Source organism: Pholcus phalangioides, unplaced genomic scaffold, assembly GCF_987345545.1.
Source record: "Pholcus phalangioides strain wild (caught in Gottingen) unplaced genomic scaffold, Ppha-v1.0 ptg000017l_1, whole genome shotgun sequence".
NCBI lineage: Eukaryota > Metazoa > Arthropoda > Arachnida > Araneae > Pholcidae > Pholcus > Pholcus phalangioides.
This window is the reverse complement of record NW_028301610.1, coordinates 47,341,854-47,458,452: the sequence shown is the minus strand read 5'-3', so window position 1 is coordinate 47,458,452 and position 116,599 is coordinate 47,341,854. Positions and strand designations below refer to the sequence as shown.

At 36.8% G+C, this 116,599-nt stretch overlaps 1 protein-coding gene and 1 pseudogene across 2 annotated transcripts; both read right to left on the bottom strand.

The window, feature by feature from the left end:
• Nucleotides 1-23,060: 23,060 nt before the first annotated feature.
• LOC149073985 (PRELI domain containing protein 3B-like) lies at nt 23,061-101,281 on the bottom strand. Of its 2 annotated transcripts, XM_089247177.1 has the most exons (6): nt 101,157-101,281; nt 96,514-96,679; nt 88,875-88,961; nt 69,008-69,078; nt 45,491-45,593; nt 23,061-24,984 (listed from the first exon to the last, which is right to left on the bottom strand). In XM_089247177.1, exons 1-6 carry the CDS (start codon nt 101,186-101,188, stop codon nt 24,775-24,777), a joined length of 669 nt encoding a protein of 222 aa, XP_089103303.1. In that variant the 5' UTR covers nt 101,189-101,281; the 3' UTR covers nt 23,061-24,774. The 2 variants fall into 2 exon arrangements, with proteins under 2 accessions (XP_089103303.1, XP_089103304.1); XM_089247178.1 differs by lacking the exon at nt 88,875-88,961 and having other exon boundaries at nt 101,157-101,275.
• A 13,714-nt stretch (nt 101,282-114,995) lies between these two features.
• Nucleotides 114,996-115,706, bottom strand: LOC149073984 (uncharacterized; annotated as a pseudogene).
• Between the last annotated feature and the right edge of the window lie 893 nt (nt 115,707-116,599).

Genomic DNA, 116,599 nt, shown 5'->3' with positions numbered 1-116,599 from the left:
TAGAATAAGACAACCATAAATGTTTTTTATGGGCATTAGTATATTTTTATCATGTATATATAGTTTTTATAATTGCATTTTTAATTGGGCTCCTGTATTTTAGAAACATATGGCATCCATATTTATTATGAGTATCTTTTTCTTAGCCATCTCATTGGGCATTTTGCCTGTTGTGGCCTTGTATTTGTATATCATAGTTACTGGGAGTCCTGATTTACTTATTTATGACCTAACTGTAATATAATAGGACATATAAAAGTGGATTTTCTTTGTTCAGTAAAATAACAGGAAATATGATGGTGCCAGTGATATGTATGTGTGTGTGATTCCACATTATACGAGGGTCGTCCAGAAGGTAAAGAACAATTGCACACCAAGCTCAGCGCCAATCCCCGAAGTGCATGCTCGCCAGTTAGCTCCTTCCCTCGCTTCAGTGTGAGCCGAGTTTTGTTGCTGAAGGGTCATGGGTCTTTGTTCTGTAACCTTTCAAAATGGCTGCACCCATCGAAAATCCCGCCAAATGTGAAGTGAGTAGTCATTCATTTTCTGAATACACAAAATGTTCTGCTTATCGAAATTCATAGGCAAATAAAGAATGTTTATGGTGATAGTGCAATGAACGAGGCTTCGGTGAGGAAATGGTGCATAATATTTAATCAAGGAAGAATCAGTGTGCACGATGACGATCAGAGTGGGAGGCCATCACTCATTACGGATGAGTTGAAGACAAAATTCAGGAGAACCAGCGTTTCACTTTAAGCACATTACATGAATCTTACCCACAAATTTCACGATCGCTCCTACATGAAATATTGGCTACAAAAAAAATGTGTGCTCTGTGGGTACCTAAGAATTTGATGTTCATAAGACGAAACGGGTGTCATGAAATCAGGAAAAAAATTGTCATTCAACTTGAATTTATCAATCATATACAGAAAATTTTAGGCGTCAATACCGATTTTCTAGTTACCGTGGCAATCTAGCACCAGGGATTCATTTGTCAAGCCTTGCAATTGACAAATTTTCAACTTATTTCGATTTTAAAGTTCTTATTTGTCATTTTAAATTAAAATTGAGGAAAAAGCAATGCGGAAAAGTCTTATCTTTTAGATTGCACATGTCAGATTCAATAGAGTTACACCGCATATATATATATATATATTCGTCTCGAAATCTTATAATATGTAACACAATCTCTTATGGCAAATTATATAAACACACACACAAATCACCATACAATTATTTTCATTAAACTAATAAGATTATCTGAGACTTGCGCTCAAGTACTAAATTTCATCTTTAACTACTCAAATTTTTATAGTAGGCACTGAAATATCCTGCCAACCAATCGCAGGTCCAAATTAATAATTTTTACTTCTTTGAATTGTATTATGGCCCTGTCTTAACCCTTTGAAGGGCAGTGGGAACCCCTTTACCCCACCTTTTTCAAAAATTCATAACTTCACAAAAAATAGGAATTTTTTGCTGCAAATCACGAATTAAAATATAGTTTATAATTCCAAAAGTTATCAGAAGATGGCTCTAGTTGTCCACAATCCTTTTTTCATATTACTAATGGTAATTTTTTTCGTCAAATATTTTTGCTGACACTAAAAAAAAAGTGATTGCAGATTTTTACCAAATTTTGCATCACCAAGTGGGTGAAATGATACAAATTCAATGTATAGTATTATGAATTTTGTCTGCAAGTAATTTTTGAATCCACAAGATTTTTTTCAGAACGTATTTGCTGAAGAAAAAGGGTGGGGTACATGTAGTTCCACTGTGCGTCTACAGCATCCCCCCTACAGAGGGCAGCACCAATTTCCTCACCCTTGGGAAATTTCTTTGGAATGTATGTTTTGTAACATGATACTGTTGCGTCTGGCAATTTTTTTTTATTTGTGTCTCTTCTTCAGTTCAGAGAATGGTCCCTCTATAAAATAGAAGAAAATTCAAAATGCCTCGAAAAGGACTAACAGCTGCTGAAGCTCTTGCTTTGATTGAAGAAATACCATCGGATCCAGAATCCTCAATTAAACTTGATGATGACGAAGTGGAAGAACGGGAAGAATTTTGCGTATCGGGGGATGAAGACTATCAGAAGACTATTGCGATTATTGGATGAAGACTATTGCGTATCGGATTGACTATCGTCGAAGAATCTATTGTTGATGAAACATAGACTCCAGGACCATCAACAATAGATATAACTTGGAGTAAACCCTCATGACACAACTGTTCCAGAATTCGGAGAAAGGACTGGGCCAAGTGATGAGATTTTGGACCTGGAAGAACAATATCCTATTGCGATTTTTTTGTGTTTGTTTTCATCAGCCCTGATTAAGCATATCGTTTTCCAAACAAATCTTTATGCAACCCAGGAAGGAAAGAGGTTTGATCCAGTTTCTATGCTTTTTAGCCATAAATTTAGCTATGGGCATAAAAAAACTCCCTAGCTACAGACCACTGGTCAACAAATCCAATTCTAGCCGATAGTTTCATAAGCAAATTAATACCAGTGAAAAGATTCACCTGAATGTTGGCCCACCTACACCTGAACTATAATTCGGTTCAGCCAAAGAAAGGTGACCCCAACTTTGACAATCTGTATAAAGTGGGACCCTTATTGAGTCATTTGTCAGAGATTTCTTTCCGTTCTTTATCCAAATGAAGGAAAGTGTTGATGAATTTATGATAAAATTTAAAGGAACAAGCTCTCTGAAGCAGTACATGCCTAAGAAGCCCATAAAAAGAGGCTATAAAGTATGGATGCGGTGTGATGAATATGGATTCGCTTGCTAATTCAAAATTTATTTGGGTAAAGTCGGTGATGCAGCTGAAAAGAACTTGGGCGAACATGTCGTCAAGTCCCTTTGCGCACCTATATATGGGAGAAATCACAAGTTATTTATGGACAACTATTTCCCATCATATAATCTGTTTTGTTTTCTGAAAACCCAGAAAACTTTTTCCTGTGGCACTGTTAACTTGACTCGGAAGAATCTTCCAAAGAACTTATAGGAGGACAAACATTTGTGTCGCGGTAACTATAATTGGGCAGTAAGCAGGGATGGAATATTCTGCAGGAAGTGGAAAGACAAAAGAATTGTGTCTGTTATTTTGTGTACCGAAGACCCTATTGCTGTGCAATCAGTGGATAGAAAAGGATGGACAGACATCAAAGATTTCTTGCCCAAAAGCTATTGTTAATTATAACAAGAACATGGGATTCATTGATCATTTCGATCATCTGAAGTGCCCGTATTAAATCGATCGGAAAAGTGTGAAGTGGCACCAGATTTTTTTTTTCATTTTCTTGATGTGTCATAAATGCATTTATTTTGTACCAAATGTTACCAGACTGATGAAGCAATCAGAAGTGTCAAAGAATTCCGGCTCTCTCTGATAAACGGTCTGGTAATGCAGCCAACATCATTGAAACAAAAAAAAAGTTAGTGTTCAAATAAAAAAATTCAAGCCATATGTTCCAATCGAAAAAAGACTGAAAAATACAGATCATATTCCAATCTCTTCAACGAAGAGCAGGTGTGCTTTTTGTAGCACTAAAAAGGAGGAAAAAAGAACGTGGATTTGTGGGACATGCGAAGTTCCACTGTCTCTTCAAAAAGAAGAGGAGCTACCTGTTTCCACAGATTTCATCAGGAGTGAATTCAAACAGTATTTTTTCATGTTGATTATTTATCATAACATACTTATATACTATAGCATCACAATTCTTTGTTCTTATAATTTTCTGCATAACCTTTTTCATATAGCTTTTTGCAGGACTTTTTCATATATATATATATATGAGTATGTGTATATAAAATTTGCATAATCTTTTTTTTTTAATATAATTATTTGCATTTTATATACATTGTTTGCATATATATATCATACATATGAATGTTTTTTTTCTTCGCACTCAAATCGCAGTGCTATAGAATATTTTCACATTTTTTTCAATTTTGCACTTAACACTTGTCATTATTTGAGACTATGTCTTCCATCAACATTTAAAATACAATATAGAAGTATTTCTCCATATTATGTGACATCCTTTAACTCTATAATGCCCAGATCGGCCGAAGTCTGCCGAGTAGGTTAATGCCCGTAACCGCCTCAAGTCGGCCCAGCTAGGGGGTATAGGTATGTTTAGGTGGGCTTTTGTCACCAACGGGGAAGAAGATGAAAGCTCTTGTCAGAGGCGGGAACGAAAAAGACAACTGCAACGCCCTATCAATGGGATTTTAAAAGCTGATGTACTAGAATGCTCCTTGAGAATGGACTGATTATATCCAAGTAAAGTTACTGTCTTCCTTACTGACACCGTAGACCCTCTCACACAATAGACCTGGATGGATCACACCTCCTTGCATTCACACTCATGTATACCAGTCTTTTTATTCATAGAAAGATAAGGGTACTCAATGCATTTTACAAAGACATAATACTGTGAGGAAAGGGGTGTATTTTCAGTATATATATATTGACAAATTATCTCCCGAAAATCCATTGAAATGAAAGGGTGAACGTCGATGCAAAGGGTAGCATGAATAGAAACTCATGGAAAAAGAGTGGGGAGAGAAGTGGCCGAAATTTGGTATCGAACACAAAAAACTTGGTATTTTCACGAACCTCCCAGGTTTTCTATCTGAGTTAACCATGGCCCCCACATGGGTGGGGGGCTGACAGGGCTCCAGTCCTGGGGCCCGTGGAAAGATCTTTTTGATTTTTTTCTTCTTTCAGATATGTCCCATAGGAAAATAGACAGGACTCTTTAATATCAATCATATCAATTTGTACTCGTATGGACCGATATCTTGAACTACGTACCTTAGATCTCATTGAAATTTTTTTTAACTATACACATGTACAAGTAAACGAAAAAAACCGAAAAAAAACCCCGGAAACGAAGAAAAGAACATTGTACAAGGCCCCCCCCCCCCCTGGCTCTCATGGCAGCCGTTCTCCTAGGAAGGAAGAAAAGACATTGTGATGGTCATGGCTACTGAGACGTCAAGGACACCAGCATTTTGTGTGTCCTCAGGGCTATAGCCACTAGAATAATCCTTATCTAGTCGTCGAGCGTGTGTAGGGACCTACAGAGCTACCTCGCGACCCCTGCTGTTTCAGTTCGTAGAAGGCCATAATGTCTCGATAGAATGAAAATTGGAGTAAACAAACGTCGTATTCCACAGTGAAATTGCCTCTGGGTGCCGATAAAGCACATGAACCCCTCCGCCCCAACAACCTGGAACAGGGGCCCGTAGGCTGCGCTCTTCAGCGGACCCCCCTCTATAGTGAACTAATAGTGTGGAAAAAAGACAAAAAATGACAAGAATGGTTCAGGCCTGAAGCTCCGCGAGCCCCACTCTCGTGGGCGGGTTACGATACTGAGACAGCTTTGCTGCAAGCTTTTGTATACAGTGGATCCCGCTTACTTTTTCCTCCTTGAGTCCTGCGACTCTCTGGTGCCAACTCTTATTACTCATACTCATCGAGATTTCTTGTTTAAAGCGTTTTCCCGCAAAAAGTATTGTACGAAATGGCTGTAATGACGTGTGTACTGAATCACGTGATTTCGCTCACGGCCCCTCTAGTAACACCCTCCCTCTCCCAGTCCGAACAAATCAAGGGGTTTTTTCTTGCTCCTGAAAAAAAAGGCTACATTCCGCATCGGCCTTTTTTATTCGCTGTACTTTCTTGAGTGAGGACACATCTCCCCTCAAAACTTCTATTCACAGACGATATTGTTGAACAGAAAAATATTTACGGTTCGCGTCTGCAAAAATACAGTTGTTCGAAATCTTTTAGTAAAATAGTTGAACGAGTTTGCGTACATAAAGGATTGCTTTTTGTCTCACGTGGATAAATCCTACGCTTCTAGTCCAAAAGCACGGTAAGCAAAACTAAAAATTTGAATTTTTGTTAAATTTTTAATTCGAGCATTAAGAGCATGGCCCCCACATGCTAGTGCCGGGCCCCCAGGCCACGATTTTTCGCCCCCCCCCCTGAAAACTTTTGTGCACTTCCCTTGAGAGAAGATTATGATGTATTTTTTCAGTAAAAAAAAAGAAACTCCTTTCGGGAAGAAAAAAAATGTATAATGCCCTCCCCCCCCCCATGAGAAAATCCTGCATACGATACGGCATTTGTATATGCAGCAAAACATCGCTACAACGATAATCGATAATGCATACATCTACAATGATATTTTTTTCAAATCTTGTTTGGAATTGCCTGGCTTAATGTTAAACTCTCATCATCTACTATGATAAACGCCTCTATAACCATATATTTTTAAGAGATTTTTATATTTTGTTCAAAATCGTTTTGAATTTAATTTCAACTTCGCCACTTGTTCTCGTTCTTTTGAAGACGTCTGATGACATCAATATTTTGCACCAAATGATCACCGAAAGCTAACGTTATTTGTATTGCTGCACTATGTGTACGACACACAAAAGCACTATGCGGTAAGCTTTTGTACAGGGACAATACACATATAAGTGAATTTTATAAATAAACTAATGAATTACAATTTTTTGTAACGAATAAATACATAAAAGCGTATTTTCCGATAATATTAACAATGCCGATATAGAAAAAATGACAATAGCATAAATTTGATCACACGTGAGAATAATGTTACCTCTTTAATCCCTCTTCGTCAGGGCAATCCCTTAAGTCGTCAAAATGAAACGCAATTTTACACATGTAAGTATTACGTTGATATAAGTAAGTGATTAGAAATCCAAGAAAAAGGATCATTTATTGCAGAAAAAAGTACAGATGAACAGAAGTTTTAGTACTCTGTTGGACCCCCTCTAGCGCGAATGCACGATGCGATACGAGCGGGCATTGAGGCATACAAGTTCCGTATGATGTCCTGAGACATCTCGTTCCACAGTTGCTGTAAGTGCGCCTCTAGTTCGACCAACCTCGTAGGGTGTCCAACTTGCCGTCCTAAATATGCTCGATTGGTGACAAATCTGGGGATAGAGCAGGCCAGGGAAGGGTGGTAATGTGGCGGAGGCAGTCTTGTGACATCCTTGCTGTGTGTGGCCTAGCATTATCTGGTTGAAAAATGGCTCCTGGGAGCCCTGCCATGAGTGGCAACACATGTGGCTGAAGGATGTTATGGACGTACCGCTGGGCTGTCATTGTGTCATGGATCAATATTAGGGGTGACCGTGTATCGTAAGCAATAGCACCCCATACCATGACACCAGCTGTGGGAGCGGTGTGTCGCTGTAAAGCGAAGGCAGGATTGAAGCGTTCACCACGGGGCCTCCACACACGAACACGATTGTCATCACTGCTCAAGTTGAATCTCGATTCGTCGCTGAAGACGACCTGGTTCCATTCCGTTGCAGTCCAATCCCGTCGTGCTCGACATACGGAGGCGTTGGTGGGTGGGTGTCATTGGCAGCACACGTAATGGGCGCCGCGATACCAGATGTCCTTCAGCCAGGCGCCTTGCGATGGTTCGGGAAGTTCGGGGTTTGGATGGACGGGAAGACACACGGCCAATGAGGCAGTTGGCTCTACGCGTGCGTTTCGGATGATGTGACGGTCTTCTCGACGACTGGTCTGTCGAGGGCGTCCTGAACCTGGTGGCCATGTAAATGACGTCTCTTCTGTCCACTGGTCCCAACACCTCCTCACAGTAAAATCAGAACGGCCTAGTTGACGAGCTATTCGTCGAGCTGATTACCCAGCTTCCATCATCCCGATGATTCTTCCCCTATCGAACTCTGACAACTGCTCATATGGTCTTCGACGGCGGCGTAACGGCATGTCTACCTCAGCATTTCCTTTGCAAACGATTAAATACACTCCAGCAAGCTCTGCTTACCTGTTTTATACTCCAAGGAGAACGAAGTTCAACGCCCTCTAGTGGCATTACGCAATGCGCAATCACGCTGCATTTCTAATCATTTGCATATCTGCCCGACATGTACCTTCAGGCCAACTTTCGTTTCGATCCCACAATTATTTCTTGGTGCGCAAATTTTTATGGCAATGAGTGTATAATTGTGTGTGTGTGATAAATATTATCACATTTCGAGATATGATTATGTGATTTGTATATAATTTTACGCAATACAATAGAGCTCCTCTATGGGCCAGTTAAAAGAACGAATTGGTTAGGCTATATGGTTTTCCCATAGAAACTTGTGATTGCCATAGGCGTATTGCCATTTTCACGAGGGTGGGGGGTTACGTTCTTTTTTCCTGCAATAATTTTATAATAATTTTTCCTATAATCTCGGGGCGGGGGGTTAGAACCCTAAACCCCCTTCGCATACGCCAATGGTGATCGTGATCAATGGTCGGCAGGGCCGCAACTGGGGGGGGGGGACAAGCAGGTATCTTGCCCAGGACCAGAACAGTGCGCAAAATTCACCTTTTATAGCCTCTTCTTCAAAATTACAGGGGGGGGGGAATGTCAAAATATGTACTTACCTCAGCTGATCAAGCATTTAGTTGCGGCCCTGATGTCTAGTGTTCAATGTCAAAGTCTCTCGATTAACGATAATACCTCTATTATGGTATTTTTCTTCGTCCGCAGAATATCGTTATATCGAGATTTCACTGCAGTTTTATCATGCATAATACTAGCTACAATACCCGGCGCTGCCCGTGTTTTCTTCATTTATTGGGAGGATTGGAAAAGTGACAAACCATTGCAAAGGAATAAATATATAATACTGGAAGGATCAAAGAAGTGACAAGCCATTTTAAAGGCACGTGTAAAACGCATTACTAGCATCGAGCTTATATTACTAGAACTCCTTAATATTACTGGAGGGAGCATGACGTCAGCGGTCTCCGCCTTGGCAGTGCTGAGAAAGGTGTCCCCCAACATCTTTCGTCGGAAGACCACGTGATCCGGTGAAAACAAACACGATCTCCTATAGAGATCAATGTTGAAATTGCCGATTTTAACATAGAATTGCGGAAATTTAGTAAGGTTTTCCGCCGCATCAATAATTTTAAAAATTGAATTGAATTCTCGATTTTCGAAATATTGAGTTCGCTTAGAGATACGAAGCCCAGAAAATTAAATATAAATTAATTAGCCAGACCCACTTTTGAGGTTGATATCCATGCAATGACATTAATTTCAGCTTTTTATTTATATCTCAATCACGAAAATGAAAATTAATGTCTCCGTATTGTCTTATATTATCCAATTGCATCAATCCATATCGTTTAGGATGTTTTGAAATTAATTATGGAATTATTTCTTTATTAATTATTATTTCTTTCATTACTTCTGGAGTAATTGCTTTAATCTATTCTGGATTTGTTTCTTTCATTATTTCTGAAATTATATTTCATTAACGCTGATATTATGTCTTTTACTAATGCTGGAATTATTTCTTTCATTAATTTTGGAATTATATCTCATTAATTTTGGAAGTATCACTTTTTCATTAATGCTGGAATTATTTCTTTCATTAATTCTAGAATTTTTCTTTCATTAATTTTGGAACTATCTTTTACTTTAATTTTGGAATTATTTCTTTCATTAATGCTGGAATTATTTCTTTCATTAATGAAAGAATGCTGGAATTATTTCTTTCATTAATGAAAGAATGCTGGAATTATTTCTTTCATTAATGAAAGAAATAATTCCAGCATTAATGAAAGAAATAATTCCAAAATTAAAGTAAAAGATAGTTCCAAAATTAATGAAAGAAAAATTCTAGAATTAATGAAAGAAATAATTCCAGCATTAATGAAAAAGTGATACTTCCAAAATTAATGAGATATAATTCCAAAATTAATGAAAGAAATAATTCCAGCATTAGTAAAAGACATAATATCAGCGTTAATGAAATATAATTTCAGAAATAATGAAAGAAACAAATCCAGAATAGATTAAAGCAATTACTCCAGAAGTAATGAAAGAAATAATAATTAATAAAGAAATAATTCCATAATTAATTTCAAAACATCCTAAACGATATGGATTGATGCAATTGGATAATATAAGACAATACGGAGACATTAATTTTCATTTTCGTGATTGAGATATAAATAAAAAGCTGAAATTAATGTCATTGCATGGATATCAACCTCAAAAGTGGGTCTGGCTAATTAATTTATATTTAATTTTCTGGGCTTCGTATCTCTAAGCGAACTCAATATTTCGAAAATCGAGAATTCAATTCAATTTTTAAAATTATTGATGCGGCGGAAAACCTTACTAAATTTCCGCAATTCTATGTTAAAATCGGCAATTTCAACATTGATCTCTATAGGAGATCGTGTTTGTTTTCACCGGATCACGTGGTCTTCCGACGAAAGATGTTGGGGGACACCTTTCTCAGCACTGCCAAGGCGGAGACCGCTGACGTCATGCTCCCTCCAGTAATATTAAGGAGTTCTAGTAATATAAGCTCGATGCTAGTAATGCGTTTTACACGTGCCTTTAAAATGGCTTGTCACTTCTTTGATCCTTCCAGTATTATATATTTATTCCTTTGCAATGGTTTGTCACTTTTCCAATCCTCCCAATAAATGAAGAAAACACGGGCAGCGCCGGGTATTGTAGCTAGTATTATGCATGATAAAACTGCAGTGAAATCTCGATATAACGATATTCTGCGGACGAAGAAAAATACCATAATAGAGGTATTATCGTTAATCGAGAGACTTTGACATTGAACACTAGACATCAGGGCCGCAACTAAATGCTTGATCAGCTGAGGTAAGTACATATTTTGACATTCCCCCCCCCCTGTAATTTTGAAGAAGAGGCTATAAAAGGTGAATTTTGCGCACTGTTCTGGTCCTGGGCAAGATACCTGCTTGTCCCCCCCCCCCCAGTTGCGGCCCTGCCGACCATTGATCACGATCACCATTGGCGTATGCGAAGGGGGTTTAGGGTTCTAACCCCCCGCCCCGAGATTATAGGAAAAATTATTATAAAATTATTGCAGGAAAAAAGAACGTAACCCCCCACCCTCGTGAAAATGGCAATACGCCTATGGCAATCACAAGTTTCTATGGGAAAACCATATAGCCTAACCAATTCGTTCTTTTAACTGGCCCATAGAGGAGCTCTATTGTATTGCGTAAAATTATATACAAATCACATAATCATATCTCGAAATGTGATAATATTTATCACACACACACAATTATACACTCATTGCCATAAAAATTTGCGCACCAAGAAATAATTGTGGGATCGAAACGAAAGTTGGCCTGAAGGTACATGTCGGGCAGATATGCAAATGATTAGAAATGCAGCGTGATTGCGCATTGCGTAATGCCACTAGAGGGCGTTGAACTTCGTTCTCCTTGGAGTATAAAACAGGTAAGCAGAGCTTGCTGGAGTGTATTTAATCGTTTGCAAAGGAAATGCTGAGGTAGACATGCCGTTACGCCGCCGTCGAAGACCATATGAGCAGTTGTCAGAGTTCGATAGGGGAAGAATCATCGGGATGATGGAAGCTGGGTAATCAGCTCGACGAATAGCTCGTCAACTAGGCCGTTCTGATTTTACTGTGAGGAGGTGTTGGGACCAGTGGACAGAAGAGACGTCATTTACATGGCCACCAGGTTCAGGACGCCCTCGACAGACCAGTCGTCGAGAAGACCGTCACATCATCCGAAACGCACGCGTAGAGCCAACTGCCTCATTGGCCGTGTGTCTTCCCGTCCATCCAAACCCCGAACTTCCCGAACCATCGCAAGGCGCCTGGCTGAAGGACATCTGGTATCGCGGCGCCCATTACGTGTGCTGCCAATGACACCCACCCACCAACGCCTCCGTATGTCGAGCACGACGGGATTGGACTGCAACGGAATGGAACCAGGTCGTCTTCAGCGACGAATCGAGATTCAACTTGAGCAGTGATGACAATCGTGTTCGTGTGTGGAGGCCCCGTGGTGAACGCTTCAATCCTGCCTTCGCTTTACAGCGACACACCGCTCCCACAGCTGGTGTCATGGTATGGGGTGCTATTGCTTACGATACACGGTCACCCCTAATATTGATCCATGACACAATGACAGCCCAGCGGTACGTCCATAACATCCTTCAGCCACATGTGTTGCCACTCATGGCAGGGCTCCCAGGAGCCATTTTTCAACCAGATAATGCTAGGCCACACACAGCAAGGATGTCACAAGACTGCCTCCGCCACATTACCACCCTTCCCTGGCCTGCTCTATCCCCAGATTTGTCACCAATCGAGCATATTTAGGACGGCAAGTTGGACACCCTACGAGGTTGGTCGAACTAGAGGCGCACTTACAGCAACTGTGGAACGAGATGTCTCAGGACATCATACGGAACTTGTATGCCTCAATGCCCGCTCGTATCGCATCGTGCATTCGCGCTAGAGGGGGTCCAACAGAGTACTAAAACTTCTGTTCATCTGTACTTTTTTCTGCAATAAATGATCCTTTTTCTTGGATTTTCTAATCACTTACTTATATCAACGTAGTACTTACATGTGTAAAATTTCGTTTCTTTTTGACGACTTCTTTTGGGTGCGCAAATTTTTATGGCAATGAGTGTATTTTATTATTTAGTTTAAATATACAGTGAAACCACGATATAACAATATTCTACGGACAAAAAAAAATATTGTGGTAGAGGGATTAAAGAGGTAACATTATTCTCACGTGTGATCAAATTTATGCTATTGTCATTTTTTCTATATCGGCATTGTTAATATTATCGGAAAATACGCTTTTATGTATTTATTCGTTACAAAAAATTGTAATTCGTTAGTTTATTTATAAAATTCACTTATATGTGTATTGTCCCTGTACAAAAGCTTACCGCATAGTGCTTTTGTGTGTCGTACACATAGTGCAGCAATACAAATAACGTTAGCTTTCGGTGATCATTTGGTGCAAAATATTGATGTCATCAGACGTCTTCAAAAGAACGAGAACAAGTGGCGAAGTTGAAATTAAATTCAAAACGATTTTGAACAAAATATAAAAATCTCTTAAAAATATATGGTTATAGAGGCGTTTATCATAGTAGATGATGAGAGTTTAACATTAAGCCAGGCAATTCCAAACAAGATTTGAAAAAAATATCATTGTAGATGTATGCATTATCGATTATCGTTGTAGCGATGTTTTGCTGCATATACAAATGCCGTATCGTATGCAGGATTTTCTCATGGGGGGGGGGAGGGCATTATACATTTTTTTTCTTCCCGAAAGGAGTTTCTTTTTTTTTACTGAAAAAATACATCATAATCTTCTCTCAAGGGAAGTGCACAAAAGTTTTCAGGGGGGGGGCGAAAAATCGTGGCCTGGGGGCCCGGCACTAGCATGTGGGGGCCATGCTCTTAATGCTCGAATTAAAAATTTAACAAAAATTCAAATTTTTAGTTTTGCTTACCGTGCTTTTGGGCTAGAAGCGTAGGATTTATCCACGTGAGAAAAAAAGCAATCCTTTATGTACGCAAACTCGTTCAACTATTTTACTAAAAGATTTCGAACAACTGTATTTTTGCAGACGCGAACCGTAAATATTTTTCTGTTCAACAATATCGTCTGTGAATAGAAGTTTTGAGGGGAGATGTGTCCTCACTCAAGAAAGTACAGCGAATAAAAAAGGCCGATGCGGAATGTAGCCTTTTTTTTCAGGAGCAAGAAAAAACCCCTTGATTTGTTCGGACTGGGAGAGGGAGGGTGTTACTAGAGGGGCCGTGAGCGAAATCACGTGATTCAGTACACACGTCATTACAGCCATTTCGTACAATACTTTTTGCGGGAAAACGCTTTAAACAAGAAATCTCGATGAGTATGAGTAATAAGAGTTGGCACCAGAGAGTCGCAGGACTCAAGGAGGAAAAAGTAATGCGGGATCCACTGTATACAAAAGCTTGCAGCAAAGCTGTCTCAGTATCGTAACCCGCCCACGAGAGTGGGGCTCGCGGAGCTTCAGGCCTGAACCATTCTTGTCATTTTTTGTCTTTTTTCCACACTATTAGTTCACTATAGAGGGGGGTCCGCTGAAGAGCGCAGCCTACGGGCCCCTGTTCCAGGTTGTTGGGGCGGGGGGGTTCATGTGCTTTATCGGCACCCAGAGGCAATTTCACTGTGGAATACGACGTTTGTTTACTCCAATTTTCATTCTATCGAGACATTATGGCCTTCTACGAACTGAAACAGCAGGGGTCGCGAGGTAGCTCTGTAGGTCCCTACACACGCTCGACGACTAGATAAGGATTATTCTAGTGGCTATAGCCCTGAGGACACACAAAATGCTGGTGTCCTTGACGTCTCAGTAGCCATGACCATCACAATGTCTTTTCTTCCTTCCTAGGAGAACGGCTGCCATGAGAGCCAGGGGGGGGGGGGCCTTGTACAATGTTCTTTTCTTCGTTTCCGGGGTTTTTTTCGTTTACTTGTACATGTGTATAGTTAAAAGAAATTTCAATGAGATCTAAGGTTCGTAGTTCAAGATATCCGTCCATACGAGTACAAATTGATATGATTGATATTAAAGAGTTCTGTCCATTTTCCTATGGGACATATCTGAAAGAAAAAAAATCAAAAAGATCTTTCCACGGGCCCCCCTGATTCCCGGGCCCCAGGGCTGGAGCCCTGTCAGCCCCCCCCCCATATGGGGGCCATGATTAAGAGTTAACTATAATAAATCTATGTCAGAGGAGTTTGTGTCCTGCATCGAGGCCAGTTGCGATGTTTGTTGAATTGTGTTTCATAAAGTTTAAAAACGATTATTTTTAATAGGGCATATCTACAACTTACAGAGTAATCTCGTTCATACGTCACGCAGTTATACAACTTTCATGTTTATACGACGTTTAACTTGGGTAGCAATTGGTAACAATTCAACAAATACATTTTAATGTTAAAATATTTCATTCATTTATTTAACGTAAAACCTCAATTATTCGACGTTTTCACTTCGACTAAAACTCGGAAACTTTTGAAAAAAGAAAAACGTAATTTATATCCATCAAATGCGCAAAAAATTTTTGTATGCAGTGAAAAAGCGTTGCTGCAACTGTTCTAGCATATTGTCACCGCAAAAGAATAGGCATAAATTTTAGGGTGATTGCTGACGTATACGAAAATTGCCAGTGAGATGGCTGATGACCACTTAGAGTGGACTTAGGTGATTTGTTTATTGCCTCTTTCTGAGAATACGCAGATGTGGAGAGTCCCGAAGAAATGGGTTTCAATTGTTTTGACGGCCATATGACTTTTCAGAATTTTTTCTCTCCCTATGTTTTCAACGTTATCCCGAGAGGGTGAGAAAGTCTACTGTAAGCATTTGGGGGGTACATGTCTGCCGAAAATAGGTACACATGCACAGTAAGTTCTTTCGATCATTTCCTGTAGAACTTTCTTTCGATGTGGTGCTTTGCTTGCTGCCAGGGCCGTCTTAAGAGCATCATGGGCCTCCAGACCAATTGATTTTTCTGAGGCCCAACCTAGAGAATTCTCGAAAATTTCCATTACTTCCCATTTTTGTGAGCCCCCCCCCCCCTCTTCTCTTGAGGCCCCCGGGCCGTGCTCGGGTGGGTCCATGCGTTCAGACAGCACTGCTTGCTGACTGTGCAAATTCGTCATTCGTAATGTCGGAAAAACAAAAAACGCTCTCTCTAAAAAACTGGAAATTTTGGAAGAATTCAACAAGAATTTTAAATTGATAACGAAAGTTCATCTTGCAAACAGGCCCGTCATTTAATACCCCTATAAAAGGTGAATTTTGCGCACTCTTCTGGTCCTGGGCAAGATACCTGCTTTTCCCAGCTCCACCAGTTGCGGTCCTGCCGACCATGGATCACGATCACCATTGGCGTATGCAAAGGGGGTTTAGGGTTCTAGCCCCCCGCCCCAGAGCCGAGATTATAGGGAAAATTATTATAAAATTATTGCAGGAAAAAAGAACGTAGCCCCCCACCCTCGTGAAAATGGCAATACGCCTATGGCAATCACAAGTTTCTATGGGAAAACCATATCGCCTAACCAATTCGTTCTTGTAACTGACCCATAGGGGAGCTCTATTGTATTGCGTAATATTCTATACAAATCACATAATCATATCTCGAAATGTGACACACACAATTATATTTATTATTTAGTTTAAATAGACAGTGAAACCTCGATATAACAATATTCTACGGACCAAAAAAAAAATATATTGTGGTAGAGGGATTAAAGAGGTAACACATTATCCTCACGTGTGATCAAATTTATGCTATTGTCATTTTTCCTATATCGGCATTGTTAATATTATCGGAAAATACGTTTTTATGTATTTATTCGTTACAAAAAATTGTAATTGATTAGTTTATTTATAAAATTCACTTAGATGTGTATTGTCCCTGTACAGAAGCTTACCTAGATGTATTTATTATTGATTATCGTGTTGTAGCGATGTTTTGCTGCATATACAAATGCCGTATCGTATGCGGGATTTTCTCATGGGGGGGGGGGGGGGGGGAAGGTCATTCAACATTTTTTTTTTCCGAAAGGGGGGTTTTTTTTTTTCTTAAACTGAAAAAATACACCATAATCTTTTCTCAAGGGAGGTGCACAAAATGTTTTTTTTTGGGGGGGGGGCGCTAAAAATCCTGGCCTGGGGGCCATGCTTTTAACTAGTCTAATCTTTTCCTGGCTAATAAAATGAAATAAGCACTATTGTAAATGCCTTAGTAATGCTTTCCCTGCCAAGCATTTTCAACCGCGCTGATAAGCACTAAGTGCGCGGTGGGGCAAACGGTATCCCACCTCATATATAAATAAAACTACAATTTTTTTTCAATTTTTTGAAAACGTAATATGTACACCCATATGCATCAGTACATCAAGTTAGTTTTTATATTTTTCATATTTCGATGTCACGCCCTTCAAAGGGTTAAACCATATTGGCCGGCCTGGGGTTTGAACAAATATCCCTTAAAGACAGGCAGCGCCATTCCCCCTTTTATTTTTCTTCAATTCAATTTCTCTGGCTTTCATAGTATACTACTATTTCTTTTCGGCAGTTGCAATGGATTGGCACCAGGGGCGGTCTTAGGGCAGTGCGACCGGTGCAATTGCACCGGGCGAAAAATAATGGAGGGCGCCGAAACGAGGTAGAAAAATTAGATTCACGTAAATGGAAAATAATCTTTAAGGTATTTAAAAAAGAAAAATTATTGTATAAAATATACATGGAAACCAACAGCGAGGAAAAAAGTTCAAGGTTTTGAGTATATGCTGTATAAAGACGATTTTTTTAAAAGAAAGAAGAATCTGTGAGCAGTGCACATGGGGGGGGGGGGCGGCGTTCAACTATTCCCGCGTCTACTGTATACCAATTTCGGTGAAGATAAGTATACACAAAACTCGTTTTTTCTTCAAGGCCCTCCCGGAGATACTGGACAGTTTGCTTCCAGTACTCATGGAAAAAATAAAAGAGAATTGTAGTCGTATCCCTCCATCATCCCATTTTTTTGCTAACAAGAAAGAGTTTCCCCCTCCTCAATGATTTCCTGTGTTGCAAGGAGCCCACAAAGTTGTGGGTTTTTTTTCCCTCTTGAGAGAGACTTTTTTTTTTTTTGAGGTAATGGTCCAGCCTGGAAAAAAGTTCCCCCAATTACGCAATCCAATTGTGAATACAGTATCTTTTTTAAATATTGACTTGAGAAATATTTTTTAAAAATGAATGAGAATAAAAACAATTATTTGTAGGCCCTGTTTGAATAGAGGGATTTTGCGCTGGGCGCCGTTTTTCTGCCCGTCTCACAAGAACATATTAGAAAAAAAAAGTCTCACGTTGGGAAATCATGCATTTTTGCATCGCAAATTACTTAGGACTCCTGGTATATCTCCTACCAGACTTTCTTAGTGGATCAGGGCATGTACGTGGACAGAAAAAATATAACATACCACACATTCACAACTGAACACCCTTTGGAGTTTCATAGACCGAAGTTCCAGGTACCCAGGCCCAGAATTAATCTGAAGCGTAAGCAGGGCCGCAACTAGGAAGGAAAGTTAACTCTGTCGCCCGGGGTCAGGTTTCATTTTAGCGCCCCACTCAATATAATTTTTAACAGGAAAAAGTGTGGCTCAGGGCCCTTAGTTGTCCATCGCCCAGGGTGCCAAACGCCCCTGCTTGATTGCGGCCCTGTGCGTAAGTTGTGGTCATACCGGGCTTCAAAAATTAAATTCCTCTCTTTTCTTTCAAGAAACTGGTGAGGTATTTTTGTTAAAAATCCAATTTGATCTTTTTTAACAGCTGTGTTTGGAAACCAGATTCCAAATTAATAACCCCTTCCCAATTCCGTTTATAAACAAAGGAAGAAGTTTGAAGTGAAGAACAGCGCTTTATAGGATATTTGTTCCAAAACTATGCTCCGCGGCATTATTCTGCGCTGGGAGGGGTGTATACGACACGTCTCACCAAATAGATTTATTAATTTAATTGTGTGACGATTTATTAAAACGTGTATTCCCCCCCCCTCATGTAATGCATATTGTCTTGAAATTAATCAAGCTGCACTGTAGTTGTTTGGTAGGCGTATGTTGTGAATTGAGGCACCATGGTAAACTTTTTCATAATTTTCACAAAGGGCACCGCGGACCAAAAAAAATTGGGGACTGGGGCGATTTTTATGGCCGTGTTTTAGGAAAACCAAACACGTAATAGATAAACGATAAAGATAATATTTGAAAGAAATGCAGGATTGTCAGGAGAAGATCGGGTGGTCTTTTATTGCCATTAGAAGGAGATGTAAAACAGTTGAAAGTTACAATCAGCCCAGCTTTGTATAAAAGGGCCATAGATTGAACTCCCTTTTCAATACCCATCATGTTGAGGGCTGTGCAAAAGTCAGTAATAAAAGTTATTTTCCCTTCAAACGTGAGGGGGAGGTTGATAACCATAGGTTTAGAACAAATACTATAGGGAGCTAGATACAGCTATGTTGGAAGGCAGGAATCGAAAACGATTGCAGTGTCCCATTTTTTATGACTTTCAAGTGGGGTTGGGCTATTGTTCGCTGTTCAAATGCTAAAAAAAGTGTTAAACATCATAAGAGACTAATTTCTCTACTATAGGCACTTTAAAGTCGTAAAAGGGGGAATACACTTTCGAGGGGATGTTTTGCGACAGCCCTGTTGGAGTGGTCAGCCAATAATTTTTTAAGCGTCGTGGTAAACACAAATCACGCAGTTCAAATTCTTGACCAAGACTTGGGATTGCTTGAAAAAAAATACGTCAACCGCCTTTTTTCAGCAGGGACCTAATTTTTCAATATGAATTCGATGGATTTGAAAATCTGGTGCTCAATGATCGTAGTGAAATTTTCAATTTTATCATTGTTATATCAGTTTTCTATGAGTTATAAGCTTTTTTTAGCATCTTTTGAAAAAAAATTATTGGAATTTTACAATTAGACCAGAGACAATGGTCCAATGCAATTGACCAAACTAAAGAGTTCCACGGTTAAGTTAACGTGGAACCTTTCATGTCTACAAGACTTTTCTTCGGAATCCAAAAATCGCCTGATATCACTCTAATATACATAGATGGTTTTTGTATCAACATCAATGAAACATTTTACAGCTTATGACATTCTGGAACTTCAGAGCAGCTCTCACGGAGACCTTATTGGAAACTAACAGACGTCTGAAAAAAGGTAAGTCCATTTTTTTATGTTTTTTATCTTCCCTGATGTGAGTCTTGAATAAGAATTAAACTAAACTACCGCATTTTCTTGCGTATAATCCGCAGATGCGAATTTCGCTAGTTTGAGGATAGAAAAAAGTACCGTGAAGTTCGTATAAGGGCGTATATCCCCGAGGAAAAAAAATTCTATTCACCAATTTAATCTTGAGGTATAGAAGGGGGTTGTTTGTATCGTTTTTGCAAAAAACAAAAATGTCGATTTTTCTATTTATACGCCATAGATAAATCTTTAAATTAATTTAAAAAATATTTACTTCAATTCAAACTTCTAAGAAAAATATTCGGCAGATACAAACGTAGTGGTATATAGTGTCCTCAATAAGAAATGAATTTTTAAACGTATATAAAAAATAAATCCGTATATAATATACGCAGAAAAATACGGTAAGTTTATATTGTGATTTCCATGGAAAACAGAAAATAAAGTAGTACCTCACATATTTGAAACAAAAGAATGAGAGTGGCAAATCGTTTCGAACAAGATAAATTTCAGATATAAGTATCTTTGTAAAGGTGAAATGGGGTATTTTAAAGCTGATAAAATTCATAATAAGATAGTGTGGTAAAATAATTTTATTTGGAGTCCTCCAGATAGTATATACAGTTTTTTCAGCTTCTGTGCATCAGTGGAGTGTTCTTCAGAAACATGTAAAAACACTCACTGTTAAACCTCTGAATGAAACACGATGGGAGAGTCGCATTGACAGCGTCAAAGCTGTCAGATTTCAGACGAAAGAGGTATATCAGGTGCTGATGGAGATATCGGAAATATCTGATCCAGGTATGCGGCACGAAGCCTGCTGTCTAGCCGAACAACTTTCGGATTTCCAATTTTTAGTTTCGCTTTGCATATGGTATGATATACTGTTTAAAATACACGGCATAAGCAAAACTTTGCAATCAAAAAACATCAACTTAGCTGTAGTCAATACCTTGATTGAAGGAACATTAACTAGCATTTCGTCTTACAGAGAAGACGGATATGCTGAAGCAAGAAAAAAGACTGACGAGATAGCAGAATCTTTAGAAACAGAAGCAAAATTCTTTGAAGACGTACGAGTTAGGAAGAAAAAGTTGTTCAATTATGAATCACCAGACCAGGGAGCAGTGAAAACTCCAGAAGATAAATTTAAGCATGAATTCTTTTACAACACATTAGATAAAACTTTTGTATCCTTATAAGAGCGCTTCATGCTATTGAAAGAACATTATGCCTTGTGGGGATTCCTTTATGACATAGAGTCTCTGACAAATGAAAATTTAACTTCCCGCTGTAGAGCCCTATATTTAGTTTTGCAAGGGGACAATGATGACATTTGTGGAACAGAAGTGGAGCACGAACTCAAAGAATTGAAACATTTTATTCGTCCGGGTCAGGGTTCGCCTATCCAAGTTCTCCACTTCATCAAGGAATCCAATCTTCAGGATTGCTTTCCCAATGTGTGGGTGGCATTGTGGATTTTATTGACCATTCCGGTGACCGTGGCAAGTGCCGAAAGGAGTTTTTCTAAACTGAAACTCATAAGACCTATCTGTGTTCGACGATGACAGATGATAGACTGTCTTCTTTAGCAATTCTGTCCATTGAGAATTCTATTGCACATAGCTTGAACTTTTCAGTGTTGCTAAAAAAATTCGCCGAAGCAAAAGCTCGTAAAGTAGCTTTTCTTTGAGTTCGTATTATATAATTATTTTTTTACTTTGTATTATATATAATTTTTTACTTTGTATTATATATAATTTTTTACTTTGTATTATATATAATTTTTTACTTTGTATTATATATAATTTTTTACTTTGTATTATATATAATTTTTTACTTTGTATTATATATAATTTTTTACTTTGTATTATATATAATTTTTTACTTTGTATTATATATAATTTTTTACTTTGTATTATATATAATTTTTTACTTTGTATTATATATAATTTTTTACTTTGTATTATATATAATTTTTTACTTTGTATTATATATAATTTTTTACTTTGTATTATATATAATTTTTTACTTTGTATTATATATAATTTTTTACTTTGTATTATATATAATTTTTTACTTTGTATTATATATTTTTTACAATAATTTAATTGCATATTTCATCATGTATTTTAGTTTTTTATTTTATTGAGTACCTTAATTTTATATTTATTATGCAGTTATATTTTTGTACTCCATTTATGTAGTTGTTTAGTAGGTTTATCGAGTTTTAACTTTTCCTAAACTAAGCACAATCTATTTTCGGGAATCAGAATTAAAAAAAGTAATTACAGCCTTTGTGATTAATTATTGTGTATATTTTGCATGAATGCGTCATTTTTTTAAATATTTATATATATTTGTTAATACTAGATTAGTACATTTTCAATGTTACTAAATCTCCTGTAACTGGGAGGGGGGCGCCACTTGGTTAAAGACTGGCCCTGATTGGCACCCCCACTGGAGAGTTTGTCCTATGATAGATGGCTATCTGTCTTTAATTACTTGAAAATGATGTTCCATATCCCCTCATTGACAAACTTTTATTTTTCACCCCTCTACTTCCAGGATTACTTTTAGTACACAATCGCCATGACCTGTACCCAAAAGAATGTGAATGTCAACAAATCTTTGTCTGCCTTTTAAATGGCAGCCTCTTTGTATAAGTCTCCAGACAATTTCCGGTCTTTACAGTTATTCAAGAGAGGTTCAGTACTCTCATTTTATCAACTCATGAGGCCTGCAAAGGAAGGCCTCACAAAAAAGGAAGACAAAACTTTTTGCCCCAAGCTACTTCTATAGTTTGTGTCATGGCAGACTGTGTGTCAGTCTCCCCCCCCCCCCCAACATGTAAAACCACCCAGATACATGTAAAACTTTGAAATTTCCCCCCCCCCACCTCATGTTAATGTTACTTTAACAGGGAAACAATGTAAAAAAATATTCGATGTATTTTGTTTGAAATGAAACATTTTTAGACATGCACTTTCCACATTTCTTTGTGCCCCCCCCCCTCCTTTACTGTAAGCAGTTATCTCTCCTCTTTTGCAAGATTTTCATTAGTGGCCGGAGGTTGATAACCACTGTTATAGAGGGTATCGCAATAGAGTTTCACTGTATATAATATCTCTTCTCTTTCAACTAAAACAGTTCTTGCGTAATGTACACAATCTGTTCTCTTTGGATAGAACATTTTTGAACATCTGAAAAACTTAGCTTTTCTCTCAATCCTGTGAGTGTTTCACACCATCATTTTGAAGAAAATTCTTAAAACATAGGAAGCTTTTAAATACAAAAATATAATTAATTAAAGGTTTCAGATATTAAACAACAGATAGTGAAAATCAATAAAGCAATAAAATACACCCCAAGTGTAAAAAATGTATATATTTCTCAAATTTTCATGAAAAACAAGTTCTCTGAAATTTCTTTAGATGAACTAATTGACAAAAGCACAACAGTTTCTTTGAATTTATATGTAACAAAAATGAAATACATTGTGTTTTTGAAAACTGGATTCTAGAAACGAACTGCAACAGCACATTTATAAAAATAGCATGCGAAAAATTTTGTATGATAGAGAAAATCCTATAAAAGATTTAAGACATAAGCAGAATTTTTTTACAGTAAGAGAAAAATTATAAAAATACAAAGCTTTATACAAAAATTTCTAAAAAAATAAGTGAATAATAGGAATGTGTTTTGATTTATTTTAAAGTTATATGTTGAGTCATATTTTTTATACAAGTTTCACTTTTATGTATAGTTTGGTCAATTATAATTAGCATGCTTTTCCCTGAGGTGAAAGAACATTTTTATATATAAAAGATCTTGTCTAAAATCTTCACTCAAATAATGTAGAAATCTACTAATAAATAATTTTCTTTAGGCTGGTATTACACTATAAAAGTTTGATAAAATCCCTTTTATAAAACTTGAAAAATCTAACCAATAAAGTTATTGGTTACGTTCTAGAAAATGCAACTGTTGACCTTATTGGCTGCATTTTTCAAGTTTTATAAACAGACTTTTATCAAACTTTTATAGTGTAATACCGGCCTTAGAAATATTTTGCTATGTATAAACCTTGAATCTTACATTTGAGTAATATTCAGTTTAGTGCAACCAACAATAATTCATTGAAGAGAATAATCTAGCAGGACACACTAAAGACAGTTATAGAGATAAATATTATAACGCTATAAGTGGTGTATGAATTTGCTATGACATGTCTAAAAAACATCATTGTATTTAATATTTTCTGTTTGCAAGAAAATAAGTCATGCAAGAATTGAGCATTCAAGTTTTCCCAGGTTATAACACCATTTTAATATCTACACTGAAATGAAGTTTTACCATGATGTGTAGATTTAAAATTGTAATGACTAAGATGAAAATTAAACACTAATAATGTGGGAGTTTTCAAAATAGATTTATCTTTAAACTGCTTATCGATCTCAATTTGAATTGAATTGCAAAAACAGTAGACATTAGTAAAACATAAGCCATACTGGTTTTCTGTGAAAGCTGATTTTATCATTCTTTTAGAACTTATTTGCTCAATAGTTCAATAAGTTAGATCAATTATTTCGTATTATATTTTACGTTTTTCCAAGAAAGCAGTGATTTATTTGTTCAGAGCATTTTTTAGAGTTAAGTAACAAACACACATCCATATGCTCAAACTACCATTTAAATCCAAACATGGCCTGCACAATGGAAGAATGGCATGCTAACCACTTAACTGCCAGGTGACATTTGTAACTAATATATCTATAATAGTTATATCTTTTAAAAAAGGCTAAAAATTATAAGTATCAATTAAAAATGACATCTAGTCCTAGACTTTCAGCAGCCAAAGAGTTACAGATCACAGAAAAGCTTTGAATATATATTTTTATAAAAAATAACTGAAAGTTTGCATTTTACTTTTGTTCCATAAAAATGTCATAATAAGCACATAATGCATGGCTTTGAAGCTGAATAAAAATACATAGAATAAGGTATCAGAAATAAATAACTGGTGGTTTAAAAAATGTTTTGATTGTCTATAAAAATTAGTATTGTGCAGCAGTTTCTAAATGTTTCATTTTTCAAAATGAAATTTTGGTAAAGTATCTTCAGCTAAATGGTTCAAGTTAATTCCTTTTTTGGCAACAGAAGTCAGATCATCCATTACTGCTATACTTTTTTTGGCAGTGTTTGTGATTTCATCCATACTTTTAACAGTTCTATTAGTAAGTTGGTATACTTCATCATTAATTTTACTGATAACCCATTCCATGGCTTGCCTCCCCTGAAATGAAATACAAAAGTAAATTTAGAATGTTTCAATAAAATAGTTAAAATCCACGAAACTTAATACATTCATAAAATTAATTATAAAACATAAAAGGATGACTCATGTCCAAAATTAGCACAATAAACAAGGTTATTAAATTCTGTTTTATGTTCTAATATATTTAATGCAATCCATTCCTGTATAGGGCATTGCGGGTGGTATATACAGACGTTTGGCAACCCTGGATTCCACATCAATGTTTTTGTCGTATCTGAGTTCCTTTGTCACCTATGACGAAACTTTCCAAAACAAGCTCTACGAGCGCACCCGCACACGTTGAAAACACGTCCCGCAAATGCAAAACTATTGAACACACTATTGATTGATATCAAGTTGTGTGCACAACAGCCACGGTGCGCTGCAAGGCATACTAATAATGTTCTCAAAACAGAGCAAAGGAGCCGAACAACGTTGAACAGAGCGAGATGATTGAGCAGTTTGTTCCATAGCTTCAATTTTTTACCACTGCCTTTTTTTACTGATATAATTACGGCGAGCAGACAAAACATGTCAGCACAAATAAAATGAAAAAAAATTAGAAGTGTTTCTCTCATACATGAGAGCCGAAACCACAGTGTAAGGGTACAAACAGTCAGGCCGATTTTCCAATTCGCAGGGAAGCATAGTAGGGGGCTGACAGAGCTCAAGCCCGGGGACCCGAGATAATTCTCAACTTTTTTTTTGCACTATAAATTCACTATATGGGAACCCGTGAAAAATCAGACCTGAGCCTGCTGAAGATCTCAGCTTTTAGGGGCCCTACTGCAGGATGTGAAACCACTAGACCAGTGGTTCTCAACCTTTGGAATCCCACAGCATGGTTTATTTCTTTTTCTTGATTGGGAGGCCTGGCCATGCTATACATAAGATCAATGGGAAATAAATGGGTAAAAATGAAGCAATAAACCACTCACGACCCGATTGGCCGCACTAGACCAAGGGCCCTTACAAAGGATGGATTTCACATTTCCAATTCACATCTTTTGAAGCCCGATATTAGATGCTTGTTATTTGCTTCACCATCATGCTTTAGAGTCAGTCTAAATCGCAAGCTTGTCACTGTTTTCCAATGGTTCTTTTTTGTCACTCCCTTGCGTAATTCATGGTTCATCGGCAGCTGCCCAAAAAGTTTGGGGACTTTCGTATTTTCCCATATAAAAGAACCAATTCAAAGCACAAATAGGAGCACAAATCAATATTTTCAGCTCGCCAGGATGCTCCCAGGAGCCGCAACACACACTTTGAGAAACACTGGTATTCCTTTACATTCGGCCGCAATGTTGCTTTGCAACACAACTAATGGCAAATGAGTCCTATGTTTGTCTTCTCTTGAATTCTCTCATTCTGCCGCATGCGTATACTGTACGATTTCGTCGTTTACTATAGCTAGTCGGTAAAGATTGACGCGACTAAAAAAATTATAATTAAAAAAACTTTCTTCCTCGCGGGGGAAAATTTTTTTACCCTTTTGCCTGGCCCCCACAAAGATGGGGCTGACAGAGCTGCAGACCTAAGGCCCGGACAATCAAAATCAGTTTGTTTTTTCCTGCTATAAATTCACTACAGAGCCGCCCTGATGTAAAGGGGGGGTCATGTCTTTTCTACGGAAAACCAATATTGTTCCCAAGAGGACTCCCTATCGCCGTGATCTATTTTACAGTCAACCCCACACCCTCCTCTAGGAATTATCACGTAATCTTGAGAACACTGCTTTAAGGGAATATTACAGATGTTGAAAGGTCCAGACAAGCAAAGAAAGAAAAGTTCTGATGGCTACAAATTGACATAATTCTTTTCTATTGCTACTCACCCAACCATCCCTCCAGGGCCAAAAAAAGAGAAAAGAAAAAATATTGAATGCCACAGCTCCTCTAAAGCCTATATTTTAGGGAAAAAAATCTCTGGAGAATCAACAAAAATCTGTGACCTTTTTCTCATTCCATGACTTCGGGTGTCATAGTAGACACCCTATTCTATTAATAAAACCTAAAATTGAGATTACAAAATTTGAAAAGATAGCACACAATTCTTCTATATAATTTTTAATATACAAATATTTTTTTAATTCCATTAAAGTATAAAAGTTTCCAAACAATCTTCATGAATTAGTAACAAATTGTTAACATCTGGCATCATAGCAAGACGACCTTGACCATTGATTCACCTAATTTTGTAAAAATGAACTAAGCGGCACATTTACAAATCACTTAAATGACCTGTGGCACAATTCCAGAGCATTTAAGTAGCCCATGGCACATTTCCAGATCACTGAAGTAGGCCTCAAAGATCACTTTCACATTCAAAGATCACCTAAGTAACCCGTGACACAGTCACAGAACACTTAAACGATACGTGGCACCTTTAGAGATCTCTTGAGTGACACGTGGCACAGTTTTGGGCACTTAAGCGGCCTCCAGTGCGGTTCTACATCACTCAAATTACCCGCAGAACATTCCCAGATTACTTAAGTGATCTGTGGCATAATTACAGATCACTTGAGTGATGCGTGGCACAGTTCCAGAGCACTTAAGTGGCCCGGAAACATTTCCAGAGCACTTGAAGGATCCGTGAAACATTTAGAGATCATTAAAGTGGCTCTGCAGGGGACTTATCAATAGGTAGAATGTTAGTTCAGGTGCCCCCAATAACTATCAAAAGGTTTTTCCGTTTTTCGCGCACCGAATAAGATGCCATTAAGAATATTTCATATCTTCATAAAGGGTGGTTGATGATGTAAGCATCATCTAACCCCCCCCCCGTCATCAAAAGTCAGCAAATCAGAAACCACCCCCCCCCCCATCAATGCTGACATAATACTTGAATGACCCCTAAAATATAATAATTCACAGGACAACATACATCCCACTTTCAAGTAGAATGTCTCGTAATGCTTCAGGCGGATGTGCTGGATCGGTCGGAATCTGAATTCACTCTTTGGCCACTGCATCAACATTGTAAGAGTCTGACAGAATATAATATACTCTGGGCAACAAGTTGACCAGGTATCTAATTGTGGATCCTGCATATATTTATTTATTTTAAGCATGTCTTGTGGGTTCAGATTGGATTTCTGTGTATGTAATGTTTGGTGGAGATGATTGTATTTTTATTGGTGACATGTGCACACATATGGTGGACTTGAGAAGAGGTCCCAACCAAGGGAGTCTGGTGCTCTGGGCATTGGTCCAGAAAGGGTGCTGAATTTACTCTTTTTCGTTAAAAATTATGGGGACTGGGACACCAAAATGACTGTCCCCCTAGCAACAGAGTAAATTCTCTTTTTTAGTTGTGATTCACAAGTTGCTCAGGTCAGGGTAGCAGTCACACTCGACTTGTAAAACAGGATTAAAGTTTATGATAATTTTCATTTAAATTATTTCATTCATATAAATTCATCACAAGGGTGGGGACCCGAGATCTCAGTTTAACCTTGTCTGACTCATGGGTAGATATATGAGGCACCTCCACCCATACTGGAGGTTTGCCCCCCCCCCACCCACGTCAAAGGCGGAGCCAACTGATCTAATGTATATGCGTATATATGAATTTACATCATCATCATGCCCCAGACTTTCAAGTCTATCTCCACCTATGGCCTGACTAGAATTTAAAACTTGTTCTTCAGCTGCAGAAAATTAGACTGTGAAATCTGTTGCAAATTCTGAAATGATGTGGGGGGGGGGGGGGAGAAGCTTGTGTTCTATATTTTTGCCTTCTTTTCTCTGTCCAATTCAAGTTAATAAAAATATAAGACAGGGAAAAACAAGATAAAGGGGATAGGATATCGCATCTACAAGAAAGGATTAAACACACACTATTATGGCTGAAAATCGCCCAAGTATGAAGTGTTAATTTGATTACATATTCAGTTTTACAGTTGAATTTTTTCTCTTTCCCAAAATTCATCTACGCATCAGCCAGCTATTAAAAATCTCCGTATGAACAGCAGAGAGCGACATCATCCTCTGATATTTTGTTTTGTCTGATACTTTCTGACCAGGCCTTACCTCAAAATGCATATTAGGTATTTGCATGTGCTGCCATACAAAGCATGCATCTTATGCTTTCTTAACAATAATTTGTAACTTTGTTAAATGTATTATTACTGATTAGAATTTAGGTTATGTGTTTATTACTGATTAGAATTTCATGCACATAAATTAACGTGCCTTTTTTTAAAATTCCTTGAATATGTTATTTGAATAATCGATAAAATATGCACAAAAGATTGTGAAATTCTGTTGTAAACCAAAAAAAGTGGCAGAAAATGGACCTTCCCACATCCTTCAGTCAGGAAACCAGGTCGGTATTTCTCACGGACCTCCTTCTAAGCGTAACCGGATTCATGCCTGTCTACAGTGGTACAGCCCTCTCAGCACTAATCCCTTCTCCATGTGTTTCCCAGGGCCGCCATTACCAGAAGCGTGGCCTGGTGAGAAAATATGAATGGGGCAAGATTCATCTCAACAATTTTGGTACACCAAAAAATGTTTAGGACTCCCTTCGCCTCGATTTTATATACAAGGCGACCATAATTAAAAGACCCTATTTTAAAGTAGCCTACACGTGAAACCAGTCGTCAGAAAATTAAGAATTAGGAATTTGTTTCAGGGGAAAAAATTAGTTGCAAATATATATTACATAAATATTGCATACACAGAATCCAATCCGAACCACAATGCATGTGCAAAATAAATATGCATCAGATCTGCAATTAGATGCCTGGTCAACAAGGGCAAATACAGGGGGTCCATAATTAAAAGACCCTATTTTAAAGTAGCCCACAGGCGAAACAGATCATCAGAAAATTATGAAATTTTGTGGAGGCTTTCATGAAGTGATGGAAATTTGTTTCAGGGGGGGATAAAAATTAGTTGCATGAGTCGCCACCAGAGGGCGTTTTATTAAGAAATGACACATTTTGGCAAACGTTTACAATTTTAACAATTGCTAAACACTTTTACAACTGTAACTGCAACAAAACACGTTCCACATGATGGCAATTACTTTCAGATACCATATGAAATTGCAAGATGGCATGTTCCACAACTGACCGAAGTGTAGGCGGGAAAATGTTCAGCATGTGTCGTGAAATGCTGCCTTTAAGGTCAGGTAAAGTTCTTGGATTGTCACGACTTACCAGACGTTTCATTTTTATTAAGGTCCGGGTAGGCCATAGATTAGGGAAGTGCTGGCTTATGACACGTTCTTCTGTAAAATGTGTTTTAAGAATATGCTTAACACACACTGCAATGTGCGGAGTAGTTCTGTCTTGCACAAAGATTGTGTCTGCAAGGCAGTGACATGCTTGCAGATCCGGAACAATTTTGTTCTGTAACAGCATTGCATATCGCTTCCTGATGACTGAACATGTCACTGGACCTGTATAACGTAACTCCTTGTAGAAGTAGGGACAGAGGATAAATGATGCAGTAAATCCACACCATACCGTCACTTTTGGTGAATGCAATGGAACCTCTAAGACAGCATGCGGGTTTTCTGGTTCCCAAATTCAGCAGTTGTGAGTATTGACTGCACCATCTAAGTGAAAATATGTTTCGTCTGTCTAGACGATATTCCAAGGCGTATCGACCTCAACGTGAGCTAAATACTGTAGTGAGAACTGGGGTCAAGCGTCATAATCATGGGGAAGCGACCGAAGCACAAGTGAAAGTTTGTACAGATAATATCGAAGGATATTTCGCATGAAATTATGGACAATTGAACGTAGCCTATCCAACACCTGAGCTACACGCTTGATACTACCATCATGAGAATTTGAAGCATTGTGCTCTTCCACCTGAAGCAAAACCTCCTGTACTGCGTGTAAAGAAACAGGTTTTCTCCCTTTCCCAGGACGAACAGCCAACGATCCAGTGTGGTTTCAAATTTTATCATATACTCCAAAGGTTTTTAACATTCATTGGACCTTTTCAAATCCTCTTCCAAGTTTGATATTTCCATAGAGCAGTTACTGCAGAATTGCTGTTTTGGTAAAACAATTTGGCCAAGAAAGCATGATCTCGTAAACTTAACGTCATTGTGAGCAGCAGACACATTGAGAAACAAGATCTCTGCGAATGTTTCTAGGTTTTATAACAGCTGCTGCGTGACATCACATAAATTTACATGTTTACTACAGATATTCAAAGTAAAATGCTCTCTAGTGGCAACATGTGCAACTACTTTTTTTCCCTCGAAACAAATTCCCATCACTTCATGAAGTTCACAAAATTTCAAAATTTCCTGATGACTGGTTTCGCCTGTGGGCTACTTTAAAATAGGGCATTTTAATTATGAACACCCTGTATTTTGTAGGGGGAGGATAAATCGGCATCCATTATTTCAGAATATACAGGATGTTCTGTTAATGTGTAACATTACCATTTAGGCCCAGCCGAAAATGGTCCTTTTCTACTCATTTTTATATTTTTATTACCTTTTACATTGATTCTGGGATCGATCGGCGAGATCATGGACCGCCGATCGACCGCCATGTTACAATCTTTTGCGCTGCCAGATGCCGAATACTATAGTTCTACAATATTATTTTTAGTTCATGTGAATATGTAAACTTCTCAAATGTTACGATGATTCTAGCACCACCGAATCTCGATACGGATTGGTTCCAGTAATGAGATGGGGAATTTTCCCTTACATGCCCGTTACATTTCATTTCATCTTGCCTCGTTCTGGAAGCCAAGATTTAATAATTTAGCTGGATGCCTCGGCGCCATTCGATCCGTTGACCTTCCTCAACACAGGCTGATCAAAAACTGCTCAGCCTGTGTTGAAGTCTCTATGAGATGTCAGTTCAAATCTGTGATGGGATATTCGTCAGGTTCGTCTCTTCGGAAGCGTGATGCTGTTGCTATGTTACTTTGTAATGTATCCATGGACCCCCCCCCCCCCAGCGTAAAAGTCTGAAGTCGCATCGCATAAATGTTTACTTGTTTCTCATCGGCGGTGGTGGTCGTGTGGCAGCGATCGAGGCCGATTGTGATGTTGCCGGCATGCAATTGTATGCAAATTATTTTTGTGAAATGTTGAATATTTAGCGACAGACGGCGTGTCGCTGGTGGATGAATGGTCCTAAAGTCAAAACCGGTTTACGATGTATAAAAGCGCATCTCTCGATCTCACTAATCGCATTCATTCCTTTGTTCATTCAAGTATTCACCTCTTGCTTTGGCTACTTGAGTAGCTTGTTCTTGATTTCGGTCATGAAATTTTAATATATGATCTAAATAACTGCCATTCTTGTTTCCGGCGGGTCCGGTGAAGATGTTTTTATAAAAGCTAAATAACCAATTAAAGAGTCTTGCAGTTCAACCCGTGACTAGTTGCCCTCTGGCAGATGAAACCTTGACTAGTCTGGTTCGTGATGAAACTTCTGGTCTAATGCTATAGAAACGTCCAGTACCTCTATCTTCGACGTTCAACTGGCTGGACTCTGATGAACTGTCATCGATGATTACTGAGAGGTCTACCTGGAAATTGGTTGCTGAGGACTTGTTCTGAAACTTGGGACACTGTTCTTCGGTTGGTTAAAATGACGTGAACGGATCTACATCGCTATCGTATCTGGTGCACTTGCGTCTCTTGATCTGCGAGAAGAAAGGTGATGTCTGGCTAAATGGACATGGACTTCTGCGGTGAGATCCACGATTTTTTATAATTAAAATTGATGTTCAAATAATTGACTTTAATGCAAAAAAATTGTTTTAATGAATGAAGTCTAACTCAGTGTAAAATAGCCCTTATTGTAATAAAGCCTTTTGAAGTGATACAAAACAACTTGTTTGTTTGTTTCCTGCTTGTTGTCTGCCTTTAACTGGATAATTCAAACCGGGCACGTAACCTCATTAAGGGATGTTACAAATTGGGGGCTCGACCGCTTCTTAAAACTAAATTGCAGACAACAAGTTCGAAATTTCACTTCGATTTGCTTTAAAAAAAAAAAAAAATTATGGACAGTAATTTGCAAACTAAGCCGCAAAATTCGGGCGATCGTCTGTTCCGGGTCAGATCTAACTTGTGAAAATCTGATTTTCTTTTTTCCCTCTAGTCGTTTTGTGATCGTATTCTATTCATTTTGAAGGTATAAATGTTTGCGACTAAAGGACTTTTCCTCCGGGTGCACGATCCTTTAAGAGAGGGGGATGCCTGTTGAAATTAGTGTATTTAATGTGTATTTTGGGGGTTTCTCCACCTGTGATATATATATATATATATATATATATATATTATTTTTTTTTTTTTTTTTTTTTTAAAGAGTAAATAGTGATAATCATTTCCTGTTTGTTTTTTTTTTGTATATTATGGTTTACTTCTTTTCAAACTATTTTATCGCCCGAATTTGATCATGGTCATCAACTATGTGATGGTATCCTCCTGGTTGATGTTCTGGTTATATGACGTTGAATTGTACAAATGGTTTGTGGACGTCTTTGGTCACTGGCTGACTATGTGATGGTATCCTCCTTGTTGGTCTGCTGATCACTGACGGGCTTCGAATCTTTAATCCGAGACATCGGGGTCATTGTCTGAATTCGACTGGAATGGTTGACTATGTCATGGTATCCTCCATGTCGATCTTCCGGTCACATGATAGCGATCTCACGTCCAATCTTACTTGAAAAATTATCTTTTTTTGGGGGTCCTAAATTGTATTTCATGTAATTTGAAACGTTAGTGTTTCATGTTTTTTTGGGGGCGAGATATTTTTTTTGATAACGTGATAATTTTGAGGTGCCCTAAGTGCATTTTTTGTGTGATATGGTGTATTTCATGCAGGATTTTTGATATTTATAGTGTGTATTTCATGCAGGATTTTTGATATTTTTAGTGTATTTATAGTGTATTTCATGCGGGTTTTGATTTGTATTTCATGCGGGATTTTTGATATTTTTAGTGTATTTATAATGTGTATTTAATGCGGGATTGTTTATTATATTGCATTTCATGTATTTGACAGGTTTTTTCTCCTCGGGTAGTGGATTGTTAGGAAAACAGGGCTTCAGAAAAATTCTTGACAATTTTTCTTTCTGTTGGCAGGGGGGAATGTAACGTATCCATGGGCCCCCCAGCGTAAAAGTCCGAAGTCAGCATCGCATAAATGTTTACTTGTTTTTCATTGGCGGCGGTGGTCGTGTGACAGCGATCGAGGCCGATTGTGATGTTGCCGGTATGCGATCGTATGCAAATTATTTTTGTGAAATGTTGAATATTTAGTGAGAGACGGCGTGTCGCCGGTGGATGAATGGTCCTAAAGTCAAAACCAGTTTACGATGTATAAAAGCGCGTCTCTCGATCTCACTAATCGCATTCATTCCTTTATTCATTCAAGTATTCACCTCTTGCTTTGGCTACTTGAGTAGCTTGTTCTTGATTTCAGTCATGAAATTTTAATATAATATGATCTAAATAACTACCATTCTTGTTCCAGGCGGGTCCGGTGAAGATGTTTTTATAAAAGATAAATAACCAATTAAAGAGTCTTGCAGTTCAACCCGTGACTAGTTGCCCTCTGGCAGATGAAACCTTGAATAGTCTGGTTCGTGATGAAACTTCTGGTCTAATGCTATAGAAACGTCCAGTACCTCTATCTTCAAGGTTCAAATTAAATCAAGGGTTTTATTAACCCTTTCTGTCAAGTTAGACTGAGGGTGGTACAGGGTTATGTAACGTTGATTAATTTGTAATGTTTTACAAGTCTCCTTCATTAAATTTGAGATAAAACAGGGTCCATTATCTGACACTAAGTTTCTTGGAAAACCATATTGTAGACAATATTCATGTACAAACTTTTTTGCTACTACGTTAGCGGTGATACGTCTCAAGGGAAACAACTCAACCCATTTCGTGAAATAATCTACTACAACCATTAAATGAACATTTCCTCGGGAAGAAATGGGAAAGAGACCCATGGTGTCAATGCCAACTACTTCTCCAGGATAGTTAACAGAAGTTGACACCATGGCTCCCCACCGTTTTTGATTATCGAACTTACAGGTTTGACATATTTTGCAAGAGAGGACAAATTTTTTCACGTCCTTTCTTATACCTGGCCAAAATGTGCGCTGCCGACAACGCTGAAAAGTTTTATGAACACCCATATGTCCCGAAACACGGTGGTTATGCATTTCGAAAAGAAATTTATCTCTGCAATTTCGAGGAATGACCAACAGTTTTTTGTTTTTATGAAGCATAAATAATTTATCATTTTCAAAAACATAATATTTTTCCCATCTTTTTATCTTGAAAATATTGAATAATATCGGAATATTGTAGACGTTGTTGGTCAATTAACTCTGACAGGTCCAACAGAGAAAAGAGATACAATTTGTTATCTATTTTATCCTCAAAATAATTTTCAGCATCGACAACAGCGGGCATCCTGGACAAGCAATCTGTGGCCTGCATGGCCGAGCCCTGCCTATACTCGAAACGTAAGGGATATTCTTGTAATAACTGTGCCCATCTACTGAGCCTGCCTTTAAGTTGTTTGGCATCGAAGTATCAACCCACAGCTCTGTGATCGGTTACTACCGTAATTGGTTCTCCCGAAAACCAAGCTCTGAACTTGTGACAGGCCCAAACAACGGCAAGTCCCTCCTACTCCGTAACTGAATAATTTTGTTCAGCCGAGTTTAGGGCACGGCTGGTATAGACAAAGGGTTTTTCACCTTCGGGTTCTACTTGTTGAAGAATTGCACCCAACCCAATTCCAGAGGCATCGGTATGGAGTTTTAAGGGACATTCTTTTTTCCTGGTTGTCAAAACTGGAGCACGGGATAAACAAGTTTTTAATTTCTCGAAGGCTTGTTGATGAGTTGCCTCCCATCTAAATTTATGTTTCTTTTTGTCAATTCGTATAAGGGAGAGGCAATATCCCCGAAACGTGGGACAAACTGGCGGTAGCAGCCGCAAAGTCCTAAAAAACGTTGTAACTGTTAGACATTTTTGGGTCTAGGAAAACAAATTGGGGGCTCGACTGCTTCTTAAAATTAAATTGCAGACAACAAGTTCGAAATTTCACTTCGATTTGCTTAAAAAAAAAAAATTGTAACATCCCTTAATGGGGTTATGTGCCCGGTTCGAATTATCCAGTTAAAGGCAGACAACAAGCAGGAAACAAACAAACAAGTTGTTTTGTATCACTTCAAAAGGCTTTATTACAATAACAGTTATTTTACATTAAGTTAGACTTTGTCGCTACCTCGGAGATGCTATGTCCCATCTCTCGTGCGCCGACTATAACACCACGTTCAAACTCACTTAAATCTCGATAACCTGCCATTGTAGCAGCAGTAACCGATCTAACAACTATGCCAGACACTTGTTGTGTTATATAGGCGTTGCCGACCACAGCGCCATACTCTGATTGGTTCCATATCTCTTTATTTGCATACGCATGCCTGTACCAGTTTTTTTGGCTCTCAGTTTATATTGCTGTGTGTTCACTCAAAACTTTGATGTGGTCCTTTTTAAAGTATTCTACGGAGTGGAGGGTAAACAATGGCAAAGACAAGGGAACTGTGAATGAAAAAAGTTTGAGAAATGCCGCCCTACGCCCACAAAACTTCACTGCTCAAAACAATTAGGGGAGCACATGGTTTTAACAAAATTACGCAAAGATGTATACCGATAAGTAACATGAAATGAATCATCCATAATTTAAAGCCTAGCAGGAAATGGAAGAAGAAAACTTCATATGCAAATCAAAGTTCATGACGTCAAAAACCAGAAAAAGGAGATAAGGGCAGAAATCGGGATGTTGCAGAAACGTCTGTTTTACTGCCGTAACTGTGAAATTCGATTGCGCAGTATTTTTTTTTTTTGAGACAAGGTGACTTGAGGATGTCTCAACAACATGATTTACCGGAATCCATGGCATGGCGTGTTATAGGCAGACTGGAATCCGGGCAAACACAACGTAGTGTCGCGGATGCTGTTGGAGTCGCCAGAAGTGTTGTTGTAAGGCTGTGGAATCGATTCCAAGAAACAGGAAATGTTAGACGTCGACCAGGGCAAGGTCGGCCACGCGCCACTGATGACCGGTATATACAGTTAACAGCCCATCGAAACAGAACAGAGAATGCTACGCAGCTGCAAAGACGGTTGCTCTTGGCAACAGGACGAAGGGTGTCCAGCCAAACAGTACGTAATCGGCTTCGTGAGGGAGGGCTCTATGCACGTAGGCCAATGGTCTGCATTCCGTAGACCCCACGCCACTGTGCGGCCCGAAGAAGATGGGCTGCTGAACATCGAGATTGGGAGCAACATGATTGGAGCCAAGTGCTGTTTACAGACGAGTCCCGATTCAGTCTGGAGTGTGACACCCGACGTGTTCTGATATGGAGGGACAGGGGCACTCGAAATAACCCCGCATTCGTTCGTGAAAGGTCACAATACAGACGAGCTGGTTGGATGGTATGGGTTGGAATCAGCATAGGCGGACGTACGGACCTGCATATCACTCGGAATGGCACTTTGACGGCCCGAAGGTATGCAGACGAGATACTGCGGCCTCATGTCATCCCTTACGCTGGAGCCATTGGAGATTCCTTTGTTTTCCAGGATGATAATGCCCGACTGCATATAGCTCGTCTGGTGGAGAACATGCTTGAAGCTGAAACAATACAGCATATGGAATGGCCAGCGTGCTCTCCTGACCTGGACGACACATTGCTGTGCGACCAAGGCCGCCTGTTACTGTCCGAGACTTGCAGATTGCACTTCTTGAGGAGTGGAACAGTATTCCCCAAAGTCTGATCGATTACCTCATCGCATCCATGGCAAACAGGTGTGCAGCAGTCTTAGCTGTTCGAGGAGACCACACGCCCTATTAAAACTCATGCATCATGTCTAAACAGTACTTTTTTTTATCGTTTACATGTAACCAAATTGTTGCCCTAAATCATCTTTTTTCCATATTTTCAAAGAATTAAAGCTTAATTCCAAATTTTTTTACGTCTTTTTTCTGTATTGTGCATTGATACGCGTGTACTATCCATTGTATGTCAATATGTGGCTGTCTCGCACGGTTTTCTTCACTTTTTTGCTTGCTCCCCTAATTGTTTTGAGCAGTGTACTTGTGTGAGGGAGGGAACAAGCGAACTGACAGATATAGAAAAATGAGTAACAAGATCTAAAAGGTTAATAAACACACTTCTATACACAGGGTTGCCTTTATCAGATGTGGAGCCTGGTGCGAAAATTATTTCGGGGCTCCTTAGCCCAGATTTCAAGTATTGGGGGGAAACAGGGTATTCAAAGATTCCTGTATTATCACAGAATATGTGTACAGGAATACTGAAAAAAAATATAGATGCATTTAAATCTGTAAATTAACACAAAAATCGATGAAAATTTCGAATTAAGGAAGGAAAAAAATCACAAGATTTTAAATTCAGAATCAATGGGAAAAAAACTGAAATTGATTTAAATTCATAATCTATGAAAGGGAAAAATCTCAGAATTGATGAAAAATCCCAGAATTCGTGAAAATTCAAAATTAATTTAAAAAATCCCAGAATTCGTGAAAATTCAAAATTAATTTAAAAAATCCCAGAATTCATGAAATTTCCTATAATTGATGGAAATTCAGAATTAATGAGAGAAATAATTCCAGAATTGATGAAAATTACAGAATCAAATCAGTTGAAGCTCAGACACTTTGTTTACTACAAAAAAATATGCAGTCAATCTTGCTTATAATGTTTTCCCACTTAGTATGACGTATTTTTGTGTTCTCAATACTAACTAATTCTCAATAGGATTTCCCATTTACAGTGTTTTCCCACTTACAATGTTTTTTCGAAAAAGTTATAAGCGGGATCGACTGTATATATATTTGATGCATGTACATATTTTTTCACTTCTGTATTACAGTAAGTGAGGAATCGCCTTACTGGGGCCATCACAGATCCAGCTGCAACCGCACCTGTCACTTGCCCCTAAGGGCTGCTCCGGTTGTACACACAACATTATGTACATATAGTGTAGCCCAGTGTGTGGGTGTGATTCCCAAACATTTCCGGTTCACTGTGACATTTCTATTACCGCTGAAAAAAAATTGATAATTTTTTTCAGCTTCAGTCCAGCCAAACAGAAAAAATAGAACTATAATACTTCCTCTGAGGCTTGCACCAGGCCTGCAATACACTGCAACATTTTCTTTTTTGGCCACCCAGTCAGTATAATATGAACTTTTCTGTTTCAACAAAGAAAAGGGATGTTGTACTAATCAAAAATTCTTGTTCCGTAAATCTAGATTTGTCAATATTGGGTTTTATTTCTGCATTATCCACACAGGTCTGTAAATTCATTTTCTTTCTATCTTATTTTTTTTTCGGTCTGAAATTTTTCACACATTTTTCACCGGTCCACAGATGTGAAAAGGTTTAAGAATACTGATGTACAGTTTATCATAAGAAATGTTTTAATAAATCATAACATTGAATTACTGAATGGTACCACGGCACACAGTTTGGAAACCCCTAGTACAGCAAATCTAAAGGTCCCTTTACACGCACAATCTTCCTCACACGCCCAGAGCGGGACGTTCTTGCGCGAAAGATTGGAGAGCGCGTTGTTAAAAAGACACACATTCTTGCGCGCGCTCTCTCCAGCACAAAAGACGGCCCCGTTCAGAATTGTGTGTGTAAAGGGAAACATGTGGCAAAATTCATACACTTTTGCGTGGCGTGTGGACTTTCGGGGAAGCACAAAACTCCACGTTCCTGACCAAAGTTTTTTCCCTGTTGGCAGATCGAAATCGGCTGACGTTTGCGCAGAAAAAATATAGATTTCAAAAGCTTATTATATATTACTACGTGGATTATTCGTTTTTAAAAATAATTTCAATAATTATTTTTTGAAATTACTGTTACAAATTTATGGTAATTTTTTATGCAATTGATAAGAAATTCAGAAATAAAACTTCTGTGATCGTTAATTTCGAACTTTTATTCGATTCGACTTTCATTTGTCGTTTGACTTTAATTGCTGTAATTAGCTCTTAACTACATTTTCTGAAAAATTTAATTGTTTATATACTTAATATTATAATTTTACTGAAACAAGAAAAAATCAGATTTTTTTCTTCCATCTCACACACATAATTATTGACTCTGTGTGCAGCCGATGTTTTTTTTAATACTACCAGCCAGAAAAATAGGTAAAAAGCATTACAAAATTATTACATTGAAACCTCGATATAACGATAAATCCTCCTACAATGATTCTCGATATAACGATAAATCCTTCTACAATGATATATCTTCAAATCTTTTTTGGAAATGTCTATATTCTAATGTTAAACTGCTGCCTCCCGATATAACGATAATCCCTCTACAACAATTTTTTTTTCTTGGTCCGCTGAGTATCGTTATATCGAGGTTTCACTGCACTTTTTTTGAAATTATGGTGTTATTTTGTAGGGCTTTATTTCAGATATTTTTAAGAAATTCTTGATAAATTTCTCTCGGTTGTATTCATATCCTCAAAAAATCATTTCAGTTTAATGTTGTCGAGCATAATAACAATACAAAAAATAACAAATAAATTGAAGCATAATTTTTTTTCAAATTTTTAAAACTCTAAATACACGTATTCTTACCGGTGTAAAACATTCCGTCGTGTGTCATGCTATGACAGCAATAAAATTAAAAGTGTGAATAGCAATACGTTTTTTTTTTCGTTGGATATTATTCATGATATTTAATGGTTTTTCGTTTTAAATTAAATCAGCGATAATCTTATAACATGAAACATCCCTTTTACTTGGTATTTTGAAAATCACTTGACCTTGGATATCTTTTGTGATCTTATCATGAAAAAATACAGCACATTGTCCACTGAACACCTGCTATGAATGCAGAGTTGGCTGGATCTAGTGAATAGGGTGCTTCTTTTTAAACAGTATCATTGTTAACCTTCAGACATTCAGGTAATGGAAGTTTTTTCCACAACCCTAAATCCCTTTTAAAGTTTTTTCTAATGTGTTGAAGTCAAATTTATACTGTTAAATTTAAATCAGATGTTCTTGACATCCATATTTTTATGGGCATCTTTTTCTCAGCCACCTCGTTGGGCATTTTGCCTGTTGTGGCGTTGTATTTGTATTAACCTTTTTAACAGCGACTTAAAAACATCAACTATGTGTTCCCCAGATCTATTTCCAATTTTAAAAATATGCTAATTGAATAAATTTCTAAATAATAAAATGTTTTTTTTTCAAAATTTCTGTAGCCAGTGGTAGGCGTCTTAACGGGTGAGTGAACGGAAATGGAACAAGAGTGCCAAATCAAAAAGGGGCTCCAAATTATTGAAAGGCTTTCATCTATTCTGAAATTATTTCTTTTTTCAATTCTGGATTTTTATTAATTTTGGAATAATTTCTTTCATCAATTCTCGCATGGATTTATGTAATACTTCTATCGTTAATTTCAAATTTTGAAACTGATCTTTCTTAAAATATTTATTTTCTATTGAAAAAAGCAATTATTTTTTTAAAAAAGAAAAAAATAGAACTTATGGGTTAAAAGAGCCCCTAGTTAAACTATTTTAAATTTTTCCCCCACCCTGAGGGTAAATGAAAGCTTGTGAAGTTATCAAAATAATAATAGTAATTTAACATATCTATAAATCTGATATAATAATGTTTGTAGATAAAGGAACCGAATCAAAGTGAGAAAATTATTGCAATAACCTAATAAATGTAATTACGGTATTTGAAAAACTAATTTATCATTTCTTTAAAAAAACAATTTGTTGGAAAAAGGAAGAAAAATCGTCAAATAGACTCTGGAAAAAAAATTGCAATAAATATTATCGCTGAAAAAGAATATTTTCATTGTATACATCTCTTTTTTTAAAACAATAATGAAGGAAGATGACACAGGAGACAAGGGATTCGCCCCGTTTTTGCCCGTAGGGTGTGTTTGCGTTTAGACATATGATTTTGAGTTCGCGATTGAACGCTGGAATGACCAGTTCCTGCGCGCTGCAATGTATGTCTTTATCTGCCAATGAACAAAACAGTTTCGAACACCTATTTATTTCTATTATTACAAATTTAAACATTAGTTAAGACATCAATTCAAGGGCAAACCCTTCACCAGTAGGAAAATCACAAAGTATACTTATGGTGAAGCAACTAGGACGGAAGTGACACTCAGCTGTGGTCTTCAAGAAACGATGCTCGACCACAGATGTCGGTAGAGTCACACATAGAACTCGGCGACGAACCCAAGGCGTCGACGAGGCGGTGGAATCAGATCACGGACGTCAACAGAGCCACACTTGGTCTTCACCGATCAAGCAGTAGAAATCAGATGACGGATATCGTGACAAACCCAGGGCGTTGATGAGGCGATACTAGGTAACGAACACCGGTAGAACCACACAAGGTATTCAGCGATCAAGTGGTGGAGTCCAGTTAACGGATATCTCGACGAACCTAGGGCGTTGACGAAGAGGCGTCATTAGATCACGGACATCGGCATGTTACACGTGGATTTCAAGTGGTGAAGTCAGATGGTGGACGTCGTGACGAAGGGATAGCATCAGATTGCAGCGTCATACGAAGAAACTATCAGATCGCTGCTATTGACCATGCCAGCCAATGCCAGATGGCAGTCGGCAAGATCTACGAAGGTATTAAGATCGAGAACGGACACTACACATCCCTGAACGGCATTCTTGGAGAGCAACTGACGGGAACATCGGACCAGCCGAGTTGTTCGGATGATTTGAGATTTTAGCGCTACATGAGACTGAAGGCCGATTTGAAGCATGGACGTGATTATATATAGCTCTCAAATCACTAAGCATGCAAATGAGGAGTAATGCACATGCGCCCCCATCGACATCGGCGTTCCAAGCGGCAAGTTCAGAAACTAGTTTTCCTTTCTTCCTAAAACAGTTCATGACATGTCGGCACCGAAAACGTCCGTAAGTAACAAGTTTGTTTAGTCGACAGAAAATAATTATAAACATACAGTATATGATAGACATAACACAAACTCAATAATAAAACATAACACATGCACTACCATTACATCAGGGGTAAAGGTCAGGCGAGCATCAACAAGGCCATGTTACAGTGCACACTTTTTTCGCCTTTACACGCACACTCTTGAAGGCGGTTCTGAAGTTGTTTACAGCTATCACGCGCGCAAAAGCGTACATGTAAAGGGGCCTCACGCCTTTTGTTCACAGTGGATCAAGAAAATATATTGCTGAAGAGCCTTAGCCCTTACCACTTTTTTTCCATCCCGCACCCCAAGTGCATGACTTACCTCCCTGCACCTCTTTGAATAATCGATTTTCTCTTCATTATTTTTCTTCAATCAATTACATTAGTTATCTGTATTAATTAATTTTTATAAACTTTTACTTATTATTTAATTCCTTTTTCAGCTACTATTAACATTTATTTTTGGCTTTTTTCAATAAATTCAGAAAGTACACTAAAAAAAGTTACTGCTTTATAACATTTTTTAAAATATGGAAAACAGTTTCAATGAATTGTTATTTGTTGATTCCAGCTGGTACAACAATATACAGGGTGTCCTTCAAGTCCTAACTCGTCCCTTATCTCATCAAGCGTTCGTTGTAAAGAAACGGTTCCAATTTTAAAAATGCTCAAAATGTATTTAAAAAAAATCTGTGTGTGCGCACCAATTTTCAGCGTGAAATTAAGAACCACTACTGTAGAGGGATTACCGTTACACCAAGAGGCAGTTTATTTAGACTACAGGCATTTCCAAGCAAGATTTGAAAAAAAATTCATGGAAGAGGTACTTATCTGGGTACCGAGTATCGTTGAGAATTGAGGTTTCACAAAAATATATTGTTGGTATGAGACTGTATCCCTGGGTATGAGAGACAGAATATACACTATTGTAAAGGTAATAATACAATATAGAGAAAGTAGTTTAGATAAAAGTCAATTCACATGACGCAAGGCCATAGCAAAGGGGGAGGACTTGGGAGTCTGGTCCTCCCTCCCCAAAATGTGAGAAAATGACAGAAAAAAGGGGAAAAGATGGCCAAATCTATTATTCTAGCACTTTGCTCCCCCCCCCCCTCTGAACAAAATTTCTGTGACATGAGGCATAAAATCTACTCCATCAATAACAATATGCAATTTCTTTGAGAAAAAATTTGTAATTATTTTGCTTTTCTGCTCTGCATGAGAACTTTCCATAATAGCCAATTACCAGTAATAAACGCTAATGGCGAATTTGCATATATCATATAGTTATGAAACTGCACATATCTTAAGCAAAAGCAAGTAAAAATATGATCGCCTTTTCTAACCTATCTCAAAACTGCTTGTCATTGGACAGAGAGAATTCACAGGAGGGGGGGGGGGGATCATCAGGAAGCCTAAAATTTTTTAACAAACAATTTCTGAAGTGTTTTTGTTTGCCATATGGTCACCACCAAATTTGGAGGCTGGTGGAATAAAAAGGTTTTTAGAAGACTGGCCTGGAACAAGGTCTCTCCAGTCTTTCTTTTTAATTTTTTAGTTTTGGAGAACAGTCTTTTGCAGTGACATTTCTGGGGTAATAAAAAGGAGAGGGCATATGTGTGTGTTCAGAGTATATAACAATTTTTCTCCCCATTATATTTTTTATGAAGAGAGTTGACACCTCTTCCCCATTATCTTGTCATTTTGTGTACAGCCTAATCTGTGTTTTGAACAGTTGTCATCCCTGCTCAGAAAAACCCACTGGGGGTAAAGAGGAAGATAATTAGACACTGGCCATTTTTGAATAGAAATAGTGGGCAAGATCGGCATTGAAAAACTCCTGTCTTTTTGCAGGTCAGTATACTAGCCAAAAAGTAGCGGGTTTTTGCTTTTGTTAGTATGTTTTTTAGGGGCAAAACTAATGCCAAATAAATTAGGATCCATATTTAAAATTTAAAAAAAAATTGTCATATTTGGAAGGGCACTTTAAATCAGAAATTATCTATTGGCTGAATTTGAATGGTGTTGCTCAGCAATACCATTCAAGTGATTGGTATTGCTCACGCAACACGAGCAGATATGCTCTGGCATCCCTAGCACTTAGGTTAAAAACATAACTTTAAAACTTTCATTATAAGTTTCTGAACTAGGTCTGAAACCTTTTGGATCTAGATACCTTGAGAAGAAGTCAATTGTACTACTCTCTAAATTTTAATTTGAAAATTCTGAAGAAAAATTATGCAGAAATTAATAATTTTTTTAGCAATTACGCATCTGTAAATCAAATACAAAGAGTTCAGTTTAATACTGTAAAACTGCTTTGTATAAAATGCTCATATGGTTGATACAATTTTAAGATAAATATACTGTACTTCTTGTTAGAATTTGTGTTGCTTAATAAAATCAATATAGAGTATTTGATAGTTTCATTCATTATCAGATCAATTTCTTCTGCAGCAACAAATTCAAACTCACTTTTCCAGCATTGCTAGATATTGTTTTTGCCAAATAATCTTCAATGTAGCTACTCAATGGGATGTCATGAATAGTTATCACTGCTTCTTGTTTCAATAAAGTGCTAGATGTGACAGGAAAAAAAATGTTTATTCCTTTATTAGTTTGCAAGAAAAATATAAAAAATGAAGCAAATGTTGAATAATTTCACTTCAAAAGCAAATATACAGTAGAACCTCAATTATTTGGGGGCAGTTTAGCTGAGGCACAAAACTTTACTGAAGGTGAAAGAGAGCTAAACATGTATTGTATCTGTACAATGCCCGTGAGTGAAGGTACTGATTACAGGGAAAGTATTATTAGTGTGTGGTAATGAAAGTACAGTAACCCCTTGTTGCATTACCAATGTCAAGAGACAAAGAAAAAGCATGATATAGTAAATTTTAAATTTAATAGACTTCAATTATACAGACTTCAGATTTTTGAATCCTTATGGGTATGTTATATATGTGTTAAAATAAATGTGATAAACAGTTTATTATGAATAATCATCTCGGTAACAGAGTTGATACAAAATTTCCTAAATAAAAATTAAGTAGTTTTTAAGCACTTTTTAAGGTGTCATGGCAAACTTTAGAACTTACGAATTTTACAGCAAAGAAAAGGCACATATTCAAATGTATTTTAAATCTGCCACACAAATTTTCATTCTTCTCAACAATGATTATACATGCATATCCAAGCACACTTGGTAAATTTGATAAATAATTGGAATTTATCACTTTTACCGGTGATTATGCATAATACCACTAGACACTTGTGGTAAAGGAAGATGATAGGATCAAATTAATTGGTTTCATTAACAAGATAAGTTACAAAAAAGGGGTACATATGAGTTACAAATACAGACGTATAGCTAGCTACATGTGCCAGTAACCAACAAGGAATGTCATGTTCCGGATGGTCATTGAGATTTCTCAAAATTTATTCTCTCACATAATCTTTTATATATTGACCATATTCTCTACATTTTTTACTTGACAGTACTTGCAGTAGCCCTTCGCCAGCGCAGCGAGATGATTGCTACACAAATTGCATAAATTTTGGTATTTCAAGTTAAATTGTTTTTCGACCAGATCTGGTTACAACATGAGGCTTCGCATTGGAATCACTTGGTAAGTCCTTGGCAGGAGAACAGTCAGCTGCTTGAGATGAGGTAACTGCTGTTGGCAGATCAGTCTTTCATGACATATTCAGGCTTGGCACGATCAATACTCACTGTCACCATACGACCCTGTACAATATATAATCTTGAAAACTTTATCACCACAGGATACAACCTGATATGGACCAGTGTATGGAGGCTGAAGGCTTTGACGGAGCGCATAAGTTCACAGGAAGACATGTGAGCATGTCCTTAGGTCTTTGCTGATGAAGACTGCTGTTGATCCATGCGCCTGATTTGAAGTATGGCACAGCTTGTCGCAATCTACCAATGAAAGTTGCTGGATCTGAGGCACTCTGAGGCATCAAAAATTATCCTGGAAGGTGAATTGGAATCTCATATAGCATTTCTGTTGCTGTAGCCTGGATATTTTTTTCCAACCAGTACGACAGCCTAGCAGAGAATGGAAGGGAGAATTTTACTCGAGCTTGCTGTAGCATGAGCCATGATTGTAGATTTTAATTGCTTGTAAAATCTTTCCACCTGCCCACTAGCAGCTGGGTGATAAGGAGATGTGCGATGATAGATAGTACCAAGCCAGGGGACCAGAGTAGCAAAGAGAGATGATTCAAACTGGACACCCTAGCCTGATGTTAACCAAACAGGAGAGCCAAAACAAGCAACCCAGCTGGCATAAAAAACTTCTGCCACTGTGTTGGCGGAACTGTCTACTAGAGGTACAGCTTCTGGCTGCTTAGAAAAATGGTCAACCATAGTGAGACCGAACCAGAACCTTTTAGATGGAGGAAGCAATCTGATCAAGTCAATATGTACATGCCCAAACTTGGAACTACATGGGTGAAAAATGCCAGGCCTTTTTTTGGTGTGTCTGGAGACCTTTGAACTCTGGCAATTGTTGCATTTGCGAGCCCAAGAAGAAATATCACTTCTTAATGAGTGCCACACATATTGTTGTTGCACCAGCTTAATTGAGGCTTTAACACCAAGATGATGAGAGACTGTGCAGGTTTTCAAATATGGGTAGATGAAAGTTGCGCGTGACAACTGTATGGATAGGGTCATTAGATATGTCACAAAAAAAATCGAATGGCTGTGTCGCCTACTACTTCACCAAACACCAACTCTGGCCATATCGCTATATTGCAATTTACTGCCATTAGTGAGATGGGTTGGAAGTGAAGGTGCTGTCTGTCGGTGGTCGCCTCGAGTTCGTTTGGGAAAATATCTTATTTATATCCTCCCTTGGGTTCAAACCCGGGACCCTGACAACAACCTTCATGATGGTAGACGAGCATCTTACCACCATGCCACTCGGGCACGATGGCTTCTCGGCCTTTTGGCTAAGATCAAAGTGTGTCGCCTACTGGGATGGCTTGAAATGTCAAAGAGGATGGAACGATGCCAGATATCAACTGTTAGAGTTCCTCATCTTCTGCTTGTTCTAGTGCCATTTCCCTGAAGTCGAGCATTGATGGTGCATTAATCAATGATTTGTGCACTCTTGATAGTGCTCCACTCACTGCATTGTCTGTACCCTTGAGATACCTGATGTCAGTAGTAAACTGGCTAATGTAGTCTAAGTGTCTCAGTTGGCAGCCTTCCATCATATGGCGGAAATATTTGATTGCCATATACGATGTCAAAAGCTCTCTATCATATGCACTGTACTTTTGCTGGGCTGGAGATAATGTCTTGGAGTAAAATGCCAATATGGCTGCCAATTTCCCCCCCATCTGTTGCTAAAGTGCAGCTCCCACAGTGGTGTCAGATGCATCAACCACAATAGCCAAGGCAGCTGTAGGTGACTGATAGTATAATGTGATTGCTTCAGCTAGGTCATCCTTACCCTTTTGGAATGTTTTGGTGGCCTCGTCTGACCACTCGATAGGCCTTTTATCATTCTTTGTGACACCCTTTAGGTAACCATTAACCTTTGCTTAAGATTGAAACACCCATAGAAGTTATTAATGACCAGAAATTGACGCACTTCTTTCAAGGAATCTGGTTTAGGAAAGTTTATAATTTCTGAAACTTTGTCAGGAAAAGGTAAAATGCCTTTTGCATCTACAGTGTGACCTAGGAAGTTCACACAGGCTTGACCGAGTATGCACTTAGAAGCGTTGATGAGAACACCAAATTATTGAAACCTCTGGAAAACTTGTTTCAGATGGTCGACATACTGACTCTCACTGAGGCTACTAAGAAATCAGCAAAATATGGTATACCAAAGTCCAATACTCTGAGAATGTAATATATGAACCATTGAAAGGTGGAAGCTGCATTTCATAGACTCAAAGGCATGAAGAGAAACACCGAGTCCAAATGGTGTTGTCACAGCAGTCTTTGAGATATCTTGCTCTTTGACAGGAATTTGTTGGAATGCCTTGGCTAAGTCAAGAGTGAAGAATATTTTTTTGCCTTCCAAAATTTGTATAGTCTTGAATGTGTGGGACTGGATACCTGTCTGGCACCATTACACTATTGAGGTTTCGGTAATAGCCACATGGGCATCAGTCACGATTGCTTTTTTTACCATGTGAAGTGGTGAGGCCCAATAGCTTTGATGTCAAAATTCAAATGCAGCCTCTAATTTGTCAGCAGGTAATTGTCTTGGGTTAGCATAAACCAGTGGACCCTTTGTCTTGATGACATGTTGCACATCGTGTTGAACTTGTCTAGGACCCGCGAAAGCTTCTGTTAGTATTGGGAATTCTGCTAGCAGGTGGAGTTTCCATCCATGAATTTCACTTGAATATATACTCTCCTCTCATGCATGACAGACTCATCGGATAAGTCATCATCTGGTGGCAGTGTCAGCAATGTGAGCTTAGGCCTGAATTATGTCTGGCTGTCCATGTACGGCCATGTTCAGCCAACACATGGGCGTAGCGAGGGGGGGGGGACTTGGGGGGTCTGGTCCCCCTCCCGAAATGTGAGAAAATGACCGAAAAAAAGGGAAAAAGATGGCCAAATCCATTGTTCTGTCACTTTGGTCCCCCCCCCCAAAATGAAAATGGTCCCCCCCGAACGAAATTTCTGGCTACACCCCTGAGCCAACACCATCTATAGCAGAAAGCCCCTGCACAAAGCTTGTGATGTCACTGAAGTCCATTTCACCTACAGTCATTGGATATACTGCAAAAAAAGGTGAATATTGCATGCGTCGGCCTGCTATATCCAACGGCTGCAGGTGAAATGGACTTCATCAGTGACGTCAAAGCTTCACTATAGGGTGTTAGTTCAGCGCACACAAGCTTAAGGAAAGAGAATTCGTTGGCTTTGTAGTTTAATGGTCTTGGGTGCTCACTCGGCAAGTGAGAGGATACTGGTCTGCAAGAACAGTTAAATTTTCTTTCTTGGATTTATCTTCGCACCAGCCAGCTATCGAAACCTTCACAGTAACAGTGGAGAGTCACATCACCTTCGGATAAGCTGAAAGACCTCATTTGTCAACACTAATCAAGATTGCATCCAAAAAGATATGTATTTTCCATCGGCTAAGGGGTGCCCCGAGATATTATGGAGATTAATTAAAAAATAGTCTAGATTAAAAAAATCCCAGTCTAGATTCTCTCTTTCCACTGAGAATCTAGATTGAATTGTCTCACCATTTGTTTTTGCAGACAGTGCGGAGGAAATAAATTTCACTGCTTGCAAATGAGATGAATTTATTGACTTTTGCACCGATTCTACAAAATAAAATAACTAAAATAACTAAATGGTAAGTTCACCAAGAGTGAGGTGGCTGCTTTTTGGCTTGGACTGAGAGTAAAGTATCTTAATCTAACGAAGGAAGCAATTAATGCACTTTTGTGCTTTTCAACATCAGATCTACATGAGCAAGCCTTCTATGACGACAATAAAATATAAAGCAAGAAATAAACTACTACTAAACTGTATTACTACTACTACTCAACTGTACATGCAGCTGTAGACACATTCCTTTACAGAATCTCTAAGGAATTGGTACATGACGGAATGTGCATTTATATGTTGCAAATCTAGCGTGAAGTTTGTTTCTGTGTAATGCTTATGTTTAGTGCTGCCATCTGTCAAGAAATAGACTGCAAGACCTTGAGAACACTTTATGTGTTTCGTTGCCAACGGTAATACCTGATTTCAAGTATCTGTGCTCTAAGCATGAATCACAAGTTTCATATTAATGGTTAATCGAATAAAACTTTATTGATGTATTTTCACTCAGTGATTTTTGTTGCAATAAACTGCATTCTGTATTCAAGGATGGGTGCTCCAAGTTTTTAATGTTATTCCCGAGGGTGCCACAAACTTCAAAAGGTTGGAAAATGCTGTGTTAGAGGATCAACCAGGCATCATTGGCAAACATCAACTAACAGGCCAAAGTGATGGAGGAAATCTGCCCCAATGATGGGTTGCAAAATTGCTGCAATGATAAATTGCTGGTGAAATGTCCTTCACAGTCCTAGGCTTAACTTAAGCAGACGTTGGCCATAGGTGTTTATGACAGTTCCATTTGCTGCAACTTTCCAGGCTGACGACTTGATTCTGCAGTTGTAGCAGGAATGACAGACACATCTGCGCCTTTATCAATGAGGAACTTCATGGAAGATGATTGGTCAGATATTGATGGAAGCATTCAAGTTTGCCGTCGCTCTAAGCATTGAGTGATGGTCCAGCTGCTTTCCCTGCTGATTTGAAACTGCATGGTTGGACAGATTTGTGGTTGCCCTTTCTTTGAAACACCAGTGGTATCAACAGTGCTGGTCATAGGCGTAAACTTATTGAAAATGTTGGGGGGGGGGGCGCTCAGGCTCTAATGGAACCTCGTTTATACGACGCGTCGTATAAATGAGAAAGCAGTACTGAAAAACGAACTTTTTCCGAAAATTACCCCCCCCCCACCTTTTTTTTACAGACGTTTCCGAAAAAAAAATTTGTGGAAAATCTGTCGTTTTGATTCAAAATCTTATGCTTGAGAAGAAGTATACTTATAATACTATCATAACATTACTGTTGCTAAAGTCTCACGCAATTTTACGGTATTCATTTCAAGATTTAACAAAAAAAAGTGTTATTTAAACGTTATGTAAAACGTCCTTTACTTGACAGAGAACACCGTTACAAAATTATCGAATGTGGGGACGACAAAAATCCCAGTTACAGCCCTGGCTATCAGCATACCGTAGCCCGTTCAATAATTATTTCAGTACCTGTCAAAAGCCATTGAACACAGGGCCACAACTAGGGAGGAGCAGGCGGGTCTCGTGCCCCGGGCGCTAGACCGGATGGGGTGCAAATTTCATTCTAAAACCTCTCCTTCAACATTACAAGGTGGGGCGTCAAAATGCGCGCTTGCCCCGGGTAACCAAGCATCTAGTTGCAGCCCTGATTGAACCAGTCAATCATTTTAAATTTTATTACTTTTTCAGTAAAAAATATGCATGAGAAACTACAGTCGATCCCGCTTAGTTTTTCCGCTTACAACGTTTCTTCATGATGGGTTTTTGAAAACCGTAAAACACTGTATTTCAGTGACACGTTTTCACCAATTGAAAAATTATGTGATTCGATTGATAGAAAAGGTGTTTTCCAAAGACTTGGGAGTTCGAATCGAAATGAAAACGTCGATTAATTGAAGTGTATACAGGCAGGGCCCTGGGTAAAGCAGGAATTAAGAGGCTCTTGCGACAAGAGTCAAAGATGTTAATTGGTCAGTGAATGTATGTTGTTTGAATTTCGGGGGCTCAAAGTTATAAAGGCTTCATTTGCCCATGAAGAAATTAGGCCCTGTATACAGGGATAATATATAGAAATGTATAGCAACTGAAGCAAAACCTCGTACAAATAAGTAAGGTCAGAAACGTAATAGGGAGATATATGCAAAGGGTTCCATTACATTTTCCTAAATACAGTAAAATCTCCACAAATGATCACCTGTACTCAAACACAAATATGCATCAGTGGTCGCCTCTATTCGGCGTAAAATTTCTATGGTGGAGCCCCGTACGCTCTCCTTATATTCATTTATCGAATTTATGATTTATTTTCTTCGAGTGGGTGCGGAGCCCCCGGGAAGTGTACACGGAGCACCGGTTGAGAACCGCTGCTTCAGTGAAAAGTTTCCCAAACTTTTTGTGTTCCATAGCTCTTCTTTAAAAAAAATTTCTTTCTCATTTCTCCCAACTCAAGCCCATCCATAGGATCCTATACTAAACCCATAGCTTCTATCGACCCTTTGGACAACTGCATCGACCCCTTCCCCCAGGGGTCGATATTTCACACTTTGGAAAGCACAGCTTCAGTGCCCATTCTTGGTTATTATACAACTTAATTTAATGAAAGGTCACGGGAAATTGACCTTTTTATTTTTGATTTATTCATTTTTTTTTTTTGCACTATTTATAAATTTGTTATGATTAGTCTTGTTTGTTGCATTTATATAAATTAACCTCTTTTTAGCATTAATGTGTGTATAAATGTATGTAATTGAAGAATTTTCAGAATAAGTGCAAATTTTCAAGTTGTGCGGAAGATTAATTAAATTTTTGTAATTTTTCAAATTAATATTGCTCATAATACAATAAAAGTTCGTTATAACAACAGCTCACAACCACAAGAAAAGTTCTCGCTGTAACGTAGTTCTCATTATAAACGAATTTTCACGTTTCGCTCTGTAAGGACATAAAATTATTGAAAATTGCTGCTTTATCTGCATTGGGACGTCTTTGAGATCATTTCGTTCTAATATTAACGATTGAACGGAACTCTAGTCATGTGAAATTGATTTTTGATCTCAAATCAGTTGATTCTCTAAGAGTATAAGACGTTTTCCATAGAATTTCGTATCATCAAAGCGGTTTAGATGACCAACTGAACAATTAAAAGTCTGAACTTATTACATTCATGCTCACTTCCATGGATTTATGGACCAGGCAACATCGTCTATCGAATCGGAAATTCGACATTTTCAAATAGTTTGGTTGCTCAACTCCAAGGACCTTCTAGCTACATGGACCATACCCGAAGCCCGGGTGCTTTATTTGCTTGTCATTTCTTTTTTTTCAAGTAAAAAGAAGTAAAATCTCAGGAGAAAAATCCGCCCATTTTTGACATTATTCATGTTTTGTTACTTGTGTGCACGTGTAGTTTGCTTCTTTGTCGAGCAACTTTTTGTTTCTATTAGTGAGCAGCTACAGTACTAGTAACTAGAAATTCAGAAATAAAATAAATGTGGAATTCATTTGCATGAGAATGTTTTTGCAAATGAATATGCATCGAGATAAATAGAAAAGATGCATTTTAAAACGCATTTGCGTTTTTTGCTTGGTTATTTGTTCTTTAGCATATATTTTCTCAGTTTTAGTTCATATTTAGCCATTTTTTTTAAGTGGAAAATTCGGGCTCTAATTACAGGCGAATCCCGTTTTAACGAATACCGTTACAGTGAAAATATCGTTTTAACGAATGGTTTTCTAATCCCTCTAATAAGTATACATAGGAACAATGCAAACAATCTGAAATTTCTTTATAACGAAGTGTTTTCTCCGGTTTCTTGGAGTTCGTTATAACAGGATATTCGACTGTATAACAATCATTTAATGTATTGTTACCAAAGTGAATGGGACAAGGGCGTAGCCAGAAATTTCGTTCGGCAGGGGGGACCAAAGTGACAGAACAATAGATTTGGTCATCTTTTTCCCTTTTTTCGGTCATTTTCTCACATTTCGGACGAGGGGACCAGACCGCCAAGTTTTCCTCTTCGCTACGCCCTTGGAATAGGACTACCCCTGAGCATGAGCGTACCCAAGAAAACCAATCTATTGGGGGGGGGGGACACGGAATTTCTTCCAGAGAATTTTTGAGTTGGTGCCAATTTTCCAAAAGCATTTAATTAACAAAAATTTATTTGATTGTTGGGGGCGTAGCCTTTGCCCTTGAGCCCCATTCTAGTTTGATCACGGTCCAAGTAAAAATATACTTTCATTCTCTCTCTCTCATTGAAACGAGCACAACTCCGGTCTATCGTCATAGGCAATTTATTCAGATCTAGTCATGCCGTAAATCTGAGTATATCCTGCCAGGATCCCCCAGATCTCATGAATCCCGAAATCCCCTGGGCGGGGTCATGAAAATGACTATATACAAAAAATATATTCAGAACAGTATATGCATCTTTATTTATTCCAGGGTTGGACAAACCCCAAGTGCCAGGTCACCATGGTGACTGGAAAATCTGTATTCGCGCCTAAAATTTTGTATATGTGATTGCTAAATCAGAATCTAGTGATGGCTCAAAATTTTCCGATTTCATAATTGTCTTCCAACATGGAAAGGAGCAGAGCCACAACTAGAGAAAGCAGGTAGGTCTGGTGCTCCGGACGCTGGACCAGAATGGGAGTCAAATTCACCCTTTAACTGATTCTTCTACATGCAAGGGGCGCCAAAATTCCGAATTGCCCCAGATGACAAAGTATCTAGTTGCGGCCCTGGGAAGGGGTCATCAATTCCCAGAAAGGTTGAAAAAAGATTATTTAAGATACTTCTCTCGTGAAAAAACCATGCTTGGCTCTTACAAAATTTGGCTGGTGCTAAATTTTTTAATGATTTTTGTCGAGCCCTGTATTTATTTATATTTTATGATACAGTGTATATTTCCCCCAAAATCAAATTACATGTCACTTATTTAAGATTTATTTTACTCTCATATATCAGGTTTTAAATTAGAAAAATAATAATTTTTTTAGTTGCATAAATTTCTTATTAAAAACTCGATTCAAATATTGTCCCTTTTACAAGTATGCAAGCCAAATGGAGTTTAAATTTTTCTTAAATAAATTTTAAATATGATTGAAAAAAATAAAACATGGTAAGTTTTATTAATTTATTGATATGTCTAACAGAAAAAAAAGTATTTTATACTACGCTTTATTGATTATAAGTATTAGAGGGCTGCAAAATCTAGATTGTTTTTGAAGATTCTGAATAAATTATCATTAAAGAAAATGTTTAAAATGCATGAATTTATCAAAAATGTGTAGCTATATTTAATATTGCTTACTTTTTCTGTCAGGAAACTGTGCGGAATCACGAGGAACTTTTCCGTTTTCTTGTAATACAACATGTTTTACTAACAGAAGGTTATACTGTGTACAACCGAATGTGGTCCACACAAACCATAAAATACTGTGGAACTGTCTATCTCAACATTTGTGGGGGTTTTTTTTCAGGGGAAAAACAAGGAGTTTACTTCAAGTGGCTCCAAACACAGCTATTCTTATTTTGCAGAATCACAAACCTCGTCTAGATTTTTCTTCACCACCGTAATTTCTTTATATTCCAATTAGAATCATCTATGTCGGCGTCCTTCACGGATGGCCATCCATTAAGCACAAAAGCTTTTAAAGCCTTGACCGGCGGCGTCAAGAAGAATGTAGTTTTCAGGATCAGAAGGGGGGTCCCCATATGGACGGATGCCTCCAGGTGACATATTCCCCACATAAGTGACACGCTATACACTCCCCGTCCTTCTAATTAGGAAATGGTGATTGTATTCAGTAAACCTGCATTGAAGCAGCCGAAACTGAACCCTATTGAAATGCTCTTTGTCAGCTGCAGAAGGGGCGGCCCCTTTATCATGAAGAAAAAAAAAAATACATGGAATCAAAAGTCCGCCAAAGATCCCAGGCTAGAAGCCCTTCTCCAGTATGTGGGAGTCCATGGCCGTGCTCATAGCTCGCTGAGTGCCCCCCCCCCCGGGAAACACGCCACTAGATGCCACAGACGGGCTGTAACTAGGAGTGAAGATGATTTTATTGTCGGGAAAGGGAAGGGGAAAGCATCGAAATACCTCCTTGAGATCGACTGTGATGCCGCAAGATATTTAAAATTTCTAACAGTGCTGCGAACGTAAACAGGGTATGTAAAACCCCCTCTTTGCGGTCACCGGCTGGACAAATAGAAATTCGTCCGTAAAAAAGAATTGATCGGGAAAGGAGGAACCCTATTAAAACCTTAAGAATAATTCTTCATTTTGAAATAAACACAATTTTTTGAATAACATAAGTAAGAAATACTACATCCTTTTTAGAAAAATTCCCCAATTTAATTTGCAATGGAACATAGAAAAAATTACAGTATTTTCCGATAAATAGAGGTCGCATCCTGTAAAATGGCCGGAAAAAAGTGTTTGTGGAAAAATCGCCTCTTTTTTTTTTACATGTCACAGCTTCGTATAAAGGCCGAAACTCACTGTACTGACGTGACGTGATTATTCCGAGTCTAGGTGTGGAAAACGTATCCATGCGATTTTTTTGGGGGGGAGAGGGGAAGATTGAGCCAGCTCTCCGAAATTAATAAGGGGGGGGGGAGTCTCGATCCCATTGGCTTAAAACAAGTTACGACAGGTAATACAAGTTACGACTTAATGCACTTAACATACGACTTAATACAAGTTACGCTTACGACAGGTCAAAGCACTTCCCTGTGAAAAATCGGGGTCCTCGCGAAAGATCTGTCCAAAAGCCCGGTCCAACGGAGACAGGATCATTTTAGTCGTGGAGGGAGGGAAGAGTATGTAATTTTTTCACCCTCTCCCCGAATCCTCCTCCGATCGAAATATTTTTCGTCTTCCACCCCCCCCCCACCCAGAATTAGCAGTCCCCACAAGAATTGCGCCTGTGAAAACTGCCTTCTTCCCTAGTTCCGGCCCTGGCTACCTAAGTGTTGGAGTACTGGAAACAGGGCTGGGGGGAGGGATCAAATGTCTAGGGTGCCGGACCAGGGGGGGGACGCAAATTTCACCTTTTAGCCTCTCTTCAACATTTATTGAAATACCGTATTTAAAATTTCTATATAAGAGTGCTGCTAATGTAGATAGTTTGAGAATCCCTGATTTATAAGGAGGAAATTTCATATTCCTAGTATTAGAATGCAATGGTACCCGGCTCAGGGGGCTTTGAAATTTTCCATTCATTTCTTATTTTCTTTTTTTTTGTGTGTTAATTTTATTTTACTATTATTTATTTGATTCCCCTCAAAGGCACCGGAACCTAGGAGTGGAGGATATTTGAGCCCAAAAAATTTTGTAAGGCGGTTGAGCCCCCCCCCCAATAGTTTTTAGAAGAACAATGCAGTGCGTCTCTCCCCGCCCAATGTTAATTTCTTCATGTCAGCGCCTCTGTTGTGAAGAACTTGTTAATAAGCTTAATCATTGTTCACTTTACCTCCTCCCACTTTTTTTCTTTTTTGTGTTGCATCATGTCCCCATCCCCAAGGGTCACACTCAACAAAAGAAGGAAGAGATGCTCTTGAGTTTACCGACAGTGCAAGCAAGAGAAAGGTTCCCCCCCCCCCAAGTTATCTACACTGGTGCCTTCAGGCACCACTCTGGGAGGACGCAATTTAGGATGAATGGATGCTGGATTGATTCGGAGATAAGACTACTATTGTCACAGAACAAGTGCGTTGAGATTCTGAAGAAAAGTAAAAAAATAAAATTTCGAGCAGATGGATTTTTACTATTTAAAGAAATTTTTTGTCAAAAAGTTTTTTCTGAGCCAAGTGTGGGAAACATATCCACTCGAATTTTTTGGGGGGGGGGGCCGAGCCGGCTCTTCTAAAATGTTGGGGGGGGGGAGCTCGAGCCCATGGGCCGGATACAAGTTTACGCCTATGTTCTACCCCCACCCCCAGTCAAATTTTGTTGTAAAGGGGCTTGAAAAATGTTTCGGCATCGGTCCTCAAGATCTGTTATGAATGGGCATTTAGAATGTGCTTTTTTTCCCCAATATTTTTCAAAAAAACATTGGGGGGGGGGGCCTAAAAGTTATTGGTCCTCCGCATATACGAGACTCAAGCGTGTACGAAGGAGAGGGAGAATGCATTGCACAATGGTTTTTTTCAGTAATTACTGGGAGGCTCAGTCCCCTTACAAAATTTATTGCGAGGTGGGGGGGCTCAAATGGCCTCAGCCTCTAGGTTCTGGCACCTATTCTTTATACAGTGTAATTTATTTCGGTTTCAATATCATTGCTTCCCAATTTTCAACCTTCCCCCTCCCCCCACCATGCATCTTTGGGCTTATTTTCATGTCGGCGCCATGGCCGTCCTCCGGTCGCAGTAAACAAAAGAAGAGACACTCCATCGAGAGACACTCAGTTTTTGCCACAGGCAAAGAAGAAAGAGCCCCCTCAACACCTCAAAGAATCTTCTTCTCAGCCGTGCCTTCTGGCAGTAAGGATTGGAACCGATGGAGGGTGCAATTGGGGATTGAACGGCAGGGAAGAAATGAGATAAACGTATTGTCATGGAACAAGAAAGCCAAAGACCATCCAGATTTTTTAAAAGAACTAAAATTTTGTGCAGATTGTTTCTATTAACTAATTCATAATTAGGACAACTTTTGGTTAAAAAAAATTTTTTCATCATTGCAAAATGAATAAGCCATATTCATACGAATTTTTGGGGGGGGCTGAGCCGCGTCTTCAAAAATGTTGGGGGGGCTCAGGCCCATGGGCCCTATAGAAGTTTACGCCTATGGTGCTGGTAGTTTCTGTCACAACTTCTGGAATACTGACGAGATCCATTGCAATTTCTTGATTGGGATCGACCTCGTGTTTTGAGACATTTTAAACAGGAAAAAATTTCCATTAGAATGGTCTGCATTTGTGAAGCTTCAGTTAACACTGTGTGAACTGCAATGGAGCTTTCTGCAGCAGCAAGTATGGCATCTGCCATTTCTGCCAATTTATCCAGGCTATCATTGGATATAGCTAATATTTGATGAACATCTGTAGGCAGCCGCTGGAGAAAAAGAGACTTCAAAATATCATCACTCACCCTTTCGTCCAGCTTTACTTTGCATATCAGGTTATTTGCATAGCATGTGATGGTTTTGCCGAGCTGTAATCCAGAAATTAGGTCATGCAACCACTATTCTACTGAGTGCACAAACAGTCTTTTGGGGTAGCACAAGATGTTGCGATGGATGGGCTGGTGATAATATCCCCTACCACCGAGGGCTGGAAGGCCAAAATGATATGACGATACTTGGTTACCTCTCCTGCAAGAAGAAATTGGCTCTCCAAAATGGTGGAGCTTTTTACTGAGGCTATTTTTAATGACTTGGTTGCGTTTTGATCTGTAGACTAAACATGTCGACCAAATTTTTCAATAAACTTTTCTTCCTTCACCATCAGACATGCCAGTCGCGATATCCGACTCCTTCACTACAAAACTTACATCTCTCTTGTACTTTCTTATGCAGCTGAAATCTGGGACACCTACACCTTCAGTAACATAGACAAAATCGAATCAATCCAAAATAAATCCACCTACTTCATCTACAACTAGATTCTCCATGGTCATCTGAACTTTGATACTTCTGGAATTCTAGCCAAACCATCCCCAAAATAGTACAACTTATTTTTGCTTCTACTAACTCCTTTAAATACAGCTTCTTTCCTCATACCATAGTTAAATGGAACAAACTCCCCACCACTATTGTCAATTCTCCCACGACTACTGAATTTTCGTACAATGTCCAACAATATCTATGTCACATTCCACCGCATTCTCTTGTATAAGCCTAGTTGGCTAACAATCTATATATATAAAACTAGCTGTTACCCTGCGGCTTCGCTTGTGTGGGTTTGGCAATCTGAAAATTGCTAAGCAATTATTTCCCCCGTATAACATTTGCACCCCTCATACCCCCTTAGGGGTTGAATTTCCAGAAATCCTGTCTTAGTGAATCGCTATATTATAAAATATAATACTGACCAAATTTTATATTTATAGCTTCAGCAGTTTCAGCACAGTGATGATGAGTGTCAGTCAGAATGTTATTTTATACAGGATCGAGGATGGGATTGCTGTTGACTCGTTTTGGAGCAGTAAATTTAGTGTTTCGGAGCAGCAATCTGTGAATTCGGAGCAGTGCACAGAATCATTATTACCTTTGTGAAAAATGAATTTTTTTGAACCGAGATAATTAGATTATTAAATTTCAACCAGTTATTGGGTTCCAGCATCAAAAATCAGTTTTTTATGTTTCATAAAACTTACATCCACTTGTAGGGACGTAAAAATCAGTCATAATCCAAGCTGGGCGTAAAAAGAAAAAAGTTCACAAATCAAACAAATAAGTATACATTAAAAAAAACTTCATGATATTTTGTTGACTCTGTTTCTGTTGACTCATGACGCTGTTTTCCTCTAATTTCTCAAGAACACTACACATTTTTCCTTTCAGTGTTTTCAGACGAACTTGCCACCTTTCGATGTCTATAAAGTTTTTTCTCTTTATCCCCACTTCTATCATTTTCTCTGCAGTGTTCAGCATAGTTTTTGATAATGACAACTGAATTTCCAACTCCCTTTCTTCTGCTTTTAGTCTTTGATTCTCATATGCTCATGAAACTTTCATATCAAATGTTTTTTGGTGCTGAAGTCTGTCTTGGTACTTCTGATGCGAGCTGCGAACAGCTTTCAGAAGATTGGCATCGACATCAATCTCTTTAGCATTTTAAGAATGCTGTACATAAGATTTTATTTGCCTAATACCATTGATACTTTCAATAGAAAGATTTGATCTATGTTGCAGGAAATGTTTGTTTACACTAAAGCCCCTCTCGCAGTCTGCATTTCCATGTGGGCAAGACATAATAAGGCTTTGACGAGCACAGGCAAAATTTTGAACTTCACACTTCCATCCAAGTTTTTCAGATCAAATATAGATCCCCAATACTTATCTAACCTTTGATAACTCACCTGTATATCTTCATACCACAGAGAAATCCATTCATCCAAGAGAACAGGGGTACGTGAACAGGAGTGAAGAACAAACAACTTGCAGTAGCTTTGAAACAATGTACTTAATACATGATAATGAAGAGTTTTCCAGTCGGAAAACAGGATGCAAACACTTCATTTTTTTCAGCATGGTGTTCTCAAAAGGTAAAACTTTGAGCAAGTGCTTGACGATCTAGGACCTAACAGAAATTTTTTCTTGAGAACATCCCCAGCTCAGCAAGATTGGATTCTATTTCAGCACCAACGACCACATTTTTCCTCCAGTTCTCATTGCTTTCTATAGATACATTCTGGAGCTCAGCAATTCTAACATTCTGAATATGTTCAGATTTCAGGAAACACAGCATAATTTTTCTAACAAGAGCTCCTAACTCGTCATACAAAATGTGTATGAGGGGCTCCTTTTTTTGAAATAATGTCAGAAAGCCATTGAAAAGTTCCAATGCTTCTTTCAGAAACAAAGCTTTTACCAAAACACCTTTATCTGAAAGGACTTTTTGGATTTGATGATGTCCAGATGAGTCTGATCTGGACTCCTTACTTCTGAATCAATGCTGACTTCTCTCTTTCATTAATTCTGGAATTTTGTGTCATTAATTCTGGAATTTTTTGTCATTAATTATGGAATTTTTTGTCATTAATTCTGGAATTCTTTCTTTTATCAATGCTGAATTATCTCTTTCATTAGTTCTCAAATTATCTTTCAATAGTTCTGGAATTATCTTTCCTTAATGCTGGAATTATTGCTTTTATTAATTTTGGAACTGCCACTTTCACCAATGTCAAAATTCTTTCATTAATTTTGGAATTATCACTTTTATCAATGCTGAAATTATCTTTCATTAATTCTGGAATTATTTTTCATTAATGCTGAAATTATCTTTCATTAATTCTGGAATTATTTTTCATTCATGCTGAAATTATCTTTCATTAATGCTGTAACTATCACTTTTATTTATTTTGGAACTGAAATTATCTATTTCATTAATTCTAGAATTTTTCTTTCATTAATTCTAGAATTTTTCTTTCATTAATTCTGGAATTGTCTTTCGTTAATGCTAAAATTAGCACTTTCATTAAATTTGGAATTTTATTAATGCTAGAATTATCTTCTATTAATACTGAAATTATCTTTCATTAATTTTGAAATTATCTCATCGATGCTGAAATTATTTCTTTCATTTATTGTTTTAAACTCCTATTCATGCCATAAAAAAATAACGGGGAATTGGTGTGTGTTTTCACCGAGTCACGTGATCTTCCGACGAATGATGCTGCGGGCAACGTTCTCAGCACTGCCAGGGTGAAGACAGTCATACTCCCTGCAGCTCAATGGTGCAAACATAGTGCGTCCATAATTCAGATTCCAAAAACCTGCGTCGTCTCCTATTGGTTAAAAAACCCAAACTTTTTTAAGCTCAAACTTCGATTTTTTAATCAATCGGAGACGACGCGGGTTTTCGGAATCTGAAATACGGACGCACTATGTTCACACCCAAATGCAGGAAACCTTGGCAGAACCGGCATCTTGATGAATTCTACAAAAAAAACCCGGAACATACACAAAGGTTTTCTATAAGTTACAGTAGCAACACCGATGTTGATGTTACAACATGACTCAAATGGCATCATAGAAAGCGAAATTTGAAAAGGGAAATTTCAGAGAACCCTGATTAGCGCAGTAGCACCAAATGTTCTCGGAAAATCAACGTTATGGCGCAGTATGTAGCAGGAAATTGCTAATGGCGCAGCAATCCCATCCCCGCAGGATGCATAGCAAACAGGGCATATGGCATTTTACTGGCAAAGCATTGATCTTACAAGCATATTTCTAATTAGAAAAAGTTTCAAAATAATGTGTAGTACTCAGACATATCATTCATTTTACAAGGAGTTGTAGAGTTACTAAAATATAAAAATTAACTTTTATGCAGCCCACGTATGCCCCAAAACCCAATTAGAAAGTTATTGCCCTGTCCCTCCTGAAAAAATTTCATGTTCCTAAGCAGCATTGAAATATTTGAATTCGAAAAAAATTTGAAACAGCATATTAAATACGAGTAAACACGGGTAAAATGGTTTACCCGTGGTACACCACAGTTGATTGGCGATGTATTGATAACTCATGGTCCATTTTATCCATTCCATTGAAAATTTAAGCACTTCAAGCTTATCTCCCAACATCTGTGCTCCTCCAATGTAAACATTTTGAAAAAATTAAGTTTCTCTTCATAGCTTAAGCTCTGTGTACCATCACGAGCACACGTGGCTCTCCTCTGCACCCCTCGACCAAGTCAATGTCCTTCTGTAAGCATGCTTTCCAAAACCTGACTGCATAATCCAGTCCAGGATGAACTAAGCCCCAGAAAAGTGAAAGGATCACTTAAGAAGAATACAAAGTGACCTTTTTGAGAATGAAACCGATCATTCTGTTAGATATTTTGACTACAGCTGAACAATGTTCAGAAAACCTAAGCTGCTCATCAATAAGAATACCTAGATCAATGATCTTAGTTGCATTCTGAATAATAACACCATTCAACTCCTAAGTGAAACATGAGTTGTTCAAACCAGAATGAAATTACATCTAATTAAACATATAAACATGAATTTTTTTGTCAGTTATTTTATTTCATGATATAGAACAGGCACCTTCATCAAATTCCTCGTGAGCACCACGGTACTCCCTGAAGCACCTATAGTGCTTGATGATAGTGTCTGATTTCATGCTTGCGAGCACTTGATCAGCATTTGCGATGATCTGTAATCCTAGATCGTATGTCTCCCAAGAAGTGACGTCATCTTCCTCACCTCAATGTATGTGTTTTTCAGCTATGCCCGTTACACTAGTGTGGAGAGAGAAATTCTTCCTAGTATGCAAATTATCAAAGATGGTGCTTGGAGCATTTCAATTTGCATAAGAAGGCATAGTTCCTTCTTGCTTGGCCGCATTTGTGATTTGACTGAGCGTGAGCACTGCTGGTGTGCTAGGAGTTCTCTATCCCTAGAAGAGGTCTACTAAGTCATTGCTGAGATCTCTGAAAAATACATGGAACAAACTTCTCTTCTCTGAGGACCATCTCCACCAGAAACTGCTTGTGCTGAGTTGCTAGACTCATCATGTCAATCTACTACATTGGATTAACCTGCTGTTCTTGATCACCCCTTGCTTCATCTTCATCAGATGGACTAGTCATACCAGCGGGAGTCTACGCATCCATCACCGCCAACTGGACCCTATGATCTCATCACTGATGGCTCATCACCACCAACCAGACCCTATAGACTCATTGTCGCTGATCATTCATCTCTGCTGATTGAACCCTATGATCTCATTGCCGATCGCTCATCACCGCCGATGAGACCTTGCATACTCGCCCCCTGCAGCCATTCATTCATCTTCGCCGATTGGACTCTATGATCTCATCGTTACCACTTTGTTTCCTTGTTTCAGTTTCCGACTACTCATCTCTGCCGAGTGGACCCTATGAACTTGTTTTCCACTTGTCGTCAAAAGAACTGATTGCTTATGGACTTGTCTCAGCCCCTTCAAATTCCCTGACTCGTGAAAAAGGCGATCAACTTTTCTTTTCAGAATTCTTCATTTATTAGGAAATCTAATAAATTGTTTGTTCATTGTCAATGTGTCATTGCAAGGTCACTTGCAGCAATGTGTACAAAAAACTTTAATGCAATTAAAACGTTGCACATTCCAATTAAATACCTTGTACAACTTGTGTTCTAGGATTAAAATCATCCTCATTTCATGCATTCCTGTGTCAAACATGCCGAAAAGGATGCTCCTCTTTCGATGACGTATGGGCAGTGCTCATGACTAGAAAAAGGTTGAAGACCTCTAATATAGAAACTCATTAAGATGGGGTTTTTCAAAATTCAACCCCAAGGGGTTATAAAGGAGTTCAAAGGTCATATGGAGAAATCATCGCGAACCAGAACCGCTGAAGCTATAAGTATGAAATTTGGTCAATAGTTTTATTTTACAATGCTCACTAAGGGGGTTCAAAGGTTATATGTAGAAATCATCGCTGAAGCTATAAATATTAAATTTGGTGAGTTGTTAAATTTTATATCTAAGAAAGAATTTTTCAAAATTCAACTTCTAAGGGGGTTAAAAGGTTATATGAAGAAATGCCAAAGCTATGAATATGAATTTTGTGGTGAGTAGTTTTATTTTATAATGTAGAGAATCACATTAAGAAGGGATTTTTTAAAATTCAACGCATAATAGGGTCATAAGAAGGAATTTTCAGATTATGAAATCCATGTGGGCGAAGCTGTGGGGTAACAACTAGTATTGTATAAATAAATACTGTAATGCAGTGGTTCCCAAAGTGTGAATTGCAGCCACGCAGCCACCCTGAACTTGGGGGGGGGGGGTCCCCAATCACGACGTAAAACACTGCCGTGAGGCTTGTTGTACTCTCTACGAAAACAGTCGAACCTGTTTTTCTTGGTGAGTGGACGGCGTGTCATGCTGGACAATTCACTTTGCACGTGGCACAGAAAGCCTGCTCCTACGAAAACCCGGCTTAAGAATAATGGGAAAAAAACGTGCTTAAATCCAATTATCCAGGGTTATTGGCTGCTAAGGCTTTTTCCCCTATGCTTTGCACTTTTTTTAAGGACGTCGCTTACGGAGTAAAAAAAAAGTGGCGAAACTATTTCGGAAAACACTGGTTTTTTTTTCAAGGACTCTCGCAGAATTCTTTAAAAAAAATTCTTTTTCAAGGACTCTTGCGAATTTTCAAGGTTTTCAAGGACCGTACGAACCATGGCAAGGAAAATAAGTTTTCAATTTTTTAAACTCAAACTTTTGAAAAATAGATGACTCAAAAGTTCAGAAAAACTTCAGATTATATGAAAATTTTGAAGATTGCGTCTTTATGGTGTATCAGAGATGTAATAGTTTAAAGTGGAAAGCTATTGGATTAGTTTTCGTTGAAAAAAATTGCAGAAGAGTCGTCGTATATTTTGTAGGATGAAATCCTTCAAGTACTCATTTGAAAGAAAAAAAAGGGTGTAAAAGGCATTACTATTGCTTTGAGCAGGTTGAAATGAAGTGTCTGGCGTGTATTGACCCAACGCGTATCCCAAAAGCCAAAACCTGGTTGCAGTAGCCACAGCAGTATAAGTTTACGTGAAAACAAAAGCATTGGAAGATTGGTTTCAACGCAAAAAATGACTGCATGAAATTATGAGAAATCCTGGAGTGAAAAGTTCAACAGATAAAGTTAATAGACATATCAGAGAAGCTTGTATTTGATTCATAAAAGCGTGATATCGCCTGTCACAAGGAAGCACCAAAGAGAGGTGGAGAAGAGAGACTAGAATGTGAAATCATGTTTTCTGGAGACAAATATAGCTTAGTATTATATTTAGTGGTGCAAAAAGCATGGAACTCACATGTTCTAAACGGATATTTTCAGCAGACAATAAGATGGAGCTTCGATAATGGTATGGGCAGCATTTGCTTCTAATGTGGTCAGGCTTCCTTAACTTTCAAAATTGGTCATCAAAACTCTGATGCTTAAAGGAGATCCCGGAGAACAATTTGCTACTGATTGGAGAAGTTTTAAGAGGACCAAACTTGACATTTCAACATTATAACGTCTCTATTAAAAAATCTGCTGCCATAAAAATGTATTGGTTTTAGACTGACGATCGATGAGTCCTGATTTGAATCCTATTAGGAATTTATGGGGCATACTTACAATAAATATGTTTGCAAAGCAAATACAGTATTCGACCACTGATGACTTGAAGAGCTCTATTGAGGAAGCATACAGTTTTGATGTTGTACCCCTACAGAATTCAATTAGATCCAAGGAGTGTGTTTGAGGTTGTTAGAAAAAAAATGAAAAGTCTATTAGCTATTAAAAGCCTGTAATTTTTGTAAATCTGAATTTTCTCTTAACTTTTGAGACAGCAAATTTTGTGTTTCTGATACTATAAATATTCTAAATGTTCTTTCATTGAAATTTATTTTTCTATACATGTAGAAATGCTTCAGGTATTATCCATTAAAAAGTGCTAATTTTACTCACAGTATTTCTCGTTATTTTAAGAAAAGTGCATCATCCAAACTTTTGAAACGAACTGTAATTACAACAGACGACAGAAAGAGGAACTAGAAAAGCTTTATGAAGAGAGCATCTTGCCATCTCAAATAGTTTTCCTCCTAGGCTCAAGTCAATAAGAAAATAATGTCACCTCCGATATCTACACCACAGCCGCATGTGGAAATGTGAGGGAAATTTAGGAGGACCATGTCTGAACAGCCCAAAATGTTTGTTATTCGTCAGATGTAAGTTACAATGACTAAGGCATGGATTTTAAATTTGTGCATATGTTGTGGCCAATGTCTGAAGTCTCAACATTTTGTGATGTGGCAAAACTTCAGACGAGAGATGTAAAACTCTCGAGAATATTCTCTGGAAGGACTATTATAACTAACTTGAAAATATTCTTATTATTCTTGATGAGAATATTCTGCTGTTATTTATAATATAAATATATGTATAATATCCTTGAAAATATTCTTTGGAAGGCCTATTTTTACAAATTACTGGGGAATATTCCTATCGAAAATAATAAGAATTATTCTGAAGTTATTTATAATAGTAGTGCTTCTCAAGAATATCTGTAATAACATGAATTATAATAAATAATCTCTATAAATAACTTGAGAATAATTTTTATTGTTTTCGAGAATATCCTTGAGAATATTTGTCCCTGTCAAGAAGACGGGAACATTGAAGTTTGCAACCTACAATATTAGTTTAAATGCAAGAAAATGAAACCAACACAGCTGAATTGCACAACTTGCAAAGAAATGTGAGTGATACAAAATTTAAGTGCATGTACACTGAAGAAAACAACAGTTCTGTATTTTCTTAGAATGAAGGTGATTGTATAAGAATAGCTTCCTTTGTCAATCAACTTTAAGTTTTATACTTTGCTTTAAACTAATTTCTGAAAATTTATCTAATTTTAAATAACTTTTTAAGGTTTTAATCTAAAGGTTTCTAAAATCTTCATGACCAGGAGAATATTCTCAAACTAAAAGTTGTCATTGGGGGGGGGGGGTGGTGATTATACCAGAAATTATTTTGTTGTAAATGTTTCAAAGCAATGGAAACTGATTTATATTTCATAATTAAAAATTAGTAAAAAAATTTAAATTATTCAAAAGAAAAATGGATACTCTCGATTATTCTCCAATTTTTACATCCAAGAGAATATTCTCAGAATAGTCTCATCTCACATCTCTACTTCAGACATTGGCCTTAACACATACAAGTATAAATTCAGCAGAAAATGTGAAATGGTGGCACATCTGCCCAGATGTCAAAGAAAAGTGTTATTGATGCTCTTCCAGAGCAACAAAAAGGTCCTATATTTCCATCAAGACAAATATTAACACAGCAGACTTTTTTTTACATCTTGTGCATATAATTGATGCATCCCGAGTTAATGTTATTTTACAATACTGCTACATTTACAATATGATTTTATTTCAATAAATGTGAAATCTCACTTACTGGTTTTTCTCCTTAGGATGTGGGCTGTATGTGACTCTTTCAAGAACTGACATTTCCTTGCAAAAAGTGAGCTGAAAAAAGTAAAAAAAATTAACCCAAACAAACCACTGGTGGGCAAAACCAAATATGAAATGACAAAAATTCAACAATATTGCTTAAAATAATGAATAGGACATATTTTATGCAAACAAACAAAACCTGCTGCTACGTAACAAATCTTTGCTGAATAATTTAAATTTTTTGAACAATTAATAATTTTAGGGATCAGTGTGCTAAGTAAAGGCTTATTGAGAAATCGCTAGTATCTTAACTCATGAGTGTACACGGGTGAGAAAATGTTCCATGAGTGCACAGGTCTAGTCTCATAGATCCATCTTTGAATATATTTTATATAAAATAATTATACTGCTTGTATTTATATTTTCATTGATTGATGATTATATCATTTTAGCTACATTATTAACATAAAATGAATGCAATTAACCATTGCTGCATTATTTTATAGTAATTTTTTAATTAACAGTTCTAAATTACTCCCAACATCATACTAAAGTAGAAACTCAATGGTGAAAACAATAAAATGAATTTTTTTTATGTATGTGACACTATTTGTTTACTTGAAACATTTTTCCAACTGGTGGCAATGGTGAGTGGGGAGCATTTTCTGCTCTGCTTGTTCTGAATTGTGCGGTTTTTTAATATTTTATCTTTTTCAATAATCTTGAATATTTAATTATTTTTTCTCATCTGTAATCAAATTGATGTGCAATATAATAATGGCTGATGCAATGGATGATGCTGTAGACTGCTGTTTGCCATGTGAGGAACACTTTGCATCAGTGAAGGATCAAATAATCTGTGTGCAATGTAAGTCATCTTTTCATTTTCATTGTGTGGGCTTCACTGACAAGACATTTAGAAAATTCTCAAAAGCATGAGCCAATACATGGAAACGTGCAGCATGTAATACAAAGGGGGATCAAAATCTCTCTTTTCAATCCCAGATGAATCATAAAGGTACTGCGCACAATTCAATTCCATAGAATACCATAGGCGTAAACTTATTGAAAATGTTGGGGGGCTCAGGCTCTAATGGAACCTCGTTTATACGACGCGTCGTATAAATGAAAAAGCAGTATAACTGGAACTTTTTCTGAAAATTACCCCCCCCTCCTTTTTTTTTTACAGACGTTTCCCAAAAAAAACGTTTTGATTCAAAATCTTATGCTTGAGAAGAAATATTATACTATCATAACATTACTGTTGCTAAAGTCGCAAGCAATTTTACGGTATTCACTTCAAGATTTAACACAGAAAACTTTTTTATTTAAACCTTATGTAAAACGTCCTATACATACTTATACTTGTTTGTTTTGCTTTCTATATCTAAGCAAAAAGTAGATGATGTATTGAGTTCCGTTGTTGAAAGATTTTTCTCTTAAAGAAAGAACTAATAGTGCATATGTTTGCTATCAGCGAAAGGCCGGAACTAGAGAGGGGGAGGAGGAAGCAACTGCCCCAGGCGGCAAAATTTAGGGGGCGACAGTTTCAGGTGAGAACAGAGAACACGTTACAAAATTATCGAATGTGGGGGCGGATAAATCATGTTTGCCCCGGTCGGCAAAAATCCGTTACGGCCCTGGCTATCAGCATTCTGTAGCCCGTCCAATAATTATTTCAGTACCTGTCAAAAGTCATTGAACCAGTCAATCATCTTAAATTTTATGGCTTTTTCAGGATTGCAGTAGCTTTGCATGAGAAACTACAGTCGATCCCGCTTACACCATTTCTTTATGATGTGTTTTTCAAAACCGGAAAACACTGTATTTCAGTGACACGTTTTTACCAATTGAAAAATTATGTGATTCGATTGATAGAAATGGTGTTTTCCAAAGACTTGGGAGTTTGAATCGAAGTGAAAACGTCGATTAATTGAAGTGTTTACAGGCAGGGCCCTGGGTAAAGCAGGAATTAAGAGGCTCTGGCGACAAGAGTCAAAGATGTTAATTGATCAGTGAATGTATGTTGTTTGAATTTCGGGGGCTCAAAGTTATAAAGGCTTCATTTGCCCATGAAGAAATTAGGCCCTATATACGGGGATGATGTATAGAAATGTATAGCAACTGAAGCAAAACGTCGTACAAATGAGTAAGGTCAGAAACGTAATAGGGAGACGTATAGAGAGGGTTCCATTACATTTTCGTAAATGCAGTAAAATCTCCACAAATGATCACCTGTACTCAAACACAAATATGCATCAGTGGTCGCCTCTATTCGATGTAAAATTTCTATGGCGGAGCCCCGTAGGCCCTCCTCTCATATTCATTTATCGAATTTACTGATTTAATTTATTTTCTTTGAGTGGTTGCGGAGTCCCCGGGAAGTGTACACAGAGCACCGGTTGAGAACCGCTTATAAAACTTAATTTAATGAAAGGTAACGGGAAATTGCCCCCTTTTTTTTATTTTTTTGCACTATTTATAAATTTGTTATGATTAGTCCTGTTTGTAGCATTTATATAAATTAACCTCTTTTTAGCATTAATGTGTGGATAAATGTATGTAATTGAAGAATTTTCAGAATAAGTGCAAATTTTCAAGTTGTGCAAAAGATTAATTAAATTTCTGTAATTTTTCAAATCAATATTGCTTATAATACAATAAAAGTTCATTATAACAGCAGCTCACAACCACGAGAAAAGATTTCATTGTAACATAGTTCTCATTATAAACAAATTTTCACTTTTTGGTCTGTAAGGATAAAATTATTGAAAATTGCTGCTTTATCTGCATTGGGACGTCTTTGAGATCATTTCGTTCTAATATTAACGATTGAACATGTCGTGTGAAACTCTAGTCATGTGAAGTTGATTTTTCATCTCAAATCAGTTGATTCTCTAAGAGTATAAGACGTTTTCCATAGAATTTCGTATCATCAAAGCGGTTTAGATGACCAACTGAACAATTAAGAGTCTGAACTTATTACATTCATGCTCTTCCATCAATATATGGATCAGTCAACATCGTCTATCGAATCAGAAATTCGACATTTTCAAATAGTTTGGTGTTTGGCTGCTCAACTCCAAGGAACTTATATCTACAATGGACCATACCCGAAGCTTGGGTGCTTCATTGCTTGTCATTTCTTTTTCAAGTAAAAAGTAAAATCTCTCAGGAGAAAAATCCACCCATTTTTGACATTATTAATATGTGCACTTGTAGTTTGCTTCTTTTTCGAGCAATTTTTTCTTTCTATTAGAGAGCAGCTACAGTACTAGTAACTAGAAATTCCTAAATAAAATACATGTCGAAGTCATTTGCATGAGAATGTTTTTGCAAATGAATATGCACCGAGACAAATAGAAAAGATACATTTAAAAACGTATTTGCGTAGTTATTTGTTCTTTATTTTTCTCAGTTTTAGTTAATATTTTGCCATTTTTTTTAAGTGGAAAATTCGGGCTCTAATTACAGGCGAATCCCGTTTTAACGAATACCGTTACAGTGAAAATATCGTTTTAACGAATGGTTTTCTAATCCCTCTAATAAGTATACATAGGAACAATGCAAACAATCTGAAATTTCTTTATAACGAAGTGTTTTCTCCGGTTTCTTGGAGTTCGTTATAACAGGATATTCGACTGTATAACAATCATTTAATGTATTGTTACCAAAGTGAATGGGACAAGGGCGTAGCCAGAAATTTCGTTCGGCAGGGGGGACCAAAGTGACAGAACAATAGATTTGGTCATCTTTTTCCCTTTTTTCGGTCATTTTCTCACATTTCGGACGAGGGGACCAGACCGCCAAGTTTTCCTCTTTGCTACGCCCTTGGAATAGGACTACCCCTGAGCATGAGCGTACCCAAGAAAACCAATCTATTGGGGGGGGGGGACACGGAATTTCTTCCAGAGAATTTTTGAGTTGGTGCCAATTTTCCAAAAGCATTTAATTAACAAAAATTTATTTGATTGTTGGGGGCGTAGCCTTTGCCCTTGAGCCCCATTCTAGTTTGATCACGGTCCAAGTAAAAATATACTTTCATTCTCTCTCTCTCATTGAAACGAGCACAACTCCGGTCTATCGTCATAGGCAATTTATTCAGATCTAGTCATGCCGTAAATCTGAGTATATCCTGCCAGGATCCCCCAGATCTCATGAATCCCGAAATCCCCTGGGCGGGGTCATGAAAATGACTATATACAAAAAATATATTCAGAACAGTATATGCATCTTTATTTATTCCAGGGTTGGACAAACCCCAAGTGCCAGGTCACCATGGTGACTGGAAAATCTGTATTCGCGCCTAAAATTTTGTATATGTGATTGCTAAATCAGAATCTAGTGATGGCTCAAAATTTTCCGATTTCATAATTGTCTTCCAACATGGAAAGGAGCAGAGCCACAACTAGAGAAAGCAGGTAGGTCTGGTGCTCCGGACGCTGGACCAGAATGGGAGTCAAATTCACCCTTTAACTGATTCTTCTACATGCAATTGGTGGAAAATTTATAAGTGGAAAATTTGGATTCTAATTATATCAATCATTTCATGTATTTAGAGAGATAGATGGCTTTTTCTCAGCCCAAGATATATATCAAGGAAACACCTGTTTTCTACATACTATGCTGAGGTGAACTCTGAAAGAAAAGCATGTTTGCCCAGTATGCAAGAGGGCCTGGGTTCGTGCCCCGGTGGAGACAAAATTACTTTTCTTTCAGAGTTCACCTCAGCATAGTATCCAGAAAATAGGTGTTTCCTTGATATATTTCACATATTGTTACCAAAGTGAATAGGACAGGGGCGTAGCCAGAAATTTCGTTCGGAGGGACCACTTACATTTCGGGGGGGGGGGGGATCAAAGTGATAGAATAATATATTTGGCCATCTTTTCCCCTTTTTTTCGGTCATTTTCTCACATTTAGGGGGGGGGGCCCAGACCCCCCCCCCCAAGTCTTCCCCCTCGCTACGCCCTTGGAATGGGACTGCCCCTGAGCAGGAGCATACCCAAAAAGACCGATCTATGGGGAGGGGGGGGGGGACATGGAATTTCTTCCAGAGAATTTTTGAGTTGGTAAAAATTTTCCAAACGCATTTAATTAACAAAAATTTATTTAATTGTTAGGGACGTACGCCTCTGCCCTTGAGCCCTATTCTAGTTTGATCAAGGTCCAAGTAAAAATATAATTTTTTTCTCTCGCTCTCTCTCTCTCTGTGAAACCGAGCACAACTCCGGTCTATCGCCATAGGCAATTTATTGCAGATCTAGTTGTGCTGTAAATCTGAGTATATTCCCCCAGATCTCATGAATCCCAAAATCCCTGGACGGGGTCATGAAAATGATTTTATTTCATAAAATGCTAGTAAAAATACTCTCAAACCTGTTTTTGTGCGGTGGATAGGGACCGCATAAAAAAGTCTCACGTAGAAAATAACTCAAAACCTTATGACATAACTAGGAATTACTTTTTTAAACAAAATCAAGACACAAGGCTTGGCAGCAACTAGATGCTTGGTCAGCCGGGGCAAGCATGCATTTTGGCGCCCCCTCATAATATTGAAGGAGAGATTCAAGAGTGAAATTTGCGCCCCCTCTAGTACAGCGCCTGGGGCACCAGACCCGCCTGCACCCCCCCCCCCCCAGTTGCGGCCCTGCTTGGCAGATAATTGGAATCTGATTTAGAAAATACACATGCGAACATTTTTTAATATTTTATTTACATATGTAATTATTTTAAACATACAAAACGTTATGTATGCCTCTTATAGTGGATTCACCTAATCCAAATTCTTTACCAAGAGATGTGGATCCTTCACCTTCTACTATTTGTTTTAAAATCGTAGTCTTAGTTTCTAAGGAAATTGACTTTCTCTTCGCTTCATTTTTGCCCTTATTCATTTTCAGGGATTATGTCAAAAAATAAAATAAAAATCCTAAAAATTTATATCTAAATGGAAAAAATAATAAATTTACCTTCAATTTATGCTTTGAAATGAATCTTATCTTAATAGTCCAGGAATATAAAAACACTTTGAAGGACGTCAATTAAATAATGCGATTATATACTTCAATACATATGTAATGTAATTGGCTGAAGCAATACTTATGTAATGAAATATCAAAAATTGAAAAAACTAAATGGCCGATCAAACCTACTAATTTTTTTTTATTGATAATTTTGTCAATTATGTTCTAATTTGATTGAAATTTTCATATACTGCACAAAAAAAGGCAGCAGAAAGACAGGTTTGAGTGTATACAAAAAATATATACAGTATATACATCTTTATTTATTCCAGGGTTGGACAAATCCCAGGCGCCAGGTCACCATGGTGACTGGAAAATCTGTACTGGCACCTAAAATTTTGTATATGTGATTGCTAAATCAGAATCTAGGGATGGCTCAAAATTTTCAGATTTCATAATTAACTGTCTTCCAACATGGAAAGGAGCAGAGCCGCAACTAGAGAGAGAGCAGGCGGGTCTGGTGCTCCGGACGCTAGACCAGAATGGGAGTCAAATTCACCCTTTAACTGATTCTTCTACATGCAAGGGGCATCAAAATTCTGGCTTGTCCCAGGTGACAAAGTATCTAATTGCGGTACTGGGAAGGGGTCATCAATTCCCAGAAAGGTTGAAAAAAGATTATTTAAGACACTTTTCTCGTGAAAAAACCATGCTTGGCTTCTACGGAATTTGGCTGGTGGCTAAATTTTTTTCTGATTTGCAATGCCCTGTATTTATTTATATTTTATGATACAGTATATATTTCCCTCAAAATCAAATTACATTTCACTTATTTTACTTTTTTTATTTTAATTTTTTTTATTTTTATTTATTTATTTATTTTTTTTTACTTTTTTTTTTTTTTTTTTTTATATTTATTTTACTCTCATATGTTGAGTCATATATCAGGTAAGGTTTTAAATTAGAAAAATAATAATTTTTTTGGTTGCATAAATTTCTTAATAAAAACTCGATTTAAATATTGTTACTGTCCCAAGTACGCAAGCCAAATGGAATTTAAGTAATTCTTAAATAAATTTTAAATATGGTTGAAAAAATGAAACGTGGTAAGTTTTATTAATATGTAAATTTTATTAATTGATATGTCTAACAGAAAAAAAAAAGTCTTTTACTACGCTTTATTGATTATAAGTATCAGAGGGCTGCAAAATACTGTATCTAGATTGCTTTTGAAGATTCTGAACAAATTTTCATTAAAGAAAATGGTTAAAATGCATGAATTTATCAAAAATGTGTAACTATATTTAATATTGCTTACTTTTTCTGTCAGGAAACTATGCGGAATCACGAGGAACTTTTCCTTTTTTTTCTTGTAATACAACGTGTTCTACTAACAGAAGGTTATACTGTACATGCACAACCGAATGTGATCCACACAAACCATAAAATACTGTGGAACTGCCTATCTCAACATTTGTGGGGTTTTTTCAGGGAAAGACAAGGCGTTTACTTCAAGGGGCTCCAAACAAAGCTATTCTTATTCTGCACAACCACAAACCCCGTCTATAGCCGATTTTTTCACCACCGTAATTTCTTTATATTCCAATTAGGATCATCTATGGAACTGCTTCTGTCGGCGTCCCTGTTTCACTGATGACCATCCATTAAGAGCAAATAAAGAAACAGAAGAGAAAAAATAAAAAAAAAGCTTTTAGCAAAGCCCTGACCGGTGGCGTCAAAAAGAATGTAGTTTCTTTTCTCTTCTGCGGGAAACAACACGGGTCCTCATATGGACGGATGCCTTCAGGTGCCCCATTCTCCACAAGTGTCGACATGCATACACTCCCCGTCCTTCTAATTAGGAAATGGTGCTTGTATTCAGAAAACATGCATTGAAGCAGCCGAAACTGAACCCTATTGAAATGCTCTTTGTCAGATGCAGCCGTCTTTATCGCGAAAAAAAAAAAAAAATACATGGAATAAAAAAAATTTCAGATGTTTGGAAGCATTTCGGAAAGTGATTTTTTTTTTTTCCTTCCCGCTTTCTTTCTCCCAAAAATTTCCGCCCTCCGTATATTAGGCTCCAGCCTTGGGGGGCCACGGCTTTAGCAAGCCTTCTCGGGGCCCCGGTGCATAGTTTTTCATGGGGGGGAGGGCTCCCTTGAAAGTGTTATACTCCAAAATGGAGGGGGATTCATCCCCCTCTTCTCATTTTGCAGAATAAGAAACTGTCGAAGATTTTAAGAAATATGCAAAATAAATGTAAATGTTTTTTTGTTGGGGCCACCCATTTGGCCCTGGTTCCTGGAGCATTATCCCGGTTGCCCCAGCCTAGTTTCAAGCCTAGAAATTACCATCATTTTTAATTTTTCATGCTACGAATCCATTATAGTGAATCCATTACCTGTGAAAAGTCTGGCTTTGGGGGACCACCAAAGATCCCAGGCTAGAAGCCCTTCTCTAGTATGGCCCTGCTTATAGCCCGCTGAGTGCCCCTCCTGAGGGGGGGTGGTCTTGATCCCATTGGCCTAATACAAGTTTACGCCTATGACAGGTTCCAAGCACTTCCCTGTGAAAAACCGGGGTCCTCGCGAAAGATCTCAGTTCAAAAAAGGGTTTAAGCTACGGTTGCATTTTTCGCAAAATGCGAAAGAAAACCGTAGAATGCGAAAGAAGTAGTAGCCACTTTCGCAAAAATGCGTACAGGAGGTATGCAAGGAGTAGACATCCAACCATCAATCATTACATTAGCATTGTAGCATTTTGCTAAAGCTCTCCCCCCCCCCCAATTTTCGCTTTTTCACGAAAGGAATTTTTTATCCAGCTTAAACCCTGGTCCAAAAGCCCTGTCCAACGAAGACAGGATCATTTTAATCGTGAAGGGAGGGAAGAGTATGTAATCTTTTCACCCTCTCCGCAGAAAAAAATCGATCAAAACGATATTTTTCGCCCCCCCCCCCAAGTTTTCCGCCTGTGTAAACTGCCTTCTTCCCTAGTTCCGGCCCTGGCTACCTAAGTATTGTGGTACTGGAAACAGGGCTGCAACTGGGGGAGGTCAAGTGTTCAGGGTGCCAGACTAGGGGGGGGGGCGCAAATTTCACCCTGTAACCTCCCTTCAACATTACTTGAAATATTTAAAATTGCTAAGAGTGATGCTAACGTAAATAGTTTAAGAATCCGTGATTTGTAAGAAGGAAATTTTATATTCCTAGCATTAGAATGCAATGGCATCTGGCTCAGGGCTTTGAAATTTTCCATTCATTTCTTATTTTCTTTTTTTGTGTGTGGTAATTTTATTTTACTATTATGATTTATTTGATTCCTCATCAAAGGCACCAGAACCTAGGAGCGGAGGATATTTGAACCCCACCCCCAATAAATTTTGTAATTATTGGGCTGAGTCTCGTCCCAATAATTTTTAGAAAAACAATGCGTCCTGTTTCCTGCGTATGTGCTTCAGCCCCGTATATACGGGACAGCCAACAACTTTCAGCGCTCTCTCCCCAACCAATGTTAATTTCTTCATGTCAGCGCCTCTGTTGTGAAGGCTCGATAAATCGGGCCTTCGAACTTGTTAATAAGCTTAATCGTTGTTCACTTTACCTCCTCCCACTTTTTTTCTGTTGTCTCATGTCCCCTTCCCCAAGGGTCACACTCAACAAAAGAAGAGACGCTCTAGAGTGTACCGACAGTACAAGCAAGAGAAAGGATTCTCCACCCCCCCCCAAGTTATCTCTAGACGTACCTTCAGGCAGTACTCTGGGAGGTTGCAATTTAGGCTAACTGCACACTACAGTTCGGCTGGTGCGGTTAATCTTATCAGCAACCATGGAATTTCGCGTGAAACACACACTGCTGTTAGCAACTGGGGTTTTTTTATATTTTAATGCCACGTGACATCCCGAGATTGGCTAAATTATTTTCACCAAGCTGAAGTTGGCTACGATTATCATGCAAATTCATGCTCATAAGTTGCATTGCAGTAAAACCCCTCTTAATGGACACCTCCCTCAGATGCGGTCACCCCCCCTCTTTTACGGCCAAATAATAATTTACAGTTGTGTAATATATATAACATGGCCTTGTTGATGCTCGCCTGACCTTTACCCCTGATGTAATGGTAGTGCATGTGTTATGTTTTATTATTGAGTTTGTGTTATGTCTATCATATACTGTATGTTTATAATTATTTTCTGTCGACTAAACAAACTTGTTACTTACGGACGTTTTCAGTACCGACGTGTCACGAACTGTTTTAAAAAGAAAGGGAAACTAGTTTCCGAACTTGCCGCTTGGAATGCCAATGTCAATGGGGGCGCATGTGCGTTACTCCTCATTTGCATGCTTAGTGATTTGAGAGCTATATATAATCATGTCCGTGCTTCAAATCGGCTTTCAGTCTCATGTAGTGTTAAAATCTCAAATCATCCGAACAACTCGGCTGGTCCGATGTTCCCGTCACGCAAGTTCCCGTCAGTTGCTCTCCAAGAATGCCGTTCAGGGATGGCTGGCGTCCGTTCACGATCCTAATGCCTTTGTAGATCTTGCGGTCTGCGATCTGGCGTTGGCTGGCACGGTCAATAGCAGTGATCTGATAGTTTCCTCGCATGACGCTGCAATCTGATGCTACCTCTTCGTCACGATGTCCACCACCGGACTTCACCACTTGAACGCCAAAATCCACGTGTAACACGCCGATGTCCGCGATCTAATGACGCCTCTTCGTCAACGCCCTGGGTTCGTCGAGATATCCGTTAACTGGACTCCACCACTTGATCGCTGGATACCTTGTGTGGTTCTACCGGTGTTTGTGATCTAACATCGCCTCATCAACGCCCTGGGTTCGTCACGATATCCGTCATCTGACTTCTACTGCTTGATGAGTGAAGACCAAGTGTGGTTCTGTCGACGTCCGTGATCCGATTCCGCCGCCTCGTTGACGCCTTGGGTTCGTCGCCGAGCTCTAGGGGTGACTCTACTGACATCTGTGGTCGAGCATTGTTTCTTGAAGACCATAGCTAAGTCACTTCCGCCCTAGTCGCTTCATCATAAGTATAATTTGCGATTTTCCTACTAGTGAAGGGTTTGCCCTTGAATAGATGTCTTAACTAATGTTTTAATTTGTAATAATAGAAATAAATATTTGTTCGAAACTGTTTTGTTTATTGGTAGATAAAGACATACGTTGCATATATAAAAGTATGTATTTCAAACCCCTGATTAATGATCACCCCTCTTTCACAGACGAATTTTTTAGTCCTGTCAGTGCCCACAAAAGAGGGGTTTTACTGTACATACTAATAAAAATTTTCAGGTAATTAAATTATTTAATTTTCTGTAACAATATTTGTCATTTGAAATTAATTGAAGAAAGACAACCCAAAAGTTGACCCATTTTTGACCACTCTTACAATTCGTTACAAATCTCACAATTTTTTTTACATATGATGATTGGCTTTTCAAATAACATATTTTTGAAGTTTCAAAAAATTGGACATGAATTTAGCACATTTTTCTTTGTAATTAAAGTAAATTTCCAATTAACTAAGTTTCTAATTTATGGAAATTAATCATAATAATTATAATTTTGGGAAACTGCATGTGCCAAAAAAAATTAAGGAAAAAATGATTTCTGTTGATGTACAGGAAAAAAATTTTGCCGCCCCTCCGAACTTGCTATCCCGGCCCGCTTAACACCATGTACATAAGGCACCAGGGCCGCAACTAGGGAGAAGCAGGCGGGACTGATGCCAGGGCCGTCTTAAGAGTATCATGGGCCCCCGGGTCAAGTGGAGTCCCAACCTGGTAAATTCTAGAAAATTTCAACTGGATCTCATTTTTGTGAGGCCTTGCCTTCTCTAAAGGGGTAATTCCGCACCCCCTCTAGTTTAGCACCCTGTACAATGGACCTGCTCTCCCTAGTTGCGACTTTGTGCATGTATGTAAATCAAAAACTGCTTGAAAAGAACGGTAGGTGTGAAAATTGTCTTAATGCATTGGATCCCGATTATAACGTCTCAGCAAAAAAAAGCAATTAGTACCTCATCCAAAAAAAATAAATTATCAGGGTGCCCAACCATTTATAATAAATTCATAAAAAATTATCAGAAGTAAAACTAAATAGACATCTGAAGGAATAAATTTTTATATTTGCAAAAAAATTCCATATCAAACTTTTGAAACATTTATTAAAAGCATAAGTATGAACCGGGGAGGAAATATGTCCCTAAGAGCTGCATTGTGAGTGTTTTGCTTTCATTAGTCTGTCTTTTTGTTATTTATTTTTATGTATCGTATATGAATGTGGCTGTCTATCTGTTGTTTTTGCATATATATATATATATATATATATATATATATATCTTCGATATTACCCGCATACAACGTTTTGTCTAGATTTTTTTTCATTGCAAAAACAACAGATAGACAGCCACATTCATATACGATACATAAAAATAAATAACAAAAAGACAGACTAATGAAAGCAAAACACTCACAATACAGCTCTTAGGGACATATTTCCTCCCCGGTTCATACTTAAGCTTTTAATAAATGTTTCAAAAGTTTGATATAGAATTTTTTTGCAAATATAAAAATTTATTCCTTCAGATGTCTATTTAGTTTTACTTCTGATAATTTTTTATGAATTTATTATAAATGGTTGGGCACCCTGATAATTTATTTTTTTTGGATGAGGTACTAATTGCTTTTTTTTGCTGAAACGTTATAATCGGGATCCAATGCATTTCATTCAAGTATTTTAAAATATATATCTCGATTTTAATGGCATAATCACGTTACTTTACGAATGACATTATAACCAAGTCTTAATGTATGCTCATGTAGGAAAGCAAAAAAATTGTATTAGTTAGAAAAATAATTTTTTCTTAATTGGTTTTTTTTATTTTTCTCCAAACAAAGAATTAGTTTCTTCACCATTTAATTCCTTGAATTTTTGTTTTCCCCTAATGTTTATGGAAACCTGAGAAGAAGAGCAATTCCTTTGTCCAGTGCATCCGAAATCCCATCACCCTCCTTGTGAAACCACTTAATAGACAATGGAAGACAGCAACCGCGAGTCCAGCCAAACGGTCATCAGGGAGTTCAAGCCTTTTCAATAGATGATGGCAGCTTTCTGGTAACCCCAACCATCCAAAAAAAATGTGGATTTTCTCGGTTGAAAAAACCGCTGTCAGCGGTTGCATCTGTGCATTGACAGAATAAAACTATAGATGAGATGCCTTCCCCCCAACCTCAACCGCTTGCAACCGCGCCGTAGTCAGGTCCCGGCCTTAGGATGGATGGATGCCAAGGTGATTGAGAGAGAAGACTACTATTGTCACAGAAAAAACAAGTGCATTGAAAGAAAAGTAAAAAAATAAAATTTCGAGCAGATGGATTTCTACTAGTAATATTACAAGGGGCAATCAAATGAAAAGGTACGAAACGACACGGTGGGTACAAATGTAGACTTTATTCAAAATATACACCATAGGCCTGAGCACAACGATCCCACTGATGAACAAGCCACAGGATTCCTTGTTCCCAGAATTCCTGTGGCCGTGACGAGACCCAGTCCTTCACAGCGTCCTAGAGTACGTCGTCCGAGTTGAAGCGCTTCCCTTTCAGGTGTTTCTTCAGTAGACCAAACACATGAAAATCGCAGGGCGACATGTCCGGACTGTAGGGCGGATGGTCCAACGGCTCCCACTTGAACTTGGCCATTTCCATGTGTGTGACTTTGGAGACGTGTGGACTCGCGTCATCATGGATCAGAACCACACCCTTCGTGAGCAGCCCCGGTCTTTTGTTCTTGATGGACCTGCGTAGGCTTCGGAGTGTCTCACAGTACACATCGGAGTTAATGGTTTTTCTGTGCTTGAGGAATTCCACAAGTAGCGGACCTTGAACGTCGAAAAAGACGGTGAGCAACACCTTGCCTGCTGACGGCACGGCTTTGAACTTTTTAGGGGGAGGTGACGACGCATGCTTCCACTGCATGCTGTCCCGCTTTGTCTCTGGCTCGTAGCGATGGCACCAGGTCTCAGACATGGAACTGGCCAAGTTCAAGTAGGAGCCGTTGAACCATCTGCCCTATAGTCCGGACATGTCGCCCTGCGATTTCCATGTGTTTGGTCCACTGAAGAAACACCTGAAAGGGAAGCGCTTCAACTCGGACGACGTACTCAAGGACGTTGTGAAGGACTGGGTCTCGTCACGGCCACAGGAATTCTGGGAACAAGGAATCCTGCGGCTTGTTCATCAGTGGGATTGTTGTGCTCAGGCCTATGGTGTATATTTTGAATAAAGTCTACATTTGTACCCACCGTATCGTTTCGTACCTTTTCATTTGATCACCCCTTATATTTAGAGAAATTTTTTTTGTCAAAAAGTTTTTTCTGAGCCAAGTGCGAGAGACATTTCCACTCGAATTTTTTTTGGGGGGGGGGGGCTCGGGCTGGATATAAGTTTATGCCTATGGAGAATACAGGACCTGTTATAGGGATTGCAGATAGCCTTCAACCAAAATCACCTAATGCTGAAATACCATTACTTCCTAGGAAGTACTGGATGGTCTCACTGGCATAAATGAATTTATTAGTGAGCTAACTCAGAATCCAAAAATGTATATATTTGTAATCCCATATGTTTGAGAAGCATGTGAAAGTTATTTCCGCTGTTATCAAGCAACAATTTGATGAACAAAACAGTGGATTCTATGAAGTCTATTATTGACCAGAACAGATCAGATCTTGAAACTTGCCAAGAAAGTCTCTCTGAAGCAGTTAATGAAAACCAGATTCTCAAATCAGACAGAAAATGAGGATTTGGATAAGGTAAAATCCACTCTATTTCATCACCTGAATGAATTGGTCACTGTCGTACATTGTGTCCTAACAGCATGAAGAGGTAGAATAAAACCAATCGTAGTGTAATTTAACAATAAGAAAAATCATGATCTGTGTTTAGAAGCTGTACACAACAAAAAACTTTGTTCCTCTGAGATAAATCAACACTTATGCCCAAATCTTGCATATTTGAATAAACACCTGCCTCCATATCTAAAACAGGTATTGTATTTTGCTAAAAAAATTAAAAGTGAAAAGGATTACAATTTTTGTTGTGTAAAAACGGCAGAATTTATTCATGTAAATTAGCAAATACCAGGGTGATCAGAATTTATCATATAGATGACTTAAATATTATATATTATCAATGGATAATTTGACACTAATGCATATCATACTGGTTGCTCTGGAATTCAATAAATTCCATTATGATTTTGCCGCTACTGTTTCTAATGATTTTACTTGTATACCACTATTCACTAAAAATTTAATAATTAACTCTAATGTTAATTATTAATTTTCATCACCTAAAACTATATAGTTAATAAATGATTTATATATTTCTCACATTTATATGTTTAATTTTTCCTCTCATTTAATTTTCATTACTTTATTCTCAAAAATGTGGTTAACTTGACATACTACTCTGTAAAAGAGTTGATCAACTTTGTCCAAGAATATTAAGAAGACACCAACGAATAAGGCAAATACATGAAAATACAAAAAATCCTAATGCATTTCAACACCAATGGGTGTCGTCTTCAGAGGGAAAATATTTAACAACTTGGGAAACTTCAAGTGGGAAACTCTGTCAGCGTGACTAGTGGTTAAATATTTTTCCTCTGAAGATGACACCCATTGGTGTTGAAATGCATTAGGATTTTTTGTATTTTCGTGTATTTGCCTTATTCATTGGTGTCTTCTTAATATACTACTCTGTTTGTGCATATTAAAATTTCACTTATATTTTAATTTATTTTCACTTCATGTTAATAAATATTTTCCATTCTGTGATAAGCTTAATTCTATTATCTACCTGAATATGAAATATATAAATACCTTTAAATTTACAAACATTGATGGCTTGAATGTTTTTGATAATTGGAATTTGGTATTTTATCCCAAATTGACTTCATGTTCATTCACTGACTCGCATTCGCATTTTGAAGTTCAAAGACCATTGCAAACCATCTTCAGCAACATGATCACAGATATTATCAGGGTTTCAGGATGTAAAGCCAGATAGTTTAAATAAGGAGCCGCAGTTATCCCAATCTGATTTTCGGGGACAAAGTCGAGCGCAGGAACTTGCTGGGAAGATTCGAAAAAAAAAATCTGTGACCACCTCTCTAATTTCAGGACTTCCGGCAACTCTTTCAACGAGAGACCAGATGTATTATTGCTTTGATATGTTTGTAGCACTTTAAATAAAATATGTCTTGGGGTAGAGTTGCGACGGATAAATGAAAAAATTAAATATTTTTTGATTGAAAAATTTCGTTCAAATATAAAAAATATCTCTGCAGTGCTGTCAAAGCACACACACACAGTTAGCCCACAATTTTTTTTCTCAACACTGTACTTTGCAGTGTAGTCAAATTACTTTCAAACAGAGGCCTCTATTTTTTCAAGGTCATGAGATAGCGTGACTATGGAAAATGGGAATGTGGTGCTGAAAAGTACAGCGGAATAAAACATGCTTTTCTCAAAAAAAATCTTTTTGCTGCAAACACTGAAAAAAAAATTTGCCATGTTTTTCTGAAATTCCGGGCATACTGCGACAAAATTTGTCATTTTGGCTATTTGGCGCAGAAAAATATGAAAATACACTATTGAAGCAGGATGCCGCAAGATGTTAATTTTGGCGCAGTGCGCCGCAATTGGTGCAGAGTTCCCATTCCTGAATATGAGCCTTTCCTGGCTCTTTGGGTATAATTCCTTCAATTAAATATGTATTTTTTATGCTTCAATAAATAAAATAAAAAAATATAAATGTTCATATCTCATTTTTACAGCCATTAAAAAAATAATATGAACTAATATTGAAAAAAATGTTGCACAGGTTGGGTCTCACCAGAGGCGGCGACAAGAAGAAAACATTGGGAGGGGGGGCTGGAAGTTGCTGGTCGTGTTGTGTGTACGGAACTCGAGTGTGTACGCAGGAGACAGAAAGTGCATTGCATTGTTTTTTCAGAAATTATTGGGAGGAGGGCTCAAATGGCCTCAGCCCCTAAGTTCAGGTGCCTATGGGTCTCACAAACGAGGAAAAAGATCAATCGTTCAACAGTTCCAAAAAAAATAGCCATCGTACCTGAAGTTAGAGTAGATGAACAAGCGTAACAAGATAGCAAGAACCTAAAAAAAATACTTCTTGCTGCCTGTCAGTAAATGAAAGGAATACATGTGCATGGGTCTCACAGTCCCAACCCATGCACTTGTGGTTTAAGTTAGGGGTTCTCAAACTTTTCAAACCAGGGTGCCCCTTCCCCTGATCAATGCTTATTCCCGACTCCCCAGAGCAAGGCTGTAGCAAGGGAGGGAGGGGGACTTGGGGGTTTGGTTCCCCCCAAAATATGAGAAAATGACAAAAAAAGATGGTCAAATCTATTGTTTCATCACTTTGGCCCCCGAACGAAATTTCTAGCTATGGGCCTGCCCCAGAGCAGTTTAACCAAGAATCTCATTAAAAAGCCTTTGTCAGGGCTGCCATGGCTATAGTTCAAGAACCTCTGGGTTAAGTGAAGGCTCTTTGGGAAGTGGCCAGTGTCTTAACACTAGAAGGACCAAGCCATTCATTTTGACCATTTTTGATTTTTTTTCCATTTTCAAAAATCGCAATCAAAAGAATTAAAGAAGTGCTAGATATAACCGAATTAGGACCAGTAAGGTATTTACTTGGCATAAATTTTTTAAAAATTGGTGATTCGATGTATTTGCATCAGGAAACTTATATTAGCAAATCAATTTCTAGATTTAAAAATTTACTAAGACAAAGTGAACCTTTAAAAGTTGGATGTAAACTACCAGATAGAGCAAATGAAATTTGCGAAAATGACTTAATGGGTGAAATACTCTATAGATCATTAATAAAATATTTGTCATTTATAGCAAGTCGTTCGAGACACGACATTTCATATGTATAGTTCATAAGATAAATATTTCTAATGTTACGAATTTTTTTATGAAGGTATATGCGGATGTAAATTGAGGATGTAATCTTAATAAAAGACATTCATCTAGTGGATATTTGGTTATGTTCTGAGAAAGCCTGGTATCACGGAAATCACAAAAGCAAAAATACATTGCATTGAGTTCCATGGAGTTGGAATTTGTAACTTTAACTGAATGTCCAGTAACAGGAATTGATATGGTATTTAAGGATACTTAAAGAATTGAATACTGTTAAAAATGAAATTTTTATGTTATACTGTGATAATCAAGCAGCTATTCATTTTGCTAAAAATAATGGTGAAAATAACAAGACTAAGCATATAGACATTAAGAAAAGTTTGTATGTGTATTGTTGAATGATAATTTATTTCAATTGAAGTATGTTAGTTCATAAGATAATTGTGCAGATTTTTTAACATAGCCTCTTGTCAAGGAAAAATTTAAAAAAATTGTTGATGAACTTTTTTTAATCATTCTGAGATTCGATCAATGGAACCGCTTGTTGGTTTTCATGTTTTTCCTCGATCAAATCCCACATTGAGCAAATATGCGAATGTGAGTATTGTGTCTGGTGATGTAAAGAGATTGTATAAAAAAAGGATTATGTGAACTCTAATCAGACGGAGATGGATATGTCGATATTGATATATATATATATATTGAAAAAAAAGTTTTTCCCTCCGTTTCAGTTACAATTCAAAATAATTTTTTCCCCTTACAGCTTAAGGATTTAGAATTTGGAATAAATAGCTGTTACTTTTGCATGAAAAATTTGTATCGTTATTCGATTCAATTTTAATTTTTTTTCCACAGTTTTTTCTTCAAAGAAAGACTAAATGTTGTTGTTGAGTGCGTTCGACTTTTGATGCTTAGAGAAGAAAGGATATGAAGCATAGATGAGTTGTAAAAGATAGAGTGTTGTCACTTCTATAGAAAACCCAGTGGTAAACTAACACTATCACTGAAAATGGGGGGGGGGGCGGGCAAAGTATAGCAAGGCTTGTGAGAGTCAACTAGATGGTGTTGGTCATGGCCCCCACAAGGGGTGGGCTGACAAGGCTCCAGCCCTGGGGCCCGAGAGGATTTTAATCATTTTTTTGTTTTTTCACGCTTTAAATTCATCATAAAAGGGGCCCCGTGAAAGTCTGGTCGGGGGGCCTGTAAAAGATCCCAGCCTAGGGGCCCTGCTTCGGGATGTGGGGGCCATGGTGTTTCTCTTTCCCCACTGCCTGCCATTTTGCTTTACTTTCTCATATATCACTCCTACTTCACACATGGTTGAGATTTTTTATCTTACTCGAATTTCATTACACAATTTCACTTAATTTCTCCATGGGAGAATATACAGACAAGTAAACATATTATTTTGCTGCATGTAGTAAAAAAATGTAAGTTTTGGCCTTAATACAGCATTTTTGTAAGAGCAATGTATATACTGTATCATGTATTTAAAATTTGCTTTTTTTCCCCAAGCCATTTCATTGCAACATTATAAAAAATGATTTTTTTTTTCTATCAGTACAATATACAATTTTCCACAGAAGCTAAGCTTCATGAATGCTCGATATAACGACCTCCTAATATAATACTCGTTGTAAATTGAACAAAAGGAGTTGCTACAACAAGCATCCACTGTATGAAAAATTTAATTTCAATTTACTGTGATATTTTCACGAAAATAACTGCAGCAATGTTCGACACTGCTTATTCTCTTTTTTTACTGATTGAAAAATTAAACAATTTTTGAAGAGAGTGCCTTTGAGTGCCACTCCTGACATATCATACAGGTTGGCCACCCCTGTGCTCTATAACATTTCCTAGCAAAATTATGAACCAACTTCATTGCATGGAGATTTGACTATGTGATTATTATAAAACTTACATTTCTTGATATAAGTGTCATAGTTTTACTCTGTGGATTGACTTCAGAATGCTCACTAGCATAACATGTTTTGTCAGAACCTAAAAGCTGTGAAAAATTTACATGATATAAATATATTAATATATACAGGGTGCATAGGGAACATGGCACATGATATTTTACTGGAGAACTGTTGGTCCTAGAGACATACTTTCCAATTTGACAAAGTATCCAAATAACAGGTATAATAAATCAGTGTATATAACGTGCATAAAACCAAATAACTCACATATGACTTTCATGTTACAAGAGGTTGTGTAGTTATTAGAATAAAAATTTTAACTTTTTATACAGGCACCCTGTGCTCAAGAACCCAATTACATAGTTGTTGCCCTGTCTCTCCTGATACCAAAAAAAATTCGTTTTTAAGTGCAATATTCACTGAGATATTCAAATTCAAAAACAAAGCAAAGTTGGGGGAAAAGTATTAAATGCGGTAAAACGGTTTACCTGTATATTTAACAGTTTTTTCCATAACTTTGTTCTGATTTTTGAATTTGAATATCTCTGTGAATATTGCACTTAGAAATGTGAAATTTTTTGTTGGCATCAGGAAAGACAGGGCAGCAACTTTGTAATTGAGTTTTTTGATGCACTGAAACTGTATAAAGTGATTTTTTTTAATTTTAATAACTACACAACCTCTTGCAACATGAATGGCATATCTGAGTACTACACATTATTTGGATACTTTTTGTAATTCGAAGTATATCTCTTAGGGGTCAACATTTCACCAGTAAAATGCCATATGCCCGTTACCCATGCACTCTGTATATTCTCAAACAGCAAAACAGCCATTTAATTAAGCATAATGGAAAACATTCTATCAACCTCATGTATAATCATTAAAACTTGTTTTTACCATACTACCACAATGGTACAAAAAAATACATGCAGTAAAATTTACTTAATGTAATTTTGCCAAGACAATTCCAATCACTGATCAGACATCCAAGAAATTTGGGACGCTACAAATCACTCTATTGAGGGTATACAGTGTGTTTTGAAAGTTAAGACACAGCGTGAAAATTTGAATTTCTGCGAAAGTGAAAAAAAGAAAAAAAAATTGGATTTCAATAGAATAAAAAAAACAAAACTAAGTATAATACATATCAGATCAAAAAAGTTGTGAACAAGTAGACTGAGCTCATAAAAATGTGCGAATAGGGTGCTTCAAAAATTTAGGCACAAACATCATTTTATGTAAATTAACCGCTGTGTGTGTGACTGAGCAATCAATATTACATGTCATTTGTGCGATATAAAAGTGGAAGAGCTAATTACATCACTGAATCAAAATGTTGAAGTCATCGCAAAACCAAGACAGGTTTGTAGAATGTGGAAGCTGAACTTATAGTTTGTTATACATCATCAATGAACTGCTTTGACGAGGGAACACCAGCATTGATCGGTAAGGGAAAATTCTAGGTTGTAGTGTCACAGGGAGTTTTTCTCTAATAGTGTTGTGAATAAATGAAATAGCTTACCTTCGGAACATACATTGGGATAAACATATATCTACAACAGCGGTTCTCAGCCGGTGCTCTGCGGAGCCCATGGGGCGCTGTGTGAACTCCCCAGGGGCTCCGCGACAGCTCGAGAAAAATACAAAAAAAAACATTAAATTTGGAAAAAAATAATTATAAGTATTTTTGAATAATAATAAATCAACTTTTATGAATGAATAAAAAATAGGCCTATGGGACTCCTCCATAGAAATTATATATCAGAAAGGGCTCCGCGAGTCAGAAGAGGTTGAGAACCTCCGATCTACGATAAACATTTATCTATGTTAAACATATTGGGATAAATTAAGAAGCTATCCATACTTAGATGAGACAACCATAATTTTTTATGGGCAGTATATTTATATTTCACTATAATTATTAATTTTTCATTGTTCTTATTGGGTTCTTGCATTTTTGATACAGTTTAGATATCTATACGACATACATATTTTTTATGGGCATCTTTTTTCAGCCACCTCATTGAGCATTTTGTCTGTTGTGGCCTTTGTATTTGTAAATAAAATGCAGGGGATGTTAAACAATTTTTGAATACTTTACAATGGTCCACACAAAGTATTTACCCTGTGCTACCAGTAATATACATTTTGTGTCAAAATTTTGATATGAAAGGCCAAGTACAACAAAAAAAAATACCTTTGATAAAGAAACGTGTCTGCATCAAATAAAAAATGGTCTTGATTACAAAATTACATATCAAAAACTCTTTTATAAATCAAGGATGTCAACCATATTGTCTGAACAAAATGATCATTTGATCATTTTTGTCACACCACGGTCATTTTCTGCACACGAGGGCTAATTAGACCAGGACCTACAATTTATTGCCAATTCCGAATGCAGGCTTGTTTTTTATACTCCGAGAGGTTGGTGTGCCAATCCCTCGATGGGAGACTCCCTGCGGTACCAGTTTTTTCTGCGGCCATGTCGCCATTTCTGTTGTACCCGTGGGAAAGAAATGACTAACCAGCATGCCATAAATGAGCCTTTAAATATGAAAAATTAAACTTGGTGTTTAAGTACATGTTTATAGGGGAGGGATGACAAATGGTTTATACTGGAGCATTTTACTTCAATAGACAGACCTCATTGCCTTTCCTACGAGTATGAAAATTATCAAAAAATTCTTGAGCATAATCTGCTCACATTTGGTGGAATAATTAAAGGGGATAAATTAATATTTCAACAAGATAATGCCCAATACATCTTTCCATTTCTACGAAACAGTGGCTTTTATATTATAGTGCAACACACCTAGTTTGGACTAGCCAGCATCAAGTCCGGATTTCAATTCAATAGAGAAGTGGGCATCAATGGAAAGAATTATTGCACTGTTGTGGAGCTGGAAGCAGCCGTAAAAAAACAGTGATTGATCTAAGAATTCATCTTCTAGGAACATTCATCTAATAGACTACTGAGTAACACTGATTTAAGTTTAGTTATCTATGGTCAAATAAATCTTAAATAATTTTTTTGCTGTGTTATCTAGTTTTCTGTTTATTGCTATTTTCTTACTGCACTTAAACTTTTGAAACAAACTGTATATTATTAGCTTTGCTTTAGTTTCATATTATCTGTGTGTTTAATCTATATTGAATTTTACTTCACACAAATACGAAAAATCCTCTACTCCAGCCCTCCCTAAATTGGCCAAAAAAAATCCTATTCTGTATTATACCATTTAAGTGATCTTATTATGTCAGTAATCGTAAAATAAGTACTGTAGTATGCACAAGTAATTTAGTATGTAAGTCCCTATTGGCTCTATAAAAACTTTTCTAATGTTCAAATGTCCTAATTTTCAATTGCAAATTTGTCTAATTTTTTAACAGTATTTCATGTGATAAGACTTTTTCCATGAACAGCTGACAGACTCAATATCACAATGCATACACAATACATTTACACTTGTGCGTTTATATCTCCCTCAATAAATCAGAATTTTTTCTAAACCGCCTTACCAGCAAGTCCCAGTTAGGCAGGGTAAGAGAGGTTTTATACTTGTTTTAGGGGTGGGAAGTGACAAAGTCAATTTCGGAGCAGCAAATTGAGGATTCAGAGCAGATATTTATAAATTGGAGCAGCGAAATTAACAATATTTTCGTTAACCCTCTCGCCCCTTTTTCAAAATAAAACTGCACTGTTTTTTGTTATCAAACATCTTTTCATTAGCTTGTTTTTTGTTTTTTGGTGTTTCAGGCTTTTGACACCTTGTTTGAAAGAGCGGCTGTCATAAAATTTTTCGCATCAGTCTATTTAAGATGAGTTTTGCTTACTGAGGGCACTATTTGCTGTCTGGAACAGCCGTCCTTCAAATGGGCTAAAAAATTTCTATATAAGTTTATAATTTTTTTATACTCGGAAAGAAATTGAAAAGAAAGCAGCAATTAGAAATTACTAAACTCCACTTCAAATGTAATATTTTTTTCAATGAAGTATGCTTTCTCTCAATTTTCAGCAGGTGCAAAATAAGGGATATAGGGTAAGTTTTTCATTGAGAAATCAACTTTACAAAATATCTGGGCTTGTCAACACTAGAATAAGAGGCTTTTATTGAGTCAAAATATTTTGTCATTGCCATGTAAAGGAAAAATAACTTCCATAGTGTAGCATAAGTAGAGTAAACATTTGAATGTTTACTCATGTTACACTATGGAAGTTATTTTTAGACTATATGAATAGAAAGAATATACACTTCCTCAAGAATATAACACATGAGGGGTGGAAAAGGATGAAGTCCATTTCGGAGCAGCAAAATATAAAATTTGGAGCAGTTTTAAAGCAAGGATGTATAAATTGGAGCAACCAAATTGTTGCTACAAATAAGGATGGGAAAATTTGTGATTTGGCTGAATAACCAAATACTCGGCTAATGCTTTGGCCGAATACTGAATATTCAGCAGCCAAATATCAACTTTCTTAAAATTCATCACAATTATAAATAAAATCAATGTTTTGAATTGAAAATGAAATTATTAGTTATTTCAAATGATTGATAATGAATTTTGATTATATGAAATTTATTATTTAAATAAATATAAAAAACTGCTAATCGACGGATTTTTATTGTCATGATACTGACAATAAAATTTAATGATGTATTTTAATATATTACTTACAGAATCAATTTTTTTTCAACACTTGTTACAATTTTACATCTAATTAAGAAAAAATATCAACCAATAATTACTCTCAACTAGTATAATGCGTTAAAAAAATTACAAATTATTTTTTTATTTTTCCCTCTTTAGATGTACTTTGCCCTTTTTGCCTTTTTCTGTAGCGCTCAATATATATCTTATATACGTATACTACACATCTTGTGTAGGTACATCCTTCAGTTAGTGAACTTGTGTAACTCATGCTCACTTCCACCTTTTATTGCAATAGGATTCTATTTTCAGTTTCATGTTTTCACTGTCCTAGAAATTCTCCAGACATAACCTTTTTCACAGGAAAGAATATACACCACACAAAATAAAATATAATCAGTAAATTTTAAATTTATGGGAAAAATTTCAATTAACATTTTTTTTAAAAATTAGTTGGATGTACTGCACAGATATTCGCACAGATATTCTGCCAAACCGAATATTTGGCAAAAGGGCAGAATACTGAATAGCAGCCAAATATTCATCCCATCTCTAGTTACAAGAAAAAAGCACTGAATTAAAGCAGTGTTTCCCATGGTGGGAGATGAAATGGCCCAGGGGGACATAGAAGCTATGAGTGCAACATAGGATCCTATGGGTTCATTTCAGTTAGGGGGCTATGAGGGTAAAAAATTTCTGAACAAGGGGGACATGGAACAAAAAGTTTAAGAAACTATGAATTAAAGCAACAATATTTTTGGGATTGATAACAAAAATGAGGAAAAAAACAAACTTTAAAAGAAAGCAACCATATTTTATTAAATTTTTCACACTAGTCTATTTAAGATGACACTTTTTGCTTACTGAGGGCACTATTTGCTGTCTGGAACAGCAGCAGTTTAAATGGGCTGAAAATTTTCTATATTAAGTTTTCAATTGTTTTATACTCAGAAAGAAATTGTTGCAAAATGGGAAAAAATTTCAGAAGAATCATCACAATGTTTGGCGATTTAGTACTTGTTGTTTGGCGAGATTGGCGATTTAATACCCGTTATTCGGCAAAGTTGCTAAATTAGCATTCGTAATTCGGCGGACTTGCTCTTTTACTCACAGAATGAAAATTAATTTTTTCACGAAACATCAGGATTTGACGCAATGACAATCTATTAGTAATTTCTACTGCTTGCAGTAGAAATTTCTAATAGAGTATAACTTTTTAATAACTAACTTAAATAATTTTTTTCTTTTTTTGAAAACTAAAACTGACTTGCATTTGCAAAAAGTTGCTTAAAAAATCTTAAAGTTGAAAGACCATTGTGAATCATATTCAGCAGCACAATCCCGGATATTATAAGGGTTCGCTTTGTAAAGCCGATGAAGGGCCGATAGTTTAAATAAGTTGCCGCGGTTATCCCAATCCGATTTTTGGGGACAAAGTCGAGCATGGAAATTTGCCAGGAAAATTCTAAAATTGATTCAAAAACAAAAAAATATGTGACCTTCTCTCTAATTTCGCTAATTTTTCTGGACTTTCAGTACCTCTTTCAACGAGAACAGATGGATTATTGGTTTGATATGTTTGTAGCACTTTAAAAAAAACTGTTTTGGGGTAAAGTTACGAAGGATGAATAAAATTTTAATATTTTTTGATTGAAAATTTTTGTTTAAATGTAAAAAATACCTCTGTAGTGCTTGCAAAGCATGAAAAGCACACATGGCTAGCTCATGAGTTTTTCCCAATACTGTATTTTGCAGTGTAGTCAAACTTCTTTCCAACAGAGACCTCTATTTTCTCAAGGTCATGAGATAGCATGACTATGGAACATGTGTGAAAGGGAAGTAGTGCTGAAAAGTACAGAGGAATAAAACACTCTTGTTGGAAAGAACTGTTTCACGGCAAGCAGGAGCAAAATTTTTTGGCGTCCTTTTCCGAAATTCCGATCATACCGAAACAAAATTTGCTGCTTTGGCTATTTGAAGCAGAAAAATACAGAAATACACTATTGGAGCAGGATGGCACAAGATGTTAATTTCAGCGCAGTGTGGCACAATTGGCACAGAGTTCCCACCCCTGAACACATTCATGCTTCTAGCATGAGAGGGGACGGACGATATACTTAAAATATAATACCAGTCTTTGATTTTATTTTGATACATTTCAATTCTTTGTTCAAGAAACATGTCATACATGTAAATTCTAAACTCTACAGCAGCGGTTCTCAACTGGTACTTCGCGGACGCTCGAGAAAAAAAAAAGTAAATTTGATAAAAATAATTATAAATATTTTAAAATAAAAATTGATCAGTAAATTTGATGAATAAATAAAAGTAGGCCTACGGGGCTCCACCATAGAAATTTTCTATTAAAAAGGGCTTCACGAGTTGAAAAATGTTGAGAACCACTGCTCTACACAGGAATATCTCATAATTAAAACTCTTGAAACATTTCTAATTTTGCTGGAAAAATTTTAACGTCTGATCTACTGATGGTACTTTTTTAAAGTACCAGATTCCATATATAATTTGTTATATAATATGCAATTAATTGTACAAAAAACAGTATTTTTTCATTCTTAATTAGAATTAAAAAGATCTACAAAATAATTTGCATGATATAGTTATTTATTATCATATTTATATTTTTATGTGCATTTATTATAATTTTCTCCTTATTCCACTCTTCATAATGTGGTAGATAAAGAAAGGGTTAATGGTTTGAGATGATCATACTAGTTAAAAAGTCATGCCTCCTTCATTTATTTTTATTGGGCAAAAATACATTTTGTATATGCTGCGTTATTTAAAAAAATCTCTATGCATTTCTTATAATTTATCTCATTTTACTAAAAGTAAAAATAAATGATTTATTTAAACAGAAGTAAAAAGTTAATTTGAAACACAAAATAAAATGCAAAATGACTTTGAAAGTATATCAATAATAGTCAAGATACTAAAGAGCAAATAATTATATATATATTTTACTTTGTTAGCCCAAGAAGGCATACCCCACTTTGAACTGATTAATCTATGAGATTTCAATGTTCCACATGAAACTTCTCTATCAATCACATCAATAGCAACAACAGCTGGATTCAAAGGGTTTGGATATTTTCTCCATGCTGCCTTCACAACTGTTTCCCAAGGATGCCTGAATGTGTCAATAAAGAAACACAGAGTAATTGCTTTGCTAAGCATGTATACGAAAAATATGAAAGAAAATAACACTAGAGTAGACTCTCGTTAATCAGACATATGTCAGACAGGGGTGTGTCAGATTACTGGAAGTCAGGAATTGTGAGTTTTTGACATGATAAGCATCAAAAACTGATTCAAACAAGAACTGGTGCAAAGAAAAACAAGAATAAAATATGCCTTGTTAAAGGAGTCTTATAGTCTGGGATTAACAATAATTGTTCTCTGTCCTATTTTATGTCATGTCACAATATTAAGTATTTATTTTTTGAATAACAGTCACTTCAAACATTACATGCAATTAATGTGTGTATTTTCCAATGGGAATTTTATATTGAAAAGGAATATTTGAGGGTTTTGACAGAAGTTTTTGATATGACAGTTTAAACAACCTGCCAACTCTGCTTGAAGTCAATAAAAGCCCATTTAAATATAAACTTTCGCACAATGACATATTGTAGCATGTTTTCCTCTTCTATGCTTGAAGAAAAACCACCTAAAAACGCCAGACTAGTGCACAGCCGGATTATCGAGAGTCTATTGTAGTAGTAAAGTGAAAATATTATAATTTTCTGTGATGCCTCACAAATACATTAGAGCAATGATTCCCAAGACTTGACAAATCGAGAAAAAAATTCAACACAAAATAAATTTCCTCTAAGTCAAACATTTTTAAAGCTTTTCCGGATCTTGGTGACTTTTTCCCTTACATTATGCTCTTACATAAATTTCAATTCAGTAATCAGAGAAAATTTTAGGTGATAATGCCAAATTGAAAAGAGGAAGGAAATGTTGGAACAATGCAAGCATCAAAAAGAAATTATTTAAGAAAATCTGAACATAGTTGAGGATAAGTGATTAATAATAATGTTTTAGAGCCATTTATTTATGTGGTCAATAACCAAAAAATATACAGTCGAGCTCCATTTTAACGCCCCTACTTTTCAGTGAAAAATCTCTAATGTTTAGGGATTATACGAGTTCAATTGTTAATCAATATAATGCCAAACTAAGAATTTTACAAGACAAATAGTACCATTAAATCAGGGTTTGACTTTTTTTTTAACCAAACAAGACCTAGGCTCTATTGTTGATCTGCAATTTCTGTAATCGCCTCGAAGAGGGCAAGACCACGTCAGACTTTTATTCAAAATTACATGCATAATAATCCCATATATAGAATCTCCATTAATTATACCATCAAATTTGAGAATATCTAACATGAAATCATTAATAAAATTGAAAAATATCTAAAATAAAATCACTAATAAAATTGGAAGTAAGGTTTCTTGAAGCTTGTTCTTGAAGGCCGAAATGTCTTGCGTCTTGGTTGTGGTATAGATTTTCTCCAATTATAGAACTCATGATTGCAGCTATGTAAAGTGGCATAGCAACAACATTTGTTGGTTTCTGCAGGAACTCACTTGAGAAACATGCAACAGAAGCTACATAGAATGTTATGCTTTATACAGTCAAAAACTTGATTTCGCAAAAAATGTAACATAGACCGTTGTTCGGCCGAACCCTTTAATAGACTTTTTTTCTTTTACCTGAGCATTATCTTTTTGTCTTTTCTTCCTTGCTATGGTTTTACAAAAAAAAAAAAAATACTATAACATACATAGGGAAAGAGTAGCTGAGACTAGGAGAAAGAATTAGAAAATTAAAATTTCAAAAGAAAATACAGTAACACAGTTCTTGTTGATATACTGGTTGTGAGAAACAAAATCCCCTTCCTGCCTCATTGATAATAAATAGAGTCCAGCTCAAAGATCGTAGTAATGAATATATATTTTTATTTTTTCCTGAAGGTTGAAGTCTCACTGGCTGGTATAGCTGACGATTTTGATATGGTAGAGAAGATGGCGGTTGACAAAAATACTCCTTGTGCTCTTCAATATATCAAACTAGATTTTTTCAAGTCTTTTGTTAGCACCTTTCTTCTGTAGAAGGTGTCTCTTCATGCAAGGGCGTAGCGAGGGGGGGGGGGACTTGGGGGTCTGCCCCCCCCCCCGAAATGTGAGAAAATGACCGAAAAAAGGGAAAAAGATGGCCAAATCCATTGTTCTGTCACTTTGGTCCCCCCCCCCCCCGAACGAAATTTCTGGCTATGCCCCTGTCTTCATGCCACTAAATTCCATAGTACTGGCACAGGAAAATGCTGAAGCCTGGTGATAGGACAGTTCCGGGTTCAACTGTATATTTATCAATATAATATGATTCATTAAAGATTCTTCCCACACCACCGCGATGAAGCTTTAGCGTTACCTGGGCTCCAACATTGTCTTGAACTCCCCACACAACCTTTGGATATTCTTTTCAATAATTTAAAAAGATGGACAAATTCCTTATTTGGCAATAAAAATGCACCTGTCAACTGCTTTTGTTTAAACAGTCAGAAAAAAGAAAATTTTCTATTAACCCCTTAACGATAGGGGGGGGGGGACATATTTTGGCGCAGTGTAAATAGACAAATACACACACACACATTTGTGAGCTCTTTCTACCTTCTTTCAGAACTCTTCATTGATAATTCATTAAAAGAAAAATTAAAGGGTTCGGCCAAATAACAGTCCACAAGTGTTTTTTTTAAAGTTTAGAGGAGACACAATAAAAGACTGCTTTTGCACAACTGCAATTGCTGAATTAGGGAAACACTTTTTTTGCCTGAAAGTAACATACACTGTTATTGCTTCAAACTCCTGTGGCCTATGTGGGAAGGTAACTGAAGAAAACAATGAATGCAATGACATAGACCGTTTTGAAAATTATTGAACTCATGATTGCAGCTAGGTAAAATGGCATAGCAACAACATTTGTTGGTTTCTGCAGGAACTTACTTAAGGAACATGCAACAAAAGCTACATAGAATGTTATGAAGTCAAAAACCTAATTTTGCAAAAAAAAATGTAACATAGACAGTTATTCTGCTGAACCCTTTGTTTTTTTTCTTTTACCTGGGCATAATCTTTTTTATCCATTCTCCCTTGCTATGGTTTGATGATTACAAAAATATAGTATGTACCGGGAAAGAGAATAAAGTTGTTTATGTTTTGAGCTGTGTCTTCTACCTAGAATCTAATGTGGATTATGTACGACTATGTGTCAGTAATTACATACAAAACAGTGGCGACGAGTCGGAAGGTAGAAGGAGTGTGGTTGTACGTACGCATTTGCTGTTCCTTCACGATCCGTGTTGTTTAGCTTCCATAGCGAGTTAGGTCTTCCATGGCGCTAACTGTTCTTGCTGTCACATGCGACCATAGCTCTTTTCGGGAATTTGACTGCAAAAAGGAGTCATTCTTAGAATATTCAAAACGTCTATCTCAATTTTTCGTGGCTAATGAAGTTGAAGATGAGAGCCTGCAATGTGCGATTTTCCTATCGATTGTCTGCACCTCAACCTATAGCTTACTGAAGAACCTCTTGTCACCTGTGTTGCCTACTGCACAGCTATTTAGATACATTGTAAAACCACTTCAAACCACCATCTTCAGAGATCGTGGCGCGTTTCCGTTTCAACTGCCAATGTCGAAAATCAGATGAATCAGTGGCTACTTTCATTGCGGAACTCCGGAACCTTGCTAGATACTGTAATTATGGTGCTACTGTCCCAGATGCTTCATGACAGACTGGTGTGCAGTATTAACAACAAAACCACAACTAACTGTGCTCAGTTTGAATGAATTCTTTAACATGAAATTTTGCGACTGCACATAACAAACAAAAGATAATTGAAGAAATAGGTACATTAACACTTTTCTAGTGTATACTTAGATTCTCATAAATTTCTAATGTAATTACACTGGAGACATGTTTGTGAACATTATATATAACCTATGTAGGATTTCCTCTGGGGGAACTTTATCCTGTGGGAATTTTCGTTCTTTACTGCAATAACACACAATAATCTCGGCTCAAGAGGGAGAGGGTGTCCCCAGCCCCTGTGCATGTGACTGTTTGTGAAAAGCTCTATACCACGGGTTGTAAAACTGAGTCGCGGCACCGTGCAACCTTTGTCAGGGGCGCCACGGAGTTGCGACCTTGATAAAGGTTTCCCGAAAATATTCTTCGTTGAAGCTCTGGGGAACCGGCGGAGCTTGCGGATAAGCATTGAATGGGGGGGGGGGGGGGGTCGCGGGCGAAATAAAGTGCGAGAGCCCCTGCTCTATGCGATGAGTCTATAAATGATGTTTATCAAAAAAAAAAGTGATTCATTCCCTCCAACTGACACAAAATTGAATTGAAATTATACTTTGTTAAAAACTGAAACAGTTAACAGTGTGGTAATTCATTTGCCATGATGAGTGACGCAATAGTCATCTCATCTGAATCATTCTCAACATGAAGTAAAAATAACATCACTGGGGTCACGTCACGTTATTGAAATTCAAGTGAAAGGATCTTAGAGCATATAAATTCATCGCTCTTACTCGAATACGTGTTCAGATGTCCAGATTTTCATATTTTTAAATCTGGGTTTTGAAAGCCTCTACCAGCTGAAAAGCATGAGGGGCGCGAAAGGACCGTTGCCATCACGGAAGACTTCTATACAAACAAAAATATCAAGGAATACAACAACTACCACAAAGTCGATGGGAGGACGTTTTTTGTGACGTAAGTACTTCGCCACTATGAGGCAAAGCTGCATTAAGAGCGGCATACAAGCGGCTTTGCTATGAGGTTAGGCGACTGAGTAGGAGCCTTACCGCATCGTTCATAATCTGTCTTATTCTAGTGGCTATACTACACTGGTGTAAGGAATTAAGAAAATTCGCAGACTTGGTCGATTATCTCTAGAACTACTGTACCGATTTTAATGAAATTTGATATGTACATGCATTGATACAATACAAAACAAATAACCATTCAATAATTGTAATACACACGCATGATCATGCGTAACACTCATTGGAGTCGGAAGGTATGAAACAGCGGTTGCAGAATAAACAAAAAGATGGGTTAATAGGGGGTATGGTCCCCTCTTGCAGATATACAGGTCTCGCAGCGTGATTTCATACTTGAAATAAGGCAGTTTATCATTTCCTGTGGCAATTGGTCCCACTCGTTCAGCAACGCTGTTTTCATTCCCTGGATGGTTCCCGGAGGGGGGTTGCGAGTTGCAATTGCCCTCCCCAGAGCGTCCCAGACATGCTCTATAGAGTTAAGGTCTGGAGATCTGGCTGGCTAATCCATCCGGCGAATATCCTCACTCTCTAGAAAATCATCAAGCAGAAGAGCTCTATGTGGCCTCGCGTTATCGTCCATTAAAATGAACTCAGGGCCAACTCCACCCCTGAAAAAGCGAACATAGGGCTCCAAGACCTCATCCCTATACCTCACACCAGTCATAGTGCCTCTTTCAAAGACATGGAGATGTGTGCGGCCATCCAACATGATGCCTGCCCAGACCATTAAACCTCCTCCGCCATAATGGTCGATTTCGCGGACATTGGAGGGTACGTAGCGGGTTCCTGGTTCTCTCCATATGAACATACGGCGAGAATCGGTGCTTAGGCTGAACCGGGACTCATCAGTGAAGAGAACGGTCGCCCATTGATCCATACTCCAATCTCTATGCTCTCTGCACCATGATAAACGGATTCTCCTGTCCGTAGAAGTGAGCGGGACGCAAACAGCAGGTCTTCTTGCAAACAACCCTCTCTCATGAAGTCTTTTGGAAACAGTCACCCTTGATACACGGGTTCCTGTGGCTGCATACAAGTCACGAGAGAGCTGAGAAGCTGTAGAATCCTGTTACGTCTCGCTATAATCGACAAATGACGATCTTCTCTGGCCGTCGTGGCTCTTGGACGACCTTGCCCAGGCTTTCTCTCGATGGATCCGGTATCCTGGAACTGTTTCCATAAGTTACACACGACGCTGGGCGTTAAATTGAACTTTCTACAAATCTGGACTTGAGATTGGCCTGCTTCTAGCCTCCCCACAATTCGCCACCTCATTCCATCATTTAAACGTTGGTGGTTACTCATTTTTACTGTTAAAATTTGAAATTAACCGATTGCTGCAAAATAACACCAAGAAATTCGCCGAGGTGTGCTAGCGAACGACATGAGTATTAACTTACGCGCGCTTATAAAGCCTGTTTCTCTACTGGCTCCGCCTATACACACGTGTACGCTTACGTATTTGACGTACAAGATTTGCATTTTTGTCTAGAAGCACTGGTTTTACATTCAGTTCAGTTCTTTTCATGAAATTCGATAAAATATGCAAATTCTCTGAATTTATTTCACCAGTGTACGTATGAGTAGGGTGACCATACGTCCCGTATTTCCCGGGACTGTCCCGGTTTTTTCCGTATTTCACACGAAGCGTACTTGAATTTTTATTCTTTATTGAAGTCAAAGATTGAAATTATTTTTCTACTCATAAATTATTTTACGATAATTACAACTATATATGGGAATATTAATCTTCCATATTTGCCGTGGTAAACTTTTTTTTTTTCGTGGAATACATCTTCACCCACTGCAATTTGCAGTAATGCATCATTTCCCGCCATTGTGATTTTCCGTTATTTCAACAATATTTGGCAACTTTGTTTGGTTTTGGCAATAATTGGCGATGTCCCGTATTTGGAATCTCGATGTCCCGTATTTCTCTCGAAGAAATATGGCCAGCCTACGTATGAGGTAAAGCCGGGTTGCTAATTTCGAAAATGCACCGCAATTATACGATTTCAACCAATCACGTCTCTTCTTGGTTTACGATAATTCCCTCTACTTTAATATCCTACGATCTTGTTATGTTTTCGGTCACAAGGTGGCTTCGTTATGTAATTACTGGAACGTATTCTGAAAGATCAACACTGTATGCCAAACAAAATTGTTCATTTTAATTCGCGTAAGGGAACGATTTAAAATTCCGTGGTTAATGGTAGCGATTGATGTGAAGGTGGTAATATAAATTTCGAAAAAAAAAAAACTCACTAAAAGTATATGCTTTTGGTCATAAACAGTTTTAGGAACTTTTCCGTCAGTCGAATTAATGTAGTGCATCGAACTGCAAACCTGAAGACCGAGGTTCGAATCCACCTCGCGAAAGTTATCCATTTTTTTTTTTAACTTCTCGTCAGAAAATGATTTAAACATTTTAATTCTTTTTGCAATACATGATGCAATACATTTACAATATATTTTGCGGACAACCTTAAAATACAAGAATACTGTAAATCAGTTAAATATTATAACAAAAGCATGCAGAAGAAATTAAGACCAGTAATGTTATAAAAAACGTAGTTGCCTTTTAGTGTCTTTTCTTTTCCTAAGTTCCAATTTTTAAATATTTTATAGCTGTTTACGACTATAACGTGCATAATATATATATTTTTTTATACAATAATTTTTCTGTTTATTTTTAGTCGATTTGCTATCGAAAAATACATTGATAAATTGGAGAAATATTTTACTAAAATTTGAAAAGAATTTCGTGATCTGCCCCTTTAGCTGTTTGAATATTTAGGTTTGTACCGAATTTATAATGTATTTATATTTTGCCGAATCTTAAAACTTTGGTATATAATAAATCAATTAAATATTATAACAAAAAAAAATATATAGAAAAAATTATTAAGACCAATAACAATGCTCTAACAAATTGTAATTCCTTTTAGCATATCTTTACTCTTCTGAGGTTCTGATGTTTAAATACTGTATTTCATAGTTGTTTGCGATTATTAGCATGCACGATATATTTTTTCATACTATAATTTATCGGTTTATTTTTAGTTGATTTATTATCGAAAAATGCATTGATAAATTGGAAAAATGTTTTTACTAAAATTTACAAGGATTTTCTATCACATTTTCAGAAATTTGTAGTCGTTATCCTCCTTTAACTGTTTGAATATTTAAGTTTGCTTTCAGTGCATAAATTTGTTGGTTTAAAAATGAAATCGTTTTTATAACATTGAAAATAGCACGATTGCACATTTGAAATGCCTCGCGGAATATCAGTGGGAAATGTCTACCTTGTTTGCATCACTGTTCTGCGATCAGATATGAAAATGAAGATATCGTAGAGTTACGCAAATTATCGTAGAGGCTGATGCAACGTGATTGGGAGTGTGGAAAAAATTACGAAAAAAATCGTGTAATCGCGGAATAGCGGTGCATTTGCGAAATATGCAGCCGCGTTTCCCTAGAAATAGGTTTTTCGTGCCGCATGAACCGAATTAGACCATTTTGCGCCGGCAGAAACGTGTTACATAATCACGCTACACGTTTGTTTTTTCCTAGCGTGGTGCATCAGATCAGGGCGGCTATATTATAGTATATGGCCTTGGCATCAGCTACTCTGTCGTCTGCATACTCCGGTTTGAAGGGGAAGTAAAGAAAACACACAAGAGAGAGAATGAAGAGAACATCGGCAATACGCGCGGCGCACGACGCATTTGACTCCTCCAGAAGCAGTCGGCCAATCACGCCCGACGTAAAGCGTTGCCGTTAAAGCCGAAACATACTACACTGACGCGAAGCGATTATCATGTCTCGTCAGAGACATTGTGAATTCTGATTCGTGGAAATTCTGCGACGTTTAAATTATATGACGTGAAATTATCACGTCACAGAATTTCCACGAATCAGAATTTACAACGTCTCTGACACAACGTGAAAACACATCACGTCAGTGTAGTGCGTTTCAGCCTTTAGCCGTGTTGCGCCAGGGGCGTAGCCAGAAATTTCGTTCGGGGGGGGGGGGAACCAAAGTGACAGAACAATGGATTTGGCCATCTTTTTCCATTTTTTCGGTCATTTTCTCACATTTCGGGGGGGGGGGGGAGGAGGACCAGACCCCCTCAAGTCCCCCCCCCCCTCGCTACGCCCTTGTGTTGCGCTCTGTAGGAAAACAGTCAGACTGCTCTTCTTATTTGTGAGTGGACTGCGTGTCGCGCTGGGCGAATCACGTTGCGCGTGGCACAGGAAACCTGCTCCTAGGAAAACCCGGAGGCAAGGAGGCTCTACAGTAGGGATCTTCAACGTTTTACGCTCGAGGTCCACATAAACAATTTGTCGCGTTCCGCGGGCCACTCATTAACGGCGAAGGGGTACCCCCCCCCCCCCCTTCCTCCAAAGACAATCACAAACTCTGAATGATTTAAAAAAAACACATTTCAAATTGTAGTGTCAAAAAATACCTTTTTACTATATTAATATATTTCTGTTACTTGAAAATGCTTTTGAAAGTTGGTAACTAAATTTATCTCAGAGATTCCTTGTGCCTCCAATCAATCCCAGTGTGCCCCCCATCCCGCGAAAGGTTGATCCTACGTACGATCAGACACGGCAGATTAAAATGCGACGCGTACTACATATTTTATGATTCCATTATGTAGCATTTTCGTTTTCAAAAATTTAGCTGAATTGGGGTAAGGCCGTTATTACACTATAAAAGTTTGATAAATGTTTTTTTATGAAACTTGAAAAATGCCACCTGTAAGCGCATTGGTTACATTGGAGCAAATGTAATTGATACAATTATTGGTTGTTTTTCCTAAGTTTTATAAAAGGACTTTTATCGAACTTTTATAGTTTACGTTGAATTAATTACGTACCAAACAAAAAAAAAGTCTTTGGTTACTTACATTACAAATGCGAGTGGATGTAATTCCTAAATTAATGCGAAACTTGGCATTGTTTTTGCTTGACCTTGACTAAAGCTTCAATGTTAAAATTTGTGTTGTTGCTATTCGTAAAGTATCCTCCAAACAGGGCCGAGCTTAGGAATTTCGCGGCCCGATGCAAAAAAGTTTTTGCGGCTCCTCCAAAAAATTTTATGCAGTCGCTCCCCAACTTATAAATTCTTCGACTTACGAACATAAATCTCGAAGGGGAAAAAATTTTTCAGAAAAAGTGAACTCATTTTAGATTTTACTGCACTAATTTTTTCATTATTTCCGGAACGCGTTGATAGTTGAGACCATAATCAATAAAGCCCGGAAGTTTAAGCACTAAAAATGGTTGAAATACATACTAAAAAAGAGCATAACTTATGGAAGGAAGGAAAAATAACTAAAAACTAAGGTATTAAGGGTCCAAAAAAACGAGGTGAAAAATTGATTGCACTTAATCTGTCTACTGTTTCAATTAGAGTTTATAATAACTGCATTATTATTCTAGTTAAATCGATTTCAAGCCAAAAATAACGTATTTGAGGTCATATGCAGAATTTTCTCAAGGGGGGTTTCAATTTTTTTCTTCTGGGGGGGGGGGGGGTTACGTTTCTTCCTAAAAAATAGCACTATAATCTCGGCTTGAGGGGGGGGGGTTAGAACCCTAAAACCCCACTAACAACTAGGAAAAAAAAGAAATAAATTAAAAAAAATTAAGGATTAATAAAGAAAAAAAGTGAGGTCACTGGAGTTATGTTTGCTTGAAGGCTCTTGGGAGGGGCGATAGCCCCATCACCTATTGTTTGAAGGCTCATGGGGGGGGGGGCAATCACCTCTCCCTGGATCCGCCACTTGGAGGTGGTATATTTTCCATTGCTTTTCTTATTTTCTCTAATGCATCTTTTTTCAATGTTTCTTGTTCATTAATTTTTCAAGGTTTATGAAATTCAGTTAATGCTTCTTAAATACCAAATTTTTCTTCTAATTGTTTCTTATTTCAGCTTTTATTTCTAAATTTTATAAATCATTCTGTACTTTATTTTTTAACGTTTTAATCCTACCTTTCTCTAGTTGAATCATTTATTTACTTGATAAATTTGCTCGCAAGTAAAATAATTTGCTCACAAGTAAAAAGAATTTGCTCACAAGTAAAAAGAATTTGCTTACAAGTAAAAAGAATTTGCTTACAAGTAAAAAGAATTTGCTTACAAATAAATGATTAAAATGATTACAGAACCTGAAGAGTTTCAAGATCCAAATCAAAATCCTTTACTACCTGTACATCCATTTAGAAATTTGATTGTAGGAGCTTCAGGATCAGAAAAGACCAATTTACTCTTGAATTTAATTTATGATTATTTAAATTTCGATATATAAATAATATATGTGCTAAAGATATATATGAACCTAAATATTCAACGTTACAAGAAAATTATTCCATGTTTGAAAGAATAGAAAAAGATGATATTTTAAAATGCAAGAATTTGAAAAATAAAAATAATTTATTGAATCTATATGATAAATTGAATAAAGAAGCATCACTTTCTTCAAATTTTAATGATTTTATTACTGTTGATGATTTAGATCCATCAAATAAAAACCTCGTAATTTTTTACGATTGTGTAACTGAAAAAGGTCACAGAGGATTATAGAAGATTTATTCATCAGGGGTGGAAAGAAAAATGCATCGATTATATATCTATCTCAATCTTATTATTGAACTCCTATAAACATTAGAAAGAATTTCAATTATTTTATACTTTTTAATCTTCAATCAAGAGAGATTCAATAAATTATCAGAGAAATAGATGGTAATTTAACTAAAGAAGAATTTAATAAACTATATAAAATATCTATTCACAAAAACCATATGATTTTTTCATGTTAGATTTAGCAAATCCAAGTATGAGATATAGAAGTAATTTTGAATTTAATTAAATGGAAAAGAAACTAGAAGGATATGTATATACAAAGAGTTACAAGCAGGGCCGGACTTAGGCAGGTGCGAAGGGTGCGGCTGCACCGGGCCGCTAAATTTTTAGGGCCTCAAAAAAGAATAAAAATGTTCTGATTACATTTTGACTTCAACTTCTAAGCAAAGAAATAGCTTAAAATTCAATCCAAGATAGATTGATAACTGATCACGCCCAGAGCTGTTGTGCAAGGCAACTTCCTCTCTTCACCACCTAGAAGGCTAGTCAAAGATAGAGAACCACTAAGGTTGAGGGCCTGGGTAGATAATCGGTCTTCTAGCCCTAAGAGCCCCAAATCTTCATGTGCCTGGGGGCGCACTTGCAATTTTTTCACTGGGAAGCGGACACTTTTGTCCATATTTATTGCCAAATGTCATTTTTGTATGACTACGAAGGAGTTTTACAGCTGTTCTCGGACACTGGAAAACCCCTGTTCAGAGGGGCCGCAATTTTTTGTTTTTGCACCCGGCCGCAAAATACTTAAGCCCGTCCCTGGTTACAAGTTTTATAATGATATGAGTTTTTATCTCTTTCTATCAATAAGTTTTTATTTTCAGCTTCAAGTTTATCTGCTTTCATACTTTTACCTCTTGCGTCATTGAGTGTAGCTGCTGGAGAAATCAAGATAATAGATAAGTCTTTAAAGGTGTCAAAAAGAAAAGAAGAATATACATATGCATACAAGTTTTATATACAGTTACTAATTCTTTGAAAGCTAAAACAATTACAGAAGAAGGGTTAATAAAAGAATAAGAGTGTGTAAAAGATTTGAAATATTTTCCACTTGAAAAATATTTTAAAAAGAAAGAATTAAACAGAATCAATTTCACATATAAATAAATTATTAAACGTGGAAAAGTTGTAATTAATAAGGCTATTAATAATTTACCATTTGAAATGCATTTACCGAGCCATTAATTTAAAGGTCCTGAAACTCAATTACTCCATGGTAAAATGAGAATAAATCCTAATTTAACATATAAAGAATGGAGCAACCCAATAAATAGAGTGGATGAAACTGTTTTATAGACATGATGTATGCTATTTAAAAAACAAAGATGTGAAAAATGTGATTCAAATATGTGTGTTTGTTAAAAGAATTAAACAAAATTCCTAATTCAACAATACATGAAAAAATTGAAAGACCTATAGTTATACGAATAATAAAAGCTAAAAAGACATTTGGCATGGGTGCTAATCATATATACTGTGTAAAATGTAAAACTTATACAGAAACCACAGATTTACAAGAAGTAACTTCTAAATACAATAGGCATATGATGAAAGGAAAATGTGTAATTGGTGGATCTAAAAAGAGTGTTTTTTAAAAAAAATGTATTTCATAAAAGAAATATATTATAATTCTGAAACAGGTTATTGTGGTGTGGTATAAATCAAGTACAAAAGAAAACAGTTTTAAATCAAAAAGAAATAACTGATTTCTTACATCAACAAGATGCTTATAATAAATTTACCTTTAATTCATAAATTTAAAAGATGTAAGACATGCTTCTTATATTGATGATCAGTGGCAAGCAGATTTATTATTTATGAAACAATTTAGTAAACATAATAATGGTATCAATTATATTTTAGCAGTTATAGATGTATTTAGCAAATATGCTCGGTGTGTTCCAATTAAAAGAAAAACAGGTGAAGAAGTAACTGAAGATTTCAAAAAGATATTTAAAGAAAGAATTCCTGAAAAGATTCCAACAGATAAAGGATTAGAATTTATAAACAAAGACATTCAAAAATTATTTAAAAGTAATAATATTCATTGGTTTACAACTGAAAATATTGAAATAAAATGTGGTGTAGTTGAACGGTTTAATCAAACAATAAATAATAAAATTAGAAGGTATTTAGCTGCTAATGATACTAAAAAATATATAGATGTATTAGGGGCCGTTCAAGTATTACGTCATCATCGATGGGGGGGGGGAAGGGGTTTCCGATTTGCTGACTTTTGATGACAAGGGGGGAGGGGGGTTTGGATAATGCTTACGTCATCAACCATGAAAATATGAGTTGGATTCAGAGGGGCAGAGCTGATGACGAAATTTTGCTGACAAGGGGGGGGGGAGGGGATCAAAAATGGCTAAAAATTTGCCTATGTAATACTTGAACGGCTAGATAAAATATTATCTAGGCCCTTAGATAAAATATTTTAAAAAATTATAATAATTCATATCATAGATCTATAAAAATGACACCCGTTGAAGCTAGAGAAAATGAATTAGAAGTTTATTACAATTTGTATGCTCCTAGAAAAGTAAATAAACCGAAATTTTTAAAATTGTTGATGAGGTTAAGATTTGAAAATATAAGAAAGCATTTACCAGAGGATATGAACGTACATTTACCGATGAAATATTCATAATATCAGAAGTATTGAAAACAGATCCAATTACATATATAATTAAAGATTTAAATTGTGAGCAAATATTAAAGGTTCTTATTATGACAAAGAGTTAGTTAAACATAATCCAGAAGTATATGAGATTTAAAAGATAATAAAAAAGAAAGGTGATAAATTATTTGTAAAATGAAGTGAGGGTGGCCTGAATCATATAATAGTTGGATTTATAAAAAATATGTACAATAAATAAATGAACAAAGTAAGATTTTCAATGATAAACTAATTATACTTCAAATATCATATGAAGAAATTATGATACAGTTGAATCCTATTTTAACGAATATCGTTATTGCGAAAATCTCATTTTAACGAACACTTTTCCAATCCCCTAGGTAAGTTTATATAAGAACAATACAAAAACCTGGAATTCTTTTATAACAAAATTTCGTTACAATGAAGTGATTTCTCCGATCTCTTGGAGTTTGTTATAATGGGATTCATTTGTATAAGCAAAGATTTCAAATCAGAATTTTGAAAATATTTAAAAAAAAATTTTAATGCTTCTTTTTTAATTATTTTTTCAATACCATTTATAAATCTCTCAAATGAATAACTTTGATGTAGTCCTATTTCATTGCAATATGAATCTATATATCTGAATCTCTTATACGATTAAATAGATTTATAACATTTGGTTCATATTTCAGTTCATAAATTACTTGTAAATTTGGATATCTTTCTTTTGTTTATAAAATTAGTAGAGGTTCTTTTCTGAGTTCTCATAGCATAAAAAAGATATTAATTTTCTTTATTTTTTTGAATCAAAATGAATTTATGAAGTTTTTATTTATCCATAGTTTTAGGAGTGATATCTTCTTCTATTGCTTTATATTTTTGATTGTCAATTGATAATTTTATTATTTTTTTTTATTTATCTTTTCTATATCTTTTTATTTATTTTTTCTTTTTCATTTTTATACTTTTCAAAGAATTTAGTAGTGTAATTTAACAATTCTAAAGCATTTATCATAAAATTCTTTTGAAACCCATACTGCTAAATTTAAAATTAATTCTTCTCTGACATGTTCTAGATATGATTTTATTATCTATATTATCATCATTTTTTTGGATTTTTGTTATAGGATTGACCCAGCTTGAATTCGAGGGCCAGGTCTATATCAATTCTTGAGATTGTTTATTCTCAATCCATTTTTTTAAATCTTCTTCCTCTTCCTTTACATAGTTTTGCAGCATTAAAATACACTATATTTTATCTATAATCAATCTAAAATCTCCAAACAGTCCATACCAATAATTACCTTTCATTTGCTCAAAATATATACCTTTAATGATGACATTTATATAGGAATCGTTTTTATAAAGACTTTGCAAAGATTCAAAATAATTTATCAATTTTTGGATCCATTGTTCTGATACATTGAATTTGATTCTCAGACACCGGTGTCTGTTTATTTCCTGAGGAAATATCATTCCAATTTTTTTTCATATTTGTTATTTTTTTAATTGTAAGGTTGTTTGAGATATTAAAGTGATAACACGTTTTTTTAAGGAAGTAATTATATTTAACTGACTTTTCATAATACGTGAATCTGAAAATTTTAAAAACATTTCATCTGCTTCTATTGGGAAATTCGGGTTGTTTTCTTTTCAATTTTCTAAAAAGTAATTCTATTCTGATCAGGGTTGGCAGGTTTTTGACACATGGCAGTTTTTTATGGTTTAAACCGCAGTTTAAACTGTCACATCAAAAACCCTCCGTCAAAAACCTCAAATATTGTTTTTCGATATAAAAATTCCCATTGGAAATGCACACGTTAATTGCATGTAATGTTTAAGATGACTATGTTATACAAAGAATAAATATTTAATATGATTCTAAAATTATTTTCTTCCCTCTACAGAATTATTTTGGACAAAATATATATGGTTTTTTTTCTTATAAAATTTGAATAAAGCATAACATGAACATTGAAGGGAAAACTGTGGAATGATTTGACATTCTTTGATTCAAGATGATTCTTGATCTTCCAAGATTTCTTCAACTGCTTATATATGTTTGTATTGATATAAACCGTCTGCTGTCCTCTTTTTTACAACAAATAAGTGTTTAAAAAAGTTTATTACATCATGCATGTAATGTTGATTTCTGTTATAATTAAATTATCTAGATAACCACTGATACTTAAAATGATACTCTTATTGTGCATAACATTTAAATATATCTAGAGATCAAAATACTAAATTGTAGGACTAAAATGTCATTTAATTTGGTAATGCTAGCTTGTATATGATGCTTAAGAAACACCTGTAACTTATCTTTAGTCAAACTTAGTTATTCTTACTTTTGCACTATGATATGGTATATTTACTAGCATTTATAATGCAATGTTTTTCCAATTAAAGCTGTATTCAAACATGCAAAAAAATGCTTTGGGTATCAAATCCTATCAGCTCTGCTTTGGTTGAAAATACTCTAAACCTCTGTGAATTTACGCACCCCTGAGCAAAGAAATTTTTAGGTGAAAATAAATTAGTTTTATTAATGTATTAAGAGATGCTGCATGAGAATTTTTACATGCAATAAAATTTTGGGCAGATCAGAAAATTTAAAATATCAAAATAGTTCCCTCAGTAATTATAATTCTGAATATAAAACCCTTTAATCTACATAAAAGTAAGTGTTTTGTTATTTAACATATCTATCAGGTTAACAAAAACTATTTGACATCATTAACAGTACGTTTTTGACAGTTTTAATACCAAGTTAGTTTCTGGGGTCAAAAACCTAACCCTGATGCCCTATGATACATATTTTGAATTAACAGCTCTATTCCGCTTAGCAAATTGAACACAAATTAAGATAAGCTTAGATAAATAAACCATAAAATTATATTTTATATGTTCTAGACTCTTATGTTGAAAAATTCAAAATTGCAAATTATAATTAACATTTTGTTTTAGTTATTGTAATAAATTAATGTTTAAAAATAAAACATTGTAATATGCTAAAAAGTAAGTTTTTCATCATGTTGTACACCTATTGTGTTCAAAACATTGTCAAAAAGCATTCATTTAGATTTTTGACGGTTTAAACCAGTTTTTGACACTTGTCATGTCAAAAACCCAACCCTGATATCTATTTTTTAAATGAATATTGATATTCTTATAATATAAATCATCATCTGATTCATACTGCCAATCTTTATTTTTTATCTGATTTAAAACTTTAATACATTTACAGGGACACAATATTCTCTTCTTCTAAATCAGAAAAATAATGTTTCCAGCCTCAATAAAATCATCCATTTATTTATATAATTTTTTAATTACTTTATAATTTTCAATATTTTTTATATCACACATATAAATTTAAATATAATATAAATATAAAAATATAAATAGTATATAATATATTAACAAAATTCCTAAAAAAGAATTTTGGATTCAAAAGGTTTGCAGGTTTTCCCAACCATGCTAGTGACGTTATACACTTACAAACAGATTAAGTTATGAGCCTTTCAATTTCGTTAGGGACTGTACACTTGCACAAAGTTTACAAGTCTCTAGACTTGGTCAGGGACTATACATATCCAACAGTCTTTTTTTCCCTGCTCAAACAGTCTGGCAGATTTTTGCAAAACTCCCTATTTTATGGACACTTTTTCCACCCTCTGGGTGAGAAAAGACTTTCGATTTTACACCTAGAGGGTGGATTCGAACCCATGCCAGCCCAAACGCCAACAAAGGCTTTGAATATCTAGACGACTGACTTAACACTAGACCAGGAGTAAGCAACCTTTTTTGGCTGCCATGCAAAATCAACCAAAATGTCTGTATTAAGAAGATGTTTCGGGTATATACTTTATATACCGAATATAAATATACTTTATTTTCGGAACTCAAGCAACTTGAAATTATAAAGTGGGCCACTTGACAACCCACGGGTCGTTGAGGCTTGCACAGACCATTTTCTTGTAATTCGGGACCTGTTGATATATCCTTATTACTAATGATGTGTGTGAGTGTAAGTAATTATAACCAGAATATTCAATTGAAGACAGAGACACATATTTAATAGAGATTTAAACACTTAAAGTGAGAGACAGCATCTGTTGCTGTTCAAACTTGAGCAGCCATGTTTTCTGTGCTGTTGCCAAAACTCTGAAACTAAATACTTGACTAATAATGAGTTGCCAGATAACAAAAACAGAAATAAATAAATTGTTTGTCTGCTAACATAATATTCTAACACTTTCCCTTGTTAATAAAACAAACAATTTCGTTATAATACAAGTCCTATTTTAGTGGACAGTGTCGCTAATCTTGGCTTGTGCAATGGCTTTGTCATCATATCGGCCAACTGATACTCTGTAGAGATCTTTTGTACTGCAATCTTTCTTTCTATCACTTTTTCACGAATTAAGAAATGTTTAATGCTAATGTGCTTTGTGCTGCGATGGAATTCTGGATTTTGTGCGAGTCTTATAGTCGCGTTATTATCAATTTGGATCACTGAAACTTCTTTAAGGTGTACAACTGCTTTGTACATCCTTTGCAACCAAATTGCTTCTTTACAGCATTCATTTGCTGCAACAATTTCTGCTTCAGAGGTCGATGTTGCTACCATAGATTGTCGTTGACTTAGCCATGAGATAGCTCCACCAGCATACAAGATCACCACTCCTGTAGTTGAGCGACCAGTCTTTTCACATCTTTCAAAGTCAGCATCACTATAACATCCCAACACTCTGGAATCGCAGTTATATCTGTAAATAATGCCTTTACTCGTGGAACTTGCAATGTATCTGAGAACACGTTTGGCTTTCAACCAATCTTCCTTTGAAAGATTCTCTAGCTTGTGTGATAAAACTCTTACACTGTATGCTAGGTCGGGTCTGGTGCCTACCACAAAATATATGATAGCTCCGATTACTTCTCTGTAAGGAAATGATTCATCTGCTTGTGATTCAAGACCATTTTGCTCTGACAGCATTTTGAAAATAGGTGTATGAACTGGTCTATGATTTTCCATACCAAATTTCTTTAACACTTTCTTTGCATATGCCTGTTGGTAATTTTGATGTTTCCATTAGTAAACTTTTCAATTTCCAATCCTAAGAAGTATGTTGCTGGTTTACTGGCAACTTTAAATTTCATTTTCAACTGTTTAATGAAATCATCAGGTTCTTGCTGATCAGTTGCTGCGACTAGCCCTTCATCAACATATAAAGCTACATGTAATTTTCTGTTCTTATGATCTCTGATGTACAAACAAGGATCAGTTTCACTTGCTTCCAATCCTAGTTTCAACAAAAAATCTCCAAAACACTTGTTACAGCAGTGAGGAGCTTGCTTAAGACCATAAAGACTGCACTTGAGTCTACACACATTACTTGTCCCATCATTATAACCTTCAGGTTGTTGCATATAGATGGTTTCTTCTAGATCACCATATAAAAATACCTAGAGACATCAAATTGGGTCAAATACAGTTTCTCCCTTGCTGCAATACTGATTATCGAGCGTATTGTTCCTAACTTGGTTACTAGACTGAAGGTTTGATTGTAATCAATACAAGGACGTTGACTGAATCCTTTAATTACAAGTCTCGCTTTATACTTGTCAATACTACCATCTGGATTCTTCTTGATACAATACACCCCCTTCCAAGGTATAGCTTTTGATCCTTTATGTAATGGCTGTGGAATCCATGTACAATTTTGTCTTAAGGAATTCATTTCAGAGTCCCACTGCATCTTGATAAGTTTCTGGTTCATTTGCATCAGCCATGAAGACATCTGCCAACATAATGTAGTTTTCAACCCTTTCAGGCTTTTTCAACTCATTTATGTTCCTGAGCTGTCTGATGTTTGTTTCAGCATCTTC

Bases quoted from the DNA above. Each gene is read 5' to 3' on its own strand.
- LOC149073985 (XM_089247177.1), bottom strand. From the start codon at position 101,188: ATGAAAATCTGGACATCTGAACACGTATTCGA. The intron at 96,680-101,156 runs GTAAGAGCGATG...TGACACATTCAG, and splicing joins ACATCTGAACACGTATTCGA to GCATCCTTGGGAAACAGTTG. The intron at 24,985-45,490 runs GTGAGTTTGAAT...ATTTCATTTCAG, and splicing joins TATCTAGCAATGCTGGAAAA to GGGAGGCAAGCCATGGAATG.